At 34.0% G+C, this 144,179-nt stretch overlaps 11 protein-coding genes and 1 long non-coding RNA gene across 13 annotated transcripts; 7 read left to right on the top strand and 5 right to left on the bottom strand.

Annotated features, from left to right (window-relative positions):
• Window positions 1–8,442: 8,442 nt before the first annotated feature.
• LOC145598321 (mitochondrial succinate-fumarate transporter 1-like) lies at window positions 8,443–13,919 on the top strand. Its single transcript, XM_081654660.1, has 2 exons — window positions 8,443–8,952; window positions 12,898–13,919. Exons 1-2 carry the CDS (start codon window positions 8,533–8,535, stop codon window positions 13,432–13,434), a joined length of 957 nt encoding a protein of 318 aa, XP_081510786.1. The 5' UTR covers window positions 8,443–8,532; the 3' UTR covers window positions 13,435–13,919.
• Window positions 13,920–18,294: 4,375 nt separating this feature from the next.
• Window positions 18,295–23,307, top strand: LOC145597948 (ERBB-3 BINDING PROTEIN 1). Its single transcript, XM_081654229.1, has 10 exons — window positions 18,295–18,444; window positions 18,607–18,747; window positions 18,865–18,949; window positions 19,268–19,417; window positions 19,528–19,681; window positions 21,943–22,158; window positions 22,260–22,396; window positions 22,484–22,575; window positions 22,761–22,940; window positions 23,058–23,307. Exons 2-10 carry the CDS (start codon window positions 18,657–18,659, stop codon window positions 23,138–23,140), a joined length of 1,188 nt encoding a protein of 395 aa, XP_081510355.1. The 5' UTR covers window positions 18,295–18,444; window positions 18,607–18,656; the 3' UTR covers window positions 23,141–23,307.
• A 3,062-nt stretch (window positions 23,308–26,369) lies between these two features.
• LOC145597363 (uncharacterized) lies at window positions 26,370–46,399 on the bottom strand. 2 transcript variants are annotated; one of them, XM_081653519.1, is made up of 24 exons: window positions 46,005–46,399; window positions 45,738–45,847; window positions 44,820–44,892; window positions 44,528–44,589; window positions 43,137–43,278; window positions 42,725–42,943; window positions 42,543–42,609; window positions 39,066–39,465; window positions 38,343–38,490; window positions 38,047–38,207; window positions 35,154–35,253; window positions 34,552–34,626; window positions 34,288–34,422; window positions 33,951–34,040; window positions 32,218–32,400; window positions 32,010–32,114; window positions 31,064–31,222; window positions 30,303–30,347; window positions 29,993–30,214; window positions 28,820–28,926; window positions 28,682–28,738; window positions 27,498–27,546; window positions 27,100–27,367; window positions 26,370–26,696 (listed from the first exon to the last, which is right to left on the bottom strand). In XM_081653519.1, exons 1-23 carry the CDS (start codon window positions 46,143–46,145, stop codon window positions 27,206–27,208), a joined length of 3,012 nt encoding a protein of 1,003 aa, XP_081509645.1. In that variant the 5' UTR covers window positions 46,146–46,399; the 3' UTR covers window positions 26,370–26,696; window positions 27,100–27,205. The 2 variants fall into 2 exon arrangements, with proteins under 2 accessions (XP_081509645.1, XP_081509644.1); XM_081653518.1 differs by having other exon boundaries at window positions 27,498–27,570.
• A 6,330-nt stretch (window positions 46,400–52,729) lies between these two features.
• Window positions 52,730–66,637, top strand: LOC145596596 (general transcription and DNA repair factor IIH helicase/translocase subunit XPB1-like). Its single transcript, XM_081652788.1, has 20 exons — window positions 52,730–52,988; window positions 53,077–53,117; window positions 53,212–53,290; window positions 53,492–53,654; window positions 53,761–53,983; window positions 54,064–54,120; window positions 54,492–54,635; window positions 55,325–55,405; window positions 58,171–58,258; window positions 58,415–58,752; window positions 58,858–58,933; window positions 59,034–59,227; window positions 60,630–60,793; window positions 60,878–60,950; window positions 62,929–63,042; window positions 64,145–64,225; window positions 64,325–64,384; window positions 65,120–65,203; window positions 65,597–65,739; window positions 66,107–66,637. Exons 1-20 carry the CDS (start codon window positions 52,976–52,978, stop codon window positions 66,189–66,191), a joined length of 2,301 nt encoding a protein of 766 aa, XP_081508914.1. The 5' UTR covers window positions 52,730–52,975; the 3' UTR covers window positions 66,192–66,637.
• A 1,956-nt stretch (window positions 66,638–68,593) lies between these two features.
• Window positions 68,594–75,473, top strand: LOC145598659 (dnaJ protein ERDJ3A-like). Its single transcript, XM_081655039.1, has 7 exons — window positions 68,594–68,779; window positions 70,917–70,972; window positions 71,497–71,570; window positions 72,382–72,932; window positions 73,014–73,358; window positions 73,688–74,038; window positions 74,769–75,473. The coding sequence occupies exons 1-7, from the start codon at window positions 68,690–68,692 to the stop codon at window positions 75,054–75,056; spliced, it is 1,755 nt and encodes a 584-aa protein (XP_081511165.1). The 5' UTR covers window positions 68,594–68,689; the 3' UTR covers window positions 75,057–75,473.
• Window positions 75,474–79,251: 3,778 nt separating this feature from the next.
• On the top strand, window positions 79,252–83,798 carry LOC145598618 (protein SODIUM POTASSIUM ROOT DEFECTIVE 3-like). Its single transcript, XM_081654993.1, has 3 exons — window positions 79,252–80,177; window positions 81,829–81,904; window positions 83,432–83,798. The coding sequence occupies exons 1-3, from the start codon at window positions 79,458–79,460 to the stop codon at window positions 83,617–83,619; spliced, it is 984 nt and encodes a 327-aa protein (XP_081511119.1). The 5' UTR covers window positions 79,252–79,457; the 3' UTR covers window positions 83,620–83,798.
• Window positions 83,799–88,502: 4,704 nt separating this feature from the next.
• On the top strand, window positions 88,503–89,259 carry LOC145599420 (uncharacterized). The gene is made up of 2 exons (XR_014103749.1): window positions 88,503–88,718; window positions 89,037–89,259. It is a non-coding gene; the product is annotated as an uncharacterized LOC145599420 (long non-coding RNA).
• A 9,647-nt stretch (window positions 89,260–98,906) lies between these two features.
• LOC145597750 (pyruvate decarboxylase 2-like) lies at window positions 98,907–104,070 on the top strand. The gene is made up of 6 exons (XM_081653993.1): window positions 98,907–99,517; window positions 99,634–99,797; window positions 101,853–102,503; window positions 102,595–102,712; window positions 103,396–103,584; window positions 103,696–104,070. Exons 1-6 carry the CDS (start codon window positions 98,984–98,986, stop codon window positions 103,864–103,866), a joined length of 1,827 nt encoding a protein of 608 aa, XP_081510119.1. The 5' UTR covers window positions 98,907–98,983; the 3' UTR covers window positions 103,867–104,070.
• Window positions 104,071–109,357: 5,287 nt separating this feature from the next.
• Window positions 109,358–115,550, bottom strand: LOC145598239 (transcription factor bHLH140-like). The gene is made up of 6 exons (XM_081654570.1): window positions 115,334–115,550; window positions 115,042–115,154; window positions 113,159–114,183; window positions 110,752–111,358; window positions 110,492–110,662; window positions 109,358–109,795 (listed from the first exon to the last, which is right to left on the bottom strand). Exons 1-6 carry the CDS (start codon window positions 115,380–115,382, stop codon window positions 109,463–109,465), a joined length of 2,298 nt encoding a protein of 765 aa, XP_081510696.1. The 5' UTR covers window positions 115,383–115,550; the 3' UTR covers window positions 109,358–109,462.
• A 9,695-nt stretch (window positions 115,551–125,245) lies between these two features.
• On the bottom strand, window positions 125,246–125,926 carry LOC145596783 (uncharacterized). The gene is made up of 2 exons (XM_081652982.1): window positions 125,506–125,926; window positions 125,246–125,427 (listed from the first exon to the last, which is right to left on the bottom strand). Exons 1-2 carry the CDS (start codon window positions 125,924–125,926, stop codon window positions 125,246–125,248), a joined length of 603 nt encoding a protein of 200 aa, XP_081509108.1.
• Window positions 125,927–132,689: 6,763 nt separating this feature from the next.
• Window positions 132,690–135,335, bottom strand: LOC145596784 (disease resistance protein At4g27190-like). The gene has a single exon (XM_081652983.1). It carries the CDS (start codon window positions 135,333–135,335, stop codon window positions 132,690–132,692), a length of 2,646 nt encoding a protein of 881 aa, XP_081509109.1.
• A 4,355-nt stretch (window positions 135,336–139,690) lies between these two features.
• On the bottom strand, window positions 139,691–140,575 carry LOC145599291 (uncharacterized). Its single transcript, XM_081655689.1, has 2 exons — window positions 140,117–140,575; window positions 139,691–139,848 (listed from the first exon to the last, which is right to left on the bottom strand). The coding sequence occupies exons 1-2, from the start codon at window positions 140,558–140,560 to the stop codon at window positions 139,774–139,776; spliced, it is 519 nt and encodes a 172-aa protein (XP_081511815.1). The 5' UTR covers window positions 140,561–140,575; the 3' UTR covers window positions 139,691–139,773.
• Between the last annotated feature and the right edge of the window lie 3,604 nt (window positions 140,576–144,179).

Raw genomic sequence — 144,179 nt, forward strand, 5'->3', positions numbered from 1 at the left:
TGTGGCTATATAAAGAGAAACATTTGCCTCGAAAAATGAGCCAAAGGACACTTGTTACTCATGCAAGGGAAGGGTGTCACAGACACTTGTTACTCATGCAAGGGAATGGTGTCACACACACTTGTTACTCATGCAGACGAGTATGTATACTTATCATCGCCCACTCAAGGGGCTCTTAGTAAGAATCAATTATATCATCGCCCATCATAGGGGCTCATAATAGGGTGGTCCAAGCGCGTACCGTTCCAAGGTAAGCCTAAAAATGAGACCGTAATCAGAAAAATGGCATTTTCACCATGCTAGAGGCCTTTTTTCGCAATTCCGGTGGGTCTTCGGAGCTTCGGCACCACGTAGAGCTCGAAAAAATACACAAGTTGAAAAAAAAAATTGATCGATTCGGACACCCGGGGACCAAGTTATGGCCTCCCGAAGTATTCGTCAAAATTTACTAAGTAACGGACATCATTGCTTTCCGTGGGTGACGAGATGGGTCATTTTTAAGCATTCTTAAAAATAATATATGGTTCCCAAGTCACTCCATCACCCACATGGCACCCGAGCGCCAAAACGACCTCTATTTATGAGTCGGAAAGACGTGCAAACGCAATCAAAAAATTCCGAAGCCATAAACCGAGGGTTGAATCATCGCCCACAAAGATACCGGGCTACAATGCACGGGAAGATTATCGCCCACCATGGTTTATCCTAGGTCAAATCATCGCCCCTCGTGTGTTGGTGCGTGTTGGTGCCCAGCAAGCATGCTAGGCATCAGTGCCCAACTGCTGGTGCGTGCTGGTGCCCAGCAACGCTGCCAGGCATCAACACCTAGCAAGCATACTAGGCAGCAGTGCCCAGCTGCTGGTGCGTGCTGGTGCCCAGCAACGCTACCAGGCATCAGCGCCTAGCAAGCATGCTAGGCAGCAACGCCCAGCAGCAAGCTTGCCAGGCAGCAGCGCCCAGCAGCAGCAGCTAGCTTGTAATACCCCGTATTTTTAATGTATTTTATAAATTATTTATTTAATTATAAAATATATTTTGGGTCAAACTATTTTAATTATTGGATTATAGATAAAGCAAGTATTTATATTTGGGTCAACAAATATTTAATCCAAATGTAGCCCATCTTTCTTATGAACCCAATCACCCTATTTTTACTTTTGGGCCACCTATTTCAACATTTAAAGTCCATGACTATATGAAGCCCAAACCTACACTAATTACCCTACACTATATATATCTACTAGATCCCCAAAATTTCCCACACAAAAACGTTAGTCTTATTTTCTTCCTTTTTCTCTCCTCTTTTCATTCTAGCTATTTTGATGATTTTATTTATGGGTTTTGGTTTAAATTATTCAAAGTATGTTTGATTAGTATCATAATTATGTTTTGATGATTAAAGATTGTAAATTTTAAATAATAAAGTGTTTTATTTTCAGATTTCATAAAATTATAAGTTAGGGTTTTAAAATTATTAAAGACTTGATTTTTAGGGTTTTTATGAACATTTGATTTAGGGCTTTTATAGTAATGATGTTTTGAAATTTTGGTGATTATAACTACTAATTAGTTTAACTTAATTTCCAGATTATTTTGAACACGTAGATTCGTATTTTAATTTTTAGATTCTCGTTCGTTAATATTAATCCCGTTTTAATCCCGATCAGGTTCTAAACTCATCCGATTTTGACAAAAAAGTAGTGTTTTCCATGTGGAAACAACGTTTTAAGAAATACTCACTACCTTTGGTAATGAGCACCACCCTTTCGTGGCCAAATTCAGCCTCTAAGTATGATTTTCGGGCAGTTTTTGATTTTTAACGAAGTTTTTTTTTAATTTTTATCCTTGAGTTTAAAGGGTAAGAGATAATTTAATTTGTCTATGGATAATTTAAGTATAAAGATGTACTTTGATGAAGTTTTAAAGGGGTTTTGATTAGTTTAAAATGCTGGAATTTTATTTAAAGTAGTATAATTGTGATTTTAATAAAAGGGTGTGATTACCTATTAAAAAGGAGTTTAATTAGGGGTTTTTAAATAATTTTCAGATTATTTTAAATGATTTAAAGTGAGTTTAAGTTGCTGAAAATTGTGTATAGAAGGGTAATTAATTTAGTATTATTGTCCCTTTATGTAGGAGACTTGATTCGGAAATTGTTGTAGTATTTTCGGCCACTTTATGGGCTTAATTGAGGTACGTTCGCGTACTTAGCATATTTTGATGATGTAGAATCATGCTAGGTTTGGTTTCAATCAATTACAAGTAGTATCATGCTAAGGTTTATGTATTAAATTGTGAATTATTGGTATTGGTGATTGAATGGTGAAGCATGAATTATTTGTGATGATTTATGGATTGGAAATTATATTTTAGCATGAGTATATGGACTACATATTTATTTATGGCATGATAAAGAGCATGTTTAATTAAACTAATTGTTTAATTTGGTTTGGAATATTGAAAAGGAATTTTATTATAGTCCATATAATTTTTATTGATGCATTAAGCATGAGGAAGGAGCTATATTAAGTGTCTATGTACACAAGGAATAAATAGTATGTTGGTGCCTTTGTGCACTTAAGGTGTTTTTAACACCGAGGGATAGGATTGTTGGCGCTTTATGCGTTTAAGGTGTCTTTGACACTGAGGTAGATTTAAAAAGGGTTCAACATTAAATATTATGTGGTCACTAAATATTCAAGAATTAAATTGGTATGTTTGATTGATTGAATTATTATTGATGATTGAATTGTTATGCTTTGAGGGTCATCACCAAGTCTAATAATATGTAAATAACGTAAAGTGAAAGAGATTACGCACCAAAACTCTTGGAACGTATATACCTTGAGTATGAACAATGGGGGGAGTTATGGGGTTTTATATTTAACCATAACTTCTAATGGAGTACAGGACGCTGTATATTCCATTTTATTATTATGCGCTGGAATTCCGCCACCAATGTGTGGCATAGGTATGCTGGCACGGTTAGCTCCCGTGTCAGTGAACCTCAATTTATTGAGGTAGGTTTAGTTGGAAACCCGTTCGATGCGTAATCAACGCTAAATGAATTATTTAGTGTCCAGTTAAAGTGTCTTGTTGTTTGTTGTGTGTGCTTGTAAACAGGTGCAATGAGGTAAGTATGTGTGGTGCTAGGAGTTGCATGTTAGTGTGTTTAAATATGCTTATGTACTCAGCTTTGCTGATTGTGTGTGTTGTTTGTGTCTGGCTATGTCTTTATCTTGGCCCTACGATGATCCATTTTAATGGAGAGTAGTGGGGGCAAGTGGAGATAATCTTTTCAGGTGTTGAAGCATATTCATGACGGGGCATGAGTGAAGAGCGAATCATGCTAGTTTCTATTAGTTGAGATGTGGTTTATTGCTTTCAAATATTATATTATGTTATGCTAATGAGACTAACGCAAAGGTTTTCGTAATTTAATTGGTTTTGATAAGGGCCTACAATGGTTCCAAGTTGTAGGTTGATTTTATTTGATTTCGTTTGACTTTGGTTTTAATCTTTACTTTCGTTTGGTTGACTTTTAAGTTGACTCGTTTTTGAATGGTTTTGAGTTAAGTCTTCCGTTGTGTGTCTTTGATAATTGCCTTAGCCGTTCTCACGGTGGCGGTAATGTCTTAGATATTCCTAAATCGTATTTAAAAGAGTAAAATAGGTATTTTTAAAGGAAAGGAATTTCTAGGGTGTTACATAGCTGCCTGCCAAGAAGCATCAGCGCCCAGCAGCAGCAAGCTGCGTGCCAGGCAGCATCAGCGCCCAGCAGGTGTGCTTGACTATCAAAATAAAAAAATAAAAAAAAAACTTTTACGAAGACGCGACTCGAACACAATCCATGTCACCAAACCGGTTGATTTCATCGATTTTTTCCGACAAACTCCCAAACCGCAGGGTGCACTTTACGACTTTGTCGCGGGGCTAATGTTTGGACCCCCTGTGGGCCCACGGTCATTAAATACAGAAATTACCAAAATACCCTTAGTCAAACCCTAAAATAGGAAAATTCAATCATCATGCACAGCACGCATCCCGAGAAACCCAAATATAGCCCAACAGGGCCTGACACGGCCCAGAACGGCCAGAAACCCTAATCCTAACCCTAATCAAATTTGCTAATCCTCTCCTATAAATACTAATCTTCATAGATTAGCGAGGTAATTAATTTCTTCCACACACTCTCTCTCTCTAAGAATTCTCTCTCTAAACACAGTTTACTGACTTGACCATCGGAGGGGCTTTCTCGGGAACACCCCCCGAGGCAGTTGACTTCCGTTGTTTTGCAGGACTCGGTTGGACCAGACGAACGGGCTCCCCTACAACTCAGATCCGAAGTTATTTTGCAGAAACAATATGCAAAAAGGCAGGCAAGTTATGATGATATCGTGATTAGGTGACAATTTTTTTTTTTTTTTGAGAACGAGGTGACATTGTATTATTGTAAGTTGCATTAGTTTAATGCATTCAAATTGTAGTCGAACTTCCGCATACTCCATAGAACTATAGATTCCATTGAATAACACAACATTCTCTTAATAGTATTTTATATCACTAATAGTCTATAATCATTAAACCAAATTATACGACACCTTAACAAATTGTAATTGAAAATTAGGTGAAGACAGCCGGCAGGTATCATACAATTTTATGGGATCATGATTCATGTGAGTTGTAAATGCTTAATGCATGGAATTCACACATGGATTTGACAATAAACAACTAGTGTGTCACTCGGGCGTTGCCCCGGGATGTTACTTTGAGTAATTTTTTTTAATAAAGTATTTGAAGTATTAATAATTTGGAATGTAAAGTTGAATTTTGAAGAGAATACAAAGAATTATATGTGTCTCTTTGTTTTTGAGTTTAGATGCAATTTTGTATTCTACATTTAAATACATTTATGTGGAAGAATTGAGCATAAATTATTGGTAGTTAAGATGGTAAGACATGTGGTGTAATTCCATGAGGTTAGGAGTTCAAACCTCTTTATATGCATTTTTAATTAACATTGTCATGAATTATTGAGTGGTGATGTGGCACGATACTATTGGATATTGAGTAGTGACGTGGCACATGTGGCACATAAACGTTGTTAGGAACGCTTTTTAATATATAAGTATAGATATAGATGTCAAGTACGCAATGTAGCAATTAAAGGCATTTAATCAATACATTAAATTTGAAATATAGAATTATGAGCCGTGACGATAGGAGAGCAATTGAGTGTATGGGAGTTTCAAAACCTAGTACAAACCATGAAACCAGAAAAATGGACCGGATTGCAGAGAACGAACTAATTATAAATTTTGGGTTCAAATCTAACAAAAGAAACTATTGAAAAAACCAATGCTCACACACTAAAAAAAGTAATTAAAATTAATAAGGACAAATAAGTGAACAAATATTTTTCAGTTCGTCTTGTGTACGGCTTGCCATATCGTATACACCATCTTAAAAGAACAAAGTAACCTACTCGTATAGTCGTATGTAATACTGACCAAGTAATGCCTATTACACTGATTGATTAACCCTTATAACACTGATTGAGTATCCCATATAACACTAATAAAGTAACCTTCGTGGTTTACCACACGTGTGACCAACCACGTATAAGAATTTCTGAATTTGTGAATATTTTTAAGATATTTATAATATTCCGCTTTAATTTCTTAAAAGGGTTGGGAAGAATGTGTTTTTTAAGAACAAAAGGCACCCATAAAGTTTGAACACAATGTTAAAAAACGTCATTACACATAAAATTCCAAATTAGTGGCAAATCTACACAATCCATAGTCCGTATAAAAAATACTCAAAGCCGCACCTACTTAGGCCCCGTTCTTTAGAGCTGCTATGCTCTGCTCTGCTCTGTTGAAATCTGCTCTGCTCTGCTGAAATCTGCTCTGCTCTGCTCTGCTCTGCTTCAATCTGCTCTGTCCTGCTCTGCTCTGCTTAAAATTAATACTTAATATTGAATTATTATAATAATAATGTATATTTAATAATAATAATAAATAATTAATACTTAATGATAATAATAATTAATATTTAATAATAATAAATAAATAATATTTAATAATAATAATAAATATTTAATAATAATATATAATTAATATTTAATAATAATAATATATAATTAATATTTAATAATAATAATAATAATAATAATATATAATATTTAATAATAATAATAATATTATTAAAAATTAATATTTAATAATAATAATTAATATTTAATAATAATAATATTAATAATAATATAATTAATATTTAATAATAATAATATTAATAATAATAATATAATTAATATTTAATAATAAAATTTAATGATTATAATAGTAGTAGTAGTAGTAATAAATAATAATAATAATAACAATAATAATAATAATAACAATAACAATAACAATAACAATAACAATAACAATAACAATAACAATAACAATAACAATAACAATAACAATAATATTTAATATTTAATAACAATAATAAATCATTACTATTATTATTATAGTATTAGTAGTAGTAGTAGTAATAATAATTGTAATAATAATAATAATAATAATAATAGTAATAATAATAATCTAATCTAATATATATAAATAAAGTAGGCATTTTTGGAGAGCATTCGGCGCGCCACATAAGCAAAGGTATATTTTTGACCAATTAAACATTAGAATTCTATTTTATTTTAGAATTAAAAAATTCACTTGCCACCTAAATAAAAGCGACGAATGAGATTTAAGAAATTTGTCACTTAGGTAAAAACAACGAATAATGATTTATGAGGATTTATTTATTAAAAAAACTAAAATTTATCTCTTAAAAAAATCATCTTAAGATAATCTTTATAGTGTTTATGATAAGAAATAAAAATTATTATTTAATTGCAATTAAATTAAAATTTGTGATCCCTACCACTATAAATTGACGCATTCTACGACACACATAATATCTCATATCAATACAAAACCAAATCAAGCAAACTTTGTGTCCGTTTTAGGTCATCAATGGTTGCGTAATTCTTAATTAGTTTAATTTTTTAAATTCCATGTGTTAAATGTATATATTTGTGATTATTGCTTACATTGTGTTTATTTGGAAAACTTAATGATTATATGTTTATGTTTTGTTTATTGAATTTTATTTTTTTACATGTAGATCTAATTAAATCAGAGAATTAAATTCAATCAAAAATGATTGAAAAATCAAAGTACGAAGAAGTATTATATCTTTATAAATCGTTTACATTTTTTAAATTTTTATAGACCTTTTTAGTTTTTATTAATTAATTTTATGATTAAAACAATTTTTTGTGATTTTGGTAACATAATCAAGCCTTCAAATTAACTTAATTTTTATTTTTAATTACATTGCGTTCATGCCTCAATTAAAGCCAACTTTATACAATTTCGTCCAAAATAAATTGAAAGAAAAGTTTAGGCCATTAGATATTTTTCAATCGTTACAAATAATAAGCAATATCGCACACATTGTTAGTGACAACAAAATAATGATTTAATTTTTTAAATATTACTGTTCGGGCTATTGAGGATGATGATAAAATTCAACGTATAGATCTAGATTTGATTTTGTACAATTACAATTTATAGATCAATTTCACAACAATTTTTCACTTCCCGGTAGATATATATATTGATTTATTATATAAGACTATAAAGACTAATTTTATATGAATTTTATTTTTGCTAACATGTTTTATTTATCCATTTTGATTATATGGAAGCGATATGGGTGTGAACGAAGGTGAAGATTTTATCTAAATAGAAGATAAATAGTATACATGATTTTATTATTTTTTTAATATTTTTATCTTTTAAAAAACAACGAATAATGATTTAGGATTTTTATTATTTAAAAATAAAAAAATAGCTTTTCATATTAAAGATTTTATCCCAATATGTAATAGATAAAATATCACATTTACAAAAAAAATTTTGAAAGATATCATATTTACAATTATTCATATTTTTAAATTCAGTAGTCATATAATTAACAACCACAATAAAATACAAAACAACAATTAAAAAAAAAAAGTAGAATTATAAATTACATTAAAAAAAAAAAACTTTTGTAATAGGCAATAACACTTTAATTAAAATATTATTTGTTTTTTGTCTGAAATTATTAGATAGTAAAATAAATCAAATAATTAAAAAAAATTAGAATCTATTCGAAAATATATTTTCTTGAGATTTATATATAAAAAAAAAAACCGTGCATCGCACGGGCTTTCATCTAGTAATAATAATAATAATGAAATCTGCTCTGCTCTTCTTCAATCTGCTCTGCTCTACTGAAATCTGCTCTTCTCTGCCCAGAAGCTCAAAAGAACACGGCCTTAGAACAACGAGCCACTTCATACCCACGTCAGAAAGCGGCTACTACTAAGCAACCTCATTTAACCATCTTCATTCTCTCTCCTACCCTCAAACTCAGAACACTGGAGAAGAAATAAACAAACCCCTCTTCTTCTTCCTCCAGTTTTCTCAACAACCCACAAAAATGGCAGCAGAAACCCAGAAAAACAACAACAATTCAACCCAAATCACAACGAGGGTGACAGTCCCACCATACATGAAAGCCATTTCAGGGTCAGTTGGAGGAATCGTGGAAGCCACTTGTTTACAGCCGATTGACGTCATCAAAACCCGTTTACAGCTTGATAGGGCTGGAAATTACAAGGGTATCCTTCATTGTGGTACTACTGTTGCGAATACTGAAGGAGTACGTGCTCTTTGGAAGGGATTGACCCCTTTTGCAACTCATCTTACTCTTAAGTATGCCCTTCGTATGGGTACTAATGCCGTCCTTCAATCGGCTTTTAAGGACTCTGAAACTGGAAAGCTTAGTTATCAAGGTCGTTTGTTTTCTGGGTTTGGTGCTGGTGTTCTTGAAGCCCTCGTTATTGTCACCCCTTTTGAGGTTTGTTCATTTTTTCCCATTATTTTTGGTTTTAATTTTGTGGGGTTTTGTTTTTGTTTTTGTTTAATGCTTTAATTTTTAATATTATATAGAGTACTTTTCTTTTAATTTGTGGAGTTGTTGATAGTTTTGATTAATTTAATTCGTAAATGAGCATTTTTTTTTTTATGTAGACGGGATTTGATCACATGTCTTAATGATCCGTGTTTGTTTTTTATAAATTTGATTATTGAACGAAGAAGTTTGATTAGTTTCGGAATTTGGGTTGTTTAGGTTTTTGATTGTGATAGAACTTTTCAATGTGAATTTGTGGTTGTTTTTTGCAAATGGGGGCTTTTGTGGGTCCCATAGGAATGCTCATTTTACTACGGCAGAATCCTAACCTGTGGATGTTATTGTATTTCAATTAAAGAGGAGTAGTTTTGATTGATTGGATTTTGATTTGGATGTTGGTGTAGAATTCTAGATCATCTTGGATGAATTTGCTTGTTGTCAAATTCTTGTAGGTGAGAAATGTTAGATTCGTAATCGATTATGAACGTCCCACGTGTTCATGACTGAGCTGGGTTGAATCTTGGTAAAACTTTAGATATTAGTTTATTAGCTGTTACAGATCAAAGTTGAAATGGTGGTGGCTTTTCAAATGGGCACTTTGGATTACTTTATTAGTTTTCTTTCTGATTACACTTTGATTGTTCAAATTATGGTAAAGTACGTACTAAGGTTGTCTATGGTGTTGTTGATACGATTCGGAACCTTACAGTTATTCCCTCCTAAAAAAAGATTAGGAACTTTTGCTTACGTATCAATCTAGAAGCTTTTTAGAAGTTAACAATTACTTTAGGATGTATGGTTTTATAATAAGGTTAAAGTGGAATTATACTAACATGTTTTCCTTGTGGGTGGATTAGACTTTGGGATATTGGCAAAGAGGCTGAGTTCGTAATTAAGTTTGTTGGATCATTAAAATCAAGTACTAGTTATACTGTATTTTTTTTGCGGAACTTTAACAGCACATAGCTTCTTGGTCGCAAGTATATAAATTAGATGTCACCACCTCTGTCTCATAATGTTTATCTACTTCATAATTTATGTGCATTGCGGGATTTGAGGTCCCAAACACCCAAAAAGATCTTAAATGGCCACCTACTTGTTGGGCCAAGTTTGCATGGCTGTGAATCGGGCATGATAAAGCATTATGAATTTGATGTATACAATTGCTTAAGACGTCTTCTAACTATATTGTTTTAATGAGCAAAGCTTTAAATACATGAATTTCTAGTGGTTGTATACATGGATGAGATGATAATAATCAGTTGCCACTAAATTTGTTAGGGACTTAGCATTTATGGGCTTTTGAAGTGTACTCATATATCATCTATTACAAGTTTTGTTTTGTCTTTGCTTATCTGTGTTGGTAACAAGTTTGTGTATGCTGTTTAATCCCTCCATTGAAAAACTGAACCACCTTGGCCCATTCTTTTTTGTTCTGTGCCGATTGTGTTTGTTTGAATGAATTTAAGGAGTGGACTAGACTCAGAAAATAATGTTGTGGTATGTTATTTTGGCACTCATTCTGATAAGTGATAACTGATATAGCCTCAAGGGATCTATAGAATTTACAGTGAAGAAGCATAATTTAGCATACAAGTTTGTGTTGTGTGTATGCAGGTCAGAGTATAATGTTTTTTAGGTTGCCATTCACTTTGTTATATGAAGTCTTTGAATCAGCTCACATTTTATTTCGTACTTTAGGGGCGTCTTGTTTTTATTGTACTATGAAGTCTTTTAGTTATGTTTTTCACACTTTAGAGTTGGTGGGAACTGGGGCTAGTAATTAGCTAATAACAGCTATGCCTATTAAGAAATTCTTATTTGGCAGGGTGAGGGGGGGTTGGATCTCCCATGTGGTTAGAGGAGGTTGTTTCCCATCAACCTTCCTCTTCTTCTTTGCAAGAATAAAAATTATATAAATAGGTAGTGCAGGCTGTCTAACTTGTCATTTTAGTTTAGCCCTTTATACAAAGTCAAAGAGTTGTGAATTGTTGACTCCAACTCCATTAGAAATGAACAGTACTTATAGGTCATAGGCTTAGAGCCCTTGTTGTAAAGCCCAGGCACCTATAATTATTTTACATGAACAAGGAAGGAACAGGGTCTATAAGGCTTAATTGCTGTTTAATTTGTGGCTGCTTGTGTCAACCTTTTTTCTGGTGGATATGCTGAGATCTGACAACTTGGTAATCTACAAGATTATCTTAGACTTATGATAATTGCAGCTATATTGGTGAGAAATGGCAATTTATTGACATTTAGATTTTTATCCTCTTTAGCATAAAAGAGATCCTTTTTTTTTTTATTTTTTTTTAGTTTTTGATTGTTTTACTAATTACTCAGATTGTGTTTTGAAAATTGTATTTGTGATTGGTGGAACATGTGTTCATCCCTGCAGTACAATCCTTATAGTCCTACTGGAAAAAATTAAGATTCTTATGCCATCATACGTGAAAATGGCCCAAAATAGTCACATAAACTATGTGTAGCTTTTTTATTATGATGCAACTCTCTTACTTGTTGATACTAATATATGAAGTAGTTCTTCATTTTACATTTTATATAAATCTGTTTGTTAATTATGAAAAACAGGCAACAGTCATGAAACTTGATTTTCTACTTGCTTTTGTTGCTTATTTTTGTAATATGTAAAGCTCTTGTACTACCATGTTTTTAAAGATTGTATATGCAAAACTTTGTGCTTGTTGTCATGTTGAACAATTATACGTCCTAACCATGTTAAATCACAAGAGCAGCCTAGCATAATGGATAGGGGTAGAGTGGTATGAAGATACATCATATGCTGGCTGGTAGAATAGAGGGTATTGGGAAGATGACAATTAATTGTCACCCAGCATTTTATCTGTCATAAGGGTGAGAAAAGTTAGATAAGAGAAACATTAGATTGTTATTCAAAGCAAGTGCTGGTGTCATTTAAATAAGCCAATAGTCTACCTAATTCCAGTGACTTTCATCCTTCAATTTGTGTTGTACTACTGTTATCTTCTTCAACTTGCATCACATGGAGACAAGTGCCGTTTATTAACTCAAAACTCTTATACTTTCAAATCAGCTAAGCTAACCAAGATATTCCTGCTTTCACTAGCTTAGTTCTAATATACTTCCTCCGATTTCTTTAATTGACATGTATTCTTTTTGGGAAATTTCTTTTTAGCTGACACGTTTCTTTTTGTGATAAAGGTTGGTTGTATACAATTTCTACTTTACCCTTGCTAGCCCACCTGACCCCACCCAATTTTGAGTGGGTAAGAGTACTATGGTCTTTTTCCTTCCTTTATCTCACCTCCTTAATATGTGTGCCAAAATCAATTGTCAACTAATAAAGAACGGAGGATGTACATCTTTGATACCAAAAAGTTGTTTTTTATTGAAAAAATAAGCCAACAAAGTTGTTATTTACAATTTAGTAAAAAGTTGCTCTGTACAGCTTAATATAAAGTCCCTCAATGTACTAAGCAGTAAGCATATTACTTACAGACTATGTCACTAGCTGTAGCATGAACTTCAGATTGAGATCTTCTAAGCCAACAAGATACCTTTCACTGTTGAAGTATCTAGAATAATAGTTAGTGTCATATAACGATTAAGAAATGAGAACTTAACTTTTAAAAGTAGATATGAGTTGACAAGAAAGAAGCCCGATATGGAAAGTTGCTGATTGCTGAAGACTGTGAAAAGGGTGAGAAACATGAGCAGTTCAAAAAAGCTCTGGTGTTGGCAACAGTTTTTAGGTCTATAACTTGTGCGTAGATTGACCCTGTATGTTATGTTTGATGCTGGACTATCCCTTTTTTCCCTAGGTTTGAATGTTAACATTCTTGCATTTCCCAGCTGTTGATGATGTATTGTATTTGTCTTTACTTGACGCAGGTTGTGAAGATTAGGTTACAACAGCAGAAAGGATTGAGTCCTGAACTCCTGAAATACAAGGGTCCCATTCATTGTGCCCGTTTGACTATACGTGAAGAAGGGATTCGAGGGCTGTGGTCAGGTGCTGCTCCAACAGTCATGCGCAATGGAACTAATCAAGCAGCCATGTTCTCTGCCAAGTTCATGTTTGACAAGGCCTTGTGGAATAAGCAAGAAGGTGATGGAACAGTTCTCCAGCCATGGCAGTCTATGATTTCAGGATTTCTTGCTGGGACAGCGGGCCCCATATGCACTGGTCCATTTGATGTTGTGAAAACAAGGCTGATGGCACAAAGCAAGTCAGGGAATAATGTAAAGTACACTGGCATGATTCATGCCATTAGAACAATCTATGCTGAGGAAGGGCTACGGGCTTTGTGGAGGGGATTATTGCCAAGACTAATGAGGATTCCACCTGGCCAGGCTATCATGTGGGCTGTTGCTGATCAGTTGACTGGACTTTATGAGAAGCGGTTTTTGCAAAGTGCACCCTTGTAAATAACTTAACTGCGTCTCTCTTCTTGTGCTTTGTTTTTCGAGGTGATTGAGAGGGCAGGAACGGTGTCTTATGGGCACAAAAGGAGTTGCTAGTGTATTTTTGACGAGTTCCCAGGAGGAAAGCTCTCACTGGTGATACTTGATAGGGATTTTTGGACTTGTTTGTTTGAGCAACTATATGATATGGTGGGCAGCTTGATCAGATTTTGGTGCATAGAAGAAATCATGCTCTCTGACAAGTAATGTCATTATTAATATTGCTTTTTCTTTTTTTTTTTTTTTACTAGCCTTTAGCTTCTGAATTTGATGATGTCGAAAATGATGAGGATAGGTTGTAATAGGTGTTTTGGCCAAATTTGTGACCAAGACAAGCATGTTTTTTAAACAATCTAAAGAACACCTACCATTCATTTGTAGAAAACATAAATTGGTTACAGTCTTTGGCTGTAATACTATGATCTGTATGCCTTTTTTGTTCTTTCTTTGATTCTTTGTCTGTACAAAATAATGTGATTTCCATTGTTTTCCAATACAAACGCAACATCAGAAATTCAAATTAAAAATCTCCTTAGCTTGCTGTATGGCCTGCTGCTTGAATATCTGCAGTTTACTGCAAACTGAGACCCTGTTACACAGAGACCTGATTAGGAGAATTAATCATTGTGTTTTGAGACTTTGAGTGAAGGACTAAGAACACTAGAATAGTATGGAATATAGATGAATGAAGTGTTAATGCTGATGCAATGTATAATGAGCACTGCATGAGAAGCAAAACAGCCCCCAGACTAAGGTGCTGTTAGAGAAGTGATATTACCCTTCAAGGTTATGCCCACAGATTGTGTACCCAACCAAACAAATTCGGCAGAGACTGGCAAGTGTGTGTGGACTTATTTATTTATATCTTATTTCTATCTAAAGTCATAACAAGAGCCCTTCAAGTAATTTGGGTAATCAATTACTTGAATCAAGCAACAGGACAAACCCCGGTTATACATTTTGAGAAACAACATTTGTTACTCAAATGACACAAATTGTAAATAATAGTAAATTTGACAATATTTTATTATTTTTGTTGCTGACTCATCACCCAGTCACCCTCCGTCCGTTCTTCCTCCTCCCTCCTTCCTTCCGTTCTTCCTCCTCCCTCCTTTCTCAATTACTTTGTATAATGGTAGATTTTCACCAAGAAATCATACAAACACCCAACATTACAACAAGCACGAGCCCCAACTCCCACTATATTCGGCGTCCGTTTCCGGCGGGGGGCTTCACCGCCAAATTCAACGAAAATCCTAGGTAAAAAAAAAAAGAGAAATAAAGAGCATGGTTAACCCCATAAGGTAGGTGTTTAAAGTTTTCTTGTGAGCTTTTCCCTCTCCACTAAAGCTGCTATGTTACAAAATTAAGAGTTTTTTTTTTTTTTTTTTTTTTTTTTTTTTTTCCTGAAACCAACAATTAACACCATATTGCAAAATTGAAACTCGATTGTTAATGAACGACATTTGACAATTTTTATGATTAGAAAATTAAAATCATCTTACTCAGTAGCTACTTCAATTGTGGAGAGCAAACTTCATATGCTTCAATGGAGAACTCTCATATATAACACTTTAATGGCAAAAAGAGGGATGAGAAATTAGGATGAAATAGTGAAAATTGAAAGGGGAAAAGAGAAATGAATTACATCACTATCCCTAACTAATTAAATTGATTTTTTTTATTTTTTTTTATTTTTTTTTATTTTTTTTTATTTTTTGGTGAACCCGATGGGCAAGCCCCAAAAGAAGAGAATAAGCTAGAATTGAAAAGACAATTTTAATCCTTGAGAAACTTATATTGTTACTCATTGGGGATTTTCTCTCAAGCAACAACACCAGGCGTTTTAATGGGTAAAACAAAACCTCTACATATTTTCATAGACAGAGAAAGAAAAAGAAATTGACTAAAACACAATCTCCTACAAAAAACTTGCATTGCCATTTGCCAATAGTCCCAACTAAATAAGGCAAAAATAAATAAATAAAAACACATTACTTTGCTGGTGTCTTTTGTTTAAAGGACCAAATGTTTTATTGTTACGAGACCACTAAACAATCTAACAGATCACATAGTATATATTGTCATATAATGTTGAACGAAATGCCCAAATGTTGTTATCATGCACTAATCAATGAAGACTATCTTAATTTACTACATTCACTAGGTAACTTCTTCTTCTTCTTCTCTTTCTTTTTATTTATTTATTTTTTAGGAGTAGGAAAGATAACTTTCTTTTTTGGAAGTAGGAAATTAAAGATAACTTTTGAAATCAATAGATTAACAAAGTTACATAAAGATGTTAAAAGTCGATCTAAAATAAGTCATGACACATTTTATGATAACCGCTCTAAAATGTTATCGACAACAATTAGAATAAGGTTCTCAACGACGACCAACCTTAAGGGTAACAAAACTATGTTCCAATTTTGTAGCTTGGTTGAAAGATTGAAATTACTTTAGATATCTTAGGCGTTATTTTAGAGAGGATATGTGTTTAGGATTTGTAATTATTTTGCTTTCTGAATAAGGAATTAAATACTCAGTAAGGCTCTATCATGTTGAACTTCTCATCAGTTAATTCAGGTCATTCATTAGTTCATTTTTTTTATTAAATCATTAAATTGGACTTGGTAACCTATATATAGAAGGAAGCCTAAGCAATTAAAATTTGCTAAGAGTGAACGTTTAAACTTGTTGATTGCGAAATCATATGGGAGGGCTACCTTGAAAATTGAAATGTGTTTAGAAGGGTTCTATTCTTTGTGAACTCCTTCTATAATGAGCAAAGATGACTCTTTAGCAAAGCTGGTGAGACTGACTTGGGGTTTTTTTTCATGCTAACGAGTAATAACTCTACTATTCTTGATCCCTTCCAAATGTTCGAAAGAAAATAAATAACTTTATGAGTGTATATATAGAAAAAATTAGGTCACAAATGGTTGAAACAAAGTCAGGCCGCATATTGTGGATACTTTAAGTTATTTCATCAAAAGCCAAAGTTAACATACTCCTAAGCTCGCACAGTGTACGAATTATAGATACTCCGTATATATTCTACCTTGTTACTTCGTAGAAATGTGCTAAATTTGAGCAATTATATATTGATTTGAGAAAATCCAAGTTAATCTCTCTGATAAACTTAGATTGTTTATCTTATCTCGTGGCAACTTTTAATAAACTACCATTAAAATGCTTGCCCAAACAATAAACAATTGTTTTATAAACTAAAGTTTTGACATTATGCAAGTTGGCATAATAAAGTACATTGACAAAGAAAACTAATGTTATGTGAGGATCCGTGAGTGCTTAACCCAAGGTACATTGGCCAATTCTTCTTCCTCCATTCTCTCACCTCCATTAGCAGAAATTAAAAACCTTTAATGGAGAAATTGAAAAGCACAAACAAGCTTCAATGGAGAAGGAAGATAAACCTTTCCTTAAGGGTTAACCATGCCCTAATTTCTCTAATTTTCCTAGGGTATTTCGTTTGATCCGGCGGTGCAGCCGTCGACAATTTAATTTGCTGCTGGAAAGGTGAAAGAGGTTGAAGAAGATAAAGGCAGCGATTTACCAGGTAATGTCAAGCAAATCCAAGCGGTGGTTGCGAGATGCCGAGATCTGGTGGCCTGGGTGCGGCGCGGTTTGTAGTTGGCATGAATTGAAGAAGAACCAATCAAATTAAAGAAGAAGAAAAGTGTCGCTGAAATTTACTTGCATCTTGAAATCTAACCATGGTTAAATATTAGAACTTGACGGCAATAACAAAGCAGAAATTCGTCCATTTGTTTTTTACATAATCGCCCTTACTTTTACACGCGAAATGACGACTTTGCCTTGAGATAAACAACCCAGGTTTCTTTCAAAGATTAACCTGCTGGGCTGGCTCTATTGTTTTTAAGATTATATCTGTATATACGAGTCAATTTTGTGAGTTAAGTTTGTTGTTGATTTTCACTTACGTCGGATGCATGAAAAGTGAATAACGTGGGCTACCCATACCCTCATAAAATTTTTGTACCACATTATATCCACTACCCATGTCGAGTATCACCTATTGAAGTGAGTATGAATCTAAATCCACTACAGGCCTATTCTGATTTACTAAACTGAGCTGAACTGTTTATGAGAGAAGGAAATTAGGAACTGAACATAATTGAAATTAAGCTGAAGAGAACAGGCCCTACATGTCATTACTTGCATATACCCGTCTATTATCCGCCTAATACCCAATTACATCCACTTGAAACTATCTTATTTTAAACAACATTTAAAAATGTGAATACAATGCTTCAAAACAAAAAATTATGTGAATACAAAGTAGAGATTAGATCGACGAGTGGATATGAAAAATGGGCGGGTGCATGCAAGGTGGTTTAGACGTATATGAGAAGGGTACAATGACAAAGTAGTACATTATTTATGAACAAACTAATCTAATTTTTTTTTTAAAAGTTACGTACCATATAGAACAATTAACAATGATATGGGATGGGCCGCATCCCTCCTAGAATTTGTCGATGACCGGTATGATTTCAAATCCACTACCCACATATCATTTATGACAGATATGACTTATAATATCAATATCAGTCCACTACTCATAAAAAAATCATACTCATATCCACACTAATTAGGACATACTCGTATAGTCGTATATAATTATATGAAATCATACCCACCTGCATAAAAACCTACCTACATCATATTTTATGATCAAAATCATCAACTTGTAAAATAAAAACAATTTGTCAAAAAAATTAAAATAAAAATTTGAAGGCATAACAAAACCCGGATGAGAATGTGGCGCTTGCAAAAGAAGGACAGGCAACGGAGAGAAGAATAGTAGTGGGCCTTCTCTTTATAAAACCCCAACACAACACAACACACTCACTCACTCAGCCACCCACCTTAAAACCCTAACTCCTTCTTTCTTCCGCTGCACAATCCATTCCCATTTTCCCCATTTTCCTGGTATTTTTCTCTCTCCTCACAAACCCTAATTTTTCATCCTCGCCCTAATTTTTCGATTTTCCCTCTTTCGTTGTATCGTTCTGTACCAGATTATTCATATCATCTGCTAATTGATTGATTGAATAATAATAGTGTTGATTGTTATTTTCTTTATTGTTTCAGTTTGTTTCAAGCGAAGGTGATAAACATTTCGATTAGATTGTTGAAGAATCATGTCGGACGATGAAAGAGAGGAGAAGGAGCTGGATCTTAGCTATCCTGAAGTTGTCACCAAATACAAGAGCGCTGCTGACATTGTCAACAGTAATTTTCTTCATCCTTTTTTTTGTAATTTTTATGATAATATTGATTGAATTTGTTGATGATTTCAATCTGAAATGTGAAATTTATTTTTTTTTCAATTTTTTTTTGTTTTCGTAGGAGCTTTGCAGCTAGTTGTCGCAGAATGCAAGCCCAAAGCTAAAATTGTTGACCTTTGTGAGAAAGGAGATAATTTTATCCGAGAGTATGATTCTCAGTCCATTTGTTTTGTACTTATACTATGGTTTCTGAAGTTTGTTTTTAATATTTTAATGGAATTTTGAAGCATTTTCTAAAAAAATTGACCTTTTATTGTTTGATTACTGAACTGCAATATTGGGTTTGAATATCTTGATTTGGATTTTAATTTATATTTTCGTATTATGTGATGTTTGTACTAAGATGAGACTTTGTTTGTCTGGTTTTTATTTTGTTTTAATGATATCTATAGAATGTTAAATGTCTATGCAATATTTTGAATGGTTGTGCAATGTTTTATATGGTGTATATTTATGATGTATAGGCAAACTGGTAACATGTACAAGAATGTGAAAAAGAAGATTGAACGAGGTGTTGCTTTTCCAACCTGCTTATCTGTCAACAATGTTGTTTGTCATTTTTCTCCCCTTGCGAGTGATGACTCAGTGCTCGAAGAAGGTGATTTAGTGAAAATGTAAGGTTTTCAATGCGGAATTGTTCTTTCAATTAATTGTGTTCAAGTATTAAACTTAACTAGTGTTTGTCGATTGAGTACTGAGAGTTGGAATGATTGTTTCGTTGCAGTGATATGGGTTGTCATATTGATGGCTTTATTGCTGTTGTTGCACACACTCATGTCATTCAAGAAGGCCCAGTAACCGGCAGAAAAGCTGATGTTCTTGCAGCAACCAACACAGCTGCTGAAGTTGCTTTGAGGCTTGTGAGGCCTGGCAAGAAGGTATGATCTTTACCTTTGCTCATTCTGTTATTGTCAAATTCAGTAAAACAATAGTATCATGCTGTTGATTTATTTTGGTATGATCTTTACCTTTGCTCATTCTGTTATTGTCAACTTCAGTAAAACGATAATGTCTTGCTATTGATTTATATTTTTTCATGACCTTGAGTCTATAATTTGTGTGGTTTTTTTTTATTGGTATCACCATAGAAATGTTGTCAATATAAATAATGCCTCGTATGTGAGGTTTTGAAGCCATGTTCATAACAAAGTAAGTGCAAAATAAGTTATATGAAATGAGATGAGCTAGCTGGGGACCTCATACCATATAAGTTTGCCTCAAAAGTGTTTTGTTTATTATGACTTGCATCAAAAAAATGTTTGGTATTATTTTAAATGCAATTAGAATTCTGGGTTTGCCCTCTCTTCAGTCTGTTCCCTGTATGATGAAAACTTAAAGAAGCTATGGATCAAAATCCACATGATGCTTTTTTGTCATAGTTACACTGACAGGAAGATCAAACCTCATTTGCTTATCAGCAATGCGGCTCCCTCCCTTTTTAAATGTTTTCTTTATTGAAGTGAATTATGCACAGTTATTAAGAAAGATATTTCAATCAGCTGATTTGAGACCTTGCTTTTAGTTTTTTAGCTCATTCGAGTTAAAACATCTCTTGAAAGTCATGTCATGTATCTTCAATCATGATTATGATTGCTTTGTAGAAAAGGCAGCTTCACAGAGGTGGATCGATCTTGTTGATTCCCAATTGTGGCTGGTTTGAAATTTTTGCTTATGGAAGTTACCACCGTCCTGCTACTTATGATGAGACTGACAATTTCTGCATCTCCAGTCTCATGAGGGGCAGACTCTAGTCTTCATCCTGTTGTGGAATAAGGGCAACATCGCCGAGGTGATCAACGTCTTGCATGCTGATCACCTGCTTTCATGTTGCCCATATTATGCTGCCAAATGTGAGGCTTTGGATCATATTCTGTTTGTATCTCTAGGCCTTGCTGTGGCTACACTTGTACAAGTAATTATGTGCCTATAATAAACTATATAGATGACTGCAACTTTGGATCATATTGCGCTTGTATCTCTAGTTGTAACCTCATCTGAGAGTTTTTAACTTTGGAGCTTACCAGTCTTTACTCATCTGAGAGCTCTTAAGTTATTTTTCCAAAGATGGGGTAGAGCATCTTCGCTGAGGTTGTGATTCCCTTACTTGCTAATAACCAGTTTCCTGTTGCCAATATTTTCCTGCTTAATGCAAGGTGTCCTGGAACAGCTTACTTGTGCTGTTTTATTCTTCCTTGCTCTGGCTATATATCTATACAAGTGACATTTTAATGTGCTTAATTTGGTTGAGTCCCCTAATGGCAATGTAACACTTTGAAGTTGAAACTTTCTGACCTTTAGCATACAAGTATGTATTTTTGGGTCCTTGAGAATTTGTTATATTTTGCTCAATGTCCATGGAACAAGTTTTCTTTAAGTTATTGCCTACCTCATTTGAAATTTGACAAATTCCTCATCTAGTCTTAAATTTATTTCTTCTTTGGCGAAATCTTTTCCTCACTTTTACAAGTATATACTCTCATGTGATTGCTCTGCGTGATGATCATTGTTTTGGCTATTTGGATTTTGGTCCAATGAAGCTTAATATAGTCATAGTTACTCTGATGGAGCATCATGTTATTTTTTATGAAGAGGTTAGGAGCCACTTAGTCTGTATGCTGTCTTGCAATTTATGGTGATGCGGAAAGATTGTGCTACTGCTTAGTGCAAATTCAATCACCTTCACATGCAACACTTAGATTGTTTTGATGGCAACCAAGCTGTGTTAATGTGTTTGCTCTATATGATGAAGAAAGCCTTTGCTATATGGATTATCGTCCAATGAAGCTTAAATGTCATAGTTACACTGATAGAGCGAAGTTTCCTGCATTTTCACTTAGCTTGGTAGCCTTGATTATCTTAATTGTCCTCATACGTGTCTGATTTGTAAATCAGAGTTTAGTTCTCTTTAAAACCCATGTATATCTAGAACTCCTTGTTGAAATCATATAAAATTACATACGGAAAAAAAATTAAAATGCATAATGTTTGGAGCTCTAAATTAATTTGGAACTGTAGATTACTATCAAATGATTTATGTGGCATTTTGTGTTTACTTTTGCTCTGATCTGTGTGGTTCCTTTGAAAACTTGAGAATACCTTTTGTTAATGGTGTTCTTACTACATTTTTTGGTTGCAACAGAATAAAGATGTAACAGAAGCGATACAGAAAGTTGCCGCTGCATATGACTGTAAAATTGTTGAAGGTGTTCTTAGTCACCAAATGAAACAGTTTGTGATTGATGGAAATAAGGTGGTGTTGAGTGTATCAAGTCCTGATATGAGAGTTGATGATGCTGAATTTGAGGAGAACGAAGTCTATTCTGTTGATATAGCTGTTAGTACGGGTGAGGGAAAGGTAATGATTTGTAAAATTTTGTTCTGGAAGACTGAGTTGATCTTGAAAACTACTTTGGATGGTTGTTCTTTCATTCTAATGGTTTATGTTTGTGATTTTAGCCTAGAATGTTGGATGAGAAGCAAACAACTATTTACAAACGAGCCGTGGACAAGAACTATCACTTGAAAATGAAAGCATCAAGATTTATCTTAAGTGAAATCAATCAGAAATTCCCAATAATGCCATTCACAGCAAGGTCTGTGCTGATTCTCATTTGATACCTGCCTGTGCCACTGATTGGTTGGTCTGATCACTCTGATGTATAGTTGGTTGTAACATATAGGGCATTGGAAGAGAAGAGGGCTCGCCTTGGACTAGTAGAATGTGTCAATCATGACCTGTTGCAACCCTACCCTGTTCTGTATGAGAAGCCTGGTAGTTGACTCTTCTTTTTTTATTATTATTATTATTATTATTATTATTGTTATTGTTATTGTTATTGTTATTGTTATTGTTATTGTTATTGTTATTGTTATTATTATTATTATTATTATTATTATTATTATTATTATTATTATGTCATGTCTTGTACTTACTAGTAATATGTGTTGACTATGCAGGTGATTATGTTGCTCACATAAAATTCACTGTTCTTCTCATGCCAAATGGATCAGACCGTGTAACATCATATCCTTTGCAAGAATTGCAGCCAACTAAATCAACCGATGACCCTGAAATCAAAGCTTGGTTAGCATTGGGAACAAAGACAAAGAAGAAAGGTGGTGGTAAAAAGAAGAAAGGTAAGGACATAGGAATAAGGGCTGATGCTCTGGGAATGTATAGCTGGAAATTTTGTGCTTATGTCAGGCGATTTCTTATCTGGAGATCTAAAATACTTTGATTTTGTTATTTTTCAGCCAAGAAGGGTGAGAAATCTGGTGCTGAAGAGTCAGCTGAAGCTGAGCCCATGGATGCAAATGGCGCAACTGCTGAAAATTGAAAAGACAAAAATGTTGGTTCAAATTTTGTTACTTGTTGATTCTCTTTTGTATTTGCTTGATGGGCAACTTAATCATGTTAGATGTTGATCTTCAATATTTCATGTTGCCTCTCACCTGTGTAAAGTTCTGGGTTTGGGCCCACAAAATGAATTTTTCTTGATACACAGTGTTGGGGCTTTTCCTGGTTGACTGAGCTTATGTTAGCATTCTATGTTGTTTCATTTTTCAGTTACATGGATTTGGAAGTATGATTCCGGAATGAGGTTAGATGATAAATGTTCGTCCTTAGCTATGGCATTGCGGTTGTATTGCCTTTGAATCAACTCATGGCTCTATTTCTGCTTGAACTTTGGAATGATTGGGGTGTGTTTTGATGGAAGTGAGTTGGTCACAATTTCGTTGTGATTGTATAGTTAACAGTGTATACTTGCGTATTGCCAATTGGGGATTTTGCTACTAGACAAAAGTTTGTAAGCCACAGCTACTTAATGATTTTTCACGGAACGCCTACCAATCTGCGAAAAGGCTGTGGGAAATATAATGTGAAACACTTGAATATCTGATTTTCTGCACAATGAGTAGCTGAAGTACCTGTCTACCCGAATGTTAGGCATTGACATCCTTTTGCCTTTGTGCTGCAAGCTTTCTTTTACTTGTGTGCTATTTATGCAAGGAGAGGGGATATTGGTTGGTTCAACCCTTAATATTTCATTATTCTTTGATACTGAATACGTCGTCACATTGGAAACGCGGATTGAAAGCCATTCGTTAGAGACATGGGAGAAACTCAAAGCATGAAGAATTGTACTAATTAGTTGGGTAAAGCTCAAAGCAAGAAGAAGAAATGTGTGAGCTGCTGCAGCTCGATGGACCTATAAATGAAGACGAATGAGGATCAATCAGTGTGCTTTTTCATTCTATCTATATAACTATGTTATGTGAAATAATTCTCCAGAATTCCACCCAAAGAGCTAACTAGCAAATAAAATGGGTGGGCAATGGAACAAATTCGAGCAATTTAATTAATTCTGCCATACCCAGGTACCACAACAGAGATACTGCAACTACATTGTAATTACAGGGGGCAATTGATGCTCACTTTATGACCCAGTTTACAAACACCCAAAAAGTTTGCTAGTGAAGCATTGAATCAACTTTTAAGCCACCTTTATGTCAGTATAGCAGACAAACTTACAACACTTCTCATCTCATACAGACATACAGTCAAATTGTGAAAATAACAATGCATTATTAAACTAGCAAACCTCGTTTGACTTTGCAAATCTCATTGCATTGGAGTATATATGTCATTGGCCATATACTCATATGAGTCTTGTGCAAAGATTTACGATATGCTTAGTCTTATATGTGTTAGAAAACCCGACATAACAAAACATATTTACACAAAATAGCGTCCTAAACCTATGGAGAAAACAATCAAGAAATATTTTTAACCACCAATAGTTATGGGTAGAGGTTGGCCACCGAGACTAGAAACTCCAAAAATAAGATTAGGGAATGCCTTTAGGGAAAATGTTTGAAATCTGATATTGTGTATTGACATGGAGCTTCAAAGTTGATACAAAGCGACCTTTTTTCCTGAAATAATGACTATTCATTTTGACATGCTTGATGCGATGTTGTTGGAAAATGAATTGCACATTTGCACTACGTTTTTCTAGAACCCTCTACTGGAGGAGGTTAGGAAGTTTCTAGAGAAGCTTGTAACTAGGGTGGAGCACTATAAATAGGCTCCAAGTCTCGTTTGTACATTTCAAGTTGAGAGTTCAATACAAGAAGCATTTTTCAACACATGTGTTCTCTTGCAACACAATCTCTTTTTAAAACAAGCACAAGTTAAATGTGCCAAGTGAGTGTTCGGGCATACTAGCAAGAGTGTTAGCTTGTGTGCTCAATTTGACACTTAGTTGTAAATTCGGACTTAGCCACTAAGGGAGAGTGTTTAGTTCAACCAAGGGGCTTTGCTTAGCACTAAGGGGACGTGCTAGCAAATATATTCATCTAGCACAAGGTGTGCTACGTTGTTGGGAACTAGGAGTAGTGCCAGAGAGAAAACCTGACTTGTCTTACAACGGACTGTAAGCATGTGACACACAATGCGTGTCTGGGCAAAGTAGTCGACACGTGCCATATAGCTCTTATGTTCATTAGAATTAATCTTCATGTGCTTTGAGTGTTTTTTCCGGCTTATATGTTCATTAGAATTAGTCTTCATGTGCTTTGAGTGTTTTTTTCCGGCTTATATGTTCATTAGAATTAGTCTTCATGTGCATTGGGTGTTTTTTCGGCTTATTTGGACGATGGATATTACTCATTTAAACATTAAATAAAAAAAATGACTGGTGTATTAAAAAAATTCATTGGTTTTAGGCTTAATGTTCAATCGATACACTGGTGAGCATATACAAATATCTCCACCATCATATTTGGAAACTATATGAAGATTTTATCACATATTTCTCACACAAAATAAAATTCACTAATAAAATTAAGCATATCCATTTAAATAACAATTGCTATCGGAATACTTTGACTGAAATAAGAAAAATATTTATATTTTAAATTATGTTAAAAAAAAAAAGCTCATTTTCAATTTGGGAGAAGCGTAAAAATTTCATAAAATGCTGGTGTATGGGGTGAGGGTGCACAATTGGATATGGGTAGTGTTTTGCATCAGCTTGTATCACATGATGATATAGATGACTTACAGATGTTCATCATGGCTCTTAAGAATTTGTAATATTCTATACTTTAGTTGCCCAAATTTTGATAAAACAATATAATCTAATTAGATGATGAATCATTCTTTTACATTTCGATATTTTGTTTAATATTCGAATATTTTTTTTTAAAGTTAACAAATGAAGACATCTCAAAGAGTCAAAGTGTAATAAATATATTAAAACTGAAATAGTGAAACTTATACGAATTACATGATTACAATGCTCTTTAAAATTAAGTAAAAATATTTTTTTTTTCATTAAAACATAAAATTGTAATCATAATAAAATACAAATAATAAATTCATGAGAATAATTCTTAATTTTTTTTCAGTACTTTTTTTTTTTTCTATAATAACAGGACCTAAATGGCTATCCTTGTCACAAAACCCACCACTAGGAGGGAATGGCAAAGGATGAATCAAAATTTACAAAGTATTACATGAGAGCACAAGAGATTTTTTTTCTCACAATTTACAAACTACACTAAGGCAAAACAATCATACGACATTTACTTCCTGTGATATCTCATTACATGAGGAACAATCTATGAAATTATAGCGACTCTTGCATTGGGAATTAGGAATACATACAAAGACATGCTCAATGCCTATGTACAGAGTTCCTATCGCCGCAATTGGCATGTACAAGAGGCTAAGGTATTGGTTAAAAGAACAACAAGAATAATGAGGAAAAAAAATGTGAACTAAAAAAGAGGGAAGAAGGCCCAACACAAATCGAAAGAATCATAAAGAATCCGCATCACGCAACAAGCTTGCCACCAAAAAAACTTGGCAATGAAATCTCCACTCACCTATAAAGCAACATGGAATCAGGTCAGGTTGTAAGCATAAAAAATAATTGAAATAAAGAAATAAATAAATAAATTATTTTTTTTTTTTAAAAAAAGGAGTTGAAGGGGCTGTTGGTAGACAACAAGCCAATAATCTTACCTCATCTCTTATTTTAAATCCTAACCTACTCATGTCAACAAAATACCACAAGCTAAGCTTGGTCTAGTAGTTAAGATGGTTCTTCCTAGCATTGAGGTTGAGAATTCAATCCTAACTAGATGCACTTTGAGGAAGGGAGTAGCTAATAGCCTAGGCTTGTGTTTGGTTCGCATGATTAGAAGCAAGCAATAAGACCCAGCAAATAGAACAGAAGGGAGTTAAAACAGTGGGGGGGTGTTGGGAAACGAAAAGAAGCAAACTCACAATATATATCGAGGTTCAGGGATGTAACCTCAACTTCTCCAAGCATGGAATTATCAAAAATTGCAAGGAGTAAATGTTGAAAACAAGCAGTAGTAAGATTATGTTGTTAGGACATCTTCAATGCCTGCTTCATTTGCGAAAGTGCTGAAGGATGCATTCTATTTATTGCAGCATTAAATGTATCTCCATGAAGGGAAGCACATGTTTGAAGGTTTTCTCTCACTGCATTCTCCAGTGACATCTGATTGATAGGGTCTGAGGATTTGATCTACAATGAAACAAACGCACATGTCAACCTCAGTCGCCCCCAACACACACACACACATATCCTACTCCCTCCAAAAAAAAAAAAAAACAATAAAACTTTTTTCAAATAATAATGTTTCCTTGCTGCTTACCTGGCGCTTCTTGAACTCTTTACTCAGAACAGCTCCTTCAATTTGAGGCCTGATGGAAGTCATGTTATCACCACTGAATAAGGGGAAGAAACAAATAATATGGGCTAACAAGGTCAATCAACACATCAGACACCTAATTTTAGGAATGCATAGGGAAATTTACATCTGAGACACAAGTTTCTCTGATGCACAATAATGTTTAAAAACCTGTGTACTGTTTTAGAACCAGAAGACTTTAAAAGCTCATCATAAATTTTTGAACATCCAAAAATGGTTGAAACGTCTTGGAACAGAGATCACCCAGGAGAAATGAAAATATACTTGCATATTAAAGTTGCCCACCCAATTCTGCAATTTCTATGTTACTTATTTTTGGATTAAGATATAATCAATAAGAGATAGAAGGGATAGGCATGAATCTAGAACTAAGATAGAAGGGATGGACACGAATCTAGAACCAAGGGGCAGTGAGATAAGCGTATGTAAGTATGTTGGCGGGATGGTAGCATCATACACTCAGATGAAGGCATGAGTAAGATCTGCTTGCAGTGAAAGAAGTAAAACAATAGCAAAGACACATTCCGTGGTTTTGTAGTGAACTGGCGAATTGCAGTGATTAAAGATAAGAGTATATAAGAAGATTAGGGAAGGGTAGTTGTCTTGACAGGACTATGGAAAAGATAATGATAATTTATCTTTTGATTTCCGTAATTAATTACTCTTTTTTTACTCAAATTTTTATAATGTAGTAGATATTGTCAAATAAAATTAAATATTACTATAAAATTCTTTCAAAAAAAATCTCTGTAAAATACTCAAAGTTTTTGTCCTCGTTCCCAAACTTCATTAATTATAACATTTCCTAGTTCATCGTCCCATGCAACTCAGATGACCTTTGGGTCTTCTACAAATTTTTGACACAAACTTGCCAATATGACTAAAGCAACACAAATTATCCCAGTAGCAGCACAAAGTTGCAGTTTCCACAATTTACATTAAAAAAAAAAAAAAAAAAAAAAGGGGGGGATGCAATTGCTGCCAAAGTACTCTTACACATAATAGGGAACCTACATGCTGAGGTGAAGAAAGTGAGCAATTTAGTGTTGTTTATGTCAGTTATCACAAATGGCCAAAAGTTCATGTCATTGGATGTAAATTTCCACAAGAACATACAGCTATCATACCTGGACTCTCCTTCTGACAAGTCATCATTACCACCCAAGATTACACTGGTACAAGTACTGAATAAACAGAGCAAATAATCAGATCGAGAAATAGCTTAGTACTGGATAGGGAAGACATCACTTTCATTTACTAATTACCTGAGGATCTGGTCAAGTTTATCAAGAACTTGAGGTAGCCTTAAGGACAAAATAACAGACAGCGCTAAGCCAATTATTTTTCTCTGAATTGAAGTCATATTATCAACCTGTAATCAACCAAAATCAGACTGAGAAAAGAGGAAACAAGCAGACTCATACTATGACAGAAAATCAATGCAGGAATATGTTGCAAGCTCAGATAGTATCAGTATTTGATGAATCGCTATTCTGTACATGCAAGTCACACTAATTCAATTATATATGATTATATGAATATAGCTAGATTAATTTGTAAGGAAAAATGCAACAGATATCACTTCCAATGCACCTGCCAACAAAAAAATCCCAAATTTAACCATATTCTATTCAACGACAAGGTTCCTCCAACCTTTCTTTCAAAAAAAAAAAAAAAAGGTTCCTCCAGCCTAAACTGAACTTGTTGAAAACAAGCAAATTCATATATTGGAGAAATCATATACTTATGTTGTACATTAATGACCAACTATTTACCTTATAAATTACAAGTGAATATGAATGAGAATGACTTTGGTACCTTCCTTAATAAAAGTGAGTGTGCATATCATAGACCAATAATGTTATCCACTGGCAGAAAAGAATATTTCAACCAAAACCTTCTCAGTCACTCATTGCACAACTAATTTAAGATTCAGGGATATCAAGTAAAAAGGATATCTGATACACGATAGAGCTAATTGGGCTATTGGATCAGAGAATCCTGTTGCCAAACACTGACTTTTTCTGCAACAAAAGGTTTTATCCTATCAGGGCCAAACTACAGATCTCAATACACTACACAAAATCATCCTTCCGAAATCAGTTTATGAATGATGTGCAAGTACTAATTATCCCACCATTATGACCAACAACAGGGATCTTCAACCAATTGGCTAATTACCTGTAAATGATAATTAAATTTCCTTGTAGAAATTTAGCAAGTTATAGGCACTCTATGAGAATTCCCAAACAAACTATCATAAGATATGCCTCTTATCACCCCCTGCCCCTAACACCCCCATATTATGATTCTTCATGAACTAATTGAATTTCTCCAGATACTTTCAGAAACTATTGGATAAGACACATAAGCATTTGGAACCCAAAAAAAAAAAAAAAAAAAAAAAAAAACACATAAATTATACATATCACACTGACCTTCTCTAGCCATATATCAACCAGACAGAGAAGTAGGTTTTCTTCCATAGGAAAACCTGCACTTTGGAGTTGTTCCAAAAGTGAAGACTCTGATGTCAACTGGGCAAGGTAATTAGTGTTCAGCACTAAAATCCTCGCTAAAATGGCGGCTGATGATGATTTTACAGCTGTTTTAGAGGGGTCACGCTCATCTCCTCCACACAAACAGGCAACAACCAATTTCTGTAAGCACATTAAGGCAAAGAAAAACAATTATTATGGTGTTATACGAAGAGGCTTCAAATTTTATAAGCAATAAAGATATAACCACCTGAAGAGTACTGCTGATAAGTGGAGGTACTTCCATAGGGTAGCACTGCAGGAAAGATAAATGTAGTAAGTAGTAGTGCTGATGCACTGTAGAAGTAAATACTTACGTAGCAATTCATGCATGAGACAGACGAGAAGATCAAATATCATAGAAGCTGGCCACCTTTTTTTCTAAGTAACAATTTATTTCTTAGTAACGCAAAACAGATATATACTTTGAAAATCCAAATTCATATGGTGTCCGATTTACACTACTTGAGCATTGAACTAATCAACTATCTAATTTCAAATGACTCATCAAAATGTCAGTGCTTATGACAAAATAGTTCAGTAGACAGATATCACACACAATCAGATCAATGGTTAACTACACAAATGGTTAACTACACAAAAGCACATCCCCCCCCCCCCCCCCCACCCCTCCTCCGAAACAAAAGCCAAAAAGACGCACAGCCACACCCACTTGAAAAAAAGCCAAAAATTCACACAGCTGACCCCAACCCCCTAGAGCTCCTACCCATCGATGGTATAAACATCGATAGAGGCATCTAAATCATGTAGATGCTAGTAAATATTTAGGGCACAGACTCTATTTAACTTAGGCATTAATATTAGAGACTAAGATATGCAGCTAGGTAATATGAAGGCATATGATCACTGGTATGTACACATTTTAACATTAGAATATCGATGTATTCGTACAATCAGCTGATGATATAACTTTCACATTAAATAAGCGACATGTAAAATTAAAGGACATACCTGCACTAGAATATCAATGACAGGAAGGACTGACAGAAGGCCCCTATCATTTACATTTCCAACTATCATATCCAGAAGTTTAGCTACACTAGAGGCATGGCGGCTTAAGAACTCAGTACCACCCAAGATTATGTAATCTTCAATAATGTCAACCGCAACCTACAAAAGAGCCACATAACCAACAATAAGAAACAAAATCAAACCTGTCAACTAAATTAGGATACATGATACCAAATAATGCCCCTCAAATGCTCAAACTACTAATCTACAAAATCATACTTATACATATGATGTTAATCACAAATTAAGAATACCAATTTTGCCTCATTTATCAATAAATAAATTAAAAATAACTTAAAAATTAAACAGAGAGTCATACACTACCTTTATTCTTTTTTATTCTACTCAATCACTATAGATACGCAATTTTTTAAAAAAAAATAATGAAAAATGTGAGTGGGTGTAAGATAAGTAGGATAAAAGAATAGAAAGGATGTAGAAAGGTGGATGGGTGAAAGGAAAAAGGTGAATAAAGTAAGAGAGGGTGTGGAAAGATGTAATTATTGTGGGGTTAAAGAGGTAAGATGGTAAAGGGGACAGGCCAAAAATAGAATAAGGCAAAGTGAATAGAACAAAAAAGAATGAACTAAATGAAAAGTGAGTATAACAAAAAAGAACAAACTAGTATGGAAAGTGAGTTAAACAAAAAGGAACGGAGGGAGTATACTCTTCTTAAACAGTTTGTCCCAAAATCTTTTCAAGTTCCAATTTTGAGTATAGAGATGACAATTAAAAAAAGATTTTACTCTCTCTCTCTTTCTTTATATTTCTATCTTTGTTACAACACACTTGATCTTCGTGTGCAAAAAAGGGGAATGGAAGGGAGTAACTGTTGGCAGTAACCTATACAATAAAAATGCAAGGAAAATGAAAATTAAAATCTAACCGTCAGGTGATCAAAACTTCTTTCAATGATATCCACAAGACACGGGAAGAAGTCCAATAGGTGTGGAACCATTGATGGAGCATAAGTAAGGGTAGTCTCCCACAACTGCAAGACAAATTAGTAATTAACCCATTAACATTGCAGAATTGAGAATGCTTACCACATCTATTCCTCTATGCACACCCATGAAAAGGAAATAAAGGCTTACCACCATACTGTCCTCCATAAGATTGAGTTCATCTGGACCATTCACATCTATTCCTCTATGCAAAATGGGCAGTAATACATTGTAGCATATAGGTGACTGATACCCAAGGGCCACAACAAAGTTCTTTAGTGCAATTAGAAGCTGCATTTGCAGAAGACTCTCTCCAGAAGACTCATCCCAGACCTTGATAGATAGAAATTTCAGGTTAGAAATTGATCTCCTTTTACAATCAAGGAAGATATTATAAATGGACAGTCCTATCCCATTAAGAGCAAAAACATCCTTCAACATAAGAGTGATAATGTATTTGAGAATCACAATCCCAGGCTAGCAAGGAGGACTGTCCTTTCTTGAATAGAGGGGGATTTTCTTTCCAACCCAATTAGAATGAAAAAGCAGAGGACTAGGTTTGAAGTGTGTTCCTTCTCATACATACAGAGTATTCTACCAATATGCCTTTAAAACATACCAAACTCACCAATAACATACTACAAAGAAAGGCTTAAGCATTGCAGAACTTATTCTTTTTCCATTCTATTGCAAAGATGTAGTGCACTAACAGCCTAAAAAAAGAAGCAATGTATTAAAGCACAGCAATATTTTTACAATAGCTAATCAAAAATTTGAAGTGCCGGTGATCTGCCTCAATAACTTGAACAAGGAATTCCATGTCTTTCACCATACCCGGCTATAGACCCAAGCAATGTTACAAGGAACGGGATTCGATTCGAAACGTGGTACGGAAACGAATACGCGGAACGCTACCCGTGGTGAATCCGGTACGATTGGGTACGAAATAGTAAATTAATAAAAAAGAATATAGGTGATTTTTATTAATAGATTTTATATTAGAAATTAAAATAAACACAAATATATAATAATTCCTCCAAAAATATGTATTTAGGTGAGTGGATTGCTAAAAAATTAGAATATATAAAATAGAAGGCCCAAGTTGCTCATTGAAAAAAGGCCCAGTTGTTGATAGAGGTTTAAGCCCATTCACCAATTGAAACAAAATCCTAGCTGCCACCCTAGTAAAATGTTACAGCTATGTAAAACATGAGAGAGGAGAGAGAAAAAAGTCAGAAAATTTTCAAAAATTAAATAAGCAATGCACGTGAAAGAAGGAAGAGAGAGAATATTGCACTGCAAATGTCGGGAAACAACCCATTAGAAGTTGCAGAGGGAGAACAACCGTCTTCGGTCAGCCACAACTAGGAGTCGCCACCTTCAGCGTTCTGGTTCGCGACCACTAGCGACTCACTTGACGTTTGTTCCGCGTTCCGGTTCGCACGAATCAGTTCGCGATTCGTGGCACCGTACCGCGTTCCTTGTAACGTTGGACCCAAGTATAAACAAAATATATCAAAACAATAGATATATTGCTATTCTGTAACATTAGTAGACTAAGCCAGACCCCAATAAGCTAGACGAGTAAACTCAACCAGTCTGAGACTTTCAAAATAGCTTCATCACTAGGTAAAAATTTCATAAAGATTGACTTCCCCTATTCCCCAAAATCCTGAACACCATCATTTTTACTAGGTGATTGCTGTTGTAACCATTTTTAAGGAAGAAAAATAAAAATCTTCCAAGAGCCATGATTGTCTTTTAAGGAGTTAACAAACAAACAATTCATGGAAGTTGCTCCTGAGGGGACTGACAGCAGATCAATCAATATTCTAAATTTCTAATATTGACTAGCTGAAACAAATAAAAGATTCAAATTATACCTTCTGGAAAAACTTCACTAACTTGTCCACATAAGGTATTACTTGACCAATGTGTCCAAGAAGAACAGATATCAAATTCAAAACCTGGACCTGGAAGAAGACCACAATAACAGCAAAACTAAATTAGTACTTGTTCTGGAAATCAACATATAATATTGTCACAATCACTCTTTTGGTTTAAACATCCACACAGAGAGTGGTTCTTGTGGATGTTTAAATTGGCTATGATAAAAGAACCACCAAGACCAAGAACAGATATATAAGAGTGGGAACTAGACTACGTATAGAGTACTATTAATTGGTAGAAAAATGGAAAAAAAAAAAAAAGGGAGTTTACCTTTGAATCAAACTCCGCAACCTCCTCAACCAAATTAAAACATGAATCCCAACATAATGGTAGAAGATCGGTGAAGTCCTTCTCAGAAAAGTTCGAGTCTTCTATTAGCAAGCACAAAGTCCTACATGCTGCCAGCTAGAGTAGGGAAAAATTGATAGCTTTTCAACAATTGGGTCATTTAAAATACTTGTGCAATAAGAAGAAATTAAAAAAGGTAGAAAGCTAAAACAATTAGCAACTTGCAACAAGAGAGGGATTACATACTCTCACAGCAAGGTCTCTATCCTGGAGCAGCTTGATGGCAGCACAATACACTGATCTCTTTGTATCATCTTTAATCTATCAAGTAATTCAGAAAAAAGATATAGTAAAAAAAACTGAATAATGTTGAGGCATAAATACAGTCAAGGAATCAAGGAAGCCTGGCAAGCTTACATATATATGTGTGTGTGCGTGCGACCACGCAAATGTGTGGGTATTTATCACAATATTTAATGCTAGTATCCAGGAAACAAAGGTGAGAGAGGGGGCAATCCATCCAACTCTAATTGATAATAAGCAATTAAACACCCAGTCCCGACATAAAGAGTGTGTGGGAATAAATCACAATTTTTAATGCTAGTATCCAGGAAACAAAGGTAAGGGAGGGGGGCAAGCCATCCAACTCTAATTGATAATAAGCACCCAGTCCCAACATAAACATCCAAATCGACAATGAAAATAATTTGAAGAAAGTAAATTGGGTGAAACATTAAGTTTAACGAGTCAAATTTAATAATTATTTGAAAAGACCCACCAATTAGTCACTTATTTCATAACAACATATCTCTATAATTGTATATGGAAATACAATCAAGTATAGTTACCTCTGACACCCATTGACCAAGTATCAATGCAACCTTCCGATGGATGACACGCATGTTGGGATGATCATTTGTTAGTTCCAACGACAAAGCACCATTAAACCTATAATATTGATCAAGTGCCACAGCCTATTGTTACTATGCTGATGCAGAATTATGTCGCTAATTTTATATGGTGCCACCAAAGAGAAATACACAGGCAAAAGAGCAGATAGAACCTCATTATCGAAAAGAAAAAATTTAGAAGCAAAGTACACCTCACCTTACCTCCTAGTTTCATCTTCTAAAAGGATCCATATCCAATAACAAGATACCCATACGTCACGAGTAGATTATGGTTATAAAAATAAAAATTATTAAAAAAAAAAAAATGAGCTTCAAGGATCAGCATTTTCGCACAATATACCTATAAGCAGAATTCCTGAAGCTAGAAATGTTTCAAAGGACGGATTTTTTTTTTTTTTTGTGTGTGTGTTTTTGACTTTTAGCACGGATTTGAATAAAATTCCAGGCCTCCATGAAAATACAATTTCTAGACCTTCAGCTTTTAAACATTAAAATTATTAAACGTGGATCTGTATTAGAACCAGATTATTTAGGTTAGTGCAGGAAAGTTAATCCTGTCAACAAACTTTATAGATAATGAAAGCTGTGAGACGTGTGCGCGCACACACAAAATCTCAACTACTGATTTTTTGTTTGTTTTCGGTTATGCAAGGAGATGGGAAAGGATTTCAAGTGAAATCCTTAAGGTCTTTTATCTTATTGGAAGAAGAAAATATCACAAGCAATTTTTCATATGCAATCCATAGACACTTCCTCTGTTTCTAAATACTTGAAATACTTCGATATAACGGACATGTCACAATGCTTGCAACACACCAAAAATTTTAATAAAAAAATAATAATAATTAAAAGCCCAAAGTTACAATATTCCCCTTTTCAAACAACTTTGATGGCTCATCAACTACCCCCTAAAATTAATAATACTCCTAACCAATTAAACTATGTCACTCGGACTCGGGTACCCATGGTGCATGTCCAAGTATCCGACTTGACTATTTTGTGAAAAATACTACGATTTTGAACTAAAATGAAGTGTCCATGTGCCATACCCATGTCTGATGGTCCAACACGTGTACTTGGCTAAAATGAAGAGTCCGAGTAACATATTAAACTCTCAACTCATTTCACGAGAAAAGGAACAATCTCCCTATCTCTCTTTTTAACTTCCTTCCCCATGACCGCCATTATTGCCTCCCTCCCCTTCCCCATACCATACGCGACCTACAACACCCCTTCTCTTTCATCACTCTCCACTCCTAAGGAAAAATATATATATCATTAATTCCATCATTTCCCAATGTTAATAATGGTCATCCAAGGAGGTAGGAGAGGACTTAATGTTATACTAGTCTTTTTTTCAAGAAAGAGGATATTATCACTAGTGATTAATCATAGGCAATCCTCAAAACAAATTAGATACATAAATTCAAATAAAATTTAGTCTCCAATTTACCACTAACATCAATTTCAATAATCTACGAATTCTTGACATAATCTTGACCATTAACCTAATCCATGAAAAAGTGAACTTACCTCAAAATATATTAGATAGTCTAAATCTTCAACCTACCCAACAGAAAAACCCTCTTGATGTTTGGTAGTTTAGTATCTGAGAACATAGGTTGGGTCCAAAAACAAGGGAGAGCTTTTGAGCAACTACGTAGCTTGGAGATACGTGATAGAAGTCATAGTTCAGAGACCAAAGAAAGCATTGTCATCTCATGCTTAAGTTATATTGGTTAGTTTGTGTTAAATTGTTGTATAAAAAAATATAATGTACGCCAAGCATTGCATACAACCAAGGATCCTAAATAGAATTTGAGTTTCAAATTTCAATAACCTTTTCCATTTGATATTCAAAAACTTAAATTACGAAATTAAAAAAAAAAATGAAATTTCAGTATTCTTAAATTTCAAACATGAACAATTCTTAATATATTGGAGTATTACTATTACATTTTTGTACATATGTAAGATCTTAAGAGTCCAAAGAGTTTGATCCAACAGTCTGACCCAAAATACCCACACCAATCCAAAGTAAAATTCTAATCCTCATAATTCAGTAAATTGATGTTACCCTCTTCTCATCATTTTTCTCCATTTTAGATTTTGTCACATGATATTTCATTTCAACAATAGTTGATGCAAGAAAATACGTTTTTAAATCTGAGCACCGCTAACAAAACATATAGAAGTAACTACCAACAAAGGAATAATCTATTCATCATGCAAACCAATCTTTTTAAATTTCAAGTAACTTCTTCATCTATCCAGCAATTATCATACCTATTCCACTGGGAAAATTTTGCTTTTTGGGCTATCTCAATCAAAAAATGATTTCTTTTCATTATCAAACATTTATACCATTCTTTTTTTTTTTGTCTTATCTATTTTTTGGGGGAGGAGGAGGGGGGGTGGTGGTGTTGGCAAGTGATGCAAATGTGCTAATCAGCTCCCTAGCAGCTACATATAAAACTAATTTCCACAGATATATTCCATGATTGCTACAGTTGAAAATCAACTAAAATATCAGTCTGAGAGTTGACCAAAAAATCTTACCAAAAACCATAAGCTGGCCAATAAGACAAACAAATCTTTATGACCTAATTTTTCATGCTCCAGAATAAAAGATATCCATTATCTATAACAAAAACACGGAGAACTTGCCATTTCACTAAAACTAAACAAAAATATTGAACTTTAATAGGAGAAAAAAAAAAAAAATCCACAATACATCCTTCTCATGAATAAACACCAAATATCAAAAGTGCTAACCAGTAACAAAATCTCAGTTAAAATTTGGAGTGATAAGAAATAAGCAAACACATACCAGTCTTTAAAGCTTAGGTAATTTGAGAGTTCATAATAAACATATGCTGCAGCTCCATAAGCAGCATCCTTGAGAAGCAATCCTGGGGTAATTTCAGTTACTGAAGTAGGGCAGCCGCTCATTGCTTCTTGAAGAATGGAGACTACCACAGGACCTAGCAGCTATAAACAACCATTGTAATGTCAATATCACAAGGCATCTTCTAGTCTGCAAGCAATTTTAAATTTTTAACGACTACATCATAAAGACACCCTAGATATACATGGCATGTCTATGAAAGATAAAACTTCACCTACTTGGCTGTACTTGTGAAATAAAACAATATAAAGAGCTTCAGCGCAGGGCCTTAGTTTCTCAGTCCACTGCACCATGTCTTGTTCATGATGAAAACCTTCAGGATTCTGGCTCCATTCTTCCAAATCACTTGCTGATAAAACAAAATACCTGTGTGACGTCACAGCCTTAGCTAGATACACACAACTTTAAATCTAAAGGATACAGATGAAGACAAATCATACAATTCAACAGCCAAAGCAGTACACATGTAAGTCGAATGGGGGTTTGTGCATGTGACCCATTTTGGCAGTTACCCGCGCAAGCGTGGGGTAGGGGACTTTGTTTCTTAGCAAACTGACAATGATATATTTGAGTTCAACACATGCTATATTTGGAGGGACTGTAATCAACATGCATCATTAAATGATCAACATGAAAATGTGAAAGGAGAAAACACATGACAAACAGCAAGAATCACGTGGTGACCCACAAAATTCAGTAGCACCCAAAATGTTCATGTGCCTAAATCAACAATCAGGCAGAGGCTTAGTTATCAAACACCCAGCTATATTCCTGATAAATATTCAAATATCAGTAGCATCCCTGTTAACTATCTAAACACCCAATGATATTCAAGGACTTAGTTCATGCTTGAAATAATTATAACCTACAAGTTACAAATACATGAAATCTGAAGATGATATAAGTAGCAAAACTGTATGTCTAAGCAGTTTCAAATTTACCTTCGCACTAATACATTGCATAAAAGTACCACAAGATCATTGGGGAAGAGCGAGGCAAGGTTCCCAGCAATGGCAGAAGAGATATTTTTCTTCCTCTGCTCTAAAGTGACTGCATTTTCATCCAGCACACGACCAATCAAACTAAGACTGTAGTCTTTACATTCCAGGGTAGATTTTACTAACACCATACACTGGATAAGAAATTGCTCAAATGAAAAAAGTTCAGCCTCTGGATTAGTGATCTTATTTAAGCAGAATTCCATGACTGGTGAAAGGACGCTCTTATCCCCAAATGAGAAAGGATGTTTTCCCTGGAAAGCAATTAGAACCTTCATCATCTTAGTGCATGCTTTCTTTGTGAAATCCCAGAACCTAGGATGCCGTTCTTGGAAAGATGAATCTGCATATAGATCCAACAATTATAAAAAAAACATATATTTAAGTTAGCGGAGAATCCAATTAACAAACACTAATATTACAATTATATTTTAGTACTATTGGCCCCTTAACAGCAAGGGAAAAGGTATACTTCGACAAAAAGATGTTTGCAATAATTAAGAATGTTACCAAATATAAAGATTACCAAGGGCTTTTATATGAAATACACACAAGGCCACAAAAAAAAAGATGTATGTTTAAATTTTGAAGCAAAATACCCTTAAAAAAACACAAATGCACAAACAACCACCCTTAGTTAGATCCTTTACTGTCATCACCATCTCGAAGCAACATAATCATTAAAAATAAAAACACTATCACCAGGCACTAGAGCCACCCTTAGCCAGATGAATATTGTTAAGGGGTGGCTTTAAGTAGACAAAATAGTACTTAAGGGTGGTTTTATAAGAGGGATTATAAACATAAAGGGTCTGGCAGAGGCTATTTAGTTAAATTTCCTTAAATGCAGCTTAGGATACAGTCACAAGTTTTCACAATTCAACACAGATGGATCTGGTAAGTTTAACTCCTTGCCCAGGAAAAAAGAGACATTCCAATTGCTCAACAAAAAAGCACTTATAAGAATGAAATATATTCCTTCCATCCTACATTTATCTTACGGCTAGGCATATTCAAGCACTAAGAATATAGTAGGGATGTGCAAAAAAAAGTGGTACACTACTAATGTTTAAGAAATTTTAAACTGGATATTAAAAGGAATACTAATAATAGAAAGTGTATGAATTGTGAGAGAAAAAAAGGATTGATTTGACAAAGTGAGAAGCATAGTCACCGAATACGTGAGTATAAATTTCGGTATGGTATGCAATCCACAGCTTAATTTGTTTAATTGGGCCAAAAGTTAACAATTGAGTCATAATTCGCCTTTGTCAATACACAGTATGCCTCAGTACCGAGAATAAAATAAAAGTTGGGGTGACTAGGATCCACTTAACATAAAGGGTTGGCAACTTTTTACTGAAGTAGGCAAATGGAAGACAATTTTCCCAAAATAAAATAGACGTATAGTGGAAGATACATATGGCACAGGAGTAAAAGAAGGTCCAATTGTATATCAAAATGAACGAATAGGATACTATTTACAAAGTAAATATATTACAACCCTTACTAAGAATAATTCAAGGATGATCACAAGTGCATACAAACACATAGATGGCAGCGAGCATATTGCATGAGATACAGGTCAGAAAAGTTCTGATCAATGACTTGACGTTAAGAAAAATAAACTTTAGCAAAGTATAGCGGGAATGGTATTGAATCTTCTAGTTTTTTTTTCTAATTCAGCACAAAAGTCATGCTCCATCAGATTCAATGATGCATATTTCAAAAAGAAATCTAGATTTTGTGATTGAATTATGATGACAACATTAATGAAATTAACAGGATAAAACTCAAAGATCACGGGTTTGAAAACATAAAAGTCGCAGCTATATGTTTGGTTCATTCTTTAAGCTCTTACTAAAGAGTACATGGTACCACTACTCCTCCAACTGAAACATTGGTAGACATTCTTATCATCTTAGAGACGAACAAGATTTCAAATCTAGTTGAACTAAATGAAGGTCAAGTACAAGAGGCAGTTTTATTTCCTCTTGATGATATAAAAGGTGATATGATGATTTTGATGCTATAGATCTGGAAAAGTGGAAAATGGTAAGTCGTTTTGATATCATTTTTGATCCCACACAAAATTTATTAGTTGATACTATTGGGGCTATGATTTCATTTTTATTGTTGAAGTGGCGAACAAGGAAGGTGACAAATATGCATTTTTTAATATTTTTGACAAGTTTACAACTTTCCTACAAGAGAGAACGGAGAAGCATAGAAAATTTCTTGGCTATTGTTCATTATCTTGTTTCCTAATTGGCAAATTCATTGAAAGATTCAAAGGGTAGACTAATGTGTTACGAATATCAAAAACTTTTGTGTGCACCCTATATACAATATTAGGGTACATTGAACAGTTTTAGGGTAACTTTTAGCCAATTTGGACTATCTTTAAATCTGATATGATTTTAATATATATAGGCCATGGGATAAGTTTTATAAGGGTAATGTAGTTACATTTACACACTGAGATTCAATTTTTAATCCTTTGAAGGAGTAACTTTCATCAATAAAACATATGTACGTAGTAATTGTTATTTATATTGAGGGAACTTTTTATCATTTTAGGGTAACTTTACAGTTTCTGTATAATATTTATTGGACACACAGATTTATTTACAAATTTGTATACAAATATTTACAATTCAATAAATTTTGATGATATCTTGGTTTGAAGAAGTTCAGTTGTTTGCCACGTACTAAAATTAAAGATAAGTTTGTTTCCAAGAGGAGGTGATGATGTGGGAGCATTCATGGTCTTTTAGAACTTAACTTAATGTAAGTCTAGCTTCAGCTTACATGTTTTTACCATTCACTAGAGTAGGTTTTTCGTGTTTAAAGCAAATTAGGATTCTCATATTTGTTTTAGAGATAGAGTTTTGTTTAGTTAAGGAATCTTATTAATAGTGTTCTTATAGCCTAGTTGTTTTCTTATCTACTGCTCCATTCCTATATAAATATTTATTTAAGCAATGACAATGTGAGAAACAAAAGAAGAAATTCAAAAAAATATTGAGTGGGGACTAAGGGAGTGGAGATAAAACAATTATATATGATAGAAGGCTACCAAGTATAAAAATGATACATTTATTTTGGAATGGACGTATAAGGCATGCGATATTTAGGAACGGAGGGAATAGCTTGTTATGCCTATCTAACACCAAACATCTTCAATAAAATGAGAGGTTTCAGCATTTAATTAATTGATGAGCATGGGGGAAACTCCTACAACTGACACTTGTATATCCTCAAAGTCACGACCTTTGAGTTTTATCTAGTTACTTTATAAAATTTATCATTTTAATTTAATCACAAACTCAAAAATTCACAATTTTCCTTTGAATTACACATCATTTTATAAAAGAAATATCAAGAGGGTGATGCCATGCTAGACAAAAAAAACCTTACAATAAGGAATTATTGACCGAATAGCGCTTAGTAACATGGGGGAAACCTCCTTGACCTGTCGGACTTCCTGAAAAGTAGGTACAGAATAATTATTCAAGACTACATTACATATGCCAAATCGAGTCAGTGAAAGCAAATGACAATCATGCAAACATTGTAGAAACAAAATCAAGGTGAAGCACCTGCATAGATTTGGAATCACTCTGGTGGCCGGAGATAACTAACTGGCGTATAATCTTTAAGCACAAATACCATCTCTCACATATTAGATACAGCTCATTTTGATGCTGGTCCAAGACATTTGAGCTGAAGCTATGTGCCAATTCAGAAAAACCATGCAAAATTCTCTGTACATCACTTTGCCAGAGATGCCAGCAGTAATCAAAGAAATGGGAAGAAATCTGCCAAGAACAACAAAACAAATTGTCAAAGGCAGTAGCTTTATTTTATCTTTATTAATCTTTATCATCATTTTGGTAATAAGCAACAATTTAGGTGGCATGTACAAATTTATTCTCTTTTACAAGATAAAGACAATGAGAGCAAACTCATGACATGTACTAAGGAGGCTAAAAAAGCCAAAGCCAACCAAACCTCTGCATAATTTCTTTGGTCTGAAGTTAGCCGTTTAGTTGACAACTCCTTTAAGGTCCGAAAGAGAATCAAAAAAATCCTATGGGAAGAAAGAACATCTGCTGATTGAAGCTGCTGAGCTAAAATTGAAAATAGTTCAGGCCTGAACAAGTAATCAAAGTTAGCCTCCATGAATATCAACAGTAGGGAAAGTGCATAAATTAAACATATACTAAATGGGTTATAAACTGATACCATAACTTGTCACCATACATCATTGCATTCAAAACAACTATTTATGATCCACTAGTATTATTCAGCAACATTGTACCAAAGCATTAGATAACTCCAAAGTTTCCAAACAAATATTTGATAAGAACATGTACTAAAAATGAACTGATTCAGGTGGCGTTTGAAAATTTTAAAGTCTCTCCCTCAATCCAGATAACTTTTGCTTACATCATTGTATAAAAAGGCTCAAGGCACAATGAAGCGATGAAGAACCTGCTGCTCCTGGGCGCGCCTTGGTGCGCCTCTTTGAAGCAAGGCACACAATATAAAACAATTTAAGAAATTCGCCTATGTGCGCCTCTTTGAATGCGCCTCGCCTAGAGCAAAAAAGGCACTCTACCCTAATCGCCTAGCGCCTTAGGTGCGCCTTTTTATACACTGGCTTACAAAAGTTTCCCAAATTTGTGGTGACAAAAAAACATATTCTGGTAGAGCTCGATAACTTTCACATACTCCCCAATAAACTTAGTAACATTTGTAACTCCTCAAATTATATATTCGTCCAAACAAAAAGCAAGGAACCCAGCAAGAATCCATTAACATCAAGTCATCAAGAAACTGAACATTCCCACCCCCCCCCCCCCCAAAACAACAACAAGAAGGCCTTAGTACCAGAATGAATTGGGTTCGGCTAACATGAATCGCCATTCCCCCCCCCCCCCCAAAAAAAAAAAATAAAAATAAAAAAAAATGAGTAAGACATTATGTAATTGAACATAAACCTTGGTCACACGGAAATGCATCATCCTTACTCTTCTATATTGAGGTCAACATCAACACCAGTATTGACCCAAAGCCTCTGTAAAAGGCTCCCAACCAAAGCTGGGTAAAGGGAAATGCATGTTTACAACCTTAAACCAGTACTTATATAGAGACTATTCAATTAATTTCTTGATCTAGAGCACTACATATATAAGAACATGCAATAAAAAATACTCATTTTGATCTAGACAGCTATAATCCAAAGTTAGAGAAAAAACTATATAAAGTAAACAGTTGGGTCCCTGATGAAGGTATTTCTTCCCACAAGTACTCCTCAAAACTCAGTCAAAGAGCACTAGAGCAATAACTCAGGAAAAAAGTGCCTTGTAAGATGATTTAGCAAGTGTAGGCACACTTACCACTCTTTAGGATAATCAAAACGTGCAATTTTTGAAATCAAAACTGCCAGCATCAAAGCTATCTGCAATCCACAAGAAGTGATATTTCAGCAATTATAATGCATGATGCAGCCAAGAAAAGCTAATCAAACTCCAATGTTTTAAAGCTAAAACTGTTATACAAGAGAAGACCAAGCATTATACATAATATAAAGCCCATAGTCCCAAATGCTTATTCAGCCTTAGCCCTTAACTCTAGCTCACCCAGACTGCAGACAAAATGAACTGTTCATTAACAGTATAGATACATGACCTTATCATTTTCTTCTCTCAAATAAGATAGCAACTTTTGCCTCAAATGAATCTTCTCCTCCGCGCTGATTCCCCTGAGAAAAGCATTTAAGAGATGAGTCACAACAAGGTAGAAATGAATCATCCAATAAGACTAAGCAAATGAGTCCTAGAGATTATGCCAGGACAAACATAAAAAAAGTATGTATTTGATAATAGTTCTATTATTTAGGATCAGAAAGTTCTTTTTTCTGAATGCATACAGCAGAAATTTAAGCCAGCATAGTTCGTTTCAGGTTTTCAACAGATGCCTCGGTGAATATAAGCTGGGGCAACCCGAAACAGTGATAGGACTATAGGAGCCAAAGGCCAGCACTTACAAGTTACAACTCCCCAGCCAAATTTTATCAAAAAACCAAGTTATCAGCAACAAACAGCAGTGGAAAAATAAAATAAGAACACTCTATAAAGACAGCACACAGTCCTCCAAATTGAACCTCATAATCAAATTAATAGTTACTCAATCAAGCACATTCAACTTTTATCTTGTGGCAAGGTGAGATGATTGATGTCAATAATTAGTGTCATGCTTAAAATGTATTATCAATATCTAAAGATAATAGAATACTTTTCACCACAAAGAAATGAAAGAACGGTTTATTTCATTTGATTTTTGGCAACTAAGTACAATTATACATCCAAAAAAAAGTACACAACTTCACCTACTCAAGTCCAAACATTAGTATACTTTTCACCGCAAAAAATAAAAATAACAATAAAAAAAATAGTTGTATTCTTTTAAATGCCAAACAAGAACATCAAATTGACGCGAATTTACTTGGATTCGAATCAAAATTTGGTGACATTCAATCAAAGAGCAACAAAACAAAACATAAAATTCAACAACAATGACAAAGTTAAAACAAATAAATGATCTTACATAGAATCGCGCCTATTTCGCCAATACCGGTTAATACTGTTCTTAAAATAAACCGTAGCCATCAAACGAACATCAACCTGAGCAGCCAAATCTTGCGCAGTAATCACCTCCTACATTACACACAATACAATCACTCAAAACCTTAACATTCATGCAACCAAATTTCCATCACTAACCAAATTAAACAAACATCTACATACAACAAAAACCCTAGAAATTGAATATTAAATCAAATTAACAATCAGAAAAAGGAAAACACATATATACCAATAAGCAAGAGCAGAAACCAGGCCGACTTTCGGACTGAGAAAGCGCAGTTTCCGCAGGTTTTCTCACAGTTTGGTCGCCGCTGAGAGAATTAGCGAGCAATTGATACATCATCGGAAGGTCTGAAGCAGACAACGCCATTGAAATCCTCGCTTTCTCTTTCTATATTTGAATTTGTTACAGCTTCGCTGTGAGAGTGGGATTCTCTCTCGAGCTTCTCGATCGTTTGGCTTTGGCGGAGAATGGAGAATTGGAGAGAGGTGAAGGTCGACAAAAATGGCGGAGATGGATTTGAGGAGAGAGAGGGATGAAGATGAAGAGCAGGTGAGTTATAGGGGGGTTTTACTGAGGAAAAAATGAGTAAGAGTATGAAAATGAAGGAAAGTTTCCTGGAATTTCTGTCACTACTACGGTCTACGGAGTAAAAAGAGAAGCGAGTAACGATATAAAACGGGAGGGGTTTTGTAGGGCGTATTTCCGTATTAAATGTTTCGTATTTAAATACTCCCTTCGTTTTTAAATATTTGCTCCACTTTCCTTTCGCAGTTGTTTTTAAATACGCTCCATTTTTTTTTTAATGGAATATAGGGAGGGGTGATTTCATTAAATAATACTCCCTCCGTCCCCTTTTGATAGTCCCTTATGGACAATTTTCACGGGAATTAATAAACACAAATAAGAATAGTTAAAGTACATTGAAAAAGTAAATTGACATTGGGTATGCAAAAAAGTAGAGAGAGAAAGTAATAAAAGTACATGGGAAAAAAAATTTACATGGGAAATTTAAATTTGCACAAGTATTGTTACAAATTGGAGGGAATTTTGGTAAAAAATTAATATTAATGGTTGTTGGAAAAAGCAAATGGGGTGAACATTTTGGGACTAAAATTTGCCCATAAGGGACTATCAAAAGGGGGCGGAGGGAGTAATAGTCATTCGGCACTTACAATCATCCCTTAAGAGATCTAAATTCTCAATATAAGAATTAAATACCCCTAAACTAATGGCATCGCTTCTGAACTGCTCTTTGATAATTTTAGATGTCTTTGCATCGTTCTTGACGGAGCTCCATTGATGTATAGTCGCAAAAGAGATATAACTTGATTGATCATCAAGATCTGCAAATTTGTCAGACGAATCTTCTAAATCTGCACCCCTATACCAACAGACGCGCAATTCCACAAATTTAGAAGACGAATCTTCTAAATTTGTATCCCTGCACACACCAAAACCAAACAAACAAACAATACTAAACCCTACATGGAGGGACTGACAAAACCCTACATAGAGAGACTCACAAAACCCTACATGGAGGGACTGACTATAATCCCCATACTGATGGTGATCTTTATTGGCCAAAAACATTAAATTAAAGAAGAATTTGGGGCTTACCATCGACAAAAAATCAATGACAGCCCCTAAGTTTTAATATGGTGGCTAGGTTTGAAGAGAGAGAACAGAGAAAGTTTTAGGGTTTTTTGAGATAATATGCTTCTACGCTCCATTTTCTTATTTGGAAAGCTTTATGATATTTAATTCATTTCTTTCAATTAATGGACCCAATTTTATTACTTTTAAATTCTCTCTCCTCCTAATTACCTTCCACTAACCCCACTATCTCTTTATTTTATTATATTCTCCAATTTATCCTAAAACTCCGCACATGGAGAAATGGAGCAAATATTTAAAAACGGAGGGAGTAATTGATATGCTTAAAAAATAAATTATACAACAATATTTTATTTCATTAGTGTTCTTTTTACCACTTAAGGGACTGTTCTCATTGATTGAACTCAGCTGAAATGAATTGAATATTTTATAAGAGAAGGAAATTAGGAGCTGAACTAAAAATAATCGTATGAGAACAGGCCCTAAACCTTGTTCTTTTGAGCTTCTGGCAGAGAACAAAGAGGAACAAATATTATTATTATTATTATTATTATTATCTCAAAAACAAACAAAGTCATACAATCGATAAAAAATTAGTGGGAAGCCGAGATACAATTTTGGCCCCCACTCTACTAGCTATAGCAAAACCTAACCTAGTCAATATATGAGCAGCAGCACATGCCCCAATGTCTTGCGTCGTCGAGAATTTCTGAACCCGCCTTAGCAATGCAACAGCATCCTTCTCTAATTCCCTAAGTGAAGAAAAGGAGAAGGAATGAAACCATATCCAATCACCTGACAACGAGCTTCATACTTATCCCACTTACGATGAGCTGCATCAGCCACAACCCGTCCAGGATTATTAAAAATTTATTATTATTTTTATCTTTAAATATTAATTTTTATTCTAAAAAATTAATTATTGTTATTATTATTAAATATTTTTTGAGAGATATTATTATTAAATATTAATTACTATAATTATTATTATTAATTATTTATTAGTATTATTATTATTATTAAATATTAATTATTATTTTAATAATTCATTATTAATATTATTTTTAAGTAGAGAAGAGCAGTTCTAAAGAACAAGGCCTTAGTCCACTTCACCATAATAGAATAATATTTAATAAAAAAAATTCAATTCGGTGAAAACGATATCAGTTTAGTAAAAGTCAGTATCTTTGAAGAAAAATAAAATATAAAATTAGTAAAGATAATTTCACTTCAGCAAAAGTGAACAGGGCGTTATACCCGTGTTTTCTTTTTTAGTTTCTTTTAATTATTATTCTTCATCCTACTCCACTTCAATCTAATTAATGTGTTTCTGCTATTTCTCCTAAAATTGTGCCCGAAAAAAGTGAAGCATTACATTAAAATATAAAGTTTTCCTTATTTAGAAAACACAAGAAGGATTTTAATTATTCTTATTTAAGGAAACAACAACATTCAGACTCCAATTTTCCTTAACTAACACTGAATGTAGCAAGTTATTTTGCATTGGTTAGAGACCCCGATGAGACATATGAAGAGTAATACTTGGGCTCTTGGCTTAAGAATAACGAACTCATCACATTACAAACATCATGAGGAAAAATACATTTTCGTATTTGTTAGATCAAATCGAAAAGTAAGTGACAGGTCATCATAAGCCTATGACATGCGTCCCAACCCTAACACATGACAACTTGTCAAGATAGACCTTTGATAATATTGTCATCAAACCCAAGCACTACAAAACAAAGATGTGAAGCTTGAGATCCATAAAAAAAAATGTGAATATTGATTATAAGAATGGTTTAACGGTTTGCAGTTTGACGATCTAAGCCGCAAGCCGCATTAAAGTGCGGTTTGGTCCAAATTTTTTTGAAAACCGCATTAAATTGTAACTTCAGAAACTGCATCTGAACGACCCTAAGCACAAGCAAGTAGATTTAGCTTAGGGAAGGGTAAGCTCCAAGAATTAGATTTTTCCTCTCAATAATTAAAGGCAAAAGCAAACGAAACACTTTAACAACCATGTCATACTACAAATTAGCATCTCCAAACTCTTGTCGATGGAAATGAATGTTACCCCCTTTCTTTAAAGATTAATAATACGTAAGAACTCCATTAGGAATTTTGATCCTCATAATAACAATATCAATTGAATCATGATCATGATCATCATCATTGTTTTTAAGTGAAACATCAAAAGTCAATTGAACTCAACTAAAATCAATTTTACTATAAAGTTTTAACAAGGTAAACTACACACTACACCTTTAGGGTAAAACCACACCACCAATTCACAAATCACAAAGGCTAGCCACAAAACAATCTAAGGCTTAACAAGGAAAAGAAACATAATTAAGGCCATGAGTTCACTTTATTTTTGCTTGTTTTACAAAAAATTAGTTCGGATCAAATTAGATAAAAAAAGAGTTTTTACACGCTTTATCGTTTTATGTGCATTTTTTATCGCTAAATATGTTAAATTTCGTAACAGAAATAAATTTAAAAATTACATAACACATTATTATTAATGACCCAACTAGTTTTTGGCCCGAGGGATGCCCCGGGTCATTGTTTGTATATTAAAAATTATAACAAAATAAAGTGAAATACATTGATGGTTTTATAAAAATAATATCATTTGTTAAATTTTGTAAATATAATTGAACATCAAAATTCATTATTTAACATGCAGTAGTCAAAATGTTACTTCCTCCGTTTCTTTATAGTTGCAAAACTTTCCTAAAATGGAATTGTCACAATAGTTGCAACAAACTATAATTGGAAAGTATTTTATGTCAAAATTTGTACTATAACTCTTATTATAATCTCATGGTCCACTAAATAATACTCTTAACAATCTTTTTCCTCCATTTTAAGTGTTTTAAATCACATGAGACCCAATTTTCTTAAATACCGTGAAAAAGGGTGTGTTGCAAAATGGAGGAATTATATTATTGTATCAGCTTGTTTTAATTGTTAAAGGGATTTTTTTTTTATTAATCAGCTGTCATAATAAATTCTTTTGAGTAAATATATTTTGTGGTAAAAAGAAAAAACCTGTAAAATTGTTTTGTATTTTTGGGTTACATATTTTAATTAACACCTATATGAATTATGGTTGAGTAACTGAAAGAAACAAAAATAAATTTGTAATCATTTTTTTTTTTAAAAAATTTGTAATCATATTATTGTTAAAATATCCACATATAAGTTCACAATTATAATTCTAGAATTTATGAACATAAATAACTCTTTTTAATACAACTTTTCATATAAGATGTATCATTGGAGTGATGATCAAAGTTCAATTTTAATGAATATAAAGGTTATGGCTTATGGGTTCAAATATTAATGCTAATAAATAGTAAATATTTGTGAGAAAATATCTATACTAATCTATTAAAAGGCGTTTATAAAAACGTCTAAGCGCCACGTAGCCTCTTCCAAATTATGCCACGTCACTTCACCAACAATTCATGACGCCACGTCACTTCATGAACATTTGACGGCGCCATGTCACCTACCAAACATCTCCACATACCACACCATCACTAAATAAAAAAAAATGAAGATAAGAGGATTTGAACCCCAAACCACTTACAACAAAATTGACTCTTTAGCCATCTAAGCTAATTATCAAGAACATTATAATTATGAAAAAGAAATATATATAACTTTAAACCATATGGTTTAATTATTACAAAAAAAAAAACACATATTTATTTCCTACTTCAGTCTTTAATTTATTTCCTACTTCGTACTCCGCATATTAAAAAACGTTCCTAAACCTCTTATTACACATATTACTATTTAACCATCTAAGCCAATATCAACTATGTTATTTGTATAAAATTCATATAAGTGCAAACCACAAGTTCAATTAAAAAATAAAAAAATTATATTTAAAGAATAACTCAATTTTGTTTTGACAATGACAATTGCAGTTTTGAAAAGCCTTCTAAAAAATTTATTGATTGTACGTCTACAACAGTATCAACTCGGGGCAACGCCCGGGGTCACTTACTAGTTAGTAATTAATATAGGTGACATGGTGACACGTGGCAAGATTGACGACACATGGCAAGATTACAATCTTTGCCATGAGTTTTACTATATATATTGATTGATTGATGTATTGATGTACTCGTATAAGATATCATACATTCATACACATAAGGTAAATATTTGTTCAAATCAATTCAGATTAGACCAGATAAGATAATAAAAAATAAAGTAATAATTCTTGTGTATGATGGTCTTACGTTAACATTATATAAGACGGATAATGTGAGGGTAACTTTGATTATTTTTATGGTAGCTTTAATCTCTTGTAATGTAAATTTTAATTTGTAATAGCTAGATTGTATTTTAATATATAATTTCTAATCAATAAATTTTAAGCATTTTTTAAAGATAAAGCATATACGTAGTATATCTTAGGAAAATTGTAAGTTTTCTAGTATATATATACGGGTACATAAAGTATTGTGTAGAACGGACTCACGTGAGTCCGGTCATACAAACAGAAAAAAAATAATTTTTTTTGTCAAAAAATAGATGATAATAGTCAGATAATAGATTATAAATATCAAATATTAGGTTATAAGTGTCAGAAATTAGATAATATTGATCAGGTAATAGATTATAATTATCAGGTATTAGATTATAATTGTCAGATATTAGATCTTAATTGTCAGAAATTAGATTATAATGGTCAGATATTAGATTATGAATATAAAAAATTAGGTTATGATTATTAGAAATTAGGTTATATATATCAGTTATTTACAAAGAGAGAAGCAAGATTGATGCTGGTGAATGATGACCAACAAAATAAACAAGTGTGGCGTACCAAAGGTATCACAGATGCTGATAAGACTGTGTCTAATGAAGGGAAAGCTGGCAGGAATACAGAGGGTAATAACGTAGTTGTGCTTATATGTGTGAATTTTGATAAGGGCAGCTCTGCTCAAGTGATTGTAGGTGACAAAGATGCTGATAAGAGTACTATGTTACAAAGGTTTGATGCTGGTGCTTCTTTTACTTCTAAGCCCTCTAAAAATTCAGCTGTCGGCAGTGAGTAGGTCGGAAATGGCGGCATCATCGCCGACATGGAGGAGGGAGTGGCTGATTCTGGGTTGTGCGTGGCCGCAGGGGTTGCGGTTTGTGATAAAAGGGGATGCGTTATAAATCGGACTCACGTGAAACGGATTCATATAAAACCTTCTGTCCTTCTCATAAGGATATCTTTAAAGTGTCTTTGAAATTTCGTCAAAAGGAAAAAAAAAAAGTGTCTTTGAAATAAAGTGACTAATTAAGGCATAAGCAAATAAAATCACACAAGACACTACAACACCCCCAAAACAAAAAACAAACCACTCTCAACGAAAGCAAAGCAAAGCAAAGCAAAATTAAACAATTCTCCAACCACAAGGACTGACGGACCTAAAGCTCACCGAAGAAAACACTAGTAGATCTTCCCAGCACCACCTGAAAGTAACAGAGGCCGCTTGCGCTGCCACGTTATCCACTTTCCTGCCGACTACCGAACAACAGAAGGAAGCACCGTTTGCAGTCAGATTATGGGAATTCATGGTACTGTATGATTTATGTTCTTCATTTTTTTTATTCTCTAATTTTCGATTCCAACCATTACTGATTTCAATTTTATTTGTTGTATTAGGGGAAAAGAGTCGACCTGGAAAAAAGCACAAATCATCTAAGGTTCTTCCCCAATTCATTTTATTGATTTAATTTATATTATTTCGTAAATGGGGTTTTTGAATTTTATCTGTTTTTTTTTGTATTGTTTTGATAGGATGATCATCATAGAATGACTGAAGATGGCAATGCTTACTTTGCCGCCGAAGATTATGACGACGATCACAATCCCGAAGGTGGGTTTTCATTTCCTTGTTTGATTTTTATATTGTTTCAATTTCAATATTTATATCGGCAACAATTGGTATAATGTAAGCATATAACTTCCAGCAAAAGTTAGAATTTTAGGATGAATGTGAATTGTATATTAATGATATCATGAGGTGGGTTTTTGTCATTCGTTATTGAAATGTTTAAAATTGGTTGAAATTATGAAGGTGAACCTAAGAAGAGAGACTTCACCAAGCTGGAACTCAAACCTGATCATTTAAATCGCCCCCTGTGGGCTTGTGCCGACGGACGGATATTTCTTGAAACGTTCTCGCCTTTGTATAAGCAAGCTTACGATTTCCTCATCGCAATTGCCGAACCAGTTTGCAGGTATGCCATTCATCTGTTTGTAGTGATTTTTTTTTACCTTTTAACTTCCTAGGTAGTAACATTCACCTGCAAAATATGACTTGCTATTGATTTTGCTTGTTCTCAGGCCAGAATCTATGCACGAGTACAACTTGACACCGCACTCATTGTATGCTGCTGTTTCTGTTGGTCTAGAAACAGAAACAATCATAACAGTCCTAAATAAGTTGTCCAAGACTAAGCTCCCCAAAGAAATGATTGACTTTATACATGGGTCCACTGCAAATTATGGTAAAGTCAAGCTTGTGCTAAAGAAGAATCGGTACTTTATCGAATCTCCATTTCCAGAGGTATGCTATCTATTGAAATCGCATGATCCATTTTGTGTTTGCTTATCCTATATCTTATACTAGTTTTGTGGCTTGTGTAGGTACTGAAAAAATTACTCAAAGATGAAGTTATTGGCAAGGCTAGGATTTCTACAGAGGTATGAATCCTTCATTTAGTCAGTTAATTTTTACATGTTGATGTCTTGTTTGTTGGGTATTCATTTAAAACTTTCCTAAATACTTCCTATAATTCAAGTCCTTCAATGGAGGCTCATGTTGGAGGGTGGTGGTGTTTTTGCTCTTAATTAGATGTTGAATCTGGTTTGTCTTATGTCTTGCTTTACATAGTTGTTTAAAGTAGTTCCAATTGTGATATCAATGAAAAAGAATATGGAATTAGTTGCAATATTTTGCAAAAATGTTTGAGATGGTCTTGCTGCCTCCCTAGAACTGGTGAAGGTGAAATTCGTTATTATGATGTATACCTCTTACTTCACTAAACAGTGCATTATGTGGTTTTCCTTTATAGGTTGCTCAAGGAGCAGATGGATTTACGGTCAGTAAATCATTGAGTGAGATGGGAGGTGGTCATGATGATTTGCTTACTGAAGCTGAGTTAGCAGCTGCAGCTGAGGAGAAAGATACTCATGCATTTGAAATTGACCCTGCTCAGGTAAACTGTAATAGTAATTAATTAATTGGATTTTTATCATAACATAATGCTTCCCTTTGATATTTTTTGTTTCTTCATTTTCTCTCCTTTCTATAAATGGTTCATATTTTGAGACAAACTATGTTGTATGGAAAAACAAGCCCTCCTTTGGTATATCACCCTCCATTGCTGCTCCCTCCCTTAAATCTTCCCTTTTGTGTACTTGCTAATGCAAATAACTCGATTCTTATATACCTTAATTTCCCTATTTGCATTTGCTTCTTAGCTACATTAAGATAATACTGTAGCAAGTTGGGATAATATTGGGTTCGGGATTTCAAAGCTGGTTGTTCTGTACTTAATTCACTGTACACTATTTCCTCAAAAATTGCACTTAAAAGATTGTTGTACCAAACAGATAAACTTATACATTTAGAAGAATTGTTGCTAGAATTGCTAGTTTTGCCGAAAAGCCAATTGTTCCTTTTAATGTAACAATTAGATTGGACTTCATTGTTACATACTAAAATGCTAGAATTGCAGTTATTTAACTATTAGAAAAATTGTTGCTAGGATTGCAGTTATGTAACTATTAGAAAAATTGTTGCTAGAATTGCAGTTATGTTAGTCTGTCATAACTACATACTGATATGTGATGTCTGGATTTGTTATATTTCTGTTGATTTTCATTATCTGGACTTTTTTTATAGGTTGAAAATGTGAAGCAACGATGCTTGCCAAATGCTCTTAATTATCCAATGTTGGAGGAATATGATTTCAGAAATGATACGGTGAGTCATTTGAACATAAGACTATTTCTATTTTATTTATACTAGGGTGTTTTGTGCGCGCTTCGCGCGTATTGCTAGTTGGAATTTTAAGGTGTGATTATTGTTTAAAAGTGTGGCAATGTAGGGGTTTTTCTTTTTTATTTTTCAAATATATAATGAGTCTGAAAAGAAATTTTTGTTCGGGTGCTTGTTACATATGTCTAGAGGATTATTGAGCATGGTTATTGTTTTAAAAAATTGATAATAATGGTTTTGGTAAGGGAAATAAATGAAGTGTATTTTATTAAGAAACTAATTTTCATGACACAATATTTAGTACCTGAACATCTTGGTATAAAAGACTAAGGGCCTGTTCACATTTACTTAATTTCAGTTCAGTTCAGTTCAGCTCCAATCAGTTCAGTTCAGTTCCAATCAGTTTAGTTCAGCTCTTAATTTCCCTCTTACATAAAATATTCATTTCAGCTCAATTCAGTTCAGCTCCAATCAGTTCAGTTCAGTTCAGCTTAGTTCAGTAAATATGAACAGGCCCTAAGCTGTTTCTCTATCACTCTCCTTTTTTCTTTCTCTCTCTCTCTCTTTTTTTTTTTTTTTTTTTTTTTTTTTTTTTTTTTTTTTTTTTGCCATCCTAAGATAATTGTCTTAATTTTCTTTCTTAAGCTAATTTACCTAATTACCCTATTTTTCTTAAGTGATCTATTGATTTGTGCCCATATTGATTACGGCTATTATGATAATATAATATGAGTATGAATTCTTCAATCTTCAATTACCAATCATATGATCTGAAATTTTTTAGTACTGTTCTTTAATGCGGTAAGTTTTGGGTTTTGGGTTTTTTTATTGGTGTGTGAATCCATGTTCTTAATGGATGGTAAAATCATACACATAAATGCGTGTTGCTTATTGAGTTTTATAGCCAAAGTGCATAGCAATATCATCATAAACATGACATTGAAAACAGTAGTGTAACTTCAAGTATTATATCAATGTAAAAAGAAACCCAAAATGAATTTCCTTCCAAACTATCAAATCAAAACTATAAGTAAACATAGACCGATTCACCACACCTTCTTCCACCTCCGACATCACCTCCTCCGCCGCCGCAACAACCACCACCACCACTACTCTTCTGCAACTCTTCGATCGATCTTCATCCAAACCCCAACGAATCAGCCTCTCTTCCCCTTAACAATGGAGGTCGAAGTCAAGCTCAGACTCCCTGATTCAGCCGCACACCAATCTCTCTCCTCCGTCCTCGCCCCGTTTCTCCGGCGAACCCACTTTCAGCACAACGTCTTCTTCGACGGCGCCAATTCCGAGCTCTAAGAAATCTGTAGAGAGAGAACATGAAATAAGAGAGAGAGTGAGAGGGGAAAGTGAAGAAATTGGGACCAAAGTGCTCAGAAGATCAATCCATCAAATACCAATAGCACAACATGCATTCATAAATTCCCAAAAATTTCAGGACAAAAACCCGATTATATACAATTTATCAAATACCAATAGCACAACATGCATTCATAATAATTACAATCAAACATTTTCACAAAAAAAAAAGACCATATATAAATTAATAACAAGAATTCAAAGAGGAATTTCATCGAATACCTTGTATGCAACACTCTTTGAGACAATTCCGGCCACACCCACCAACAATCCGAGAAGACCCATCAACCTCCTCCTTCAATTCTGATAATTCGAAACAATCGTCACTTCAAAGGAAAAATCGGAGTAAGCTTCAATGGAAGACTGAAAGTGGTAGGAAAATAGAAGAGGAAAGAGAAAGAGAGTAGGAAGAGAGAGAACGGGGAGTATGCTTCAATGGAATCAAACAAGAAAATTTAGAGGCTGAGAGTAAATCAGGGAAAAAGAAAAATGAGGAGAGAGACTGAAAAGTAAAGAGGAGAGAGACCACCCATGTGCACATGTAAATTAATTAGAGGGTAAAATAGTTCGACCACTGTAGATAAGGAATTTCTAGGCTAAAATATAGGGGTAATTTCGCCTTCGCACTGTTCATAAGTATTCCAACCTTTGAGCAATTCTAATTTGTGCTCCCTCGCTTTTATAGGGTAGGGATATACATAAGACCCTTCTCCAAAGTTTTTGTTAAGCTGACATGGGAGCATCATTCTCTCATTTAGGTTGTCAATGGATTAAGGTTCCTTTTCATATCATTGGGTAATTACTTGAGTGTGAATGAGATCAATTGGGTAGTTTTTCATGTACTAGTGGCTCTAATAGCTTTGCACTTGGCTTTGAGCATGACTGGTCTTGATGCAGTTTGGAGGGTTGTAATTTGATTAAAGAAATTGGGAACATCATATAGTTTATTGGGGCTTAAGAATTATAATGGGATACTTAGAATTCACATAAAGTTGTAGATGGTAGGTTGTTGTGCAAGTTTCAGCCTTGAATAAGGAATTCCCTTTCTTCATTTATGATTTGAAGGTGAGCTTGAGAGCTTTGGAGTGAGTGGTCTTATCTGCAATTCAAATGATAATAGAAGAAGGTGAAAATAGCACTTAAAGCAGTAGGACAAAGTCTTTTCTATTCAATGTGATAACAGAATTAGCAATTCCTTAAATTTGGAAGCAAAATCTCAAAAGTGTAGCCCAAAGTAACCTTCCCTTTGGTTCTTATTTTGTGCCACATATGTATAGTTAGTAGAAATGGTCAGCCTATAGTTACCTTGTGCTCAGTATTGTGTAGATTTGGACTTAATTTACCACAATTATCTAATACTCTGTTGAAAATTGCAGGTCAATCCTGATCTCGACATGGAGTTGAAGCCTCTCGCACAACCACGACCCTACCAGGAAAAGAGTCTCAGTAAAATGTTTGGGAATGGTAAAGCCTTTGTGGTTTGTGTGCTTATGATATAGAGATGGATGATGAGGTCTAGATCGATATCTTGCAGTTGGGGTTTATCTGTTTTATTTCAGGTTGATTTTGTTTTTAATTTGTCAAACACTTATAAAATGTGTTTTATGCTATAATTTATAGGTAGAGCAAGATCTGGTATCATTGTGTTGCCATGTGGTGCTGGAAAGTCTCTAGTTGGTGTTTCGGCAGCATGCCGTATAAAGAAGAGCTGCCTTTGTCTGGCCACAAATGCTGTATCAGTGGACCAATGGGCATTTCAGTTCAAACTTTGGTCCACTATAAGAGACGAGCACATATGCCGTTTCACTTCTGACAGTAAAGAGAGGTTCCGTGGGAATGTTGGAGTAGTTGTGACAACATACAACATGGTTGCTTTTGGTGGTAAACGTTCTGAAGAATCTGAGAAGATTATTGAAGAAATAAGAAATAGAGAATGGGGATTACTTCTCATGGATGAGGTAATTATTTGTGTTGAAGGACCTTGGACATTTTAGTGTGATAATGTCCTTGAAGTTGAAGGGAAACATGTCTAACTTCCCCTTTTTTTATTTGATGTTGCATAGGTGCATGTTGTTCCTGCTCACATGTTTCGGAAAGTTATCAGCATTACAAAATCGCATTGCAAACTTGGGCTTACTGGTATTTACTTTTGCTACGATTTTATTCAGGCAATTTATGTGTTGAGTCTATTTGTCGACCATATATAGTTTAATTAGTGACACTTGTTGTTTTTGAACAGCTACACTTGTGAGAGAGGATGAGAGAATTACTGATCTGAACTTCCTTATCGGTCCCAAACTGTACGAAGCCAATTGGTTGGATTTGGTTAAGGGTGGCTTCATTGCAAATGTACAGTGTGCTGAAGTTTGGTGCCCAATGACAAAGGAGTTCTTTACTGAATATTTGAAGAAAGAAAATTCCAAGAAAAAGCAGGTATGTGAGATTGTTTTACTTATTGACTGTCGGTGTTTTGTAGAGATTCATTTTTTGTTATTTTCCCACTATTGTTCTTTCGACTTGATTCTGGATTCCTAAGACTGGTATTGCTTTCCACTATTGTGTAAACTATTGTTAACTTACGTTCTCTTTAACCTGAGTTTCGGTAGTGGTTCTTTTTTCTCATTGGCTCCATAGCTTTTTTTATCTCAGAGGTAACTACTGATAATAGATAACTGGGGAAGAGGGAACCATTTTACCATTACCTCACAACTCCTTTACATAAATTAAAGTTGCACCGTGGTCTCGATGATAAAAGTATACTCTCCATTAAGGTCGGTGGAATTGCACTCGTCAGTGAGTGACCATCAATTCAAATCGTGGATTACTATCAATTCAAATCAGGGCTGACACTTGAGAGTAGATTTAGGAACTATACTTTGTTTATTACATTAGTCAATGCATCAGGTTTAACTGTCAAATTTGAGGAACTTTATTTTACAGTCAGTTATACTATCTTGTGTTTAATTTGTGATAAGAAAGGCAGCTCAACCTTTCCCTTATCCTCTATCTCATTTTTGATTACAAGAAGCAAAAGTACTTGAAGAAAAGGAAATCGAAGGAAAGTGTATCTTCTAAAATATAGGAATTCTAAAAGAACAAGTAAATACTATATAACTGAAAACATCAAATTCTTGTAAGCAAGAATTATAAGCAATTATAAGCATAAATATTTCTTAAAAAATAAAGGAGGGTAATAGTAATTCTCAGTGTTACCTAATTAGCCAGTTTGGTATTCGGTGTGGGTTCACAATTAAAGCACTAGATCTGGCAATAGCAAAAGACCCCCTCATAAATTGGGCCAGAAACTTCCAATTTGCTAGTAAAATTCGCCTTTTTTCTGTTCACGGTTTTCGAGGGGTGGGTAGAATTTGGTTGCACGGGTTATCCTTGTACTTTTTTAACAAATAATGAATAGCTTAATGTAAACTTCACTTGTATTGGTAGATTAAGTGTAGAGCTATTTTTTCCTGAATAAGTTAAAAGTATATAACTAATGTTGTACATTTTACAATCATAAATCTCCTGTCTTGTATGTGCTCCACTCATTATAATGCTGCATGTTCCTGGCAGCTCTGCTCTAGTGCTCTCCCTCAACTTAATATTTGGTTTACTTTCCCAGTCCCCCCTTTTTCTTTGAAATCATATCTTTCTCGGTCCCTTGACTCCCTCCACTTGCTTTCTTTGAAGAAAAGAAAATTGAAAGAATAGTAGTATTACTATTGCAAGATACAAATTCTGCTGTATAACATACCTCTGTGTGTGTATTTCTAGTTACTTACCCTGCTTTAATTATTTTGATGATTCAGTCTTTAATTACTATTTGGAATGATTTCAGGCATTGTACGTGATGAACCCTAACAAGTTTAGAGCATGTGAATTCCTAATTCGATTTCACGAGCGGGAGCGTGGTGACAAAATAATTGTTTTCGCTGATAATCTATTTGCTCTCACCGAGTATGCAATGAAGCTTAGGAAACCTATGATTTATGGTGCTACCAGGTATTGCTGGTCACTTGTACAAATGCATTTTGTCTACTTTGGTGATCTCCTAGTTGTGCTTACGTTTATTTGTTTATTTGGAAGCCATGTTGAGAGGACAAAGATTTTAGAGGCCTTCAAAACTTCCAAAGATGTGAACACAATATTTCTCTCTAAGGTATGAAGCATAAATTCTAATTATTTAATCTTATTTAGATGATTCTCATTACATCATAGATACTGTGTACACTTTATGATACATTTTTTTATAGTATACTTGTATTAAGGCATGTAGTATAGACCTTTGGCTTTTGTAAGGTGGTTATGCATTTCTACATATAATTTATGATGTTATCTTTTCCTCATCATATTAATATGCTGTTATTCCAATTGCATGCATTCTCATGTTCGAATTTAATTCTAATTTTCTTAACAAAATACATTGTTATCATTTGTGTATGGAGACGAAAACGATAATTTAGCCTTAGCTACAATGTCTGTAAACATGGATGACATTAAATGAAAAAGAAAATTTTGTAAATGGAAGGGGTTAATGAAATAAGTCGCAAAAATAAAGAGAAGGGTAGTTGGAGGGAGGCAGTTACTTTAGTTAACAAAGGGACTGATAAAGAAATCTTAATTTATTGATGGAAAAAATGTAAAGTGTTTGGGTACCAAACAAAATAACATGTTAGTTAAAACACTTGTTGGTTAGTTTTCAGCAAAATTAGATGTTGCTTTTCTTGTGTATCCATCATAAAAATGTTTGCCAATTTCACTTAATTTTTGGGAAAGAAATATCCTGTCAATAAAATTGAGGTGGTTTATTTATGTGGATTTTAAAATTCTTCCATCAATCCGACCAAGTAATAACAAATACAAGTATAAGTATCTTAAAATCTTGGTTTTCTTTTTAGTTTGGAAACTTCACTATCGGTGAAATCATAAATTACTATCTTGCATAGTAGACCAAAATGTGAAAATATTGCTCAAGATAATCCCTATTCCCCATATGTCTTTCTGCTACTCTGTGTACCTTTGCAGGAGAAAATACATTAGATGAGATCAAATTACATAAATATATGCTCAAATATATTTGATACGCAATTGGGAAAGCATCGATGGATAGGGAATCTTTCTGGGTGTAATTGAGGATAGTCTGATAAACCTTTGAGATCATAAGGAATGATGATTGCCAGTTGCAAAAAGGGGAGTTGCAATAAGATCGTTGTGTCATTTTTATAGAAAGGAAGGCTTGATTTTTTTATACATCTTTGAATGTGAAAGAAACTGTTTCTTTTGCGCACAGTATATTCTTCAATTATGTGATATCAGATGTGTAACAATAATTTGGAGAAGTAGAAGAATTTGTAGTTCATCCAACTCTCTTAAGTGACAATCTGTGACACTTCTGTTTTAAGAGTTGATTTAGAATGGGACTATAATTAATTAAATGTAAGGTGAGAAATGTGCAAGAAAGGCTTATGATTTGTGGCTTTAGAGAAGTACAAGAATTTGTAGTTCATCCAACTCCTTTCTATTGCAGCCCAAACAAAATTCTACTACACTTTTTAATCATCTTGTCTCCACCGAATGAAAATTGGCGAGACTTGTTTTAAGAATTGATTTTTTAGATGGGACTATAATTGGCTAAAGGTTGGTGAGAAAAGTTTAAGAGTGGCTTAATTTTTGTGGCTTTATAATTTCGTAACTAACTTAAAGTATCAGATCTGTGTCATTTAGATGAAGAGATTCATTGTATTAGGCTTTTTTGCTAGCTGGTTGAATTTAAGCTGGCATTATAATATTTATTTTTCTTGTTTGGATTGGTTTTCTTGACAAAATTGTAGTGTGCTGCGTAACTTTGCCTTGTGCATGCATGAGAATGGTAATTTAGGTGGTACTTTATGACCTACTTATTTGTGGTGCTATTTTCCCCCCAATATTCTTATCTTAATAATTAAGATACATTTACTGATTGTATTAAGTGGTATTTTATGACTGCATGATGCACCATCTCCAATTCATTGGTGCTGTTTTGAGGGCTATTTGGATCTCTTCTCCTGTGATTCGTTTTATTTACTGCCAATGATATATTTGTGCTGTTACATTATTTAATACATTAGAAGCTAATATTTTGTTCCTGTGATGCTCAGGTTGGTGATAATTCAATCGATATACCGGAAGCAAATGTGATAATTCAGATTTCATCACATGCTGGTTCAAGGCGTCAAGAAGCTCAACGTCTCGGTCGTATTCTTAGAGCAAAGGTGTGTGCTTTCTCCTGATTGTGTCACCAAAATTTCCTTTTCATGGTATAGATACTGTTTGTGTGGGAATTGTATTACTTGTGTTCATGAAGTACAAAGGGAAAACACTCAGGTTGTACAGCCTGAAGAGGGTGCTTCAATTATATGTTACTGTTCTTTTTTTTTATACCCCTTATTGATGTGAAGGGGAAAAAAAATGTAATTTGTTAAACTATCCGAGGTATGCCCCAGGTTACTGAAATGAAATACAGGGACATTTCTTACTTTGCTAAGCCTACAAAAACAAGAACTTGCTCTAAGAGCAATAGTAGTCTGAGCAACCTTATTTTGATCTTGCACCTGCTTCGAAATCCCATTATTCTTGCTTAGCAAAAGTGAGCCAGTAATATCTGCTAGACTGCTAGTGAAAACACACTGGTTTCTGTTTCTTGCACTAAAGAATTTATTTTTATTTGTAAGATTTGGGCCAGGGTGAAACTGTACCCTTAGCAAACATGGATCCGCCCCTGCTGGATACTGAGCAGAACAGCAAAAATTCAATGTCATTGTTAGTATATTAGACTATAGGCTCATGGGACTTAGTCTCTAAGAACACAAGGACACCTATATGATACGGTATATTTTATATTTGGATTTTTGTCATGTTCAACATCCAAATAATTAACTGAAATTGTTGCCCAGGTCTCAGAATTCAATATTATATTAGCACTGGGAAAATGCTTTTTCTAGTTCTGGTTTCTCTACAACTAGTAAAGAAGGTTGAAGACTAGTTTGACTGCTAGCAATTTGGCCATATCTGTATACTTTTTCTTACCTGGGTTCATATCAATACAGTTATGTGGATTACTTTTAAAGGATTTTATTTATTTATTTATTATTATTATTATTATTATTATTTTTTTATTTCACTATTTTCCATCTCATTGTCTTGTGCTGTAAGAACTATGAATTGGAAAATTAGTTAGCTGCTATCTATTATTATTTTTTGGTTAAATAGCTGCTGTCTATTCACTTGACCATTATCTCTCTCTAGCTCTTCACCCCCCCTCCCCCCTCTTATTCTTCTTTATTTTTTTTAATAATTTTTTTTTTTAATTGATAGGGTCGGCTTGAAGACAGGATGGCTGGGGGTAAGGAAGAGTATAATGCCTTTTTCTATTCACTTGTATCTACTGACACACAGGTACTGTGCATGTGATTGGTAAAACAACTTTTTTTGGGACATTCTATTCACTTCAATGATATTTTTATATTCTTTCTCAATATTCTTTCTTAAATGTAGGAGATGTATTACTCAACTAAAAGGCAGCAGTTTTTGATTGACCAAGGTTACAGCTTTAAGGTACAATCTTGTATTTTTCTGGATTCTGGTTAGATCTTTGCAGTTGACATATGGTGCTCTTTAGTGATCATATGAAGGTGTTTTTGATGTTTATTAGCTGTCATTACTCTCATAGTCTCATTAGATAGTCTGATGTTTAAAGAGTAAAGCAAGTAGCAAACAGCTGCTGGCTGCAGTTATGCTGTTTTATCCTTTTTCTTTTAATAAGTTACTATAAATGGATTTAACATTTTATTTATTGATTTTGCTTGTCATTGTGGTTCAGAATAAGGTAGAAAAATGTTTTATGATGGTGTAGCTTCAATTCATTTTAATGTTTGACTGGCATCTAGTCTGAAATCAGCCTTGACAATTGACTAGACTCTTTCTCTGTCTTTTTTATTCTTTACTTAATTTACTTTGAGAAATGAAACTATTCTGGAATTGAGGTCATATTTGTTTTCTGGCGCAACTTGGATACTTGCGTGTTCTTTTTGGATCTTGCTGGTTTTCTGTTCTTTATAGGCTGATTGGAAACAAGTTTTACTCAAATTAGTTTGTATGCTGCTAGTTATTGGTATATGTGCCATGTAGCGTATATAAATTTTTACTAGAATAACCACTTTCCACTATGAAGAATTGTTTTTTCTGCTTGAATATGGCTCTTTTAATCTGCAGCCTCTTGCTATCATCCAAATGAGTTTAATGCTATACAAATGTATTCAGTGGTATGATGATGGCTCATTTCTGCTACAGGTAATTACAAGTTTACCTCCTCCTGATTGCGGGTCAGAACTCAGCTATAGCTCGGTTCAGGAGCAGATAGATCTCCTGAGGAAGGTATACTATCAACATCTGTCTGCATTCTTTATTTTTTCCTCCTCCAGAAAAATGTTATCTGTCTATTCCTCCTTGACTCAAATCAAGAATATCTATTTTTAACTGTTATTACATTAGCGTTAAGTTTTAGTGATGAAACTGATGCTCCTTTGATAAGAATAAGATAGTTGCCACCGGAAAAAGCCAAAAAGGTGGTTGATGCTGTATTACTTTGATTTGATGCTGTATATCTAATAGAGAGCGTGCTTTAACTGCTCTTGCTTAGGCCACCTGTCCCGTCGGTCTTTGTAATGGAAGTCACATTCTTTACAAGCTTAGTTTGGTGGTACACCACACAAGATGCTGCTGAAAAGAGAATCTTTTATAGTGTCTGATTTCATGTTCTGGTGACAGGTGCTGACTGCTGGGGATGATGCTGTTGGTCTGGAGATGTTGGAAGAAGATGCTGATGAGGTAGCCCTTATGAAAGCACGTCGCACCTCAGGATCTATGAGTGTCATGTCGGGTGCTAATGGGATGGTTTACATGGAGTACAAGTAAGATATCTGGCTTTTGAAGGCCATGCTTATTAACCATTCTTAGGCTGAAGAAATTTGCATATGTTCTCTGCAATTTGCTTGTTGCTTGACATTAGGCTTGTAGTCAACCATTCCGCTATTATTGATGAATACATATACGAGATCCTATTCCTCTTTAAGATCAGCATTCCTATGCTTTTAGGTCCCCACCCCCCTCCGGGCAGGCAGTCTGCTAGTTATTATTATTGCATCCATGTTCATTGTGATTTGGCATCTGGTTTCTATAAATTAAACAAAATCTTAACCCCAGAGGTTAATGCATGCATGTAACTTGAGATATACTGTTGGCTTGCCCTGACTTATATGCCAACCATTTACTGTGCAGTACTGGACATAAGAGAGGACATGTGAAGAGCAAGCCCAAGGATCCATCCAAACGGCATTATCTTTTCAAGAAGCGCTTCACATAGAGAATTCCTGCCCATAGTCTTACATGATGGTTGAGCAGCTGAAAAGTTCTGGATTTGTTGATTAAAGCTGAAGCTCATTGTTACCAAGCAGTACATATTTCATACGAAGATGAGCTCTTTCGCCTCTTTGCTGTACAATCCCCTAAAGAAAAAAATTATTTGCACTGGGGGTTAGAGAAGCTTTTCTGTCACTTCATTTCAGAACACCAGCCATGAACAGATTGTTAATCTGAAGGCATATGCAATAGTAAAGAACCTGTTCAAAACTCATTTGCAAGGAATAGATCAATTCAAAAGTGTATTAGAATTTTGTAGATCAAATCGTTATCCACATGTAACACACTTTATACTTTACAATTGCAACTAACATTTGTGTATAGGCCCAACTTTGCCTCTGCTTTAAGCAAATATGGAAAAATTACCTCAGTCAGCTTCCATTTTATTCATCTTATTGTATTTTTATTTACTATTATTAATTTATTATCATTTTTTGGAGTTATATGCTTCATTCTTTCATCAATGTTTAAGTGTAGAACTCGGGTATCAATATAATCCAACTATTATCTACTCTCTTTCCAATTTCGCAGCAACGAAAATGATAATATTATTAGTTGTCGATTGCAGATGTAATTTTGTCGGGTTAGGGTGCTTTATTTTTATTATTTTTTTTCACCCTAAAAAAGTTTATGCTTAATAAGTTTTAAGATAATTTTAAATAACTTTCATTTTGGTCTTTCCCTCAAAAAAACTTTCATTTTGGTCTAATAAATTCAAATTAGGTCTAATAAATTTCAATGAGGTCAAATAAATCTCAATTAGGTTATAAGGGAAATGACACCTTTTCCAAAATCACCTTAATTAAACCATTATATGAATAGTTCTTATCGTAACGATTATAATAAAATCACACATAAAGTTAAAGCGAGTTAAATAAAAAAGAACTGAAAAGTAAATTTTTTACGGGTTTCAAAAAAAAAAAAAAAATACTCCCTCCGTCCCCTTTTGATAGTCCCTTATGGACAAATTTTAGTCCCTAAATGTTCACCCCATTTGCTTTTTCCAACAACCATTAATATTAAAATTTTACCAAAATTTCCTCCAATTTGCAACAATATTTGTGCAAATTTAACTTTCCTATGTAAATTTTGTTTTCCCAGGTAATTTTATTACTTTCTCTCTCTACTTTTTTGCATACCCAATGTCAATTTACTTTTTCAATGTACTTTAACTATTCTTATTTTGTGTTTATTAATTCCCGTGTAAAATGCCCATAAGGGACTATCAAAAGGGGACGGAGGGAGTAAATTTTTTTACAGAGTACTCCCTCAGTCCCTCCGTTTTTAAATACTTGCTCCATTTTCCCATGCGCGGAGTTCTAGGAGAAATTGGAGAAAGTAATAAGTTATGGAGGTAGTGGGGTAGTCGAGAGAATAAAAAATTGTAAAAAGCAAAAGTAGTGGAAGAATAGGAGGAGAAAGAGTATTATATTGGGTCCACTAAGAGCAACTCCAATGGTTGTAGCTAGGGACTTGCTTGCAATTTCAATAATTCCCTAGCTACTAGCTAGACCATTGGAGCTTAAAAACACAATTAGTTTGGCTGCCAAGCTAATTTGCTTGAGAATAAAACTTGCCAAAATAAATTGGTTATTCCACCAATTAAGCCTTTCTCATGCAATTTGTATCCAACGATATTTGGTAAATATATTTTACAACATCTATTTTCCATTTGCTACCTAATTTTTACAACAGCTAGTTTTTTTCAAAAAAAAAGTACCATTATTTAATTTGAAACTCATTGTACTTGCTTCTCCATACTCTGAAATACATAGTATTCTTGCACTATCTAATTTTCATATGGATAATTTTGAAGACCCGTATTACTATGATCAGATCAACATTTAAAAAAGAATAATCAACATTAAAAAAAAAATAGAATAAATGAATTATACAAATGTTAATTAAGGAAGTGAGACTCACTTAAATACTAAGCTAATAGCTAGTTATTGGAGCAAAAAGTAGCTAAAATGATAATTAGCTTAAATGCTTATGTGACATGGCAAGCTAATTGTCAAATTAGCTTGTCCTTGGAGTTGCTCTAAGTGTAAGAAATGAATTTAATATTGTAAAAGCATTCCAAAAAAGAAAATAAAGCAAGTATTTAAAAACAGCAGGGAAAGTGGATCAAGTATATAAAAACGGAGGGAGTAGTAGAATCCTAACTGTCAGCAAATTCGGTAACTTGAAACGTCAACATATAATTTCCTGCAACGCTATTGGTCCATTTTCGTGTATCAACCTTAACATGCCACGTGTTCTAAAACATCTCGGAGTTTCTGGATTTTGTGCAATCATACCAGTAATCTATTTATATTCTCTCTCTTCCTTTTCATTTCTCTGTTTCTTCTTCACTCTCTTTCTCTCTCTAGAAAAAAAAATAAAAATAAAAAAACCAAAAAAAATCATAATTCCTGAAAAAAATTAAAAAGAAATAAAAAAATGGGTGTTGGTAAGAAGCTTGCGCCATTAATTCTGGCAACCTTGATCATCGTTGCTGCTGAAGCTAAGAAGGCATCAGACCCTTATAAGGTATATACATCCTTCTTTTTAATTGATTTTTTTTAAAAAAAAGCTCTGAAATTTCTGCTCAATTTCTAATGAAATTTGGGTATTAGTTTAATTTTCGTTCTTCTTTAAATGGGTTGGTGAGGATAATTTGTATTGCTTTTGAATAGGGTTTGTCAATTTTAAAGTTTTTTTTAGTCATTTTGGATGTTTGAGTTACAAACTTACAAATTGTGAAATTGATACAACATTGGGAATTTGAATTATTTTGCTTATTCTTAATGGGTTTTTTGAATTTGGGAATAGGTTTGATTTTTGGATTGAAGTAAAATTTAAATTTTCTTGAATTACTTGTAATACTGTGGTTACATTTGAGAGTAGGTTATGCAGAAATGTGGAAATCGTATATTATAATTCGTTCCGGAAGCTTAGTATTATAAGAAGATTAGTGAATAAAGATTTGTGGGTGTCTTGAAATTTGTTATGAAACCAAGGTTAAAGGACATGGCACTCGGGTTTACCATGCGTATGTCTTAGGTGTTGTACAGACTGTCTTCTCAGTTGTATAATGGAATTATTAGAATAGCTAGTGTATTTTGATTCATCTTGTTGGTAGAGCATGTTGTTGATATTGGATCATTTGAAATTGGAATTCGCGGCTTTGTAGCTTTGTATTAATGAAGGAGTTTCTTAGATATCTTTACATTCTTAATTTCTTATACATTTAGTGATGTAGATTAAATTTGCGACCGTAGGTCATGTAGATGTATAGCTCAAAATACAAACCCTTTGGAGCTATAAATTTTGAAAAGATCAAAAATTCAAAAGATTAGAAGATACTTAAGATCATTGGCGACTTACCTAGGAATTTTATTAAACAGAATATGTGGAGGTACCTAGAAGAGCTAGCTTGGTAGAGTGTGTATTCTGTGTATACACAATAGCTGGGGGCCTTAACGAGTTAGTGTTTTGAATTTGAATTGTGATTGATGATAAGGATTGTTATGGTCTTATTGATATCATGATTAGGGTATGGTCTTATAGATACATGTATCGTTGTTCAAGATATGCTTTATTATTTCTGAGATGGTAGGCATGCTGCGTGGATTGTGGGAAAACTCTTGGAGTTGAGGAAGTTATAATTCAGTTAGAGGGCTAGCAATTTTCGTGAGAGAACTTTTTCCCATGAACTATATAGGTTGGTGTAGCTGAGTTTCTGCCTCCGGTTAGATGTTTTGGCCATGTGGTTGAGCCCTTTGACTCTCCCTTATGTAGCCTGTCCTCTGCTAATTGATTATATTATCAATTTAAATGTCTTTTTTCAAGTGAGGTGTGGTTTGTAATGCGTAGGTAGAAGTTACCAAAGGATCAGCAGGATTTTATCCGAGTAGTCTGTAGGATGCAAAACAATCTTTACACCTAAGAGATGCACTTGCAGTCGTTGCAGAGGCAATGTGTTGCAGAGAAGAATCTATAAAATATTAGTCTTAAGTCTATGTCCATGTATCAAAATTTTAAGAAGATATTCTAGCAAGTATGTATGCATGTTAATTAGAACATTGCGGAGATATTGTAACAATCTTAATTGGTATCCATGGTAGTATCCATGATCTACAATTTTGCGTTGTTTGAACTTATATATTCACATAATGTACCTTCAATTGAAAGCTTCCTAGAATATTTTCTGCTTCGGGAATATCTTCGGCTAGTTTGGTAGTTTCTGCAGTAGCTGCACCAAAACTTCACATATTCTTACATTTGGTTATAAATTTACTTTAATTTTTTATTTTCTTCTCACTTTTAAACTTAGGCTTCAATGCCATAAGTAGTGGGATGGTGTGGGCGTGGACACTGTTTATCTCTACAGAAACAAAATCAATTTAGCAGGGGGAATATTAGAACATAGATCTCTGGAGTGAAGTGTGTGGTTTATACTCTTATTCCATGCAACAATTTTTCGTCATAGAAAGAAGGCAACCTATAATTTTTTATCTAGTCCTAGTTATTCTTGGTCTTGAGACGCCTTTGTGGCTAACGTGGCTCTGCCACTCTGTCAGTTCATTGTCTCTGCATTATGATCTTTCATCAGAATATTCCTTATCTATCTATTAGATTCTCTTAACATGTTTGGGCTCCTAATACATATTTTTTTCCCATTCAGGTACTAGGTGTTGATCGGAGTGCCAGTCAACGTGATATTAAGAAGGCTTTCCACAAGTATGTTCTTTCATCCACTTTGTAAAGCATGTAGTCTGTAATCATATCCTTTGAATTTGGAACAGTAGTATTGATTATTCAGTACTTCTGTAATCCTCTCGTTGTTAATTTTCCTTTTAGTGTTGTGATTTTAGGAAGGAGGATGACATGGGATGTTTTTGTTTTATCTGCCATGCTGTTAAAATGGGCTTTCCTTAGTTTTACTGTAGAGGCATTAGACTCTTATTTGCAATTTGTAAATGTCAATCAACTTCTGTAGGAAAGAAAATCAACTATGAGTTAATTACTATGTATAAACACTTCATTTATGCAAGCTTATTGCTTTTATAAGTTTTATCATTTTAAATATGTAATCTGTTGAGGTTTATCAAAAAAAAAAAAAAAAAAAAAAAAAAATGTAATCTGTTGAGGAGATATAAATATTAATGAAATTGTCTTTGTGCAACTGTGAACCATTAGCTTGCTCAAAGATGGCTTCTAGGGACGTGCATTTATCTTATTCTTACCTTTCTTGTTGTTTCTAGGCTTTCTTTACAATATCACCCTGACAAAAACAAGAATAAAGGAGCTCAAGCAAAGTTCGAGGAGATCAATAATGGTAATGTGTGATTAGCCTTGCTTTATTTGAAGGTTATGATTGTTCAATTTATAGGGGTATTCATTCACTTTGAAGTTTTTTGATTGTTGAGTCCATGTTTTAGCAGTTCTCATATCATAATTTAAGAGAGATGTAGGAACTTTAGAAAGAGGAGGTTGCCCTCATAATATTTTCCCACCCACCATATATTGCTCCTCAAAATCTTTTCTCTGTCTACCATATATTGCCCCTTAAAATCTTTTCCCCTTCTGTTTATATTGCCCTTTAAAATCTTTTCCCCTTCTGTATATATTGCATAATGTGCATATATGAGAGCAGAGGTTTTAGATCAGCGGTCCAGAGGCTCCTGGAGCACAAACTTTTTTAGCTTCTGCGCACTTGTTTAAAAATGTAGAGCAGACTAGGAAATGCCGTTGCTGAATTGGCGGCTTTTGATATATGCTTATAGTATAGGATTAAGAGTGCAGTTAAGGAGTATAGGAATTCTGAGGTAATGTGATAGGGCTGATATATTGGTGAATCTCTTTTTCTGTACTTCAGTCTTTGTTACTTGTGAATAAAATGTTTTTCTATGTTCTATTTTGGCTTATTACAAGCTGTACATGCCTGGCATATTTGACATTTTTTGGCACAGCATTATAAACTCCCTCTTATCCCCCCTTTCATTTTGAGGGGTATCCTAGGGAATGATAGTGGGTGTGTCTTTGGCCTTTTTGCTCTCTTGTGTTGCTGAGATTCTGCTCCTTTGTCTTCTAATGAACCTATTTTGAAATTTTCTGAGGTATCTGTTCATCATGTATATTTTGTGCAGCTTATGAAATTTTGTCTGACGAGGAAAAGAGGAAAAACTATGACCTATATGGTGATGAAAAAGGTGGACCTTCCTTTGATAGTGGGGGTACAGGAGATTATGGTGGATACACCCACTTCACAAGCGGAGGATCAGGAGGGCAGTGGCAAAATATGGGTGGGGGTGGCCGGACTTTCTCCTTTTCTTTTGGTGGATCTGGCGGTGGAAACCCATTTGGTGGATCTGGTGGTGGAGGTCCTTTTGGTTTTGGCCTCAATGATATGTTTTCAAACTTTTTTGGTGGTGGCATGGGTGGCGGTTCTGGTGGTTCTGGTTTTGGTGGTTCTGGTGGATCATCTGGATCGACATTTGGTGGTTCAGCTGGATCACAATCTGGGTTTAAGAGGCCCCCCAAGACTGTTCGTGCAGTAAGTTCACAGGTGTTCGAGAAAGAAATAAATGGCAAGGGTATTACTTGGCTTCTGCTATCTTATACACCCTCAATGATGTCGGTTCAGCAGTATGAATCTATCTTGGAAGAGATTACTAATTCATTGAAGGGAGCTTTAAAAGTACAGTCTTATTCTTTCTCCTGTAAACTTTGCTGGTTTCTCATAACAGTACAGTGCTGATGCTCATAATTATTTGTGCAGGTTGGTAAAATAAATTGTGAGATTGAATCTTCTTTCTGTAAGAATCATGGAATACATCCTCGTCTAGCACCCAGATTATTTGTTTATTCCTACATAACTAGTGAGAGTGGTTCCTTTGTCGAATATAATGATGAGTGGGATGTGAAAAGTTTGAAAAGCTTTTGTCAGGAACATTTGCCAAGGTTTTCGAGGCGTGTTATCCTGGCTGACTTTCAGCCTTCATTTGGCGGTGCTGGGGAGAGATCACCTCGAGTTATGCTTCTCTCAACCAAAAAAGATACGCCAGTGATTTGGCGTACTCTCAGTGGCTTGTATCGCAAACGATTTATCTTCTATGATGCACAGGTATGATAAGTGTTTTCTAGACTTTCTTCCGAACTTGAGTAAAAAAAATAAAAATACATATACATAAGGAAGACAAATAACACAGGAAAATAAAGGTTTTTTCAAACTTTGAGAGATGTGGAACATCAGAACTGTTACCTATTTATTGTTTTGACCTGATATAATAATTCATTCCATTGTTTGAAAAGATTTAAGTTGGTTTCATCATATGCAGCTTTGGGGAACTTTGTAATATAACCTGATAATATATGATCATCGGTGTTCAATTTATTATAGAAATTTAGAGTGCAAGCTAAAAGGATAGTTTTGGCTTTTGATTGATTTTACAGGTTCATGATGTTTCTGATCCAGAGGTCAAAAGGTTAGGGGTTAATGCACTTCCAGCTATTGTGGGGTGGCTGTCAAATGGAGAAAAACACATACTAAAAGCAGGAATATCTGTGAGAGATCTAGAGTCTGCTGTTCAGGAACTTGGTCTCTTACTTGATGGTTTTGAAAAGAAGAACAAAATTGCTTCAAGTCAGACTAAGAAGTCTGAGAGTGAATCTTCTAGCAAACAAGTACCACTCTTGACGGCATCAAATTTTCATGCTATTTGTGGAGAAGAAAGTCCTGTTTGCTTAATTGGTGGTTTTAGATCATCTAAAGCTAGAGACAGACTCGAATCAATTCTATCAGCGGTAAGTGGGATCTTTTTTATGACAAGACTTCTTAACAGATACGACTAATATGAGCCCATTAAATCAAATAAAGATTCACTCTAATTGAAAATACAAGTCATATTAGACATTCATACAAATGTTTAAATTTGGTTAAGCTTAGTTGAAATTGCTTTAGTTGTCATGTGGCTTTAATATTGCAGTAATTCATGAAATGCCTATTATGTTATTTAAATGTCTTGGTATTTAATTTTGCATTTATGTTGTAGAATGCCTTGTATTTAGGACCAAAACAAATTGGCTAAATCAATTCATATTTTGATTTGAAGAGAGTGCTAACTGAATTGGAGGATATCTAATTTCTGATAATTAGTTTAAAATTTAAGTTGAAAATCAAATTGGAGTTACCTGATCCTGAGCCTATTATCTTCAGAAATAGGGATTTTTTAAAATTTAAATTTAATTTTAATTTTTTGTGTTGTTACTAGCAAGCAATTTATCAGACTATACAAAAAAAATAATCAAATATCTGAATTTTAATTTGCCTTCCTGATTTGGATTGTGTGTATTAGAAATTACTGTATTCATTTTTATTGTCTGCATGACTCTTGCGTGGTTTGGCCAGAAAAGTTCCATTTTGTACCCGTTTCATCATACTGTTCCATTTTGTACCTGTACCGGAAAAGTTCCATTTTATTGTCTGCAACTATGCATGACTCGATCAGCTAACTGTATTTATACGTGGTTCCAGGTTTCACAGAAATCATTATCAAGGAGAAGAAATCTGTCATCTGAGTCAAAAGATTCCATCTCCTACGCAATGGTAGATGCAAAGAAGCAGCAGTATTTGTTGGATGCTTTTGATAAATCTGGATTCAGGTCGTCAAATAGCTTCTTGGTGGCATACAAACCTCGGAAAGGAAAGTATGCAGTGTACACTGGGGATCTTAATGAGGAAGAAGCTGAGAAGTTCATTGGCTCGGTCCTCAGTGGTGATGTACAATTCAGCAAGACGCGACAAAAACCAATGATCATGTAGAGAGATTTTGATGTAGTAACACTAGAAGAATTGTAAAGTCAGTGTATAGAGAATGGATTTAACAAGAATGTTTAGAACAAAATCACCCACTTATATAGGGTGCGCGAAATCAGAGTTAGAGGGCTGGTTCGTTTTTGAGTGACTAGATAGTCGAAAAAATGGGTAGAATATGGCCATATGGGTTCTTTATTGTACATCCTGGGAAAAGGGTAAGGACATCGCATATATAATGAGAACAGAGATGTCTGATCATCATTTTCACAATATACCGCTACAAAGTATCCCTTGGTTTTATCTGGAGCTTTAAGTTGGTAAATTTTTTGTATGAATTTAAAAGAAACAACATTGTGAGGTTAATTGTACCGTGTTATCAATAATTATAGTCAAGGTGTGACATTGAAAGGGTAAATTAGATTTCTATACATATTTAGTAATTAGTACACAACAAAATACAAGAGTGAGAATTGTCTATGTTATATTGTTATAATTTTTGTTTTCAAGGCATGTTTAAATGTTGTTACACTTTATCACAAAAATCAAGATGAAACAATTGGTGTTTATTTTAGATGTGCCTAGCTACATATCATGTGCCAAACCAATTGAATGTTGGTGTAGTGGTGATTGTGATTATACTTGGTAGGAAGGACTTGTGTTTGATTCCCCGTAACAACAATTGGGAGGGGAGTGAAACCTAAACACCTCGAATTGATCCCTGAATTCGGATGAGCCTAAAAGGTGAACCGAGTGGAACACCATATAAATAAAAAAAAAAAAAGTAAAAATAAGATAATCATGTGGCAATGTGTATATTGCTTAAGTTTGGAGAGCACCTTATGGACATGCAATAGGCATACACATAAAAAAAATGGATGCAAATGGCATGTGTACATCAGTTGTTGTACAAGTATGTGCAGACCCGAGTGTACAATATAAATCTTGTAATACTTGGTCATATACTCGTACGAGGAGTAATAGGATAAAGAATGAATTCTATTTCCTTTTAATTGAATTGACTACTAATACTCATTTCTTTGGCTTACGATTATTACGAAGTATTTTATGTTGTATAGTAATATTATTATTTTTATACATAATTTCGTGATATTAATAGCCAATCTGATTAATTGAACTCATCAATATTTATCCAAACTAGAGTAATTCCGATGGGAAAAATGAGATGAGTAACAAGTTTAAATGCTTAGGATGTTGGAACTTAACATTTATTGGTGTTCATCATTGAATTGAACAATCATCTTTAATTAATATCGGATAGCTTTTACATGGCGTGACACTTTTATGTACAAAAAAAAAAAAAAGACCATTATATACCATTGAATAAGATTAGCACTGTCAAAACGGTTTGACAGTTCGGATTCGGTTCGGTTTGAAATCGGTTCGGTATTAAATTGGGTCGGTTTGAAATCGGTTTAAGTATTTCGCGGGTCGGTTTCAGTTCGGTTTAAATAGTTATCGGTTCAATTCGATTTCGGTTTATTTTTGAACGGTTTTAATTCGGTTCGGGTTGTAAACAGTTTGGGTTTTAAACGGTTCGGTGAAGACAGGTTGCGGTTTGTTAACGGTTCGGTGTAAACGGTTTTTATCCCGGTTCAAACAATTTTGGGTTGGGAACGGTTTAGGTTAGAAACAGTTCGGTTCTTTTTCGGTTCAGTTTATAACTAGTTCTGTTCTTTTTTGGTTCAGTTTATAACTGGTTCGGTTCTTTTTCGGTTTAGTTTATGACTAGTTCGGTTCTTTATCGGCTCACTTTATAACTAGTTCGGTTCTTTAATGCTCGACCGGTAGTAAACATGTGTGCATAATTAAATTTCATTTAAAACACCTTTTTACTTGATTTTAATATTCTCTTTATAGTAAGCAGTTTGTAGCCGATTCGTTTATAAGCGATCCGGTTCATAAACGATTTGGATTGCAAACAGTTTGGTTTATAAATGGATCGGTTTATATACAGTTTGGTGCAAACGGGTTGCGGGTTGTTAACGGTTCGGTGTAAACGGTTTTTATCCCGGTTCAAACGGTTTTGGGTTGAAAGCGGTTTTGGGTTAGAAACAGTTCGGTTCTTTTTCGGTTCGGTTTGATTTCAGTTCGGTTTAAAACTAGTTCGGTTCATTAACGGGTTCGGTTCTTATACGGTGTAACGTTATTCGGATCGGTTCGGTTTCGGGTTTATTCACATACGGTTTGGGTTGGTTTAAATAAAAACGGTTTTTAATCGGTTCGGTTCTCATTTGGGTCAGTTCGTTTCGGACAGTTAAACGGTTTCGGTTTGAAATTTGACAGCACTAAATAAGATAGCAAGTTGGATGTGTCATGTGACTCATGTCTCATATGAGTGATTGTACATGCTACAGGTTATATGGACAAAGTTTTAGAAGACGGTATTCAAAATCTCATATAGAACAAACTTTGTTTGTATGTTGTTATCTTTGAATTAGTGCTTAGATTTTGTATGTAACCAAATTATGATGAGAATACACCAAAAAAAATAACCACATTTCTGTGTGGACGAATGTGTGGGCGCCTGAAAAAGAAGGGGTACAGTGGATAAATGTAGTAGGGGCACCAAAAGGTTTGTGATAGAGAAATCTAGGTTGTGTGATGGTTACAACTCATGCAATGGGAATAAATATAAATACCCTAATTTAAAGTAACAAAACATACCAATTTTTTAAAGGTAGGAATATAATCTAAAAGGAAAAAAGTGTTACATAATGTCAAGATAAAAGAACAATTTTACAGCCTAGGTTTATGCACAACGTACTCTAAGACCAACGAAGCTTCTAAACCTTTCACTCAAATTCGAAAGCTCCACTACCTTAATTATTGGTTGTAAAGTCAAATTGCTAAATACAATAGTATAATTGAGATTTGCTCTCCTAGGCACAACTCAATATGCACAATGGTCGAGCTAAGATGATTCAGTATATCGTAATATGGTTTTGGTCCATTTTAACATGATCGAACTCAGTAAATTTAGTTAACATGCGTTACTTTGCGTGATGGGTTGAGGTAATCAAAGCAAACTTGTATAGTACTTCGTAACATTTTTGTGTACAACACCTCGATGATGCCACTAACTACGATGGTCTAAGAAACTTTGGTCAAATTGAGAGAATAAATTGAGTGGTGAAGCTAAGGTAGTGAGGGAGCTTTGAATGGTGCAAAGGTTGGATGTAAAGTGGTGGGAGGAAAAAGCTAAGAAAAAAATTTTGGCATCTGATTCTAGTGAATGAACTTGCGGTTGTGGAGATATAGATAGGTAGAAGAGCATAAATGTGTTATTGCTAAACTTTGACAACAAAGTTACTTTGTGTCTTATTCTGTGGAGGCCCTCAATAAAGAAAAAAAATTCTCAATGCAATTTTATTGTTGTGTTGTTCTTTTATGGCTTAATTGCCTAGAGCATCCAATTCCTTGAGGAATCTCTTTTGTGTTATTTCTTTTCTTCAATTTTGACTATGGTTAGATAGTTCGAACCTATCATGTAGTTATAGTTAGTATGAAAATTAGATTTTGATTTGGTGCAATATATGAGAGTAGCGGCATAGTTATAAGTGATTGGTCTAAAAATCGAAAAAAAGGTCTTTTATAAATTATATCATGAGTAGTCTTTATGAAAACGAGGCTTAAATCTCTCTAAGCTACTGTCTTTATAATTCATATGTTCTCTTTATAATTCATATGTTCTCTTTAAATCAAAGAGCATATATAAAGGTAGGTTCTATTCTATAGGAGTAAAGCTATTTTACTAATATAATATATACAATATTACTTTGCATAAAACTATAACATGTGTTCCAACAATAATATATAGTATAATCACTTAGCTTTCTTCATTTTAATCTTAGTAATGACTTAAAATAGAAATCTTACAATAGTATATTTAACACTTTATGAAAAGACACTAACACATTACATTTCATTCACTCTCAATAACGACAAAAAGTGAAATTATACGCTAACAACTATCAAATAGCTGATTATCATTAGTGTCAAGCCTCTAATATTCTTCAATTATGCATACATACAAGTATAATTTAACTATCCCATAATTTTCTATATCTTCTAGAGAGAGAAAGATAGGGTGCTATGTGGTCCTTATTAGTATGATGATATAATGGATGTCAATCAATTCAATTCATACACCACATCTATTTCTCACCCCACCCCAATTATTCCATAACATAAAGGCATAGCTTACTCTACACTTAACTCAAACTTCTAACAACCCACAACTATATTCCTCTTCCCAAGAATTCTAATACCTAAAAAATCTTCCCTACCTTTCTCATTTTTTTTTGGCATCCATGCATGTAACAATATTGATTCCCTAAAAAAAAACACCTCCTTTGTTCTAAAAAACACCTTTTTAGTGTCAAAATTATGAAGGGTATAAACATAAACATATCATCTTGTACTTCACAAGACTCAACAGCTATAATCTCTTCCAACATGGAAGTAATACTACCATCCTCGTCCTCATCCTCATCCTCCTCCTCGTCGTTCACTCCTGGAAGCCGAGCAATTGATAGACACAACCCTATCATCACGGACGAAAGAAGAAGTGGTATTAGTAGTACTAACGGTTCGTGTGCTAGTACTCCCATTGGAACCCCTTGCACTAACCATGTCCTACAAAGAAAACCTCCTACACCAATTAGCCCAAAACCTCATCAAAGTCATACCCCACAAAAAAAGGGTAACAAACTTCCTACATTAACTAAAAAAAAGACTAGTAAGAAAGATGTTACTAATAATGCTACAAAACCAACAGTTTGTAGTAGTAGTAGTATTATTATTATTGATGGTGATGATGTTCATAATAAGAGTGGTAGAAGGAGCTTCTCTAAGCCGTCTGATTTGATCATGAAGGCCGCGGCGTGCGCCAACACTAAGCCTGGTGTGGACTATATTAGCCCTCCTGAATCATCTAGGTATCTTTTGGATGACACTTCTTTTCTTGAAGTGTTATCTGATTTTGACCCGGTTTTGAAGCTTAAGCCTTATGATACAAATAACAACCATAACAACGTTGAGGTTGTTAAGTCGGAGGCCGGTTCTAAACCTCCTAAACCACCTTCCTCAACCGGATCACCGGACCAGGTTTGTGACTCTCTTAGCTTCTTCCTTAGTAACGTATTTAATTATCGATCCACTAGTTAATAAATATGGAGTAGTACGTATAAACATTATTAAAAGGTGACGTATGATATGTTGAATACTTTGAGTCCGACAACTTTTGTACACCTATGTAGATTTTAACTACATTTTTAGTGTTCATCTTTATGCTATAAATAATAGTCTTGTATGATGATTAGGACATGTAAGATTGTTCAAATAATTGAAATATATAGGATTAGATTATGTTTTGAGTCTTTATTAATTTGGGTTCAGAAGATGTACAAGACTACAAGAGTAAAATTTATTGGTATGGATGGTAAGATAAAATTGATGCACAACGGTAACGAAAATACGTAATTACAACGAGTTAAAAAATAAATAAAAAAATAAAAAAAAAAACAAAAAAAAAATAAATAAATAAATAAAAATTAAAGAAAACGATGATGGGAATTTGACTTGTCTGGTCTATAGACTATAGTTGTCGCTCGTGGGGTTATGTAATTAATTTCAGTACCAAAGTCAAGGTCTATATAGTAACGGAAATAGAGAATGAATGAAATGACTCTTTTAATTTAAACATGACTTTAGTCCAGCTCCTAAAACCTAAATTCAAAGCCAAAGGTTCTACTTAAGGTTTAACGCCCCAAATGTATAGATGCGAGCTACCTTTGAATTAAATATTTAAGTGGCGATATTTGAAAAAAACTTAGTCTATCCATTGGATAAACAACCCATCAGTCCATCACTAATAAAGAGTTGTATAGAGTAATAGATAGTGATTGTGAAATCCAACTCAACTTGATTAATGTTTTTTTAATATTGTATAAGTAGAGGGTTAAATACCCTGTGAGTAGGTGTAGCTTTGTTGCGATACATGAGATCGATGTTGATTGCTAAATCTGTGTATGCTAAATTTTTCTTTTGACTAAATTACATGTAAAAGCTCAAACAATCTATAGAATAATAGAGTACATGTTTTATATGAGTGATTTTAAGTCATCTAACTTTTGAAATCTATTTTAACTACTTGTTATATTTACCATTATAATAATTTTTTTTTTTTGTTCATGTATAAGAGACTCACATATTTTTTTTGTATGACTTTATAAATTGTGAAAAATTGATATTATAATGATAAATAATCTCTTGAGAAACTTAACAAAGTTTCATATAATTGTTTTTTATTCATTGATAAAAAATACAAGTTTGTGTTCTTACAAAAAAATAACAAATTGAAAATAAAGTTTGTGAATTTGGATTTTTTTGGCATTTATTTCACCAATTTGAGAACTATTAAGATCTCTACCAATATTAGCATATGTAACCACCGAAGTCAAAAGCAGTCTATGATTAAGACACAAACACAACTTTAATTCTATAACAAAATTAGTCAAAGTAACAAATGTTTTACTGAAGATAATCATATATATCAGCTTTTGTAATTTAGTATTTATAGAACAACACTGTATTGAGTTATTAGTCAGTAGTAACTAGTCCAATATTAGAAAGAAAAGGTTAAAAATAGTAGTACTCCGTACTTGGTTATAAGTAATGATGATGTTTGATGTACTATAAGAATTGGTGGGTGGTGACATTAAAACAAAGATTGATAATAATTGATGTTTATTTGCAGGTGGTGGTTCTGAGGGTGTCATTGCACTGCAGAGGTTGTGAGAGAAAGATGAAAAAGCATCTCTCTAGAATGCCAGGTAAACTTATTCTTCATCATATATAGTGCATCTCATTTAATTAGTAGTTTTAGTATATTCATTCATTCATTTCAAATCCACTTCGTATGAGTAATTAATAGGGGGCGAAATGTTCTAAATAAGCTAATTGAAGTTAAGATTTTAATGTCTTTTCTCCATCTTTTAGTTGCCTAAATTTTAAACAATTAGTCGGGTGTTTTTATATTTTTTTGTCGTTTGGGCCCTAAGGGTGGGCCTTATATGCATGTCAAGTAATCTATGTCAGTGGGCCAAAGTTGATGATAGCCTTGCTATATTAAGAGCACACTTGCTGTTTTTCTGAGCTCAATCAAGACCAACACATAAATGCTATTCTGAGAAATTGGTTATAATGTTTGGTCTCTTAACCTATTTGCATCATGATGAGTTAAATAGTGTTGAGCGTACATACTACTTTTCCGTTCTTTTTCAGTTGACACAATTTTAACGATTAAAGCTTACAAAGTACTGTATATATATATAACATGGTATTTGGGCTGATTGAGCCTATTGCTTTGTCAATCTCTTTTGTAAAACTCATTTAAAAAGGCCCAGCTTATTAAATTTTGGAAACTTGGCCCAACCAATATAAAGTCAAATCTTAATTGGGCTTTTAGTTGGTAAAAGTAGAAAAGCCACTAAAGTGCATGAGGTGTTAGCTGACACTAGCTAGTTTATTACAAGTAAACTGTACTAAATTACTGTCTCAAGGTGCCTATGGACATAACACCCACACCCTGTCTCTTAAATCCGGGTTTGCCACTGCTCAGTGGCTGACAATCAGGCGAGCTAGCCTAGTAGTCTTGGTGTTTAAACTAACTTAACCCATTGGCCATCTCTATATAAACTTGGGTGGTATGATGGTGCATTTGTGGATGGTGAATCTATTTATGGTACAATTAATTAGGGGTGAGCAAAAATTCAGGGTAGCCTGATATGGAACCGAAACCTGTTCGGAACCGCAGGTTCCAAACCCGGAACCTGTTGATCTGGTTCCGGGTAATAAAATTAGGAACCTGTTGCAACAGGTTCCGGTTCCGGGTACTAAAATTTTGGACCTAGAACCTGTAGGGTACCCTGTTAGTACAGGTTCCCTATAGGGTGCATGAAACCGGAACCTATATGGTATTAAATAATCTAGACAATTAGTGTTGGTTTGTTATATTTGAAGTACTATACTAAGTCGTAAGCTTTTATTGTGATCATCTATTTTAAAAAAAAATAAATTTGTCACAATTTATCAAGTAACTATTAAGCTTACTTTGACAAATAGGGTACCCTGTTTAGGAACCGGAACCTGCAGGTTCCGGTTTCGGTTCCCAATTCTTAGGAACCTGTTGCAACAGGTTCCGGTTCCTATTTTTAGGAACCTGTTGCAATAGGTTCTGGTTCCGGGTCCTGATAATTTTACAGGGTACCCTGCTACGCTCACCCCTACAATTAACAATAATCATTAATTTATCCTTTTGATTATAGTATTGATAATCTCCACAAAATTAATGTGAGCAGGTGTGACATCTTTCAACATAGATTTCGCAGCAAAGAAGGTAACGGTGGTAGGAGATGTGACACCATTAGGAGTTTTAACCAGCATTTCCAAAGTCAAGAATGCTAAATTGTGGACACCCGCAACAACAATCTCATCATCTTCTTCTCAACTCAACTCAAGAAACATGCAACTTTATAATATAAAATAGTAGTCATTTGCTATAATGGTTGTTTATTATTGTTTTGTACATGCGGTGAATCAAATTATTCATAGCATGTTAATTAGAAGTTTATGTGTTCTTGTTATCTTGTGTAATTAGTTGTTAGAAATTTAGAAGTGAACAAGTTTGCAGGACACAATAAGTTTAATTAATTTGCTTCAAGTCTACTACTTATGATGTTGATTAATTAATTGTGAGTATGTTGTTAATAATTGCTTAATTTATCCTTTACTTAGCTTCAATCTGCTAAAAAGAAAGTGAGAAAGTTGTTATTGCATTTTAAAGAATTTTGATCATGTTTATTATGACTGGTTCGATTTGATCTTACCCGATCCAGGGTCTTAGTTATTGATTCACCCATCGATTCTATTAGGGTTTGTTGAGCCCATGACCAATCCACATGTGAGCATTCTCTTGTCCCACACTAAAAACACTAAAGGGGGAGTGTAGTGGTAATGAAATCCCACATTGAAAGAATTCAAAAGTTACCACCACATTATAAGGTTAAGGGGCTACTCCCCTCATTGCCATATGGTTTTGAGGTGGAATCTCCTTGGTCTTGTAAAGTGGTGGATTTGCACTCTCCCGTGACGGGTGAGGCCTAGACCCGTATTTAACAAGGGTCGATTGTTGCAAGGGTTTGGACTTTGGAATATGTGAACCTGCTATTTAATATTACCTCCGTTTTTTTTACTTGACATTGTAAATTATAAAAATTGTATATTAATAAATACTTACCTTCGGATTTTTTAAGTAGTTGACATGTATTCTTTTTTAGGATGTTTATTTTTAATTAGTTGACACATTTTCTTTTTTGAGTAAGTTTTACACCTTGCATTTACTAGTGTCCCTACTTGCTTTATCATTCCCCTTCATTCTCTCTCTTGTCCTAAATATGAGTAGGGGTGTTCGCGGTGCGGTAAATCATAAAATAAGTCAAAATATAATGGTAAATGATGCCGAAAGTCAAAATATTTTTTGTGCACCCGATGAAGAAGTTGGTGTTGTTACAGCTACTAGTCAAAGTTAATACTATTATATGCACCTTGTTAAAAGTAGGGATGTCAGTGGGGCGGGATGGGTCCCGGTTTGGCAGGTGGTGGGGCGGAATGAGGATAAAAACCATACCCGTCATGGGTGATGGGGCAGGGGTGGATTTTAGGTTGTACCCGCCCTACTTTGTACCCACCCCATCCATACTTCATACCCACCCCGCCCCATCTGCCCAACTTTGTACCCGCCCCATACCCATATATATTATTACATATAAATATATATATTTTTTTACAATTTTATATATAAATTAAGTAAAATAATGTAGTAAGAGTATTATACTTTGTAATAGACTTAAATTATAAACAAAAAATATGTATAACATAACAATGATTTTTTCTTTTAATCATTATGATGTACTTCGTATATAGTTACGTTGTATCTGAAAGGTGGGGATTAGGCGGGTCTAAGGTAGGGATTAGGTAGAGGTGGATATCCAAGTGGGGGGTGAGCGGGGATGGTTTGGGATCGTACCCGCTTGGACGGGGATGAGGATGAAATTTGGACCCGTAGCGGGGGATGGGGTGGGGATGGAGATTAGAATGTTATGCGGGGATGGGGATGGAAAAACCAACATTCGCCCCGCTCCGCTCTATCCCATTAATATCCCTAGTTAAAAGTTCGTGTTGTTGAGGTAAAGATTAAAAGAAGTGATAAGCAACATACAACTATTGAATCAAACAATCAGGGAACTATAACTAACATGCTATTCGAAACTTTCGAGCAGACTAAGCACTTTTTAGGAATAATAATACTCAACAATATTAATACTATCAACGTGTTTCAAAAAAAGAAATTTTAATACTATCAATCAATAAAAGAATTAAAATTAAATCACATGTATTATGTATATGTTTGTATATCAATATAAATCTTTTTTTTTTTTTTTGGTAAGAAAGTGGGTAAAGCCCAGATATCAATATAAATCTAAAAGACTTTAATGCCTTTGCAAAATTCGAGTAGGTATTAGGCCCTATTCTCTTCACCTTAAAAAAAATAATATTAAGTAAAAATAATTTCAGTTTAGTAAAAATAAGTTCAGTTCAGTAAAATTCAGTTTTCTCAAAGAAGAATTATAATTAAAAATCAGTAAAATAATTTCAGTTCAGCAAAAATAATTTCACTTTAGTAAAAATAATTTCAGTTCAGCAAAATTAAGATGAAGAGAACGAAGCCTTAGTATTTTTTTTTTATTTATATATATATTTTTTGTATCCGATTGTTATCCATCATAAACATTTACACGGAGATCCTTTAGCATAATATCCTAGGATCTTACAAAGATTTGTATAATCTTTCTAGGATGTTAAATATGAACAAGATTCACCCCCAAGTAATTTCACATTGCGCGTGCCTTTATCTATCTATTGTTTGTTGAAATTTTACTTTGTTTCCTTTTTTAATTCTCTTCGAAATCTACTTCTTTCCTAATGTTAATTATACAAGTATACTTTTCTACCAAGAATCATGATTTCCTAATAAATTACATTACTTCCTAATTAACCAACCGTGTTAGAAGATAAATGAATAAAGTTCCTTGGTCGTGCTTAGTTCTTACAACCCTTTCATTATAAATACATGTACATCGATCTCTCACCATTTTAATTATTGTAACCTCAAATAAACCCTATACCTCAAACCTTCAACCTCGATTTCAACCTTAACCTCAACCTCAACCTCAACCTCGTCAAATTTGTTTCTGAAAAAAATGATGGTGAAGTACGAGCCCGTGTGTATGGAGTTCAGTCTAGGAAGCCATAACCTAATAAAAAACAACGATCCATACGCCGAAGAAACCATAACCATGATCATTCACGTCAAAGACAAACGAGCAGGAATACCCCCTTGCGAGATCTACACAGTGCAAACGTTCAAGACTAGTGCTCACAAATTCAACACTAATAATAATGCCAAAAATATCATAGAAAGTTGGCTTAAGCAAATGGAACTGCTTCCTGATTTTTGTCCTGACGCCGTCAATTACATCCTTGGATGTTCTTCTTATCAAGTACCTATGGGTTGGTCACTCAATTTGTCTGTCTTTCTAGAGTATTCCGATTTTTCGGGCCCTTACGACGAATGTCATAGGAAGGAGCAACCGGTACTAATGAAATGTCCTATAAGTGTTACATACTTGGACAATATTGAAGAATGTCAAAAAATTGTTGTGAATATATATTGTCAAGATAGTAGAGAGGGTGTTAAGTCGGAGATGTTTTCGGTTTTCGAGGAAGATTGTGATGTTATGTTTCCGGTGTATGGAGGGAAGAAACCGTTGGAAAAGATACACGAGTGGTTGGAGATGATGGGTGTTGATCCTTATTGTTATTGGTATGCTATTGATAATATTCTCAAGTTTGCTCGAACTTCGTACAAAGTTTCTTGTGGTAGGACTCTTGAGTTAGATGTTAATCTTAGAATCTCCGATGCAAAGGGAGGTTGTCCGGTGGATGAGGACAACAAGGCCGAGGCCGAGGCCGAGGCCGAAGCCGAAGCTGAGGAGGAAGTTGATCGTGTATGGGAGCTCATGTCAACTCTCAAGAAGTTTCATCGTGGTGTGTAGTACTAGTGCGGAGGTATAGGGAACATGATCGTTTGTTTTGTTTTACAAAATTTAAGTACTATGTGATTGATAAATATTTGCCAAGAAATACAAGTTGTTTGTTTAATTTAATTTTGTATGTTTAAGATTACTTGTAATTTTTCATTTTTGTTTTACCGTTTAAATTGAGTTCATTACTTTTAGCATGATGTATTACGGAGTATTTTACCATTGCAATATACTTCCTTCGTTTCTATTTACTTGACCCATAGCCTTGGGCACAATATTTAAGGAGAGGAGAGAGAAATTGTAATCTTGTGGCCCTTGTTGCACATGACCTTCCTTTTACCTCCAAAGTTACCCCAATGTGCACTTTTTGAGGGTAATTTAGAGAATTTATCCACTAAAAGTTTACCACAAATAGTATGGGTCAAGTAATATGAAATTTCCATTTTAGGAATGTTAGTCATGTAATTAGAAACGGAGGAAGTATTAATTACGGAGTATTTTACCATTGCAATGTAATTGGACTAGCTTGTTGAGAATAAAATTGTTTTTTAAGTCCCTACAAGTTAGCCCTAAAGATATAGGACTTCAAAGGGGAATAAAATTAGTAACTATTTATTAATAATTTATAATTTAAAAGGGCTGTTTAAGAAAGGAAATTCGTTCAATCGATGCGTAATTCAAAACTATTAATTAATAACTAATATTGCTAGTTATAAGTCAAAGTTAAGTTGACTTGTGAATTGTATAGCGAGCCTGTTTTAAATTATTATTGCAAGGATGATCATGTTAGTGTGCTAGCTCTATAGGTATGTATGTACTCAACTTTTGCTAATTCATACTTTTGTGTTTGAGTTTGTGTTTGACTTTCCTTTGGATTGACACCCCCTATGACCCATTTATATGGTGAGTAGTTGGGTTGAAATAAATAGAATGTGACAGATACTTGAAGCATGAAGGGAATGAATACAGGGAGTTATTTATTTTGCTTTCTTAGTTTTATATTTTGAATTATTTAATTATTATTTATGGACTAACATTGTTGTATGTAGGGCTGGCAAAAATTGACCCGACCCGAAAACCCGACCCGAACCCGACCCGAAAATAACGGGTTAGGGTTGAGGTTTTCAACCCGAAAACTTAAATGGGTCGACACTAACCCGACCTGAAAATTAAATGGGTTAGGTTAAGGTTGAATATTTCAACCCGAATATGACCCATTTAACCCGGAAAAAAAAAAAAAAAAAAAAAAAAAAAAAAAAACCCTTAAAGAATTCAGCCCAAGCCCAAAACCAGCCTCCTATTAAAAGCAAAAACCCTAAAATCATCACAATCTTTCAGCCGTTTCAACCCTTTCTCTAATTCTCTCTTCTAAATCAATTTTTCACTTATCTTTCTTCATTTCAAGAATTCAAACAATCAAATCTCCTTTGTTAATTGTGAGTCACTCTCTTCTACTCGTTCTTCTTCTTCATCAATTTACAAGGTAATTTTGTTTCATCATTATTTTACATGTATTTAATTGTTTCTAAAAAATACGGGTTGTTCATCAGTGCATGCTATTATTCGATTGTTAATGTTAATTTCTGACTTTCTGTTGTCCATGTTTTTATACGATTGTTGTTGTTAAATTTTGTTTTTAATTTCTGTTTTTGTGTTATTATATGGTTTACTTATGCTGATTTGAGTGATTTTTATTATTAATTTTCTCTTGTTGTTCATATAATTTCTGATCTATTGTCTTTTGTTGTTGTTCATGTCAATTTATTTTCATGCTGATGTTGTTTGTATTTTTAAATGGCAGCAAATTACAGCAACTAAAATCATCTATCTTTCGAAGAGTCAGATTTTAGAGATTTGGAGAGGAGATTGATTCCACATTCCCATAAAGGAGGACAAAACAAAGAGATGGAAGATTGTTCTTAAAATTCATTTTGGCATTTAAAATCCGATTTGTAATTCATTAATTTAACTTGTTTGTAATCTATAAGTTATTTTGTTTGGTATTAAATTTTAATATCTACGGAGTACTTGTCTGAAATATCATGTTAAAATGTTAAAATGAACATTATCGGGTTGGCCGGGTTGACCCAACCCGAATTTAACAACCTGATTAATACCCAAAAAAAAAGTTTCAGGTCAAATCAGGTCATTTTCGGGTTGACCTGAACCCGAAAATATCAGGTCAGGTCAAGTATTTCAACCCGAAAACTTAAATGGATCAGGTCCGGGTTGGGGGGTAGCTGACCCGAAATTAGCTGAACCGAACACGAACCCGACCCGACCTGATCCGTTTGCCAGCCCTAGTTGTATGTTTTATTTTAAATTGGCTTTTGAAGGGCCATGCATGTTAATATTGGTTCCAACTTGTATGTGAATGTTTTAATTTACTTATATTTTGAGTTTGCGAACTCAAGTTACTTATTTTTAAAAGTTGGCTTTTATTTTAGACTTCCAATGTGACACTTTGAAGTACTCATAGCCATTATTATGGTGATGGTAATATTTTGGTTATTTCCTAAATTGAATTTTATTTAGAGTAAAAGTGGGGTTTTGAAAGAAAAAAAAAAAAAAAAAAAAAGCAGGCTATTACAATCTCCTAATTCATCACCAAGTCATATTTAATTATCACTCCACTTTTTATATGTGGATAATTAAGCTGCCTCTTTTTAAAACTTGTCAATTAAACTCAGTTGGCGACATTGTACATCAGTACATGCATAACCAATAACAGTCTATATGACTACATATTTGCCGCATGTGGTTATTCAAATTAAACTCACCGAACCGATCTAAATCTGAACACTCGTAGTCTATTAATATTGTTGTTAATATTAGGAAATATTATTATTGAGGATTTTGCTATTCTAGACGATAATGCAAAAGGTCAAAATGATGCATGAACTGTGTGATATACAAGACCTAAGAATATATCACAAACTTTTAAAAAAATCGGGTGTACAATAATTATTGTACATCCATTATAAACATCTCTTAAAGTGATCAAAATTACCCTTAAAATGAATAAAAGTTACTCAAATATGTATAAAAAAAAAAACCTAATTCAAATAAAAATAATATACATGAATCACATTTTAAATGACTAAAATTCAATTAATAGTGATTGAAAATAATTTTATTACCCTTATAAAATTTTTCTTGTTCTATTTATATAAAAAATCATATTATGTTCAAAGTTACCTAAAAAAGGGCAAAAAGTTACCCAAAATTGGCTTAAAGTTACCCTTATACTGCTCGATGTACACTAATATTAGTGTAAACCGGATGTATACAAAAGTTTTTGAGAATATATAATCAATTTCAATTCACATTAAAATAGATTGAGTTAGATCATCTGGGGTACTTGAAAATCCCTCTCTATAGTCAAGAATTGAAGATATTACAGTGGTGTACCAGAAGTTGGCCAAGCTAGGATTTGGTTTTCCACGTTAATTTGCATGGTGTTTGACCTGTGATACTGCTCACATACAAGTCGTAGTAAATAAGGAGACAGACAGAAAAAGAGCGGTTGTTGCCCGTGCCATGTTACGGTGGGTTATGAATTATGATGGGTTGCTCTAATTTGCTTGTTTATAAACCGGTGTGCGCATCATATATAATATGTGCATGTTGCGCTACCTATTTTGAATTCCACTAAACCCACTTGCTGTTATTAATTTATTATAATCAACCAATTGTTAGCTTGCCTTGTTGCTACTAAGCAGGCAGCGGCATGCATGCACTTTCTTAATTGCATCTTGCATCAATAATAACAACACATACCCAATATGGAGTACGGATTATGTGTGTTAAATACAGGTCTGGGTCGCACCCACCACGGAAGAGTGCAAGTCCACCACGGAGGTTACACTTCAAAACCATATGACAATGAGGGGAGTAGCCCTTAGCCTTATATTGTGGTGGTAACTCTTGAATTCTTTCAATGTAGGATTTCATTACCACTACATCCCCCCTTTTTAGTGTTTAGTGTTTTTAGTATGGGACAAAAAGAATGCTCACATATGGGTTGTTCATGGGCTCAACAACGTGTTTTTTTTATCCCTTTTTTTCTTTTATTTTTTTATTACACGTTTTGATTTTGACATTATTTACATATTCCTTTTGACTTATTTATGACATTGGGAATTTGAAAAAAAAAAAAAATAGCTATAAGAGATTTTATTAGATTCAACTTAATATAATATCAATTTTGTATAATATTTACTTATTCACACTTGATGATATTAAATGTTGATAGTTAAATTTACATATTCTTATTGACAAGGATTTTTTCACATTTGCTACCACCTAAAACACCTCACTTCAGATTCGCTACCATTTAAAATTTTTTTTTTTTACTTTGCTACCACCATAAACAGAGTTTGTTAGAAATTACTACCCATGCCTTACACCGTTACAATTTCCGTCAACATGCCCCGAACCACCGTTCAGCCACCCCACTATCACCCCCTCCCCTCAACTGCCACCCCTCCTCCTCCCCCCTGTTGGCGGCCGACGCCCAAAACAACGGCCGACGCCGGCGACCCCACCCCCTCCCTTTCCCCCACCCACGAAGCTAACCCCCCTCCCTTTCCCCCACCACGAACACAACCCCCACCTCCCTTTCCCCCACCCGCCGAAGCCAACCCCCACTGAATTCAGCCCCCCTCCCCCTTCTTCTACCCTTTTCGACCACCCCTAACCCTAAACCACCACCCAAAAACCACCATGAGCGAAACCCTAAAATTTGTTAATAGTGGTTTCGGGCTGGTGGTTTAGGGTTAGGAGTGTCGGTTTTTGGGTGGGGGAAGGGGAGGGGGGTCGCTTCCGATGGGGTAAACGGGGAGGGGGTTGATTTCGATGAGGATTTGCTTCGTGGGTGGAGGGTTTGGCTTCGTGGGTGGTGGGGTTGGCTTCATGGGTGGGGAAAAGGGGGGGGGGGGGTGAGGTCGCCGGCGCCGACCGAATCTTTTGGCGCCGGTCGCCGGCGGGGGGGGGGGGGGGGAGGGGTGGCAGTTGAGGGGAGGTGGTGGCAGTGGGGTGGCTGGGGTTTTATTCATTTTTTTTTATTTTTTATTTTTTTAAAAAAATAAACTTAACGGAAAATCTAACGGATTCCGATAAGTGGTAGTGATTTCTAACAAACTTTGTTTAGGTTGGTAGCAAAGTAAAAAAAATAAAATAAAACGGTAGCGAATCTGAAGTGAGGTGTTTTAGGTGGTAGCAAATGTGAAAAAAATCCTATTGACAAATGTGATATAACAAACGTATTAACTGAAGATGAGAATACCTATAAATATGTTACGTTAGACAATGCTAGAATACCATGGAGGAAAAAATGATGTGTCCATACTCCATGCCAATTGGTGCGATTGACTAAAAAATGTCCATGCATTCTACTATACTAGTATGCCATGGAGGAAGGATAATTCACAGTCGTAATTTCATACGTCATTTTCTTTAGCCGTTTGACTCGTATATTCTCCTTTGACAAAAAGGTGGACCAATAACAGTCCAATTCCATGCAAATTATAATTTGTAAACTCCTTACTCTTTGCATACTTTTCCATTATTTTATGAAAAATACATTTTTATTACGCTAATCAATCATCAATAATCAATCAATCAATAATCATTAACATATACTAAAAGCGAACCTAAAATGACACTTGTCACAATCTCATTAACAATTTTCCCACTCATTTTACTTTCCATTTTTACGCATATTCTTTAAGGAAATCATTTTATAATAATTTATAATATCTTTCTTCCAATTAAAATTATTAACAATAATAATTTTCCATATAAACCCAACTAATATATTTTTATATATAGGTAGTCTTTTATATGGTATTATTTTGTAAGAAAAATGAGGTAAATATTATTAAACAATACTGCTATATATTATATTTAGTCTTCGATAATACTATAACTTTTTTTTCTTCCAATTTATATATATATACACACACACTTTATCTTTTACTCTTAAAAGTCGTATCAATACTAACGCATCATGTGCGCGGGTACTATCCTTACAATTTTCTTACGAAAAATAAAAACTTCAAAGACCTCTTTTTTTTTTTTTTTTTTTTTTAAAATCAAGTCTAAGTGTCACTAATCTTGACATTGATAGAGTAACATATAAAATTAAAGTTATATTTATTTTTGAATTAGTATTATGAGTATAATTTTTTTTATAAAATTCAATGCACGCAATAACTCTTTATAAAATTTAATACTACCTCCGTCCCTTTTTGATAGTCCCTTATGGACAAATTTTAGTCCCAAAATGTTCACCCCATTTGGTTTTTCCAACAACCATTAAGGGCATGTTCTCATTGACTGAAGTCAGCTGAACTGAATTGAACTGAACTGAACTCAGCTGAACTGAACTGAACTCAGCTGAACTGAACTGAACTGAACTGAAATGAATATTTTATAAGAGAAGGAAATTAGGAGCTGAACTGAACTGAACTGAACTGAACTGAACTGAATTTCAACGTAAGAGAACAGGCCCTAATATTAACTTTTTACTAAAATTTTCTCCAATTTGCAACAATACTTGTGCAAATTTAAATTCCCCATTTAAATTTTGTTTTCCCATATACTTTTATTACTCTCTCTCTACTTTTTTGTATACCCAATGTCAATTTACTTTTTCAATGTACTTTTACTATTCATACTTGTGTTTATTAATTCCCGTGAAAAATGCCCATAAGGGACTATCAAAAGGGGACGGAAGGAGTAATAATTGTGCATTGCATGGGACTTAAACTAGTTTAATACTAAAACAGACACCGGGGGTGCCACGTGTCACACCCTGGTGCTGTTTTTTCCCTCCAAAATTTCCCTTCCTATTTAGCTGAAATTTTTTTAAGAATATTTTTATTATACAACTATAATAATATTATTTCAAATCTTTTATATTATATTTTAATAAATATTTTTCTTTTTAGTTGGTATTTTTAATTCTTCCATAAACATTTACCTAAAATATTAGTCCAATCCTTTATTTTAATTGATTCATAAAATATATATTAATGAGATTACTTTAAGCTAATTATTACTAAATTTTGCCAAAAATAATGAAAAAATTAAATTTTTTCATATAATTGATATTAACAAAATCACTTAATAATTGGGGGATATATATATATATATATATATATATATATATATATATATATATATATATATATATATATATATATATATATATATATATACATACATACTAGGGTAGTCGATGCGCGCGAATTGATTTGCCCTTTCTTGATGTCTATATTGGGTTGTGTTTAAACTTTTCGCAACATTGGGATTTTAGGGAAAATAGTTTGATAAATTAATAGAATGTGTATTTAAAGTTTTCGTTTTTTCCTGCACAACCTTTCTTCAAGAAACATCAATGCAATTACTCAACAGTGAAATATTGCAAAAACATCTACAAACTTAATTAGAAATGGATTAAATACAATTCGAAAATCATAGAGCACATATTATATGCTAAAAGAAGTAATTTAACATTACATATGCAATAGTAGAACAATTTTTCAGAACATTTACTATTTGAAAGTCTATACTCTTACCCAACCTAGTAATTACTCTACATAAATTATATGAGATTAACTATATGAAACTAAAAAAGAGAAACAATTACACCCTGCAACTCGCATGAACATTAACATTCAGGCAACAATTAGATAATTTCCCTTGGTAGTTGGTAATAAATCATCTATTCGTACATACAATTTTTTTTCATTTTAAATAATAATAATAATAATAATATCATATGAAGTGTAAAGCATTAATTTTTTTTTAATTAATAAAAAAAGCATTACATATATTTTGTTAAAAAAAACCGAATTAATTGATGATGTATGTTTAGTGAAAAAAAACATTAAATGTATTAATGATAGTAAACATATTATTGAGGGTAAAAAAGTAAATACACATTTTGCACACAATTTTGTAAACAATAGTGAGGGTATAACTGGTAGCACACTATTCCTAGCATTAAATTTTTTTTAATTAATAAAAAAAAAAAGCATTACATATATTTTGTTAAAAAAAAAACCGAATTAATTGATGATATATGTTTAATGAAAAAAAAAACATTAAATGTATTAATGATAGTAAACATATTATCGAGGGTAAAAAAGTAAATACACATTTTGCACAGAATAGTGAGGGTATAATTGGTAGCACACTATTCCTAAGAGTTAATTTCTACTTTTTATAAGGTAGGGATATATATATATATATTAGCTGTCAATTCGGGTAAATGAGTCGGGTTTGAGTCGGGTTTGTGTGGGTCGGGTCATCTCGGGTCGGGTCAATACGAGTTAATGGCAGCACCTATGTGGGTCGAGTTCAGGTTGGGTCATGCTTGAGTCGGGTCACGTTGGGTCATACATCTTTTCGGGTTTAGGTCGGGTCAGTAAAAGGTCGGGTTACATTCGGGTCGGGTGAAAAACAAGTCTGGTTAAATTCGGGTTTTTACGGGTTTAAATGAGTTAGGGTCCTGTTTGGGTTCGGTTCAAGTCAATTATTTTCGGGTTATAATCAGGTCAAGTCATTATCGGGTGCGAGTCGGGTTCGGTTCAAGTCAATAATTTGCGGGTTATAATCAAGTCAGGTCATTTCCAAGTCGGGTCATTATCGGGTTTGAGTCGGGTTAGATTCAAGTTAATAATTTGCGGGTTATAATTAAGTCGGGTCATTCTCGGGTTCGGGTCGGGTTCGGTTCAAGTCAAAAACTAAAAAAAAAATAACAATAATAATAAAATTTGAAAAAAGGACCATTAAAAGGATTTTAAATAGCCATATACTTATATGGAAGTTGAAGATAAATTTAGAAAAAAAAAAAGGAAGATACATTTGGCTGAAATCACTACCACCTCACTCACCTCATACTGCTTCAAATGCATTTAAAAAACATTGACAGCTCATATAGCTCCACCTCACTCACCTCTATCATCTCATATCCTCAATCTCCTCATATCCTCAATTTCCGCATATAGCTCAAGCTCATTGCTCATATAGGAAGTTGAAGATAATTAGGAAAATGAAAATCAATCAAAATAGAGATTTCATAGGGTAAATTTCGTCAATCTCGCCATTAGAGTGCAACCTTTCTTAATATACTAAGAATCAGAGATTTTCCTATGCCTATAAGTTTTTCTTTGACGAGGATTATGTAAGAGATAAGTCAAGTAAGATGAGAAAGGCCACTTTTGTTTTATAATTGGAATCCATGTTAATGAATTGAAAAAAAGCCTGAAACTCAATAGTCAATATGTAGTACTCTTTTTATCCTAAAAACTCCTAAATCCTAACATTCGGGTTAGTAATAGGTCGAGTTTGAATTCAGGTCGGGTCAATAACAAGTCGGGTTGAATTTGGGTCGGGTCAATAACAAGTTGGGTTGATTTCGGGTCAGGTTTGTAACAGGTCAGGTTTAAATTCGAGTCGGGTTAGGAACGGGTCGGGTTGGCCTCGGGTCGGGTTGAATTCGGGTTTTGACGGGTTAAATCGGGTTTGGGTCATTCTCGGGTTCGAGTCGGGTTCGGTTTGGGTCAATAGCTTACGGGTCACATTCGGGTCGGGTCCTCTCTAGGTCGGTTCATGGTCGGGTTCGGGTCTCAAATACTCGAGTCAACTCGGGTCTAGGGTTGGTTTCAGGTCGGGTTAGGTCGGGTTCGGGTCACCATTTTTTTCCGGTTCAGACGGGTTAGGGTTAGGGTCGGGTTAGGGTCGGTATTTCGGGTCGGGTCAGCTTTTGACAGCTCTATATACACTTCGTAATAATCTTTTGTTTTGCCTTATAATTTCTTTATATTTGAAGGATATGTTTTACCAAATTTTATTTGTTAAATTTAATAAATTTGTTTGAAAAAACTGAATTTACTGTGCATGGCACGGGCCTAGGCTAGTCAATTCCTAATTTTAATATTTGTAGAAATTCAAGAATCTAATAAACAAATCAAGCTGAGAGGTACTACATGTACGATGTACCTACTACTAATTTGTTCTTAATTAAGTGGTTTTTGATGTGCCACGTCAACACATAGATGATTAACCATTAGTTACAAAGTTAAAGTTAAGTTTGACAACACTCACAAACAGTATGCAAAACAGCAAAAGGAGTATCTTTTTGCTAATTCATACTTGTATATTTGATTAATTATTTATTACTCTACTGTTGTTTGCATGTCAAGGCATTTCCTTCAAACTTACCACTAAACCTTTATTAGAATGCTCTATTGCCTTGTTGCAATTTTTTTTTTCTTTACAAAGTAAATGAAAAAATATATATAGCTTGCCTCCTATCCAAGTCAAATATGCAAATCAATTAATCAAATCGTAATATGCAAATGCAATGTATTACCTCCTTTATTCCATATTAAGGGCATGTTCACATTTACTGAACTGAGCTGAACTGAACTGAACTGATTGAAGCTGAACTGAACTGAACTGAACTGATTGGAACTGAACTGAAATGAATATTTTATGTGAGAGGGAAATTAAGAGCTGAACTGAACTGAACTGAACTGATTGGAGCTGAACTGAACTGAACTGAACTGAAATTAAGTAAATGTGAACAGGCCCTAAACCATAACGTATAATAAATTAATTAAATTTATACTGTAATATTCATTTTAATAATATCGTTATAGCAAATAAATTCGACATATAAAGAGCAAATAATAACCGCACCAACTATGACAAAATGAAAAAAAGAATAGATTATAACACGTCAAAATGGGAACATATCAGAATTGTAAAAAATTTATAATCTAACCAACTTTTGTATACACCCGATTTTCAGTAATTTACTATACATCGGGTACACTTTTGTCAGATTTAGGGCCTGTTCATATTTACTTAATTTCAGTTCAGTTCAGTTCAGCTCCAATCAGTTCAGTTCAGCTCTAATCAGTTCAGTTCAGTTTAGCTCCAATCAGTTCAGTTCAGTTCAGCTCCAATCAGTTCAGTTCAGTTCAGCTCAGTTCAGTAAATGTGAACAGACCCTTAGTGTCACTTTTGTCAATTTATCAATGAAGCATAAATAACTCTTATATATGTCAGTGTAACTTTTGTGCGTTTTAGTGTAACATTTGTACATTTTATTATCACTTTATAACGGATGTTCAGTAATTTACTGAACATCCGTTTTATTTAAAAGTTTGTGTTAAAATGATGAATTACTCTATGCCTCTACGGACTTACATGAGTAATATTTTTTTAAATCCATGAAAATTCAATGGTTTACAAAATAAAATACTAAACCTCTTTATTTTTCTTTTAATAATTTTTTAAAAAATAAGAATTTTCTAGATCATGTTTATGTAGCATTGTAGCTATAATTGACTGCTCCGTATTTGTATTGGCTAAGTCCATCCATCAATAAAACAATCACATCACCACTTTTTCTCAGCCGCCAATCATAAAAATCCCCCCCAAAAAAGAAAATCACTAATCCTAAATTAAAAACCAAAACCGCCCCTTGTTTATTTTTTCCCCCTTCACCAAGAAACAAAATTTCATTTCCTTTTTTTTCCCAAAAATAAATAAAATAAAAATAAAAATATTTAATTTAAACCACCCTATATAAATCCCCATTTTTCTCTCATTTTTCTTCCCATAATCACGTTCCAAACCCAGAAAAATCAACTAAAATAACCATAATTTCAACAACAATCATTTCCTCTCTTACAGTCTTACACACTAATTTCTCTCTCCTCCCAAAAAATGGACACCAAAATTGGATCCCTTGACACGTGTAACACCCCCACCAACACCAACACCACCATCTGCTGCCCCTCCAAAAACGGCGACGTTTCCACCATCCAAACCACCACCACAACCACCGTCGCACCACCGGAATCCACTCTAGGCCGTCACCTCGCTCGCCGTCTCGTCCAAATCGGCGTCAACGACGTCTTCTCCGTTCCCGGCGACTTCAACTTAACTCTCCTCGATCACCTCCTAGCCGAGCCTGGTCTCAACCTCGTCGGGTGCTGCAATGAGCTCAACGCTGGTTACGCCGCCGACGGCTATGCTCGCTCACGCGGCGTCGGTGCTTGCGCTGTTACCTTCACTGTTGGTGGGTTGAGCGTGTTGAATGCGATTGCTGGTGCATACTCTGAGAATCTACCCGTGATTTGTATCGTTGGTGGGCCGAATTCGAATGATTATGGGACTAACAGAGTTCTTCATCATACTATTGGGTTGCCTGATTTTAGTCAGGAGCTTCGGTGCTTTCAAACCGTTACTTGTTTTCAGGTTTTGATCATTAATGGCGTTTTTTTTTTTTTTTTTTTTTTTTTTTTTTTTTGTGAAATTTTGTATGATGGGTTTTTTTTTTACTGTTTTTCGTTTGGTGGGTTGAAATGTATTAGGCGGTGGTTAATAATCTTGATGATGCACATGATTTGATTGATACGGCGATTTCGACGGCGTTGAAGGAAAGTAAACCGGTGTATATTAGCATCAGTTGTAATTTGCCGGCGATTCCTCATCCTACTTTTAGCCGGGAACCTGTTCCTTTTTCTCTATCTCCCAGGTAAATTCTTCTCTCTGTTTTCATGATTTCATTTTATTTATTTTTTTTTTTTTTGTGAATTTTTTGCTGGATTTTTGGAGTACTTTTCTTCAATTTTAGTTGAATATTGTTATTGATTTTTGCTTGAAACCTTTGGAATATAAGTTTGAGCTTTATGGGTCGAATTCCTGTGAAATATTTGCAAAATTATGGCATAAATTCATCTCTCTGTTTCCTGTGCTTTTTTTTTTTTTTTTTTTTTTTGGTTTGAAATTTTGTTGGTTTTTTTTTTTTTTTTTTTTTTTTTAAATTTTTTTTTTATTTTTATTTTGCTGGAATTTATTGGGTGTTGATACATTCTTTATATATTTAATGTTAATTATTGTATTATTTCTATTTTTTTTACCTCCGTGATTTGTTTTTGGTTAAAGAGTGCTATATGCGATGTATGGTCAAATTTTGTGGTTATTACTAAATATGACGATGATTATTGAAGTAAATTGAGTGTTAATGTTATGATTTGGGATAAATCTGTGAATATTATACTCCGTAATTACAAATGTGGTAAAGTGGTGATTTTGATAATCAAAATTGAAGTCAAGTCAATTCATCAGAATAGTTTATACTATGAAGTACTATTATACTTAAGTGAAGTGATATGATATGATAACACAATAAAAACTTTTTACTCTAATTAGTTGCTTTTTAAAGTTGTAATGTACATGTGATTCTTTGATTTGTTGGGTAAAAAGTTGTTAGAATGGACGGAGGACAAATTGGGATAAGAAAATGGTGTGGGTGTATATAATATTGGAATGTTTTGGATTTGTTTTTGTGTTACTTACTAGTTGATTAAAGAATCTAGTGTCTGCATTAGGTATTTAGAATCCCATGTGATGTGTTGAGAGCTAGGCATTTAGTTTATCATGACGTACATTGTAATCGTGTCATACCAGTCGTATGCCTTGTATCCTGATTCTTGAATGTCCTAGAAGTGACCTATTCAGGTTGTTTGAGTGGAGTTGATAGCGTGTCATTTTTTGGGGCATTTGGCCGATTTGGGATTTGATTTTTGGGAAATTTGATATTCTCTTGCTTGAAATTGATGAATTTAATGCCTGCTTTTAAAATAACTTGTGAATGTGCTGTGATCATAAGAATAATGTGATTGACTGATACCTTTCTTGTGACAGTTTTACCTTGCCATGATTTGTCTTTGCATCTTGTTTGGTAAAGGAGTTTTGGTTGTAGTTCAAGAATCCATTCTATTGTTTCCTATACTATAACACTATAACATGTGATATGCTAAGCTTGAATTTTAATTACCATACATTGTATACCTTGTATATATATGCTGTGGCCTGTGGGACGAAAATTTATCATCCGCGTTCATGGTTGTAGACTTGTAGACAATGCTAATATGAATAGAGTACATCGAGGTATCACTTTTAGGGCATTTGGGATTTAATATGTGGGGAATATATGGATCTCTTAACTAAATTGATGTATTTTCTGCCTGACCTTATGGACAATTTATATTTAGAATTATTTGTTGGGTGCACTTATTATGATTTATCATGTAACTAAAAAAAGTTGCCTGATACCCTTATTATTCTTGTTACCATTGTACCCTGACTCTTCTTATTAAATTCTTGTGACGTGGTGTGCTCGGGTACTAACTTTTATACCATACAGTGTATTCCTGTGCCTTGCACCCTGAATGAACCATAATTGACATTTTGGATGCTATTTGGTCATGTGATTCTTGGTTAGACAGTGGGAGATTTGAATAGGCTTAAGGTAAAATTGTGAAATGCGACTTATTATGAATGTAAATTGTGACTGGCTGATACCCTTCTTGTTCCACTTTACCCGGCCTGTTGTGTCCGAAACAAGAAAATTGGGTAATCCTGTTGTGGCTGACATCTATGTTCTTTTCTAGCCTCTGCATCATATTATTCTTACAGAGGTTAATTTGTCTGTAGAAAATGTCCTTTTGTACGGATACCAGAAAATCAGAAATGATGCAATGGCGAATACTTAACGCATGTAATCTGTAATTTTTTTGCAATGCAGGTTGAGTAACCCAATGGGTCTCCATGCTGCAGTGGAGGCAGCAGCAGATTATCTAAACAAGGCTGTAAAGCCTGTCATGGTCGGTGGGCCTAAATTACGGGTGGCAAAGGCCTGTGGCTCTTTTGTTGACTTAGCTGATGCATCTGGATATGCTTTGGCAGTGATGCCCTCGGCCAAAGGCCTAGTACCAGAGCACCATCCTCATTTCATTGGGACATACTGGGGAGCAGTGAGTACTGCTTTTTGTGCTGAAATTGTTGAGTCAGCTGACGCATATCTGTTTGCAGGCCCTATTTTCAATGACTATAGCTCTGTCGGGTATTCTTTGCTTCTCAAGAGAGAGAAGGCAATCCTTGTGCAGCCTGATAGGGTCGTTATTGGCAATGGCCCTGCATTTGGCTGTGTTCTGATGAAGGATTTCTTGAAAGAGTTAGCCAAGAAAATCAAGAAAAACACAACAGCCTTTGAAAACTACAGTAGAATTTTTGTTCCCGAGGGCAAGCCTCTGAAGTCTGAGCCTCATGAGCCACTGAGGGTCAATGTCCTTTTTCAGCATGTACAGAAATTGCTTACAAGTGACACGGCTGTGATAGCTGAGACAGGGGACTCATGGTTCAATTGTCAGAAGTTAAAGTTACCCGAGGGATGCGGGTATGCTTTGTCAATGTGAATAACTCTTTGCTCAATGTTGAATTATCATTTCTTTTTGGTTTGTACATTTAACAGGATTTGGGTTTTTCAGGTATGAGTTCCAGATGCAATATGGATCTATTGGGTGGTCAGTTGGTGCAACTCTTGGTTATGCTCAAGCTGTTCCCAATAAGAGGGTCCTTGCTTTCATAGGTGATGGGAGTTTCCAGGTATTCTTTCTTTTCTTTTTGTGTTATCCCAGCTAAATTTCGTGGTGAAGCAGAGTATATATTTTCTTGTCATATGTAGATGCAAATTGAATGTTTTTGCTTCAGTGTACCTTACCTTGAATAGTTTACTTGCATTTGTATTATGATGTTCTCCCACAAGATAGTAATTATTACAGTATATTTGATGTCAAGTACATTATGAAGACTATTTGTAATTTGACAGGCACTAATCATCATATTAAGTAGTTGATTGATACCCAATAATCCTGGCACTCTGGCAGTAATGGCCAGTTTATGGGAATTGATAATGACCTGTCTAAAACAATAACTAATTTGACAAAAACTAAAGCTGTTTACGAGCAAGGATATCCTCCAGACCATGAGATAGTATCAATATATGTCCTTAGCATCAGAATTTTGCTCTCAAATCTGATTTCAGTTGATGTCCTTGGATATTCTCCAATGTAGAACATAGAGACCCTTAGTTTTACTTTCCAGGGGCGAGTTGTAAGACCCGGTCTAGCTTACTATGTCAACAATTCCCTTATAACCAGCCTTTCATATGCACTATGTACTCTATATAACTCATTTATGCTTCTTGGCAGAAAATCACTCTGATGTGAAGTGTTTTTTTTTTTTTTTTTTTTTTTTTTTTTGCACTTATGATTTGCTCCTCTGCTTAGGTTACCGCTCAAGATGTATCAACTATGTTGCGGTGTGAGCAAAAGACTATCATCTTCTTGATCAACAATGGTGGATACACCATTGAAGTTGAGATCCATGATGGTCCATACAATGTCATCAAAAACTGGAACTACACGGCTCTTATTGAGGCAATTCACAATGGTGAAGGAAATTGCTGGACAGCTAAGGTCTGTTTTGAACATCAGCATGCTTTTAACATTACAAGTTATCTGATTACTTGTCTTTAATTGTTTTCGTTGCTAATGGAGTCTCTGGGCTTTGCATTTCGATCTGGACAGGTCTTTAATGAAGAGCAGCTTGTTGAAGCAATTGAGATTGCCACAGGACCAAAGAAAGATTGCCTGTGCTTCATTGAGGTGATAGTGCACAAGGATGATACAAGCAAAGAACTGCTTGAATGGGGATCCCGAGTATCTGCTGCTAATAGCCGTCCCCCAAATCCCCAGTAGGCCTGATTACATCACTAAGCTAGATTCCCTACATAAAAGAAAACTTTGGTTTTTGAGTTTCACGTTTTGTTTCTGCGATTTTCCCGTTTCTTAACAAGTTTTTCTATGGGGTTAATGTTTAGTATTAAGTAATCTAGTAGTAACATCCTAAATTGCTAATGCAGATATGTGTACAGACTATCCTTTTTATAAGCAAGCCTTTTTATCCTCAAAAAAAGTTAATTCTGAAATGTGTATCATCTTTGTTTATTATGCTTATCAGAACAGGTTACAGCCTTGCAGGATACAGGTTAAACTCATTAAGGGCTGTTTTTGTTATCACCAAGCTTAATTGTTTGAAATATCCATGGACTTCAATCAATTTTAAATTCTATTCTCTTAAAATTCAAGTAATTCATCTGTACAAGTAAAATCATAGACATTAAACAAACATACTAATCTCTATATGATTCGCAGACATTAAACAAAAATACTAATTGGACAATTCAGAATAACGATATGCTAAGTAAACCTTAGTAGCAATATGCTATATTCATCGGTAACAACAATCTATATCTGCTAAACATATCAATACATAACGCATGATTATACAAGTTTGCCAAACTAGTTTAGTTTCAAGCCTAAGTTACAGGGTCTAATCGTGGCATGATCTGTTTGGCTGGGTCAATAATTATATGGCACAGAAGAAGCCCTGCTGCCAAAAACGATGCCTCTAAGTCTCTAACTAACTTAACAACAATCCTTACTGAATTGTGATCACATGTAATAATAAAAACTCCAGTAATAAATATATAAATATATTGTGGTAATGAGGGAAATAAATAATGCTAAAAGATGATTAACAAATAATAATATAATCATTAAATCATAAACTAATGAATAGTACGGAGTAAAATACCACATACACCAATATAATTAAGGCTTCTCAACATAAAATCAATCTTACATATATTTCACCAGCTAATCAAACAAGATCAACATTAAGTCTTTGACATATACTCTACTTCTGTACTTCCAATCAATCTTTCAAACATCACACAACTAGTTAATTTAATACCAAGGATAATCTTCTACTCTAGTCCCAAACAATGTGAAGGTACGTTTAGGACCAAGAATGACAAAGTTAATACGATTCTCCGATCGAAACGACACGACTCGAATGTTATCCCCTAGCTTGAACCCCTTAATCAATCTCAATTTGTTCCAAGTGTGCTTCAAAACGTATCTATATGAACCCTTGTTGTAGTTCCATCGACTTAGATGCATATTGTACACGGACGACCCCATGATCACCTTCACGTCGATGTGAGCGTTCTTGTTATGACCAACTTTCTTTTGAAGAAAAGCATCTTCAGCACGGCTTAGAAACACCGGGACAACTTGCTTCTTAGGGAGTGACAATCGCGCTTGTTTACCATTCATGTCGGATTTTGTAAGCTTCTTGTCCAAGAGTAATTTAGCGTCACTAATGTCTTTAAAATCCATATTATTGCTCTTGATGTGTTGATGCAATAACTCTAACAATGCACCATTATTGTTGTTCTTACTAACAACATCAGTAGATTGATCACCTCTAAGACGTTTCGAATTATGGGGTTCTTGATTGATAGTAGAAAAAGCCAAGGCATAAGTTCGTTTTTTGGGTGGGAGAGACATACCGTCAACAACTGTTTTGTTACTCATCACCATATTTTCTTGGTTGATCTTGTGGTGGTACGAACTACGAAGCTAAGTGTTTGGTTTACAAATTCGGCAACGAAAGGAAATTAAAGGAAATTGGAGGTAGGGATGATTATTGTGAAAGAATGCATATAAATGTTATATACAGAATGAATGTATGAATTAGGTTTAAATTAGGAAAGTATGATATTGCCAATTGAAATCATAGAGTTGATGAACTTGATGCTAAAGCTAAGTACATTCCTAAATTAACTTACCAAATAATATCATTTTGCGCGCTAAATCTGTAAGATTTAACGGTCTAATAGTTTAGGAAAGTTTGATGGTGTAGATAGAATAAATGAATGGAATGGTGAAAAATACTTTCCTTGACTAAACCAAAGAATGTAACTAACTGAGTACTACGTAAATCTATAAGATTTTGCGCGTAATAATTATCCTTAGTTGTGCCATTTTTAACTAGTCTTTACGATTTTTTTTTTAATCAAGAAATAAATAAATAATCAATCCATATTAACCCCCAAAACAAAAGTAGTTTTATCTTATGTTGGCTAGTAATATACAAGTATAATTTTTTTTTTTCCTCAAAAATTGGAAGCATTAGTAATAATCCTTTTTCATTTCTTATCATATCTTGTAAATGAATTTACTTGGTTGAAGGATTTTTGTTTTCCATCCCAAAATAATTGATAATTGACTATTTTTTTATCATTAAGTTTGACCATCAAAATATATTATATGTAATTATTTTTTTTTATAAAAACTTGATGTTCCGTCCAATAATATACATTTAGGTTAAATCCAACCTATTTGTTTATTAACATTTTACTTTATATTATATAAAAAAAGGGGTTCAAGTGAGAAAAAAAAGTCAACTACGTCAATTACTAAAGGGGAAATTCCCTGTTTCTTATTTTGTAAAACGAAATTTGTCTCTCATGGAGGAATTTTGGTGAATAAATCAACAACTTTTTAATTATTGGTGGGCTTCACAATTAAATAAAGTTGTTGGTTTATTTACGAAAATGTCATGTAAGAAACAAATTTTGTTTCTCACTATGAGAAAGTGGTGCATCCTCTTATTAAAGGAGGAGGGAGTATTCTCACATCCTTATTGATCATTTCATTTGTTCTATTCCTTATGTTTTTTCCTTTAGTCACTTTTCAATGCAATATTGTATTGGATAATTAAGATATTTCAATATATACCTATCATAATATAAAAATTATTTAAGAAGTATTTAAAACTAAAAATCGAAAAGAATAATCTAACAAAAATTCACTTGTTTGTGTTTAAATGTAGAAAATCAATTAATTATAGATTCCATTCGCATTGGAATCTTGAAGAATCCAAATAAGATTAATAAAAAATAATAAAAAAAATAAAAAATGGAGGGCATATCAAAACATTTTAAAATCAGAAAGTTTTGGTGCAAAGTTTAATAATAATACTACGTATTATATAATCATTATAACAATAAACTAATGAATAGCAAAATATCACATACACCAATTAACATTTCTGAACATATAAAAAATCAATCTTACATACAATTCACCAACTAATTAAACAAGATCAACTATTTTAAGTCTTTAACATATACTCTACTCCTGTACTTCCAAAGAATCTTTCATACATCACCAACTAGCTTAGTTAATTTAGTACCAAGGATAATCTTCTACCTTATTCCCAAACAATGTGAAGGTACGTTTAGGACCAAGAATGGCAAAATTAATACGGTTCTCTGATCGAAACGACACGACTCGAATGGTATCCCCTAGCTTCAACCCCTTGTCCGCTCTCAATTTGTTCCACTGGTGTGTCAATGCGTATCTATATGAACCGCCGTTGTTGTAGTTCCATCGACTTAGATGCATATTATTGTACACGGACGACCCCATGATGACCTTGACGTCAATGTGAGCATTCTTGTTAACACCAACTTTCTTTTCAAGAAAAGCCTCCTCATCACGGCTTAGAAATACCACCGGGTCAATTTGGTTCTTAGGGAGTGACAATCGCGATTGTGTACCATTCAAATCGGATGATGTAAGCTGCCTATCCAAGATTATTTTAGCGTCACTTATGTCATTAAAATCCATACTATTTCTCTTGATATGTTGGCGCAATAGTTCTAGCAATGCACTACTATTATCACCACCAACGGGTTGATCACGTTTATCATCATTAACTCTAGGACGTTTTGAGCACTCGGGTTGATCTCTGGGATTGGTAAGAATAGATAAAGGCGAGGCATAAATTCGTTTTATAGGAAGGAGAAGATGAGAATTATTGTCAAGGGGTTTGATCACCGAGACAGTAGGAGTTGAAGGTTTGTGAGCCTTCAAAGTGTCGTCGGGTTGATCAAGAGTAGGAGTTTGTTCATTAGTAGACGAAAAAGCCGAGGCGTAGGTTCGTTTCTTTGGAGGGAGAAGATGGTTGGGAATCATGTTTTGATTGAGCTAAAGGAAATAGGAGGAAGGAATTAAATGAGGGTTGAAGGATGGTTTAATTTGGAGTAGAGAAATAATGAATGAATGTTGAATGCGTATGTAGAGTATATATAGACGGAATGAAGAGCATGCACTAATTAGAATAGGATTAGGAGAATCTGATGTTTAAGGTAGAATTAATGAACTTGATTTGCAAGTACTTTCCAAAATTGAGTTACAAAAGGAAATTACTAAAACGATTTTGCGCGTAAACACCTTTAGTACCAATTTCTAACGGCTATCTTTTATATAATCAAGTAATCTATCTTTATTCTTACAAACAAATAATATAAACATAATGGAATTCAAATTTATATAAACATAATGGGCTAGTAATAAGTAATAATCCTTTTTAATCAGTTTAGCTAGCCCTATTAACCAAATAATATGATTTAAAAAATCATTGGAGTACAATAGTATCTTTTATGAAATAAACCATGGAACTCTTTTTCAAAAAAAAAAAAAAAAAAAAAAAAAAAAAAGAGTTAAACAATGGTTATAGATATTTAATTATTTAGTACAAATATGAAAAAGAGAGAAAGCCCAAATAATATTAATGACATCTTGATTTTAGCTAGTTATTTTTAAAATTTTTATTCTTTTTCATTTTAATATGGATTGTAAAGTTTAATATCAATTTTGTAAATTTGTAATTGAACTTTTTTTTTTTTTTTTTTTTTTTTTTTTGTAATTGAACTTGTTTGATTAAAAGATTTCTTAAATTTCTCTCTTGAAATAGCAAGTTGAGATACGCTTTTTTTTTTCTATATATCGATTATAATCATTATACCGTGTTCGTCAGAAATTAAATTAAATAAATATATAAATAAATAAACCAGTACTATAACTCTTGGTCTTCATCAAAATTCCCAATCTTGCATTTAGTTAACTCAATTGATTATGTATTTGTTAAATTCAATCTTTTATAGATGTCATGTGAAATTTTTTTAAAAAAATTAAATATAGTATATATATACTTTATATAATATTTTAATATTAAAAAAAAATTTACTCTTCTCCTTTGATATTAATATTCACAATTTTTCCCCAGTTAAATATTTAATCTTTTATACCCTCGGCCACATGCTACCTTCAAGAACTTGTCAATTACTTATAGATAGAAGAAAAGATTAAAGGGAAGTAAAACCTGTGCAAGATTTATAAATTCATAGCCAAATTCGTTTCACTAAACAGATTGAAGATTCTTGGAAGAAAATGTTTGAATTTCCAAGTTTTCATGTAAGATTTCTCTTAAATTAAAAGATGTACAAAATTGAGAAATCAGTGACTAGCCCAAATACACAACAAAATCACTTCATGTGTGCAGCTATTTTCGATTCACTTAAGTCAGAAAGCGTGTCACATTGAATAACTAACCAATATACACAACGAAACCAAAATTAATGTAGCAAAACTGCATCATCTAAGAGTCTGCATCTACTTTAGTTGGTCCTTGTACTAGTCGGCCGTTCTGAAGTAAGGTGGCGGGAAAGGGAGCTTGACAGTTGCTTATGTGTGATTTTAAACGTGGTATATTAGGGTGAGCGCTCTTACAGCAATGGCATCGCAGCTCTTTTGATAGAAGGCCTTCATCTTGTATTGAGGGTTTCCCAAATTTTTCAACATCCTCAATCACATCAACTACGTCTCGGAAGAATTCAGTGTTAAAAGAGTTCCAATGCTTCTTGTTCTTCAAATGCTGCGAGTTGAAGTCCTGACTGATGACATGAAGATGCAATTGCCTCATTGATGGAACCTATGTGCACAACAGAATAATAGAACTAATCAGGATCTTCTCTTTACCAATTTGATATTTTATTTTCTCATGAGACTGATGAGAGTACCTGTAGAACAGTATGTAAAGCAACTACTCTAAAACAAGACTTGCCAAGCAGAAGAAAAAAAAATTCTTTTTTGGGAAGCAATTCAGGGAGTCATGCTTGTACTAACATACTAGCTATTAGCTAGGCACAATTGGAGCTTGGGATAGGGTAGTCACCACTGAAATAAAATGTACCCCACAAAAAATTAAACAATAAAACCACAATGACCTTTATAATTATTTTGACCAAGAGGCCCATTCTCTCAGCTGCTAAATAATATAGGGCGACTTAGGGCCTGTTCTGATTGACTAAACTGAGCTGAACTGAACTTATTGAAGCTAAGCTGAGCTGAACTGAATATTTTATGAGAGAAGGAGATTAAGAACTTAACTGAACTTATTGGAACTGAGCTGAACTGAAGATAATTTGAAGAGAACAGGGCCTTAGTTCTCAATTACTTTCACTTCAGTTAGCTCATGAGAGGCAAACTTTCATATAGATAGATACAGAATACCACATCGTGAATAATTTCAAGGACAACTCTTAAGTATAGCAGCACTGTGTTTCCATTATCACAAACATCATGGAATAGGGACATAGAACATAAATGAGCAGAGGATACGACGTACTGAATGGAATCCAAGGCGGAAAATTAGCGATTCATCCTCCTCTAAGAACCTCTCAGTCCATTTTATGCCCACTTGCTGCATTGTTCTTAATAACTGAAGGTGTTCTTGGCACACATCTCCAAGGCCATCCAGACCATTCAAACGAGCAAGCACAAGAATGTGTCTTTTTGCCTGTTAATAATTTGACGTCCATGAACAAATTGAAGTCAATGTGTACCAAAAACAGGGTCCAAGAAGAAATTATGAAGAGAGATTTTTACCTTTGGGTAAGCATCATTTAGTACAACAACATCAGTCGTCGTATCTATAACAGTGCTCTCATGTTTCTCAGGATTCATTGCTATATTGTATAATGCCTGAGCCCAAGATGACCAAGCTTTAGATGCACTCTTTGACTTGCTCTGTTTCTCGTTCTCCTTCCCCAAAACATTGAAACCAGATCCAACTTCATGCTCCAGTCCCTTGTTTTTCTTGCTTCTTTCTTCATTGTGTACAATCTCTCTTTTCATCTTTTGCTCAGAAGCATTTTCATTTCTCTGCCCTATGTGGTCCTGCAGTTCAGACCTCTTAAGAATGGACGCAAAACCTTCAAAGAGTGATGAGTAAGCCTCACGAAGGATTTTACAGCCTTCATCATAGTCATTTTTCAGACAATTTGGTCTTTGGGGATTCATATTTGGTCCAACAACATGAATGACATGTGTGACTCCTTCCCTAATGAACAAAGGTGAATCTGCGGGAACAGGAATGACTACAGCCTTTCCTGGAGCAAGAGAATTGGCTCTTTTTTTGGTTGCAACCTCTAGACTTGGGCCTGCAGCACTAAATATGGCAGCGTTCACACCCCCACCTCCGGGCTTGAGTCGCCTGTAACATAAATGTTATGTGATTAAACACATGAAAATATTTATGTAGTCAGTGACATTTGCAATGCAGACGAATGAATATGCAAGGAAAAAGAAAAAAATTATGCAAGAAAATGATAAGAAAATATAAGGTGACCAAATTCATCAAGTTATACTCGTTTAATAATCACTAACACAGCAGCCAGCCAAGAAACTCCATAAAAAAAAACAGTATGAATTTCTTTCCTTGAATATTAACTCATAGATACCAAGTGAACAACTCGATAAGTCCGAATCAAACAATTTGTGGGTGAGGCACAGCAAGTAACCCTCTGACTATATAAAGAGTCACCTTTGCACAATAAAGAAAGTAGCTCTTACATATTTTAAAGTTATCCCTCAATGAATCACTTCTCAATAACATAGCAAGTCAGACTGTCTCATATATGTATGTTACTGTACTACATAGGTACTCCATCTCACATGCTGACATGAGCATTAAAAACCAAAACACAATCTCAGTCATCTTCAGAAGCAAGTCTAAGATAGCAATATGAATGTCAACCAAAATAGTCAAGCCATCAAATATTGTCCAAATTAATATTAATCACTATCTGTGTCTATCATGAACATCACATATTCACATCCATGGATTTCAAAAATATAAGAACAAGAGACAAGCAATTGGGTACAGATTACCGAGTACGGAGTCTTTACAGCCATAGGAGCAAAAGATATCCACGTAGAAAAGCTGAAATTGCATCAAGCTAGATACAAACTACCTTGGAAAACCCTATTCTAGGGAAATGAATAGGGGATAAAGAGAGAATGTTTTGGGACCACAAAGGATAAGATATCTTACAAAAATGCTGTAGTCATATGGAGCAAGACTCAATATATCTAGAAAAAATCATGTTGAAATACAAGAGCAATTTTTAATATCCAAATAAATGGAACTTCATTCCTTATTGGACAGTGAACATACAAGGCTCCAGGCAACCCAAGTCAACATGAGGGCATCATATGTATCCAGCCTGACTCCAACTTTTGTACAGAGAGAATTCCCACGACTTGAACTCCTAACCTCCATAGGATTATCATAAGTTATACACTAAAGGCTGCCGAAATGGTCACATTAAGTAATTATGCTAGAAATAGAATTAAGGAAAAAGTAAAGCCAAAGGTGAAAACTTAAAACCTAGTAAAGGATGGTCATGACGGGGTGGGCGAGGCTAGATGTAATTATGTATATAACACGCTATTAAAGATAATAGTGATTAACATACATCTATGGCTTTCAACTCTTTGTACTTTATCAATCTTTCTCCATATAACTAGAAATTGAGGGTCATAGGTTCATACAATCATACTTACTAATACAAGCAAGTCTGGGAAATACTGCTAGATTGAGAGAAGTATGCCTATCCTAATATCATTGATAACATTATGCTAGAGAAGTAAAGCTTGACTATATGTAGCAGCAGCAAGATGCAAGCATACACAAAGACAAAGCTTGCTCAAGCTTTACATTTTAGAGATACAAACCCAAAGTAAGCAGTATTGTAAAGGTATAAATAGGAGCAACACATATCTCACTACACACATAGCATAATTCGTTAGATTTCATACCCTTGAACCCTGCAGATTGCAGAGCACTTGCATGTAAATAGTGTGCTTGACCATTAATATTACCCCAAATCCAGAACTTATTCTTAGAACTTATCAGGAATTATGTTTCCAGAGATGGCATCTTCAACAATATTGACAGTTTAGTCAACATAAAGCTCACAAATGGTGAACAACTAAGGAAATGGATGCTTACCAATTAGCAGCATTGGCAATGACATTGCAGCGTAAGCCTCCTTTAGAATACAGAGAAGTAATATCTCCCACAAATGTGGAGAATTTTTCAGGATTGATGTTTCTTTGTACAGCTTTAGACTTGACCAAAGACAAAATCTTTGATTTATGAGTCAAATCCACCAAAACAAGTCTAGCATTCTTCAGCTTACTCATATATTCCTCTACTTTATCAAGAATAATATCGGATGCCTTATCGTGGTCAAACTGAAAATCTGCGGTTGAAATTGAAGGGAAAGCCAGGGTGGCAGATATGTCCAAGGAAGAAGGATCCTCCTTGGCATTCGTCAAAGCCGCAGCATCAGAAACAGACTCCAGTGCCAAATTATGTTTGTGCTCCTCATTACTGGCCCCTGTAAAGGCATCAGGTTTGGATCCTTCACTACAGATTTGTGATTCTTTCACTTCAAAGGCATCAGGTTTGGATCCTTCACAACAGATTTGTGATTCTTTCACTGATTTACTAGAGACAGAACTCTGGGTCATACTTGAACCAGAACCCAAACTAGGAGGGTCAGCTTTTTTCAAAAACTTCATTATACCAACCTGGACCTTAGCATCTGGGGTCTTCTGACCAAAGCAGCCTGAGGGGAGAGTATCCTGTGCACGAAGTCTGCTATAGGTTGTAATAGCATCATCTACATCACTCTCACTGTGGCAGATGGTGATCCGAGAAAATCCTTCACTGAGCTGTGGCAATTCCTTCTTCTGAAGCATTCTATTCACGACTGCAGCAGCTCTTCCACCCTGCAAATTCCCTTCATGCCCTGAACGTTTAACAGACCGTGAGATACAGAGCTTAGCAGGCAAATCTAGCACCACAGCATGCACATCTACTTCAGGACTGCCAAGCTTCACAAATTCAGCACGCTGTTCTTTATCCAGGTTGCATCTGTCAATGAATACACTTTTTTTGTCTTTCAGAGCAACAACTGCAGTGCTTATACATTGAGCTTTGGTTCCAGCTTTACCCTTATTAATATTGTCCTGCAAATTAGATCAACCAAACAGCAGAACTTCCTAATTCAGAAGTCAGTCACAGCCAAAGCAATGTTCTTCCAACCTAAATAAAAGGTATGATAACTTCTTGGTAAGTTGGCCTACTAAGTTCACATAAATTCTGATACGGGCTAGTAAGTTCAACCCAAACCTTAAATAGTTCAGATAAGTTTCAAATTAAGTCTGATAGGTTCGTGATTTTAAAGGGTAAAAGAGCATAACCTAAGATATTAGAGACTTTAGTCACTTTACAGTATACATAACTACATAAGTGAAGATCATTGCAAGTTGGTATAAACTACAAAGTATCAACTACCAACTCATTCAAAGTTTTAATTTAATAATAAGTCAATATGAATATTTACAATGTTTAATAACTGATGCTCTTGGAACATAAGGCGCCAGTATCCATCATTACAACCTACACTTTAATTACATGGATGATACTCAGCAGCAAACACATGGGTAGAAGTTTATTTCGCGAACTCATAGTAACATACTACATTACACCACTTAACCAAGTATAGTAGCATATTCTCATAAAGGCTCAAAACTCCATCACAAGTCGCTAATTGATCCATATTGTAGAACTAACAAATCATGCTATTAAACATTACACAAGGCAATAACTGACGTTTCAATATCATTAACGAAAATACATTCACGCATTGTCACAGAAAATTTGACGTTCCAAGTATGTGGGCATAGTGTAAAATTTCAAATGTTGCAATTTAAAATATATTTAAAACTCTAAAAACCCTTTAAAAAAATTGAACCAACATAAGAATAAGCAAAAAATTCTTCCAATTTCTAGTATCAATTGGAGAAAAAATAGGGAAAAGAAACCTGGCAGATTCGAGCCCAGCAACGAGAGGAGGCGCCCATGACAAGGTCACAGAAGGTGGACTTGCCGCTGCCTGGTGCACCCACCATTAATACGACCAAAACCTTCCCATTTTCTGCTTCATTTGTTCACCCCATTAAAACCCCATTTCAGTTTCAACCACAAAATTGAAGAATTGAATGTCAATGCAAAAATCAACAAAATTATTCACTGGTAAGGTAATTGTATAAGCTAATTATATAAACAAATTTTCGTCAAATAATTAGAATAAAGGAAGAGAAAATTTGGGATTACCTTCACTTTGATTAGGGTTGAAGTCATCAACTTCCATTTCTTTCTCCATTGTTGTAAGTTGTAACTCAGAACTCTTTAACTTTTTTTAATGGAAACATCGATAAATGTTCTTCAGTTTTCTTTTGCCTTTAGATCTTCTCTTTTCTTTTCTTTTCTTTTCTTTTTTTATTTTTTATTTTTTATTTTTTATTTTTTACTATTTTCAAGTTTTTTATTGTTTTAGAAATTCTCAACCTATAATAATTTGAATCAAAATACGAAGAAATAAAATACTTAGGGTCTGTTCTCTTCAGCTTAATTTCACTTCAGTTAAATACAATTTATTTTATCTCAGTTCAGTTCAGCTTAGTTCAATTCATTTCAGTCCAATAAATGAGAATCCCCTATTCAATAGTACCAACGAATATAAAAATGTTTTATTGATATCAATATTATTCCTTTTTGGTATTTAGTTCATCTAAAGACAATGTAATACCTTCCCTCAAAAAAAAAAAAATAAAGGACAATATAATACCAACGACGTGTTATTAGAATCACCCATAACTCAAATTATTAGAGGTAGAGAATTCCTCCCAATCTTGTTATCACAGTAATTAAAATCGCGAATCATAGAGATTTTCAAACCCCATAGTGGTTTATGAAAAATTGAATTTGATATACATTTTATCCATTCTAAATTCATTGACATTTATCCAATAGAATTTACTTCGTGTCATTTAAATTTATCGGAATTTTTGAGTCCCTCGTTTGGGTGAGTTAGTCCCGTTCTAGGGTTAGTGAGTGAGTACCAAAAAACAATCGAAATTCCAATAATTTTGTCAATAATTTGATCCTGCTCCTGTGCTCTATTTCAATTCGAACATGAAGGACGACCTTGTGAAAGATTGGGAGAAATTACGATTGACAGAGGACGAAGGTGTAGTGTTAGGAGGTGACGATGTCGAGACGGTGACTGAAGATACCAAAACGCAATTAAATCTTACTTTGATGGGGAAATTGTGGACCGTTAAACCGTATAATCTGGAAGCAATGAAGCGTACTTTAATGAACGTTTGGAGATTGAAGGAGAAGTTCGCAATTAGGGTTGTTGAGACAAACCTTTTCGCCTTTCAATTCTTTTGCGAGGAAGACAAAGACCGTGTTCTGGAAGGCAGACCTTGGTTTTTTGATGAAAAATTGTTGTTATTACAGGAAGTGTATGGCGAAGAACAACCTTCTGAAATCTGCTTTAAAAATACTCCAATGTGGGTGCGTCTGATGGATGTACCTCTGAACAAACGATCAGTATCAGTTATGTATGACATTGGTGAATTCCTAGGAGGATTTATGGAACTAGATGAATTGGACCCTCTAGGATGGAGTGAAAGCATGCGGATTAAGGTTCTGGTGGATATAAAAAAGCCTTTGCGAAGGGGATTGTTCCTAGCAACTGGCCAAAACTCTTCTCGGTGGATTGATGTGAAGTATAAAAGATTAGCATATTTTTTTTTTTTTCTGTGGAAGGCTTGATCATACAGAAAAGGAGTGTCAATATAAAGAACAAGCAAAAGGGAGTGAATCTATGATGGTTTATCAATACGGACCATGGCTTCGTGCCTCTCCAAAAAAGAAAACCAAGGTAGATACGGCTGAGAGGGAGTTTGAGAGAGCTTGGATTGAAAAGCTCAGACAGTCGGCAGGCAGTAAGAAGGCTCCATCATACAACGATCCTAATGTCATCAAATTGGGACCGGTTGGTGCAGCGAGGAAGCTTGTTTTCTCGACAACAATGGCCCATCATAAACCTGAAATACCTAAGAGCCCAGTGAAGACAAGGGAAGCTGAACTAAGGGTAGTGAAGGGGGAAGGTAGTATGAATCTAGTCTTGAGAACAATCGGAAAAGCAGAAGATAAGGGTGGTAATTTAGAGAGGGAGGACAAGGAGCTCGAAGAGGAGGGAGAAGTAGGACAGGGGAAGAATGCTAGTATGGAAGGGATAAAAAGAATAAGGGAGATCATAAAGGGAAGTGGAGGTGAAAGAGGGTCTCATATTGATGAAAAAGGTGAGGAAGGTTCCAATAATAGGGGTGAGTGTAATGAGGGGGATGTAGTTGACAGGGAAGGGCAGATTAGCAATAATAAGGTAGAGAAGGGGGGAGTGGTAGGTTCTCCTGGGAGATCCTTGAGGAAAGTGATGATTTTGAGGGATAGGAAAAAAGAAGGTGAAGGAGGAATGAGATTATCAGGAAGTAAAAGGGGAGATAGAGAGATGGAAGGGAATGATGAGGATATGATGGTTGACAATGATGCTATGGATGAACCGATCAAGAAATGCAAGACAATTGCCTCTTCTCAAAACGTGGCGGGCCCCACATCTTGGGCTCTCGGTGGCCAATGAATTTCATCCTCTCATGGAATTGTAGAGGTTTGGGGAATGCCTCGACGGTAACGGCACTTAAAAATGTAATTATTCTTGAAAAACCCCAAATGATATTTTTGAGTGAAACTAGATTAAAAAGGCATGAGATTGAGAAGATAAAGCAAAAGCTCAAATTTTGCAATATGCTAGTAGTGGACTGTGAAGGGAATGGGAGGAAGAGAAGTGGAGGTTTGGTGTTGATGTGGAAGGACGGGGTGGATGTGGAAATAAAGTCTTATTCCCTTAACCACATTGATGCATGGGTGAAATTGGCAAAGAAAGGAAAATGGAGGTTCACAGGGCTGTATGGGTTCCCAGAAGAGGAAAACAAAAATAAGACTGGTTTGTTACTTGAGAATTTACACCATAATCATAGAGGGTCGTGGATATGTAGTGGTGATCTTAACCTTATGCTCACTTCAGATGAAAAAAAGGGAGGGAGAGATTTTAATATGGCAGAAGCTGAAATTTTAAGAAGAGCAGTAGACTTTTGTGAGCTTGAAGATATGGGGTTTGTTGGTCATAATTACACCTGGACTAATAATAGAGGGGGAGATAAGAATGTACATGAGAGAATTGATCGTTTTCTTGCAAACAAAGAATGGAAGGAGTTGTTCAGTGCTTCTTTTGTTTCCCACCTATCGAAGCGCAAGTCTGACCACTTACCTCTTCTCTTGTGTATTAGTGAGGAGATTGGCAAACAGAAGAAGAAAAAAAAGAGGAAGTTATACCGTTTCAAGGAAATGTGGCTCAGGGATGAATCATGTGGAGACATTGTTGCAAATACTTGGAGTCAAGATGGTGACATCTGCTCAAAAATTGCACACACCTCAATTAATTTGAGCGCATGGAGTCGTAACAAATTTGGTGATTTTTTCAATGAGCTGAAGGATTGCAGAGCCCGTATGGAAATGTTAATGGGGGAAAATCAAACCGATGTGGTTATTTCACAAATGCGAGCTCTGGATGACAAGATGGATGAACTTGAAAATAGAGAAGAGTTGTACTGGAGACAGAGAAGCAGACAAGATTGGCTCTTAAATGGTGACAAAAACTCATCTTTTTTTCATCAAAAAGCCAATCAAAGAAAGGCAAGAAATCACATAAAAGAGATCAGAGATGCTGCTGGGAATGTTTACAAAGAAGAAGAGCAAATCTCGGAGGTTTTCGTTAATCACTTTGCCGAGTTATTCTCGTCTGGTGGTCATGTGGAAGCAGAAAATGTAGTTGATTTTGTGGATTCTGCAATTTCAGAAACGCAATTCTTTGACTTGGCAGAACCTTTTACGGGTGAGGAAGTTCGTGAAGCACTCTTTCAAATGCACCCAACAAAAGCTCCCGGCCCCGATGGTATGTCTGCGATTTTTTTCCAAATATTCTGGAATATTGTTGGTTGTGATGTTGTGGAAAAAGCCTTGAATATTTTGAATAATGTAGGGGATGTAGGTGCTATTAATCAGACTCACATTGTTCTAATCCCGAAAAAAAAAAAGTGTGAGTCTCCTGTTGATTATAGACCTATTAGTTTATGCAATGTGTTGTATAAAATTGTGTCGAAGGTTTTGGCAAATAGGCTCAAAAAAGTTCTTCCTACTATTATTAGTGAGAATCAGAGTGGCTTTGTTCCAGGGCGATTGATCACTGATAATATAGTAGTGGCTTATGAATGTTTTCATTATCTGCGGAAGAAAAAGACGGGCAAACAGGGTTATCTTGGATTAAAGTTAGACATGAGCAAGGCATATGACAGAGTTGAGTGGGAGTTTCTGGAAAAAATGATGATAAAATTTGGTTTCCCGGAGAAATTTGTGATGAATATCATGAATTGTGTGACTACGGCTTCTTTTGATGTATTGGTGAATGGTCAGCCGTCTCGGGAATTTAGACCAAGTAGGGGGCTTCGACAGGGAGATCCTCTATCCCCTTTCCTGTTCATTATGTGTGCGGAGGGTTTGTCCGCTCTCCTGCAGGATGCTGAGAAAAAGAAGATCATCCACGGAGTCAAGATTGGGAGACATGTTGAGCCAATCTCTCACCTATTTTTTGCAGATGACAGTCTTCTTTTTGTTCGGGCAAATGAGGATGAAACAGATAAAGTTATGGATATTATTACGACTTATGAGATAGCGTCGGGCCAGAAATTGAATATGGAGAAATCGGAGGTGTCTTTTAGCCGAAATGTTGACCAAGAAAAGAAAAATTTGCTTCAGATGAAGTTATCTTTTAAGGCCGTAGAGGGGCACGAAAAATATTTAGGTCTCCCAACGTATATTGGGGGGTCTAAAAAAGCCGTTTTTCAGAGTATTCAAGACAGAGTCTGGAAAAAGCTCAAAGGTTGGAAAGGGAATTTCTTATCTCAGGCAGGTCGGGAGATCCTTATAAAGGCGGTGGCCCAAGCTATTCCCACATATGCGATGCAATGCTTTCAAATTCCGAGTAGTATACTACTGGAGGTGGAAAAAATGTGCCGGAATTTTTTTTGGGGTCAAAAAGGTGAAGAAAGAAAAATGTGTTGGGTGGCTTGGAATAAGTTGTATCGGGCAAAAAATAATGGTGGTTTGGGATTTCGGAATATGCAACTCTTTAACAAAGCAATGCTTGCCAAATAAGCTTGGAGATTGGTGACAAATGAAAAATCTCTTATGTCTCGTGTGTTAAAGGGCAAATATTTTCCCTCGACCAATTATTTTAAGGCAAAATTAGCTTCAAACTCGAGTTTCACATGGAGGTCTATATTGGGAGTGAGGGCTGTCATTGAAAAAGGAGCAAGGAAAATCATAGGTAAGGGTAATACCATAAACATTTGGGAAGACCCATGGGTACCAAATCTTCCTGATTTTCGTGTCTTAACTCCTAAGGGTGAGGGAGCTGATGTTCCTGAACTTGTACAAGAGCTGTGGGATGATAGGCAATGGAATGTGAACACCTTAAATGAAATATTTACTCAGCGTGAAGTGAGGAAAATCTGCAGCATCCCTATTCCCTTGTTTGATGATGAGGATGGGTGGTCTTGGCATCTGTCGAAAGATGGATGTTATAATGTTAAAAGTGCATACAACATGATGATAGAAGAGGAAGAAAGATCTAAAGCATCTGGTTCGGGTAGGCAGAAGATTTTCAATTGGAAATCAATTTGGCACTCTCTCATCCCCCCAAAAATCAAACTCTTTGCGTGGAGGTGTGTCCAAGAAAGTCTACCTGTGAGGGCTGTGCTTGTGGAAAGAGGTATGCAGATTGATGTCAGATGTCCTATGTGTGGTGAATCGGAGGAAACTTTGATGCATCTACTTCTTGAGTGCTCGACAGTTGCTGCAGTTTGGAGATACTCTGTACTCAGACTTGATACAATCATGATGGAGGTAAGTGGTTTCAGAAATTGGTGCAATGTCATGAAAGACAAGATCAAAGACTCAGATTGGTGGGATCAATTTTGGTCTCTAGCTTGGGGGGTTTGGAATAGGCGAAATAAGTGGGTTTTTGAAAGAAATTTGAAACCTGTCATTGAAGTTATTCACAAGGCGGCTAGTATGGTTGGGGAGTATGTTGTTGCTTTGGAGAAGGCTGCAATCTCACCCCCGGGTTTGCAGTTAGATTCTATTTGGAAAGCACCTTATAGTGGGATGTATAAACTCAACACTGACGCTGGCTTATTTGGACTGCAAGTGCTAGGTATTGGTGGTGTTTTGCGGGATGCTGTTGGAGATGTGGTGTTGGCCTGCTGTTCGTGCCTTCATGGTGTCTTCGAAGTGGATGTGGGGGAAGCAATTGCCATGAGACAGAGCCTACTGTTTGCAAGGGAAGCTGGGTTCACCGATATTGTGCTTGAGACAGATAATATCAAGCTATTTCATCACTTGAAGAAAGGCAAATCCTCACCTAATGACTTTGGCAGTGTTCTAAGGGATATTAGAAGACTGGTGAGGGGTTGTCGTTCTGTTTCTTTTTCCTTTGTCAAACGCTCGGGCAATGTGGTGGCTCATAGCTTAGCAAAAATTAGTAGCAAGTTTAATGAAAGTCGTATTTGGTTAGAGGAGTACCCTCTTGAAATTCAAGAGGCGGTTTGTAATGATCTTGCTAATTTGATTACTTAATAACATGCTAAGCTCTGTTCCTGTCAAAAAAAAATTCATTGACATACCTCAAACTCCTTCAGTATTTTATTACTTGTTTCATTTTTCTTTTGTGGTCGTATTTTATTACTTGTTTCATTTTCTTTTTTTGGAAACCTTTCACAGTATTTTAATAATTTCATCTCTCCTAACAGTCATACTTTAATATTTACATATTTTCTCTCCTCCCAACTATCATACTTTATTATTCTACCAAACTCACTTTTTCATATTTTATTACTGTACTTTTTACTATTTGTCCTAAAACTCACGACATGAAAAAAATGAAACAAGTAATAAAATAAGGAGGGAGTACCTAAATTATTTGAACCAAACACTTCCTTGGTATCTCGAACTTCTTAATTTTTTTATTTACATCCAACGACTCCCTATAATGATTTTTTTTTTTATTTCACTTTCCTTAATAATAAATTTTTGTTCCGTTTATTTTCAAACTCTTCAATCTGAAAATCCAATTTTAAATTATTTTTTTGATCTAATTTAATTTGAAAATCTAATCTAAGTATGTTCTATTCATCTAATTTTCAACTTATCTTATTCTATATGAACTTATTAGACCTTACTAAAACTTATTTTAATTGTAATTTGTACTTAATAACCCTTATCATAACTTATTTTTCTCGAATTGAACTTATCTGAACTTATTACACCTTGGATAAGGTGAACTGAACGTACCCTTAATCTAACCCAATTCTTCAAATAATTTCAATCTGATTCAATTAGATTCGATTTTTAAATAATTCTATTATTCGAAATACTAAATCGATTTGTATTGGGAATGCATATGTTTTTATTTGAATAGTAAACACCCCTAAGAGGCTAAGGGCTTGTTCATATTTACTTAATTTCACTCCAGTTCAGTTCAGCTCCAATCAGTTCAGTTCAGTTCAGCTCCCAATTTCCCTCTCTCATAAAATATTCATTTCAGCTCAGTTTAGTTCAATTCAGTTCAGTTCAGCTCAAATCAATTCAGTTCAGCTCAGTTCAATAAATGTGAACAGACCCTAAGTGTCTTTTCTAATTTACTGAACTGAACTCAACTGAACTAAATATTTTATGACAAGAGGAAATTAGGAACTGAACTGAACTGAAAATAAGTTGAAGTGAACAGGCCCTAAGAATATATTTTTCGTTTACTCCCTCCATTTTCATCATAACTTTTACTACCAATATCTTTATTTGTGTATTAGCAATAATTTATTCGTATATAACTTTGATATTCAATATACATTGGATAAATCCAACACCATCTTAATTATGTAATACATACTCCTTTCCCTTTGTTTTAATAAGAAATTAAAATGGTTTTCCCAAAAAGAAATGCTAAAAGTCAATGTGCATTATCTTCGCAACATTAGTCCTTCTATGCTCAGTTTGGTTTGATGTAAAACATTTTCAATGATAAATAAGTTACTATGGTAACATTGCAAATTAGTTTTCCTTTGTTTGATTCCTTACACAAAATGTTATAGAGAAATAAAAAATACAAAAAAAAAGAGTGAAAAAGTGAGGATAGACGAGAGAAAAGTAAAAAGGCAGTAAGAAAAAGGGAGGATTATGTGGCTTCCTTTATTTTGTAAAGGTAAATGTTTTCCACCATTAAGGATACAATTTTACACCATTAATTAGAAAAATTGTTTTTTTCCCTTTCACGAACCAAACAATGGATAAAAAAAAAGCCGAAAAATTTTCTATTCTCTTTCTTCAAACCTAGCCACCAAATTAAAATTTAAGGGTTGCCATCAATTTTAATCGATGGTAAGCCCCAAATTCTTCTTGAATTTAATGTTTTTATCCAATAAAGATCACCATCAGTATGGTGATTATAGTCAGTCCCTACATGTAGGGTTTAGTCAGTCCCTTCATGTAGGGTATAGTATTATTTGTTTGTTTGTTTGTTTTTAATGTGTGCAGGGATACAAATTTGGAAGATTAGTCTTGCAAATTTGTGGAATTGCGGGTCTATTGGTATAGGGGTGCAGATTTAGAAGATTCGTCTTGCAAATTTGCAGATCTTGATGACCAATCAAGTTTTATCACTTTTGCAACTAAACATCAATGGAGCTCCGTCAAGAACGACGCAAAGACATCTAAAATTATTCAGGAGCAGTTCAGAAGCGATACCATTAGTTTAAGGGTGTTTAATTTTTGTATTGAGAATTTAGATCTTGTAAGGGATGATTGTAAGTGCCGAATGACTATTCTTATTTAATGAAATCACCCCCTCCCTATTCCATTCAAAAAAAAGAACCAAACAATGGAATATGAGAATAAATGAGAAAATTATTTTCCTTGAAAACATTTTACATCAAACCAGACGAGACCTTTATTAAATAACATCGACTGTAATTATCGCACACATATATGATACAAACTCACTCGATCACTTATACTCATTTGTTAATTCACAATCATCCAAAATGACTATATATAATAAGTATGTTCAAGAAATAGTCTTGAAATAAATACACCAAAATGTATAATATCTGCACCCCTTTTGAAGTGATCTACAATTACAATATCTAATATCTTATGTTAGTTTGGTGGACTTGTGAGATATGACTGATGAATGAGAAGTTATACGAAGTATATATTTTAGTACTCGTAGTAGCTAGTAAGATTTGTATTTTATATATGGAGTTAGCGAGAGTATATCTGTTGTATTTGGGAATAAGATTTGCTTCACTCTGGAACTGATTCATGGCAACTGTTTGTTTTTGTCCTAATCCCTTTCTTTCACAGAAATGAGAAATGACACATTTCTGCTCATTTTCTTATTAATTTCAAGGACAATAATCATTACATATATGAGATTCAATTTGTTTTTCTTTGACATGACTCAAAATGTTACTACAACTGACATAAGTTTCTTTCTCATTCCCAATTTTAGTCCTCAGTCTTTCCCTTTTTTTCCTATTGATTTTGATACCAAAATGTTTTTAAAATTGGGAAATTCATCCATATTGTTCGACACTTCAACCACTTTATTAAAAAAAATAAAAATAAAAAAATAAGAAAAATACACAATTTTTTTTTAAAAAAATGAAAAATTAAAAAATTACACTCATATATGAATCTTATGGTCCTGGCGAGGCTCGAACTCGCGACCTTCGGCTCATACGTTTATGTTTAAAAAAATATTAGTTATATATACATCACTTATTAAATAGCACTTATTCATTATTCATTAATAACATCATACGTTTACAATTGATTGATGAAACAACTTCATAAATCGACCCCCCTACCAAAGATAAACAGATCGACATGTAAATAATGTAGCATAAAAATAAAAGTACAGACACATCACATGCACTAAATTTTACACTAGCTAATTACCTCCACATACATATAATCACTGTAATTGATTGAAATTACTAATAGTTACATACTTTGTTGACCATGAACATGAAAACTAGCCATGTTGATCTCTTGAGGGTTGCAAAAACCGCCATCGAAACCACCTTCGACACCACCACCATTACCTTCATGTTGAATTCCAATGTTGTTGTTACAATCATACATTAGTGCGTAACAATATTGCTCATAATAGTATGCATCATTATGAATAGTAGTACTAGTACTAATAGTATTGTTAATAATAAAACTATGATCATATTGATCTTGGTTATAAATATTATTACTATTATTATTGGTAACGTTGTTGTTATTGTTGTTGTTGCTGCTGTTGCTGTTGTTGTTGTTGCTGTTGTTGTTGTTAATGAGGGTTTCATGCAACCAAATTTGAGTTTTCAAGAACTTGACATATTGAATGGCATGTTCCAACATGGAGACAGTGTCAAGCTTAGCACCACCCGGGATCAAACTTTGTAGCATCTTGAACCGGTCGCTTATTCTATGCCTTCTTTCTCTCGCCGCCACGCTTTGTGGGTCTGTTGATAGCCTCACCCCGCCGGCCGCCTTCTTGTTGTTGTTGCTGCCCTTGTTATTCTTATAATTTCTAGGATTATTAGTAGCCTTTCTTGTACAAGAAGAGGGTATCAATATTGGGGATGATGAAGAGGAAGAATAGTTATTAGGGTTGTAAAAAGTAGTGTAGTCCATAGAGACTTAGAGAGGGAGGGTGAGGGTGAACTATATGTGTTTCTCTATGTTTGTTTTTGCAGTTTTAAGTTAGATTGAAAGTTACATTTCATGTGGTATTTATAGCTGATAGGAGGAATTAAGGTACAAATTAGGTCATGTTCTTTTGATTTGAACTGAACAGAACTGAAAATAAGTCCAAAAGAATAGAACTCTCTTTATTCTTAAGTACATATCACAACGAACACTTGATGTGTTTGTGCGTAATCTTAGAGTTTGTTTGGTTGACAAAATAAAATGGGGGAAGTGGAAATTCATGGGAATTGACAAATTGGATACTTGTTTAGTTGACACAAAAAAACAAAAAATGGAAGAAATACTTCCCACAAAACATAGGAAATAAATTGCCAAAATTCCCCTTGGTTCATCAAAATTCATGGGAATTTCAACTTTCCATTGTCATAACCAAATAACTTTGAGAAATTCCTAGGAATTTCTTGGAGGTAATAACTTCCCATGAAATACAACTTCCTACGGGAATTTCCCGTGTCAACCAAACGAGGCCTTAGGATTATTTGTAGTATGTAGAGGAAAATGAATAAAATTATGCTAAGTGGTGTTAAATTGTTTAATGGGTATTTCAATTGTTTTTGGGAGAGATAAACAATACTTATTACAAGTAGAATAAATGAGACAAAGAACAAAAGAAGTATACATATTCTAATTTAATACGAGTAATAAACTAAGAAAAGTGAACAAAAAATAAGTAACGAGGTGTAAATGGTTCTAGGTGAAAAAAAAAAAAAAAAAAAAAAAAAAAAAAAAAAAAACTAGTGGGGTTACATGATTAATGGTGAGTTTAAACAAATAACATAGTGAAATTTTTTTTGCAAAATGGAAAGTAGAAGATTTTGAAGGATTAAAGTTCATAAGAAGTATAAGAATACGGATCAAATTGAGTATAAGAACAATAAGGGCATGTTCTCATTGACTGAACTCAGTTGAACTGAACTGAACTGAACGGAACTGAACTGAACTGAATTGAACTGAACTGAACTGAACGGAACTGAACTGAACTGAACTGAATATTTTATAAGAGAAGGAAATTAGGAGCTAAACTGAACTTAACTGAGCTCAACTGAACTGAATTTCAACGTATGAGAACAGACCCTAAAAAGTCTTTTTTCTCCCTTCAAAAAAAAATAAAAATAAATAAATATCTTTTCTGACTAGCGTTCATCTTAAATAGTTAAATGTACTACGTATTTATGGTTTCAAAAAAAAAAAATGCATGTATTTATCAACAATTGAACCCACAGCATCTCATGTAAAAGATAAATGAATTCCCAGCTAATACAATTATTGTTTATTGTATCACACAAACATATAAATATATAATAGTAGTTTGGATATAAAAGGGCTAAGGTTTAAGGTGTGGCAATTTATATTAAAATGTAAAAATTAAAAAGAAAGTGTTGCATAAAAAAAACTTGTGAGTGAAATTTGTAACACATGGAGATATGAATCTTACTAAAGAAAATCTTGTTATATCCCTTTCTTAGGAAATTGTTAATAAGGATATAAAAATAGAAAGAAAAAATGAAAATATAAAATTAACTACATTGATTTGCGTGTAATTTTGTCATGCATTCATAAATTAATCCTAAAATAGAAATGTCTCAAAAAAAAAAAAAAAAAAAAGAAAAAAAAAGGAAAGTTAGTAAAGGTTTATCCTTAGCCCTAAGAGTGTCATATAGCATTATCCTACTTTAATTTGATCAATGTTTGTGTTAGGAAATTGGGTAATGCTATGTTACCCTAACTTTACATGTTTCCAATCTAGGTTGCTTCAGCAAAATCAAATATGATCAGCCCTAATTGTTATAGCTTTACTCGATATGAACCCAAACCCACTTTAACTAGATCGAGTAACTATTTCCAACCCACTTTATTTAAATCAGAACCAAATACGATTCGCTTTGATTACAACCCAACCTAATTTCAAAGCTTGCAAAAATTAACCGAATTGAATTGACCTCTAATTTTTATAACCGACCAAACAAACTCGTTTCAACTCAATTAGTTTTGAATCCAAACATATTTAACTAACACAATCCAAAATCGAACTGTCACCCCAAATTGACACTAAAAACATTGTATTATAGGGCTTTTCTTTCTCATCATTTGAGTCTAAGGTAGCATAAAAACTTTGTAAAATCCCTGCACCACGCAAAGTCCAATCAAAAATATGAAATGTGGTGATGCAATATGTTTAATTTCTTCCGCCATTACTGGCTTTGGTTTGAGCTACCTAGTCTTAGGGACAGGACCCCCCCAGCTTGACACCTGCACATGAGAGAGAGTGGTTAATTTGACAAAATAAAATCAGTTGCACTGTTTATAGACAGACTCCTACTCAAGATTTGCTTGCTAGCTTAGGGTAGTTGAACTTTACAAACCAAATCCTACTCAACTTGATATTCTATCACATAACTTGCATCATTTACAGTCAACTTGTCATCTTGATTTTACCTCTTTTGTGTGTGTGTGTGTTTTTTTTTGAATTAAATAATATTCAAGTCAATTGTCAAGTTTTTAATATGTCTAGTTTGAAAAATATCTAGATTGAATAGAATCGAATTAAATAATTTGTCAAAAATGAGCACTATGTTACCTTAAATTACCTTATCTAGTTAATCTATATGAACTTAGGGCCTGTTCTCATTGACTGAACTCAGCTGAACTGAACTGAACTGAACTGAGCTGAACTTAACTGAACTAAATTGAACTGAACTGAACTGAAATGAATATTTTATAAGAGAAGGAAATTAGGAGCTGAACTGAACTGAACTGAACTGAGCTGAACTGAATTGTACTGAACTGAACTGAATTTCAACATATGAAAACAGACCCTTACTTAAACTTATTTTAACTAATACAAAGTACATAAGAACCAAATTGATCTGATTTTGAACATAACTTATCAACATGTTCAAAACCTGATTAAAAAAAAAATATTGTAGTCATAAATAAGTTTAAGTTGCCTTGATTTAGTACTTAAGATGAGTGCGTGAACATATACTATTTTAGAGGCGTTCGTTTTATTCACCTTATTGAATTGAAACTTATTGAATCCGGTTAGATTCATATTAAACATGAATGAATCTTACTGAACTTGATTGAACATTATCTAAACCATTAATTAGACATGAATGAATCTTATTGAACTTGATTGAACATTATCTGAACCATTTGGATTTAAAATTTTTTAAGGTGAATAGATAGAGAGAACCTTTAATGTTTGTATACACTATGCGCTTAATGGTTTTACAACTAGATAAAGTTTGCTAATTTTTGCTTCTTTTTTTTTCGCTCCATTTGTGTTGCCGGACTCACAGTGAATCTGACTCACATAATACTTTACCAATTAGAATGCTTTGATCCGAAAGACCATTGAAAATTATTGGAACTAAGGGTCTGTTCTCTTCAACTTAATTTTAGTTCAGTTCAGCTCGAATCAGTTCAATTCCTAATTTTCTTCTCTCATAAACAATTCATTTCAACTCTATTCAGTTTAGCCCCAATCAGTTCAGTTCAGTTTAGTTGTTTTCAGTAAATCGGAACATGCCCTAATTGGGCTTAATTGAAACTTATCTTAACTACACAAATTATTAGTTCTGATAATTTGTAGGTGTATAGCCCTAACAGATGAGAAGTTACTTCAATAGAAATACGGGACTACTCTTATGAGTGTAAAGAAGTGGAGTTATTCTTAGAAAGTCAAAGCATAATAAGAGGGTTACGACTCGAATAAACAAATGAGGCTTTGTTTTTAAAAAAATAATAATTAATTGAGGTTAGTCTTATAAACAAAATAAATAAAATTATCGTTAAAGTTATCATTATAAACTAATGTGGTCATGTTAATGCAAAAAACTTGTTGCTTGATTTTTATTTACAAAAATCCTTGAGTTCACATTTTTTTAGTGCATAAAATCTTCACAAATTATCATACAAGTATATGATTGGTCATATGAGGTGGCCGAAGTTACTCGGTCAGGGTTACTTGTTAGTTAGTCCGGGGTTACTCGATCAGTCAGGAGTTACCTTATGAGTGTTTTGGTGTGTGTTAGCTTGCCACAAGGTGTGATTGGACGCACCAAAAAAATGTGCTGTAAAATCTTAGTGCTGTCCTTTTATTTGCAAACTATAATCCACTCTCTCAAATTTTAGTTATGCTTATAATTGTGAATAGAATTACATTTTCAAACTATTCCCTTACAAATTGACTTACATTAGTAGAATTGAAGCCAAGTGGATGGGAGGGCCTGGCAAAAATGGCATAGAATTAAAGTATTAGTTGTCTGAAAATATATGGATCAAATTGTTGTTGGTCAATTAAATTGTACGATTGATGTTGTTTTGCTTAGAGCCCGTTTAATTAAGGTCTAATCAATAAGCATCTACTTTTAATTAATGAGAATCTTCGAGCTAAATTAATTGAACTTCGTACATTATGATAAAACATCATTGTGTATTGTCTCTAATTTTTAGGGTTTGCATCAAACCAACCATCCAAGTTGGTGAAAAACAATTATCCATCAATCCCTTGCTAAATTAATGTTGTTGTTGGGTTTTTTCCCCTCTTTTCCGGAGAAAATGCTAATGAAAATAACCTTTTTATTTTATCCCTTTCATCTTGATAATACAATTATCTTTTATTTGATACAGACTCAATACTAATAAGTAATAACAAATATTAATGTATCGTTTTCACTTACTCGTTTACATTTATTAATTATTTGTTTATGTCACCAATATTTTTGCTCTTTTCACATGAAATAAGATGCTCTACTTAGTTTAACAAAATCCCATCTAATATGATGTAATCTAGTATGATCTAATTTATTATACTAATTTGTCTACAAGTTGTCTTTTATTTACATTAATGCGTATGAAATAAATACAATTAACTCTAAATCTCTTATTGTGTTAGTTTCGTTTCATTGTACACTTTACAAATACAGTACATAGAAGTATGTACTCCATAATTTTCATGAGCTTGATAAGCCCTTCTCATAATGTAGGGTCGTTGCAAAGCTAAAGACAAGGATCACATAATACACAATTAAAGATATTCAACAATAAGTAAACAAAATTTGAAAGTTATAAAGTGAACTAATATGAATATTAACCTAATCTAATCTGATCTAACCCTTATAAAAAATAACTATTGTTATGATTTTCTAAAATAAGTTGAATTGAACTAAGTCATATACTTTCACTGTTTCTATTTACTTGACTCACAATCTTTCAGCCTTTGGCACAATACTTAACAAGAGGATAGAGAAATTGTAGTTTGTGGCCATTGTTACACATATCTTACTTTATTGCCACCCAAAAGTTTGTGGCCATTGTTATGAGAGTAATTTAGACAATCTATCAAAAGCTTACCAAATACCATATGGACTAAGTAAAATGACATTTTTTTGTAAAAATATTAGTTAAGTAAATAAAAACTGTGGAAAAATATAGTATTATTCCCTCTGTTTTTAAATACTTGCTCCACTTTTCTTTTCCGGCCGTTTTTAAATACTTGCTCCATTTCCCTATTTGGAAAGCTTTGACAATTAATTCCTCTCACCTAGTTGACCCAACGATATTTATTTCATATTCTCTCTCCTTCAATTCTCTCCACTACTTTTGGTTTTTTATAATTTTTTATTCTTCCACCAACCCCACTATCTCCATATTTTATTATTTTCTCAAATTTCTCCTAAAACTCCGCGCATGGTGAAATGGAGCAAGTATTTAAAAACGGAGGGAGTAATATACATATACCCCACATAAAACCACCTATTTGATACCCATTTATAGACTTGGTCACTCTATTAATTTGCTTTGGGCCTACTTAAGTCCAAAAATCCTGAGTGTTGGAAGGTTGCATGAATCACACTCCCAAAATTCCCCTATTATTATTTGTTCCTAGTAATATTTGTTCCCTTTATCTTGAGGACATGAAAGTCATTTTGTTTGGTACTAATGTCGTAAAAACAATAACATTATTTAAAGTCATTTTATCATCATAAGATCACCTTATAGAGAGGGTTACATGCTTGTAAAATTACACTGATCAACAAAATGGTAATCTGATGATAAGGCGGTGTTATACAATTGTTTCTCGAAAGTATAAAATCATGAAGTGAAAAAACTTTTTATATAGCTGGAGCAATTAATTTAGTCGAGACATCCACAATGCATACGCATACGCCATAAAAAAAATAAGGCAAGTAGATATATATAAGGAGCATCTCACTGGTTGTTGGTTGAAAGATAACACCAAACATTGTAACTATCATAGACTTCTAGTTAATAGTTATAGACCTATTTAAAACTCCAAATTAACCTGGTTGGAAATACGAAGCATATTAAACTATCACCATATATTATCGCATGATGCATCTCCTAAAATTGTAAATTAAGTATGTCGAATGCTATGCATCAGGATCCAAAGATTTATGTATATGGAAAAGAGCCAAGCAAACCAATTATATCCCATGCTAACACACAATTTTAGTAATTCAAGCTCATAAATATGATCTTACAAAGCTAGGCGCGGTCTTTGGATTTTAGCTATAGATAGTTAAGAACAGATTTACAAACTTCAAATACAAGCCAAAAACTATATTTTAGCAATACTGTAACGAAAACTATAAGTGGCCGAAACAATGTTCTGAGTTGTTACTGTGAATGTACTAAATTATATAAGTGACCAAAGGAATGTTCACCGTGAACCTGAGAACGTAACAAGAGGCTGAAGCAAGTTTGCAGAATCAGGATGATCCCACTCAAGTGTCTCCCACCGCTCTTTTTCAACCATAATCATTTTAAGAGATAAGGGGGCATCATATGGTTGTCCATTGTCGAGGAGTGGGAAAGAGATAGGGAGTTTCTTGAGCAAAGGACACATTATAATTGTTATATTCTCGATGTGATTACAGCCCAAAAGCCCCTTTAAACATATAGTAACTAGATTGGGGAGATAAGTTAGCTGTAAGATCCTCAACTTTGGGAGATAGATCATAGCATTATCATCTTGGTTACCAACTTCAAGGTTGCCTGATAGTGAAATGAGCTCCTTTAAAGCCGCACATACTTGTACTTCAAGAACCTCTAAGTTTTGCAGTTGGTTTAGAACACTCGGCGTGAAGAGAGCCTCAATTTTCCCACAGTATTCCATGGTTAATTTCTTAAGATTGTGGAGGGCACCACTTGGAGGCTTTTTACCTATTGTTATCCCTATGAAATTTGCCAGTTCTGAAAGGTTCAGCTCCTTTAGGCTTTCGAGTTCAAGCTCAGAAGATGATGCAGATGACCATACATACTCCAGACTGTCACAGTAACCAATCCAGATCCTTGACAATCTTGATAGACCATGCATTGATGGTATGACATCCAGAAGGTTGCTCATATCAACACGAACTAGTTGCAGAAACTGAATGTTGTCTGGGAGCACTATGGTTTTTATTTGACCTTCTTGGTCCTTGCTATATTCATAAACAACCACACTTTTATCAAACACATTTTCAAAGAAGCTAAAAAAGCGAGTTGATGCTATCACTTTTGCTATGTAAATAAGATAGCATCTTAGTTGATGGAAATGTTGAGACTTGATATAGCTATTAAAATCGCTGACATCTGACATCCAACAACCATTAAGTCTCCTCAGATGTTGGAGCTCCATCAAATCCTTCTTCACAACGCTCTTGATTCCATGCCCAATTTCCAAGTGTTCGATGTAGGAAAGCCCAGTTAGTAATCTATGGAATGGCACACAAAGTTTGTCGCAGCATTGCAAATTAAGGAATCTCAAGTTGGGTAATACTTCAATTCCTATAGGTACATCCACTAACGACGTATTACAACTCAGATCCAACACCTTTAACTTTACGAGCTTTGATAAAGGGGGCACATAAATTAAATCTATACAGCAGGCCACTTTCAAAGCTGAGAGATTCTTCAGTTCGGAAATACTATCTGGCAGCTTCTTTATTGGAGCTTGACTAATACTGAGAAAGCAAAGGCCCATCATGTGCAAAAACAACGAATCAGGGATAGTTTTCAAGGGGTTATCTTGAAGCAACAGGGTTGAAAGATGAGGGCACACGGGTGGGATGGATGAAATATCAGCAATGTGATTGCTTATTAATGAAACCTTCACCAGGTCTTCCGTCCACTCTATTGCATTCGGTACTCTAGTAAGTTGTAATCCAGATCTTATCAGGAAACGATGAGTATTACTACCAATTTTGACAGCCATGTCTCTGATCAAGTCATGCATCTTCACATAATTTCCTTGAGAATCCAATGATTCCAACAAGCTTGCATTGATTAGTCTGTTAAGGATGGTGTGCCCCTTATCAAATTGTTTCTCCCTCGACTCTATATTCTCTAACAAATTGTCTGAAACCCAGAAATTTATGATCTCATATCTGCTTATTTCAGAGTCCTCGGGAAAAAATGCACAACCAAGAAAGCACATTTGCAGCTTAACATCATTTAGACGATTATAACTTAGCTCCAAGAGTGGGAAAACATCAGTTTCCATGTCATCGTGATGCCTCGTAGGACCACTTAGTTCCTCCAAAGTATCATTCCACTCATGAATATCAGTTACCTCCCTCATACTTCCAGCTATAGTTAGAATCCCAAGTGGTAAGCCGGCGCATTTTTTGGCAACCAACTTTGCCACATCTCTAACTTCCGGTGAAAGATCATCAAAATTGTTAAGCTTTTCTAAGAATAACTCCCAGCTTTCCTTTTTGGAAAGAGTTTCAATTTTGACTCGTCTTTGACACAACATTCTTCTACAAACATCTAATGATCTACTAGTTATTACCAGCTTACATTCATCTTTTCCCACAGGAACTCCAACCTTCTCTACCTCAAAGTGCTTCCACATATCGTCAAGAAACAACACAACCTTCTTCCTTTTCTTCAAAGCATTAAACAACACTGCTGCCCTCTTAATCTGATCAGTTTCGCCTTCTAAAAGATGATCCACCTTTGCAGCTTTAGCAATTTTGCTCTGCAATGTGACTACTGTATTTTCTTGTGACACAGTCACCCAATACACATGTACTGATGAAGTTTTGCTATCTTCATGGAGTTTGTTGTGGATGTGCATTGCTAACGTCGTCTTCCCAATGCCTCCTAAACCATACACACCTATTCTACACACATCTTCATCTACTAACCATGACAAAATCATTCTCAAATTTTCTTCAAACAACCTACCTTTGAGTTTCGATGTGACCAATGGCACACTCGATGATGCATGGTCATCTAATGTTAGTCCACCAGGAAAATTCCCCTGCTCCATCAGATCATCCATCTCTTGAGTTAGGCTAACAATATCTCTCTTCAACATCTTACGCGAAGTAAATTGCCCCCTTTCAACATCTTGCTCAAGGTATCCCACCTCAGCCTCTAACTCTGACATTTTTTAACCAATTTTCAACTTGACGCTTCCTTTTCCTGCCAGGCTGCATTTCTTCAGCTTCCAGCTGAGTGTTAACATCAGCTGCTCGAGCACGTAGTGCTTCATTTTTATTTCTCATAAGGCGCAACTCTTCATCCACATCGGTATTACCAATCACCCAATTTCGTATTATCAAAGCCATGACAGCAGCCTAACACTGATAAATTACAAAAATGAGACACTAAAAAAGTCTGAAACATATCCCAAACTTATAGCAGCTGTTTGATTTCGGTAATGAGAGCGTTATTATATAATTTTAAGGATCTAGATTGATGTTAATGTCCAATTTTGTCCATGGTATGCAACTCCATCCCTAAACTCGTTTTTCTCTTCCAATGTTTTCATTATTACTCAAAGGATACACCATACACGGGGATGGACAAAAATCACCATGAATACTAATATGATAAGACTTTTACCACAAAATCATACGTAAATTAATTCCCATTACCATCATTATTGCCTATCAAACGGGTCGTAAACTCTAATACATTAATCTAGAGAGTTTAGCAACAATACCCAACAATCAGTTATATATGTGAAATACATATGTGAAATACTACTACAACAACGACAACAATAAAATCTTAGTCCCAAAATGATTTGGGTTAATCAATTATGTGAAATTAGTACCAAAATTTCAGAAATTTTCGTAAATATCAAACGTTAAAGTAACAGTAGTACTGAATAGTTCTCTTTATTTCCCCTGTTTTATACAAGTCTAACTCAATCTGATCAAAATTTTGTAGTGTACTTAAAAAAATACTAGTAGAATTGTTTAACTTTAAGATTATAATTTATACTTTTACAAGCATTTCTTAACAATTAACAAAACATTCAGAAAGGAAAAGGGCAGTAGAATCAAATAAAATGAATCCAAGACAAAAAAGATTAAAATTTGGTAAAATTGAAGTACCTGTTACACAAAAAGATTTGGGTTTGCTGCAAATGTTAATGAAGAATTGGTGAGTCAAAGGGAGATCATATCAAAGCTTCAACTTGTTGAAGATTCTTTTTATGATCAACATGTTGGTATAGTACTATACTATAGTGGTATTGCTTTCTCTATTTTTTTTTTTTTTTTTTTTTTGAAATGGAGTGGTATTGCTTTCTTTATTCAGGTGTTAATGTGATAAATGGTTGACAGTATTCTATGCTTAAAAAAGTCTTCAAGTAGGGAATGAATAACATTTTCTAGTCTAGTACAAGTGGTTTTTGGTTCACGTCTCACATTATAAGTTAATAACAATATAAATGGATCGTGTGTGTAGGGCTGTATACAGTTTAGTCTGAACCGTAACTAAATCAGACCAAATCGCATTTTTGCGGTTTGGTTTGGTTTACGGTTTGGGAAAATAGGGTTTGGTTTCGATTTTTGGGGAAATATGGTTTGCGGTTTGGTTTGGTTTTTCGAAAATTATAAACCAAACCAAGCCGTAAACCAGTAAACCGCATTTTAATATTTATATAATTTTTAATTAATTTAAAATAGTTGTTATATATTATAAAAAAATTGAAAAAACAAAAAAAAAAAATGAAAAATCATTAGAAGACTATACGGTCAGTATACAACTATACTCTATACTCATTCTCAAATATCAATACTTAAAATTCAATAGGTCATATAGATCATATTGCTCTTATTGTGTTAGCACTTAGCACTTGATTAGTTGGTTGTTATTTTTATTAAAACTTTGTAGTAAAATTTAATCCCTTTGGGCTAATAATTTAAACTTTATTATAAATTTATTAATATTTGACAATTTTTTAGGAAAAAATGTCGTCTCCTCATAAACCGCAAACCAAACCGCACCAAATCGCATTATTACAGTTTGGTTTGGTTTGGTTTCAATACTAATATGGTTTGGTTTGGAAAATTGACCAAATTGCGGTTTGGTTTGGTTTAAACGCAAACCGCACCAAACCAGACCATGTTCACCCCTATGTGTGTGTGTATATATATATATATGTATCTGTATGTATATGCATATGTATGTATATGTATATGTGTATATATATATATATACACACACATATACACACATGTATACACATATACATATATATATATATATATAATTCGCATTTTCAGAAATTCCCCTCCCCACATTAGACATGTTTGCTTTTGGTTCAAACATATCAATGTCACACCTCCCCTTACAATATTTAGCTCGTAAAACTCGAGCCCATAGTGCATTCGACTCGGTTAAAACACGCCATCCTAGCTTGCCATCCTAGCTTAGCTAGGACTGCTGCATTCGTTTGAAAATATACATTGATAAAGTTTTGATAACATTAGACATATACTCGTAATGTTTTGATATATTTGTATCAACAAATTATATTTATGTTATTCACTGAAAAATGATAATCGACACATTATAACATCCAAGTACCTTAATCTTAAAATAAGTAAAGGGGAAGTCCAAGTAAAAATGAAAGAAAAAGAAAGGGGGTAGGATCTTATTTGAATCATCTGTATGTATAATTTATTAATATATACTTTTTATAATTTTACAATGTTGATAACTGAAATTATTAAGCTTAACAAGTGTGATAATAGAAATGTGTTAACTAAAAAAAACAAAAGAGGTATAAAAGTTTTTCAAATAAGAAAAAAGAAACAAGTATTAAAAAATGAATGTAAAAGGAAAGTGAAGCAAGTAAATAAAAACGAAGGGAATATTATCTATGGAGTATACTCTTTACTCCACATAATTACTACCTTCATTACATAATTTATTTGCAACGACTTAACTTAAAGTAGAGATTAAAAATATCTAATCATTGCAAATAATAAGAAATTAATGTAGTAAATAAAATACGAAGTACCTATACGATAAAATTGGAACTGCAATTTGCAAACGAACGCTCAACTAGCTCAAGTTGTGATTTTAAAAGTAAGAAACCAAGACAAACACACTAGTTATTTACTCTATTTCTCTTACAGCTTGTTTGGATGGAGGGAAATGGAGGGAAGGGAAGGGGAGGGAAAGGAAGAGATGAGTTTTCCTCCATTTGGATAGCAAAAATAGGAGGTGAGGGAATTGGGAGGAAGAGAAATGGAAGGAAATAATTTCCTTCCACAATTAAGAAACAAATCTTTCCAAATTAGAGAAGATTTGGAAGGAAAACATGCTTTAATAATCTCCAGCACATTCTGTTCGTTTGTTACCTCTAACACAAGTCGTGATCTTCCACCGCAGACATCCAAACCATTCTTCGTCTTTTGTTTTTCAAAATTGATTTTAAACTATAAAAAATCAATTTCTGGTTTGAGATACATGATTTCTGGTTTTGATTTACACAAAATCGATTTTTCATGAAATCCGATTTTTAATTTCATGAATCAAGTTTCACAAAATTGATTTTGATCTTCAAAAATTGATTTTCTGAAAATAAAAAAAAAAGGTTTTGATACTTAGAAACCAATTTCCTGAATATACGATTTCTTTTTCTAATACCAACATTCAGAAAATTTTGTTTTGATTTTCGAAAATCAAATTTCAGAAATTTTGGTTTTAATTTGGCAAAAATCAATTATCAGAAATTTTGTTTTGGAAAATCGACAATGAAGAAAATTTGCTTTCCAGAATTTCTTATTTTGGAAAATTTGGTTTTAATTTAGCAAATTCCCTCACTCTCTCTTCCTTCATTTTCTTTGTTATCCAAATGAGGGATTTCCCTTCCTTCACCCCTCCCCTTCCTTCACCTCCCCTTCCTTCATCTTCCTTCCCCTCCCTTTCCTTCCAAAAGTTCTATCCAAACACAGCCTTACGCTTTGTTTGGATAGCAAAGAAGGAAGGAAAAGAAGGGGAGGGAAAATGGAGGAAGGGAAGGGAAAAGAAAGGGAGGGGAGGGTGAGCTCCATTTTCTCTCCAAATCTCTCCAATTTTGAAGAGATTATGGTTATTATAGAGAGAGGGAAAATGGATCCCTCCCTCTCCTTCCCCTTCCTTCCCCCAATCTTTTACCCAAACAAGAGATTTTGTCCCCCTCCATTTCTCTTCTTTTCTTTTCCTTCTATTTCTTCCTATCCAAACAAAGTGTTAAGGTCCAACATTTTGGTCACCTTGACAAACATGGGCCAAAAGGCCAATACCAATAACAATAATATCATGATGGGATAGATCGTCAACTCATTTACAAAATCCTTTTAATCATTCAAGCCAGCAAATTACATGCATTATTCAAAAAATGAAGGAAAAAAAAAAAAAAAAAAAAAAAAAAAGGAAAGGAAAGAAAAAAATCAGCTTGATGATTACAATTGGTAAGTCAAACAACCAAAACTTGATTAAACAACATTAATTTTTTAGATCATTATAACTTAAAATACGGCAATCATAGATGCTTCTCCAATTATGTGACCTTCAGTCGCATCCAACAACTTCTCCTTCGTCACCTGCAATTCAATCATCAAACTTTACATTATGCAACTATGTAACTACACTCGAGATCATGAACTATGTAACTACACTCGATATCATGATCAACAAATCACGTCTACATCATTATCCTCTTTGTTAAACCACAAATTAATTTATTGGTGAATTTTATTTTTAATTTATATTCATTCTTTTTATTTTTAATTTACACACCCTTCACACTTTATATCAAATCGTTGCAAATAGTTTAAAACGGATAACATTTAAATCAAAAAGTAAACATACCGTCTTGCCAAGGCGAAGCTCATCATCAAGTGCATACAACTTAAACTCGATCCGATGCCCATGACTAGGCATAGTAGGGACTCGCCAACCAGGTACCTTATCATCATTATTCCCTTCAGCAATATTAACATAATCACCACCTAATTCCTCTTGCTTGCCCGAGAATCCCTCGGGCAAGCCTTTTAAGGTAGGTGGGATATGTGCCACAACCCAAATAGTCCACGGAACAAGTGGACTATTTGGGTCTGGGGCATCAATATCCTCTACCACCAAAGCCAAATGTTTAGTCCCCTCCGGAACGTTATACCACTCGATCGGAGGGGATATACCGGACTTAGTACCTTGACCTTCGTCGGTGTACTTCCGCGGTAGCCGGCCGTCTTCCTTGTTCACCGGCGGGCAGACTATCCGGAAATCATCGGAGTCGTGTGTTGCACCTGCCATTTTTCCTAGTACAATGTTGTTGATTTTTTTTGTTACGCTTTGAAAATATAAATAGGGATGTGTTGATAAAATGTAACAGTTGTAAGATGTAACAAAAATTTAGGGTAGATAATGTTGTAGGTGTTTGGATATGTTTTTATAGGGTAAAAAGAAAGTGAGGATTTGACACGTGCTGGAAGAGTCTTTAGCTGGTTGGAGAAGATTTAGGTTAATTAGACACGTGTTTGGGTGTTGTGATGTGTTTTTTTTTTTTTTAATTTAATAAAGAAAGTAAAAGAAAATGGGATATTTGTGATGTGTTTGGCTATGAAAATTTCCGTCTTCGAACTTTCTACTAGCATCGCCATATCACCGACTATAATGGTTCATCGTATGAGTACGAAGTATATCTCCTCGTGAATTAAATTAAATAAAGTATTAATATATTTATTTATAATTTTTTAAGTTTCACAACTAGTGTGTGGTATGAGCGATACAATAATACATCAGATTGAATTAAGTTTAAATTATTGGCTTAAATTTTTTGTTGAATTGAACAAAGCAAAAGAATGACTATAGCAACAAACATATATATATTAGAATTTTTGTAACGATTTGTTTTTCAAAATTGAGTCAATTGAAATCAACAAATCTAAGTTCGTTAAGAGTAACTAAGCTATTTCAAATCAATAATAAGAAAATAATTGGTGATTCACTTTGTTTAAATTAACATTTTATATGATACAACGTATTCCATACAATAATAGAAACCAAAAAGTACATATCCCTCCCTACCTTAAAAAGTAGAAACATACTCTTATGAATAGTGTAATGCCAATTATACCCTTCAAAATGTGTATTTACATACATACCCTCATTAATATGTAGATGCTATTTTAATGAATAGTGTTTAGACAATTATACCCTCTAAAATATTTATGTACTTTTATGCTTTCATAAATGTTAGTTGTCTTGAACATTTATACCACCTAAATATAGTTGATTACATATTTTCTCTTATTGTTTTTTTTTTAGGAAAAATTTCTCTTATTGTTAATTTAACTAATTTTGTGATTTAAAAGCCAAACGAAAAAAACCTTCAAGATATGTGCGCGCGTTAGCTGCCCTAGTGAGTAGTAAAATTTTAAACCTATCTATACTATATATTAAAAGGCGTTCCTAAGAACGTCGATATGCCACACAGTCCCTTTTTTGTTGCGCCATGCCATCTTTCCAATGTCTCCTGATGCTAAATCATCCCTCAAACATTAGATCATCCCTCAAACAATGCCACATCACCCAAACAACCAACATTATTGAATATAAAAACATAAGGATAATGGGGATCGAACCCTCAACCTCTTACAACAAGAATAATCATTTCACCATCTAAGCCAATTATCAAGTATACTATCAATATGTAAAAAAAAAATTATATAAGTGCAAACCACAAGAATCAATTAAAATAAAATATACTAAAAAAAAAAACTCAATTTTAGTTTGACAATAATAATTATTATAGAATTTTAAAAAGTCTTTTAAAAAAATTTATCGATTGTACGTCTACAACAGTAGCAACCCGGGGCAACGCCCGGGCTACTCACTAGTGATATGTTAAAAAGTAGTGAAATTTGTTAACGTAGAGTTGCGACAATAATACAATAAGTTAGTAACAAAGCCAATCAAAGTTTACATCTACAAACCCAGTCATACTACTAATTGTTCTAGCATTCTAGAAGATGGTCTCAAACATCATTATTGTTCATTTCAAATGTTGTATTAATTGAATTTTTTCTTTTCGATTAATTGGTTGAAATCTTTAATCTGTAGTAGTCCTTTTCTTTTACCAAATGACCACTGATGTTATTATTTATTAATAATACCTCTTTATGAATTATGATCGATGATATATTAATACGATGACAAATTTGACAATGGTGAAGATAACAACAACAATAATTGTCATTTGATCTTTACTCCGTATTATATTGTATGTATGGTGAAAATGTGAAGTTTTTCTCGACCCTAATTCCTCTTTTTAGAAATCACAAGGTAAAGAAACACACGCAATGCGTGTTTGTAATTTAAAAAATTTAATTAAGCTATGTACTCATCTTTATTCTAATAACAACCAATAAATATATGTTGGTGTAAATTAATAAGCTGATGAGAAAAATATATATTAGTAAAAAAAATTATGAAAAAAAAAAGTTGATGAACCTTCTATCAGTTTGGCTTAAGTTTGAAAAAAAAAATTATGAAAAAAAGTTATATTATGGTGTAGTTTTTTATTCGTTTCCTTTAAAAAAAATAAAAATAAAACCTTCTATCAGTTTGGTTAAGTTTGAAGCCAATTTCAGTGCAAAAATAAAAAAGTAATCAAGATTCAAGAGAAGTTTCCCAACAAAAAAAAAAAATGAAGAGTAAATTTTTTTATTTTTTATTTTTTTTTATACATTTAATACGGGTGGGAGCATTTTTTTTTTTTTTTGAAAGGATGGGTGGAAGCAGTTATGATAAGGTAGTTATATTAATTTTTTATATGATATTTAATTTTTAATTATAATTGTCAATAAAAGAGGTAATATTGAAAATTAAGAAGGGTAATTTGGGATTAGTGAAATTTATCACCCAAAAAGCCCTTTCTCTTTATATATTACTATAGAGATATTACTACAGATTACTATAGATTATAGTAAATTAGTTAATAGATGTGCGTAAGAGCAACTCCAAAGGCAAGCTAATTGCCAAATTAGCTTGCTATGCCACCTTGGATTGCAAAGCTATTCTTCCTTCTAGCTAATTTATACCACAATGGTTAAGCTAATTAGCATTTAGATTTTTCAGCTTTATTTTTTAAATAATTAATATTTTATTAGAGACAATTAATTTCTAAGCTAATTAGCTTAACTAAGCTAATTTGCTTGGCATTAGCTTGGCCAAGCTAATTGTTAAACTATCCTCCAATGGTTTGGCTATTAGCTTGAAAATTATTAAAATTGCAAGCTAGTCCCTAAAAGCAACCATTGGAGTTGCTCTTAGGGGCTTGAGGACTGTATTTTTTAAAAAAGAAATAACTGTATGTTTGAGGATATTTTTTCTTAAAAAAATGGAGTCTTTAATTTTTTAACTTTTTTTTCTTTATCGTTTAATTTTTGTTAGCTCAGTTTTTTTTTTCAAATTAAAAATTCTATTCTTATCTCTGTCACTAATAATGATCAATATACTCTATTTCAACGTTAAGCACGTACTTTTGTTTTTTAATTTTTTTTAAAAAAAGATTAGAGTAGTAAATTAGTTCATAGATATGCGTAATTAAGGGCTTGAGGAGGTAGATTGTATTTTATTATTTTTTTTAAAAAAAAAGAAATAATTGTATGTTTTAGGCAATTTTTTACAGAAAGTAAAAACGGTGTCCCCTTTTTTTAACTTAGTCTTAAATTTGAAAAGATTAATTTTAAAGGTAACTGTTAGTTTAAGTTTAGATTTTTTTCCTAACTACTCTCCTATCAAATTAAACTTATCTAAAACTCAAAACTTATAAATTCAAATTCACTAATTATAATTTCAAATTAAAAAAAAAAGAAAATAACAAAAAAATAATAATAACTTAAAACTGACCCTTGCAGCTCAAGTCTAA

The sequence above is a fragment of the Chenopodium album genome, chromosome 20 (assembly GCF_948465745.1).
Source record: "Chenopodium album chromosome 20, dcCheAlbu1.1, whole genome shotgun sequence".
Classification (NCBI taxonomy): domain Eukaryota; kingdom Viridiplantae; phylum Streptophyta; class Magnoliopsida; order Caryophyllales; family Amaranthaceae; genus Chenopodium; species Chenopodium album.

Bases quoted from the DNA above. Each gene is read 5' to 3' on its own strand.
- LOC145598321 (XM_081654660.1), top strand. From the start codon at position 8,533: ATGGCAGCAGAAACCCAGAAAAACAACAACAATTCAACCCAAATCACA. The intron at 8,953-12,897 runs GTTTGTTCATTT...TACTTGACGCAG, and splicing joins TTATTGTCACCCCTTTTGAG to GTTGTGAAGATTAGGTTACA.
- LOC145597948 (XM_081654229.1), top strand. From the start codon at position 18,657: ATGTCGGACGATGAAAGAGAGGAGAAGGAGCTGGATCTTAGCTATCCT. The intron at 18,950-19,267 runs GTATGATTCTCA...TATGATGTATAG, and splicing joins GGAGATAATTTTATCCGAGA to GCAAACTGGTAACATGTACA. The intron at 22,941-23,057 runs GTAAGGACATAG...GTTATTTTTCAG, and splicing joins TGGTGGTAAAAAGAAGAAAG to CCAAGAAGGGTGAGAAATCT.
- LOC145597363 (XM_081653518.1), bottom strand. From the start codon at position 46,145: ATGGCGTTGTCTGCTTCAGACCTTCCGATGATGTATCAATTGCTCGCT. The intron at 45,848-46,004 runs GTATATATGTGT...TGTGTAATGTAG, and splicing joins GTTTCTGCTCTTGCTTATTG to GAGGTGATTACTGCGCAAGA. The intron at 31,223-32,009 runs GTTAGATTTTAA...GCTCTTTTGTAG, and splicing joins GAAGTTTTGATCACCTGACG to GTTGCGGTTGACATTATTGA.
- LOC145596596 (XM_081652788.1), top strand. The intron at 59,228-60,629 runs GTATGTGAGATT...GAATGATTTCAG, and splicing joins AAAATTCCAAGAAAAAGCAG to GCATTGTACGTGATGAACCC. The intron at 60,951-62,928 runs GTATGAAGCATA...TGTGATGCTCAG, and splicing joins ACACAATATTTCTCTCTAAG to GTTGGTGATAATTCAATCGA.
- LOC145598659 (XM_081655039.1), top strand. From the start codon at position 68,690: ATGGGTGTTGGTAAGAAGCTTGCGCCATTAATTCTGGCAACCTTGATC. The intron at 72,933-73,013 runs GTACAGTCTTAT...TTATTTGTGCAG, and splicing joins CATTGAAGGGAGCTTTAAAA to GTTGGTAAAATAAATTGTGA. The intron at 74,039-74,768 runs GTAAGTGGGATC...ACGTGGTTCCAG, and splicing joins TCGAATCAATTCTATCAGCG to GTTTCACAGAAATCATTATC.
- LOC145598618 (XM_081654993.1), top strand. From the start codon at position 79,458: ATGAAGGGTATAAACATAAACATATCATCTTGTACTTCACAAGACTCA. The intron at 80,178-81,828 runs GTTTGTGACTCT...GTTTATTTGCAG, and splicing joins CAACCGGATCACCGGACCAG to GTGGTGGTTCTGAGGGTGTC. The intron at 81,905-83,431 runs GTAAACTTATTC...TAATGTGAGCAG, and splicing joins GCATCTCTCTAGAATGCCAG to GTGTGACATCTTTCAACATA.
- LOC145597750 (XM_081653993.1), top strand. From the start codon at position 98,984: ATGGACACCAAAATTGGATCCCTTGACACGTGTAACACCCCCACCAAC. The intron at 99,798-101,852 runs GTAAATTCTTCT...TTTGCAATGCAG, and splicing joins CCTTTTTCTCTATCTCCCAG to GTTGAGTAACCCAATGGGTC. The intron at 102,713-103,395 runs GTATTCTTTCTT...TCCTCTGCTTAG, and splicing joins TAGGTGATGGGAGTTTCCAG to GTTACCGCTCAAGATGTATC.
- LOC145598239 (XM_081654570.1), bottom strand. From the start codon at position 115,382: ATGGAGAAAGAAATGGAAGTTGATGACTTCAACCCTAATCAAAGTGAA. The intron at 115,155-115,333 runs GTAATCCCAAAT...CAAATGAAGCAG, and splicing joins CAACCCTAATCAAAGTGAAG to AAAATGGGAAGGTTTTGGTC. The intron at 110,663-110,751 runs GTAAAAATCTCT...AATTATTAACAG, and splicing joins TAAATGATGCTTACCCAAAG to GCAAAAAGACACATTCTTGT.
- LOC145596783 (XM_081652982.1), bottom strand. From the start codon at position 125,926: ATGGACTACACTACTTTTTACAACCCTAATAACTATTCTTCCTCTTCA. The intron at 125,428-125,505 runs GTAATAATATTT...GTACTACTATTC, and splicing joins CAACGTTACCAATAATAATA to ATAATGATGCATACTATTAT.
- LOC145596784 (XM_081652983.1), bottom strand. From the start codon at position 135,335: ATGTTGAAGAGAGATATTGTTAGCCTAACTCAAGAGATGGATGATCTG.
- LOC145599291 (XM_081655689.1), bottom strand. From the start codon at position 140,560: ATGGCAGGTGCAACACACGACTCCGATGATTTCCGGATAGTCTGCCCG. The intron at 139,849-140,116 runs GTATGTTTACTT...ATTGAATTGCAG, and splicing joins AGCTTCGCCTTGGCAAGACG to GTGACGAAGGAGAAGTTGTT.